Genomic DNA, 144,179 nt, shown 5'->3' with positions numbered 1-144,179 from the left:
TCCCTTGTTTAATTACCATTTCCACATTTCTTCAGCCATTACGACATCAGCGAAGCTTCCAACAGTAATTGTAATCAAGTGCCCAAAGAAGAGGGACTTGAGATTATGCACAAAAAGTTTTGTTGTCTCCTTTTTATCTAGTGGAGGATAAACATGTACAACTACATCCTTCCACCACTGTGTATATTTTCAGAAACTCTCATTGGCCTTTTACCCAATCCTTTATATCATCATTCAATCCGATCTCATTTTATTCATATGTTTGTACTATTTCAAGAATGATTTGATAAGATCTTTCCAGGTCCTAATATGATACCTTTTCAAATGGTTTTACAATCAGATAGATGGACTTGATAGACTATCCTAAAAGTAGTGGATCAGAAAATGGTTATTTGCCACTTGCCTGGTTATTTTTCGGCAAAACATGGTTATGTGTGCTGACATGTACCTATTTACGTTGAATTTTTTGAATTCTGAAACTTTGAGATTCAGTGGAAATACAATATCTTCAAAGCCTGGAACTTTAAACTTCAGTGGCAATATAATATCGGGGACCAAGCTTAGTTCTAAAGCATCGACCCCTTACATGCCTTCATCTCCTCTGACAGTTTTCACTTTGTCTTCCAACTCTCTTATTTTCTCTTTAATCTTCCAAGACTTATATTCTTCATCAAAGTCTAGGATACGGTACTCTTCTAGATTGTTTAACAGATTCTTCATGGATGTTTATGGTTTTATGGTGGAAGAGTCCCTCGGGTACCCTAGGAAACCGCAAGTGTGATTATCAACTTGGGTGGTGGTTGTGGTGACACAACTTCTTCAAATCTCCCTACCCTAGGGATGTTTTCAAAATCTGATTTTGTTAGTCTTCCACAATTTGATCAATCAGGCCAATTTGGTTTCTTACAATGGTGTCCAAAGTGCTCTTTTAGTTTTCTTCCATCTCTTTTTGCAACTTGGAAAAGTTATCTTCAATATCCTTTGTTGAATCATGTTTTATAATATTTTTGATATAAAAAATTAAGGAAAAATGTTTTTGGACTTGATTGAAATTGTTCAAAGTTTTTAAAAGTTTTCAAAAATAATTCAGAGTCCATAAAACTAGAATTTGAGCACAAAACTGATTTTCTGGGTAAGTAGTATCGATATTATTCTTGCAGTATCCATATTGTATGAACAGTACCGAAATTGTTCATGTAGTATCTATACCAAAGGTAAGAGAAGTATCGATACTCTCAAGATAGTATCGATACTACCATCTTGCTCAAATTCTCGATTGTAAAATAGGTATCGATACTCAACAGGGTACCGATATTACTTTACATAGTAGTATCGATACTATCAGGCCCAATGACTAGTAACTGCTATTTTTATTTAAAATTATAAAGGAAGTATCGATACTCATTAAAGGATTATTGATACTCCCTAACTTGGGTAGTTTTATTTTGCAGAGAAAATATCCCTAATGGCTCCAAATCACTCGCAACTGCTAGAAACGACCACAAACACATTCCAACATATAAATACAAGTTCAAGACACTTGAAGTAGGGTTAGAACACATATCCAAGTAATCAAATACAAGAGTAGAGTTTTTCATTTATATTCTACTTTTTCTTGTAAATAGTTTTGTTCTTGTGAGCTTAAATTTAAAAAACACCCTACCTTTAAGATGTTTTCTTGTTTATTTTTTTTCTTTTGTAAATGGGATTGTTCTAGTTTAGCCAAGTGAAAAATTAGGGATTTGTAAAGGTTACTCTTGATCCTTGAAAAAGAAATAATAAATTAGTGAATTTATTGGAAAATCATAAGTGAGCAGCTTAGGTAGTGGATATAAACTTGGTTGATAAGTCGAACCACTATAAATTGATGTGCAAATTTCCTTATCCTTTTACTCCTTACTCCATAAACTTTAAATTGCCAATTCAAGCCCTTTTGACACATTTTCGATTAAAAATTTGAGCTCCGTAAATCCTAACAATTGATATCATAGCTTGACTCATTAGAAGGTTTACCAACCTTGAGACAAACCTTGAAGAAGCACTACCGATTCCAGACGTAACCGAGAAGATGGTTTTGACCTCCGACTCTTACTGCATTAAAGATTCTCAATCGGTTAACAAGCCACATTATTTCAATGTATCAAATTATGCCTATTGGAAGAATAAGATGGTGCTCTTTATTCAAGCCAACGATCTAGGAGCTTGGAACTTAATCATGAAGGGATACTTCATTTCAACCGATGAGATGGATGATTGGAGTGACGGAGATAAGAATAAGTTCCAACTTAATGCAAAGGCTATTCACATACTCTTTTGTGCATTAAGCCTGGAAGAATGTGGAATAGCCTCATCTTGTTCCAATGCCAAGAAGATTTGGGACAAGCTCAAAGTCGCTCATGAAGGAACCAATGAAGTGAGGGAAACAAAAACCAGCCTTCTCAACCATATATGTGATAATTTCAAGATGAAATTGGATGAGGATATCAAAGCTATGAACGGTTTCAAGGGATTTGGAGAAGTGATCCATAATAAGAAGTTTTTTAGGAAGATGATCTACTCTCTTCCAATATATTGCAATCGAAGAAGTCGATGATTATCGAAGCTAAGAACCTAAAGACTCTTACACTTGATGAGCTTATTGGTTCTCTTCTCACTCATGGGTTATTGGTAAAGAAAGAAGAATAAGATGAAGAAAAGAAAAATAAGAACAATCATTGCCTTTAAATCCACTAATAAAGCATTCAAGACTTAAATGTAGAGGTGGATGAAGATGGCGATGAATAAGAAGAGATTACCAATCTCTTCAAAAGATTCAAGAGATTCATGACTTCTAAGGAAGTGAAAAATGAATAAAGAAAAAAAAAGAGCCCCCCGGTGTGCTTTAATTGTCAAAGAATAGGGCATGTCAAGTATGATTGTCTCATCCTAAAGAATAAGGGACCAGGTAAAAAGAAGGCATTTGTGGAAGTTTGGAGTGATGAAGATGACTCCAATGACGAAGATGAAGTAGCCAACCTATTCCTCATGGCCACCGAAGAAGATTCAATGGTAACTTCTAACTCTAGTGAATTAGATTCTTATTCTTTTGATGAGTTACAAGTTACTTATAATAAGTTGAATTTGGAATTTGAGACAATGAATTCCAAATATAAGAAATTGATTTCAAAATTTAAAGTTGAAAATGATTTGATATTGAAAAACAAAATGAAACTTTGAAAAAGGATTTAGAGCTTTCAAAAATCAAAATCAATGATTTAGAAAAAGAAAATTTTGATTTCAAAGTTAAGCTTGAAAGCTTAACAAAAGAAAAAGAATTAATTTCTAAAAACAACTCATTATGCTTAAAAATGCCAAAATGATCACATTGCCATTTTCATGGTCATTTGGAACATACTTGTCCTTTAAAGAAAGGAAAACATTTTAAAATTAAACAAGTATGGGTTCCAAAAGGAACAATGGGCATTGAAACTAACGTTCAATGATCCAAAACAATTTGGAGACCAAAATCCAAATAAATGTCTCTTGTAGGTGTGTCGGACCAATGGTGACAAAGTGAATAAATTGAGATTCTCTAGCCACACTTTAAAAGGAATGAGTAACCTCTAAGCTTAATGATTTTGTTTTGATTAATTGGTTGCTCGTTTATTTTATGCATGCATGAGTTTTGATCTTAAATGATTATGCATTGTTTTTTATCTCATGTATGTGAAAAGTGTATTATGATGAACATTTTAAAGTTTTAATGATTTTTCAAAAAAAAATAGTTCATCATAATGAATTTTAGTCAAAATTGGTTTTAAATGAAAATGATATCACTCTAACAATTTATATCAAGTTTTCAAATGCTTTGTTTTTACAAATTTTAGTTTTGTTCTTAATTTAAATGTTTATGCATATAGTTTATTGTAAATTATATCTCTCTAACAATTGATATTAATTTTATTAAATGCATAACATTTTTTGATAGCTTTATGCATATACACTTAAATTCAAAAATTGGTATTGCATAAAGTTTATTACACTTGGATATATTGAATTTCATGTGTTACTAACATGCTTGTTCATCTTTGTAGAAATTCAATTTTTTGGTGTCAAGCTTTTAAAGTCACATTTTTGTTTGGAATTTATTTATCGAGGGGCATCTTTGATTTTTCAATTGATTTTAATGTTAAAATTATTACTTACACTCCATTGTTGTTTTGAACTTAAATGTTTGAATTATTTTTGATATAACAAAAAAGGGGATAAATATAGGTTTGAAAAATCAAGTTCTCAATGAAAAATGGGGGTTTTAACATTTTCCAAAATATGTCTCTTTTTCATTACATGTTTTATTAAGGGGGAGTTTTACCAAAAATAATTTTTAAAATATTTTGTTATATCAAAAAGGGGAGATTGTTGAACCATGTTTTATAATATTTTGATATAACAAAATTAGGCAAAATGTTTTTAGACTTGATTGAATTTGTTCAAAGTTTTTAAAAATAATTCGAAGTCCATTAAATTAGAATTTAAGCACAAAACTGATTTTCTGGGTAAGTAGTACCGATATTGTTCTTACAGTATCGATATTACATGAACAGTACTGATACTGTATGAACAATATTGATATTGTTCACGTATAATCAATACTAAAGTTAAGAGAAGTATCGATACTCTCAAGGTAGTTTCGATACTACCAGCTTCCTCAAATTCCAGAATGCAAAATAGGTACTGATACCTAACGGGATAACGATACTACTTAAATAGTAGTATCGATACCATGAACAAAGTAACGATACTGTCAGGCCCAATGTCTAGTAACGACTAGTTTTATTTAATAGTATAAAGGAAGTATCGATACTCATTAAAGGAGTACCGATACTCCCTGTCTTAGGCAGTTTTATTTTGCAGAGAAAACATCCCCAATGGCTCCAAATCACTCCCAACGGCTAGAAATGGCCACAAACATATTCCAACATATAAATACAAGTTTAAGACACTTGATGAAGGGTTAAAACTCCTATCTAAGAAATCAAACACAAGAGAAGAGTTTTTCATTCCTATTTTTCTTTCTCTTTTAAATAGTTTTGTTCTTGTGAGCTTAACTACCTTTAAGAGGTTTTCATTTTTATTTTTTTCTTTTGTAAAGGAGATTGGTTCTAGTTTAGCCAAGTGAAAAACAAGGGAGTTGTAAAGGTTACTCTTGATCCTTAAAAAAGAAAGAACAAATTAGTGAATTTATTAGAAAATCATAAGTGAGGAGCATATGTAGTGGATATAGACTTGGTTGATAAGTCAAACCACTATAAATTGTTGTGTAAAGTTTCTTATCCTTTTACTCCTTACTCCCTAAACTTTAAATTTCCAATTCACAACTTTTTGGCACGTTTTCGGTTATTAATTTGAGCTCCGTAAATCTTAACAATTGGTATCAGAGCTTGACTCATTAGAAGGTTTACCAAACTTGAGACGATCCCTGAAGAAGCTCTACCGATTCCATATGCAACTGAGAATATGGTTTCCAACTTCGACTCTTACTACATTGAAGATTCTCAATCGGTCAACAAGCCACCTTATTTCAATGTAGTTAATTATGCCTATTGGAAGAATAGGATGGTGCTCTTCATTCAAGCCAACGATCTAGGAGCTTGGAACTTATCATGAAGGGATACTTCATTCCAACCGATGAAATGGATAATTGGCGTAACGGAGAGAATAATAAGTTCCAACTTAATGCAAAGGTTATGTACATATTTTTTTGTGCATTAGGCCCGGACGAATATGAAAGAGTCTCATCTTGTTCCAATTCCAAGAAGATTTGGGACAAGCTCCAAGTCACTCATAAAGGAATCAATGAAGTGAGGGAAACCAAAATCAGTCATCTCAACCATAGCTATGAGAATTTCAAGATGAAAACGGATGAAGATATCAAAGCTATGGCAGATAGATTTTCTGTGATTGTTAACGGTTTCAAGGGATTTGGATAAGTGATCCGTAATGAGAAGCTTATGAGGAAGATGATCTAATCTCCTCCAAAGTCTTGCAATCAAAGAAGACGATGGTTATCGAAGCTAAAAACCTAAAGACTCTTACTCTTGAAGAGCTTATTGGTTCTCTTCTCACTCATTAGTTGATGGTAAAGGAAAAAGAAGGAGATGAAGAAAAAAAACAAGAATAATGAGGTAGGCATTGCCTTCAAATACACCAATAAGAGAATTCAAGACTCAAATGAAGAGGTGGATGAAGAAGACGATTAAGAAGAAGAGATGGCCAAGCTTCTCAAAAGATTTAAGAGATTCGTGACTTCTAAGGAAGTGAAGCATGAATCAAGAAAAAAAAAGAGCCCTTCGGTGTTCTTTAATTGTCAAAGAACGAGGCATGTCAAGTATGATTGTCCCCTCCTAAAGAATAAGGGATCAGGTAAAAAGAAGGCATTTGTGGAAGCTTAGAGTGATGAAGATGACTCCAATGACGAAGATGAACTGGCCAACCTATTCCTCATGGCCACCGAAGAAGATTCAATGGTAACTTCTAACTCTAGTGAATTAGATTCTTATTATTTTGATGAGTTACAAGTTGCTTATAATGAGTTGAATTTTGAATTTGAGACCATGAATTCCAAATATAAGAAATTGATTTCAAAATTTAAAGTTGAAAATGATTTGATTTTGAAATCAAATGTTTATTTTGAAAAACAAAATGAAACTTTTAAAAAGGATTTAGAGCTTTCAAAAATCAAAATCAATGATTTAGAAAAATAAAATTTTGATTTGAAAGTTAAGCTTGAAAGCTTAACAAAAGAAAAAGAATTAATTTCTAAAAACAACTCATTATGCTTAAAAATGCCAAAATGATCACATTGCTATTTTCATGGTCATTTAGAACATACTTGTCCTTTAAAGAAAGGAAAACATTTTAAAATTAAACAAGTATGGGTTCCAAAAGGAACAATGGGCATTGAAACTAACGTTCAAGGATCCAAAGCAATTTGGAGACCAAAATCCAAATAAATGTCTCTTGTAGGTGTGTCGGACCAATGGTGACAAAGTGAATAAATTGAGATGCTCTAGCCACACTTTAAAAGGAATAGGTAACCTCTAAGCTTAATAATTTTGTTTTGATTAATTGGTTGCTCGTTTAGTTTTATGCATGCATGAGTTTTGATCTTAAATGATTATGCATTGTTTTTCATCTCATGTATGTTGAAAAGTGTATTATGATGAACATTTTAAAGTTTTAATGATTTTTCACAAAAAAATTAGTTTATCATAATGAATTTTGGTCAAAATTGGTTTTAAATGAAAATGATATCTCTCTAACAATTGATATCAAGTTTTCAAATGCTTTGTTTTTACAAATTTTAGTTTTGTTATTAATTTAAATGTTTATGCATATGGTTTATTGTAAATGATATCTCTCTAACAATTGATATCAATTTTATTAAATGCATAACATTTTTGATAGCTTTATGCACATGCACTTAAATTCAAAAATTGGTATTGCATAAATTTTATTACACTTGGATATATTGAATTTCATGTGTTACTGACATGTTTGTTCATCTTTGTAGAAATTCAATTTATTTGGTGTCAAGCTTTTAAAGTCACATTTTTGTTTGGAAAGTATTTATTGAGGGGGGGCTTTGATTTTTCAAATGATTTTAATGTTAAAATTATTACTTACACTCCATTGTTGTTTTGAACTTAAATGTTTGAATTATTTTTGATATAACAAAAAGGGGGATAAATATAGGTTTGAAAAATTCAAGTTCTCAATGAAAAAAGGGGAGTTTTAACATTCTCAAAAATATGTCTCTTTTTCATTACATGTTTTATTAAGGGGGAGTTTTGCCAAAAATGATTTTTAAAATGTTTTGTTATATCAAAAAATGGGAGATTGTTGAACCATGTTTAATAATATTTTTATATAACAAAATTAGGAAAAATGTTTTTAGACTTGATTGAATTTGTTCAAAGTTTTCAAAAATAATTCGAAGTCCATTAAATTAGAATTTGAGCACAAAACTGATTATATGGGTAAGTAGTACCGATATTGTTCGTACAGTATTGATATTGTATGAACAGTATTGATACTGTATGAACAGTACTGATATTGTTCACGTATAATCAATACTAAAGTTAAGAGAAGTATCGATACTCTCAAGGTAATATCGATACTACCAGCTTCCACAAATTCCAGAATGCAAAATAGGTAATGATACCTAACGGGATAACGATACTACTTATATAGTAGTATCGATACCATGAACAGAGTAACGATATTGTCAGCCCAACGGCTAGTAACGACTAGTTTTATTTAATAGTATAAAGGAAGTATCGATACTCATTAAAGGAGTACCGATACTCCCTGTCTTAGGCAGTTTTATTTTGCAGAGAAAACATCCCCAATGGCTCTAAATCACTCCCAACGGCTAGAAATGGCCACAAACATATTCCAACATATAAATACAAGTTCAAGACAGTTGATGAAAGGTTAAAACTCCTATCTAAGCAATCAAACACAAGAGAAGAATTTTTCATTCCTATTTTCCTTTCTCTTGTAAATAGTTTTGTTCTTGTGAGCTTAACTTTGTAAAAACCCTACCTTTAAGAGGTTTTCGTGTTTATTTTTTCCTTTTGTAAAGGAGATTGATTCTAGTTTAGCCAAGTGAGAAACTAGGGAGTTGTAAAGGTTACTCTTGATCCTTGAAAAAGAAATAAAAAATTAGTGAATTTATTGCAAAATCATAAGTGAGGAGCATATGTAGTGGATATAGACTTGGTTGATAAGTCGAACCACTATAAATTATTGTGTAAATTTTCTTATCCTTTTACTCCTTACTCCCTAAACTTTAAATTTCCAATTCACCACTTTTTGGCACATTTTCGGTTGTTAATTTGAGCTCCATAAATCTTAACAATTGGTATCAGAGCTTGACTCATTAGAAGGTTTAACAAACTTGAGACGATCCTTGAAGAAGCTCTACCGATTCCATACGCAACCAAGAATATGGTTTTGACCTTCGGCTCTTACTACATTGAAGATTCTCAATCGGTCAACAAGCCACCTTATTTCAATGTAGCTAATTATGCCTATTGGAAGAATATGATGGTGCTCTTCATTCAAGCCAACGATCTAGGAGCTTGGAACTTATCATGAAGGGATACTTCATTCCAACCGATGAGATGGATAATTGGCGTAACGGAGAGAATAATAAGTTCCAACTTAATGCAAAGGTTATGCACATCATCTTTTGTGCATTAGGCCCGGACAAATATGAAAGAGTCTCATCTTGTTCCAATTCCAAGAAAATTTGGGACAAGCTTCAAGTCACTCATAAAGGAATCAATGAAGTGAGGGAAACCAAAATCAGTCATCTCAACCATAGCTATGAGAATTTCAAGATGAAAACGGATGAAGATATCAAAGCTATGACGGATATATTTTCTGTGATTGTCAACCGTTTCAAGGGATTTGGAGAAGTGATTTCTAATGAGAAGCTTATAAGGAAGATGATCTAATCTCTTCCAAAGTCTTGAAATCAAAGAAGACGATGGTTATCGAAGCTAAAAACTAAAGACTCTTACTCTTGATTAGCTTATTGGTTCTCTTCTCGCCATTAGTTGATGGTAAAGGAAAAAAAATGAGATGAAGAAAAAAAACAAGAAGAAGAAGAAGGTAGGCATTGCCTTCAAATCCACCACCAAAAGAGATGATGAAGATGAGAAGAAGAAGAAGATATGGCCAAGTTGTTCAAAAGATTTAAGAGATTCATGACTTCTAAGGAAGTGAAGCATGAATCAAGAAAAAAAAAGAGCCCATTGGTGTTCTTTAATTTTCAAAGAACAGGGCATGTCAAGTATGATTGTCCCCTCCTAAAGAATAAGGGATAAGGTAAAAAGAAGGCATTTGTGGAAGCTTGGACTGATGAAGATGACTCCAATGTAGAAGATGAAGTAGCCAACCTATTCCTCATGGCCACCGAAGAAGATTCAATGGTAACTTCTAACTCTAGTGAATTAGATTCTTATTCTTTTGATGAGTTACAAGTTGCTTATAATGAGTTGAATTTGGAATTTGAGACCATGAATTCCAAATATAAGAAATTGATTTCAAAATTTAAAGTTGAAAATGATTTGATTTTGAAAGCAAAAGTTTATTTTGAAAAAAAAAATGAAACTTTGAAAAAGGATTTAGAGCTTTCAAAAATCAAAATCAATGATTTAGAAAAAGAAAATTTTGATTTGAAAGTTAAGCTTGAAAGCTTAACAAAAGAAAAAAAATTAATTTCTAAAAGCAACTCTTTATGCTTAAAAATGCTAAAATGATCACATTGCCATTTTCATGGTCATTTGGAACATACTTGTCCTTTAAAGAAAGGAAAACATTTTAAAATTAAACAAGTATGGGTTCCAAAAGGAACAATAGGCATTGAAACTAACGTTCAAGGATCCAAAGCAATTTGGAGACCAAAATCCAAATAAATGTCTCTTGTAGGTGTGTGGGAGCACTGGTGACAAAGTGAATAAATTGAGATGCTCTAGCCACACTTTAAAAGGAATGGGTAACCTCTAAGTTTAATGATTTTGTTTTGATTAATTGGTTGCTTGTTTAGTTTTATGCATGCATGAGTTTTGATCTTAAATGATTATGCATTGTTTTTCATCTCATGTATGTTAAAAAGTGTATTATGATGAACATTTTAAAGTTTTAATCATTTTTCAAAATTTTTAGTTCATCATAATGAATTTTGGTCAAAATTGGTTTTAAATGCAAATGATATCTCTCTAACAATTGATATCAACTTTTCAAATTCTTTTTTTTACAAATTTTAGTTTGTGTCCTTAATTTAAATGTTTATGCATATAGTTTATTGTAAATGATATCTCTCTAACAACTGATATCAATTTTTTTTAATGTATAACATTTTTTGATAGCTTTATGCACATGCACTTAAATTCAAAAATTCAATTTGCATAAATTTTATTACACTTGGATATATTGAATTTCATGTGTTACTAACATGTTTGTTCATCTTTGTAGAAAATCAATTTTTTTGGTGTCAAGCTTTTAAAGTCACATTTTTGTTTGGAATGTATTTATTGAGGGGGAGCTTTGATTTTTCAAATGATTTTGATGTTAAAATTATTACTTACACTCCATTGTTATTTTGAACTTAAATGTTTGAATTATTTTTTATATAACAAAACGCGGGATAAATATAGGTCTGAAAAATTCAATTTCACAATGAAAAAGGGGGAGTTTTAACATTTTCCAAAATATGTCTCTTTTTCATTAAATGTTTTATTAAGGGGAGTTTTGCTAAAAAACAATTTCTTAAATGTTTTGTTATATCAAAAAATGGGAGATTGTTGAATAATGTTTTATAATATTTTGATATTACAAATTAAGGCAAAATGTTTTTGGACTTGATTGAATTTGTTCAAAGTTTTCAAAAATAATTCAAAGTCCATTAAATTAGAATTTAAGCACAAAACTGATTTTCTGAGTAAGTAGTTCCGATATTTTTCTTACAGTATCGATACTCTATGAACAATATTGATATTGTATAAATAGTACTGATATTGTTCACATAGAATCGATACTCAAGGTAAGAGACGTATCGATACTCTTAAGGTAGTATCAATACTATCAGCTTCCTCAAATTCCAAAATGAAAAATAGGTACTGATACCCAACTGGATAACGATACTACTTTATATAGTAGTATCAATACCATGAACAGAGTAACGATATTGTCATGCCCAACGGCTAGTAACAACTAGTTTTATTTAAAAGTATAAAGGAAGTACCGATACTCATTAAAGGAGTATCGATACTCCCTATCTTAGGCAGTTTTATTTTGCAGAGAAAACATCCCCAATGGCTCCAAATCACTCTCAACGGCTAGAAACAGCCACAAACACATTCCAACATATAAATACAAGTTCAAGAAACTTGAAGAAGGGTTAGAACACCTATCCAAGCAATCAAACACAAGAGAAGAGTTTTTCATTCCTATTTTACTTTGTCTTGTAAATAGTTTTGTTCTTCTGAGCTTAACTTTGTAAACACCCTACCTTTAAGAGGTTTTTGTGTTTATTTTTTCCTTTTGTAAAGGAGATTGGTTCTAGTTTAGCCAAGTGAAAAACTAGGAAGTTGTAAAGGTTACTCTTGATCCTTGAAAAAGAAAGAACAAATTAGTGAATTTATTGGAGAATAATAAGTGAGGAGCTTAGGTAGTGGATATAGACTTGGTTGATAAGTCTAACCACTATAAATTGTTGTACAAATTTCCTTATCCTTTTACTCCTTACTCCCTAAACTTTAAATTGTCAATTCATCCCCTTTTGACACATTTTCGGTTGTCAATTTGAGCTTCGTAAATCCTAACAACCTTGATCTTGGATTCCATTTATCTTCATTTTAGTTAGACATTGTTCGAATGTAGTGGGTTCAATGCTTTTTCCTTCATGAATTAAATAATTTTTGTTAATCAATTAAATTTTAATAGAGAATGGACAATAAAGGCTTATTAAAATGTAAAAATGTATGATAAATTCTTGACGCATTTGAGGCATTGATCCAAAAGTATCAGTCGTCATAGAATAACCTTTATCAAGACAAAAGTGTCATTACAATGATACCAAAAACATTTAAAGATAGACTTGAGTCAAGTCCTCTAGACTTCGGACAACCTCTAGCAAGTTGATAACTCTTTAGGCTTCATTAGTCATTGGCTAAATCTCTTGTCTTACTATCTTGACTTCTCTTACTAAACCACATAAGTGATGAATGGTTTTTAAAATTTGCTTCAAGTAGTCTTCGATGACTACATCTTTTTCCTTCACCTTCTGTTGAGCTTCCTCTCATCAACATCGCCACTAGAGCCCTTCATCAAAGCGAACTATCTGGAGCTCACTTGCCTACTTCTTGTAATCATCCATGATGCCTTGTAAATCAGTGATGAGTGTCTCCATGGGTTTGTTATCTCGCTCTCACTTCTTCTAAAGGGATCTCTCCAAGTCAGTCATCTTGGTTTTTATCTTTTTTCTCTGGTATTGACTCTCTGATAATTATCTTTGGGAAGCTTTCAACTGATCTTTCAACATTTCTATGTCACCTTGTTCATTAGCTTTTCTTTTAAGGTTGTACGCTTTGTCTTTCTAGAGTTCTGACGACTTTTTCATATTAGCAATCATCTGAGCCTGATCTTTGAACCCTTTCCTCAAATCCTTAAGCTCATTATGAACTTTCTTCTATTTCTCCGTTTTGTTGGCTCTATCCTTTTGGATCTCTGCATCCATTTTCTATTAGAATCTCACATCTTCTAGCTTTTTCATTTTATCCTCTAATTCTTTCCGCTCTGTCTCAAATTTACCCCTTGTTATCTCTAACTTTATCCTCTAATTCTTTCCGCTCTGTCTCAAATTTACCCCTTGTTATCTCTAACTCAAATGGGACAACCTTGAGATGTTCCTCTATAAGTTGAGTATCTTCGGTCCCCCACTGGAATATTATCATTCTTTCTTAGTCTCGTCCACTTGAAATAATCCATGTAAGCATTTCTTGACCTATGGCATCAGTCTGGAATATTTTTCCCATGAGTCTGATATTGCTTTGACCTTTCTCTTGTAATTGTCTTTATGATAGCGAACTCAAACTTTCAAAGTTCGTGAGTGATCATGATGAATTACCATGCCCCATACTACTGTAGGGATAAAAGTGGAGTGTAATCAGACTTGCAGGAATTGTATGCAACCTATGAAGTTATCTCCTCCTATTCTTCGACAATGGTTCAACGATCGGAAAGTTTCAGCAAGGATTATTGGAGCAGGATTTACCTTCCTTAGAAATTGTTCGAATAATTCCACCACATATGTTTCAATGTGTCCCAACGTCTTTGGAAAATTGACTAGCATGTAGACTCCTAGTCTGAAGTGATCGATTACTTTCCACTTATCGGGGTGCTTATCTATCAATTGCTTGATTTCAGTCTATGTAATCCCTTCTCCTTTACCTTTATGTTGGATTCAATCAGCCATCTACTACTCGCCAACGTTAGCGATTGGTGTCAATCCACTTTTGAATGAAGATCCTTTTATGAACTTCGTGAAGAATCGGTCTATATGGATCCTATCAAAATAAAATAGAGTAGTGTATTCTTCTATGGTGGGCTCTATGCCTTATTTGTTGAAGGTGAAACAATTGTAAGCTAGATTCCAAAACTGGACCAAGGCATGGATCAGAGGCTTGTCTATCTCTACATTGAGAAAATATGCAATGTCACCACAACGTTGATGAAAATTTTGTTTTCTTTCTTCTTTCCAACTATTCCAAATACCTCACAGCTCCTGGATGTCATTGTGTTTAAGGCTAGTCGAGGCGTAGCTTGCCAATCCTGACATATAGCTGCCTTGCAAACGACTTTCTCTCTCCGAGTTCTTTCTGACCATTGTCGTACTTTTACATTTTCTACCTCTTGTATCATGACCCCATTGTCCATTAATAAAAGCTATTCGAAACTAATGAACACTCTGCGGATGAACACCTCTTCTCTTTAATGATGCAAATGCAAAAATAAGATAAAAAATGAAACAAAAAGAAAATGAGTTAGTATGGCAAGTTAATAATAATGAGAGAAACATTATAGATCATTCTTATCCATATGATATATACCTGGCATGCTTTCATTCCTACCTGAACATGATTTATAATCCCACATGCTTTTTAACATAGAATAGCCTAACATCATAAATATCTAGTTTGCATGCTTAGAATGGTATAATAAAAATAGAAATAAACAATATAAATCCTATGGTTTTACGTGTGGTTTCGGGGCGGCCTTTAATTTCCCACAGCGACAGTTTAGATTCTAAAAATGTCCTGAGTTCTCATTGCCGGTACCCCATTGGGCCTGTTAGACCCTCGATCCTAAATCCATTACAAGTTTATTCTGACCAAGTTAAACTCGAGAGGGTATATTCCCCTATGCCCATATGAGGAATAAATTGCCACGAAAATATAGGGCATATGAAACCTAGATGCTAGTTGATAGTCTCATATAGGGAATAAATTCCCATGAATATGTCATTTTTAACCCCACTTAAAAAGGCCTGGAGCTCGAGTATAGAGCTTAAGATGTGACATCCTTTGTTTTTTTTAAATGAAATCATTAGAAAATGGTTAGTCCAACTATTTATTTGAAAAATAAAATAATCAAAGGTAAATAAAAAGAATCGAAAGTAAATTTAAACTTAAACTTATCATTTTCTCTTAAGAAGACAACTGGGTAATCGATTTTTTGGCCTGACTCTCTATTATCCCCAGCGGAGTCGCCAAGTTGTTGCAACAGTGCTTCGGGTGGAACCAAGGGTTCGCTCTTTAACTTGGATTTGTGATGGAGTCACCATCGATCGCTTTTAAAATAGGTGGATTGGACTCCTCGAACTTACCATTTTACTGGATCTAAGTCTTACTAGAAATTTGTTGAATTTGTTAGTCGTGTACGATTAAGGAATTATAAGAACCCTCGAATCACTCTTTCGGTACCATTCGATTACCCAGACATCCTAATCAAAAAAATTAAAAATTAAAAAAAATTAGATTCGATCAAAATTTAATTACCTTTGATAATCGTTCAAGATTTAATTGGATTCCATTAAAACATTAAAGAAAGATGGTAATAAAATAAAGAGTGAAAATTAAATAAAATTCTATAAAAAACAAATTAGGGTTAAATTAAAACAAAATCAAAATTCAGAACCTTAATCACAAATGGTGACCAGATTGATTTATACTTCAAAGGTTTAGGGATTGCGGGAATGATTTAAGAATCTCGTATTTGCACTAAGATCATTTCCATATAAATCCCCCTAAAACTCTAAACCCCTCATTTATAACATCTCACATGAAAACACTCACCTCCCTTATAAAAAAAACCTCTTACGAGCCTATACCCATTCCAGAAACCGACAATCGATCATTCCCTATCTTTTTCGCTCTGGCCACCACCCACGGTGGTCAGAAATCTAAAACCCACCCTAAAATTCTTTTCTAGCCTCCCTTGATCCTCGATTTGTCCTCGCAATTAACATGAACCAAACTCCCTGTTCCAAATCGAGCAAAAAGAGCTACGACTTTTACCTTCTCTGATAGTGACGACTCAGTTTTCAGGCAATTTCTTAGTGGTTTCCTTCCACCACGAAGCTAAATACCTCCCCCTTTCACTCTTTTTTTTTTGTGTTTTCATTGGTTTGAATATTTTGAAAATTGTTGATGATTTCTTCATCATTTCTGCAGGTTTCTATAACCTTCCATGATGGTTGATTTCCTTTAATATCTAAAGGATTGACATCCCTTGATCAACGGGATCTGATCGTTGATAGGAAAATTATTTCTCAACTTGCTTTCTTGCTTCGGTTGATAGTTTGCTCAAAAGGAAATTCCCTTTTGATTTGAGGTTATTTCTATTATGTTCCTTGCATGTGATTTGAGATTGATGCATTGTTGATTCGTTCAAATATGTGATTATTTTGATTTCTTGATTCAATGATGTTGCCATTTTTACCTCTGCGTCTTGCGAAAAGAATGAATCTTTCTATTCTTGTCGGCACGTGGCCTTGACGCACCCCTATTTTGACGATATGTTGTCTAGAATTGATCTCGGTCATTGGATCATTGAGTTCGATCTAATGGCTTATACTTGGCTACTTATGATACATAATTTTTAGGGTTTTAAAACCCTAGATTACTTCGATCTAGATCGTTCGTTTTGTGCCCTGATCCAAGAATCTTCGTTTGCGCGGCTCTAGAGTTAAGTGAGGAAACCCTAGTGAGGAAAACCAGTGAATAACTAGCACGGGTGATCCAATCTACCTGACCCAACTGATTGGGAGAGATTCAAATCAAGCAATCTCTAGTTATTCACTGGTTTTAATTTCTTGGATCCAAACTTAGACCTTAAAATTAAACCTAAAATAAAAATAAAATTAATATTAATAATAATAATAATATATACACTAATAATATATCCATAACTATATATATATATATATTAAAAATTTATACGTATATTTTTCTTGAAAACTATATATATTTCAAAATATAATATATATTTATTTTAAAAATTATATGTTTTCAAAATATATATATATATATATATATATATATATATATATATATATTTATTTATTTTAAAATAAATTACTCATTTTTAACATTATGTATATACAAATGTTTTTAAAACCACACATTTTCAAAATAATATATATATATATATATATATATAATTATACGTATATTTTTCTTGAAAACTATATATATTTCAAAATATAATATATATTTATTTTAAATATTATATATTTCAAAATATAATATATATTTATTTTAAATATTATATGTTTTCAAAAAATATAATATATATTTATTTATTTTAAAATAAGTTACTCATTTTTAACATAATGTATATACATATTGTTTTTTAAAACCACACATTTTCAAAATAATATATATATATATATATATATATATACACACTTGTTTTAAAACTATAATATATGTATATATTGTATACTATATTATATAATCGAGATTCAGGATAACCTCTCGGACGAAAATAAATATATAAAATATATTATTAAATTTTAAAAGATTGTGTTACATATAATATTTTATTCATATAAAACTCATGTCATGATATTTTAAAATGTTAAACCCTACATTTCATATAGACTTTAAAAAGGATTTTAAATACCAAAATTCAGTCCGTCTAGTGGGATGAGACACTAGATCCCTTAAGCAAGGTTAAGGGTTCAAAACATTAGTGTTTGCGAATGGAGTAAATTGGGTTGGGAGGGTCGCACTTGCTTTTACAGTACCCAATATGGATCATTCGAACAATAGATTGAATATTAGTGATTAATTAAAAAAATTATTCATATTAAACCCTAAACCCCAAAAACATGAACCAACAAGATGATTGAGCGTTTCAGTGTTAAATGGATGAAATTAAAAATATTTAAAACAAATATTACTTAGTAATTACCTTAGCTTAATAAAAAAATTCATTTATGACTTAACAACAGAATTTAACTCTAACTTTTAAAAAAATGATAATTTAATTGTAGATTTACTAATCAAGGTTATCAAATTCAACGAATAACTGGAGCTTTAAATAAAAATATGAATCTAAATGTCACGTCTAAAGTACGAGTGCATCTTGTGTCATATTCCATCACTTGTTGCTTCATCTTTTCTGTAGCAAATCTTTTGCTCAAAGAGCTTGGACAACCCCTTTTCATCCCTCTAACTTTTTGGATGAATTATCTTTCTCATTTCGTTTTGGCCTAATTGATTTTTTTCTTTCTTTTCCCCATAGCTTTAACCTTTCTAGTGGTCTAGAAATTAACTTTTTAATTATGGTCCCTTTAAATTATGGTAGATATTTTTTATATAAAATGAAAAATTTAATTATATTGTCCGTAAATTTTCCTAACTCCATAAATTAGAGTGTATTACTAATTTAAATACACTCATATTTATCATCTCCAAATTATTGTAGGGACAATAATATTGGTCAACATAATAAAATCCTTTTATAAAGTCTATACGAGATGTAGGGTTATAAAATAACTAAACTCGAATAAGTAGATCTATATTTATATTAGTTAGCCTATTTTCAAGTTTTTTTATTTTTTTATTGGTTTTTTTGTTTAGAATTTTAAAATTATGTTTCCGCTCATTTGCTTATTTTAAGTTTGTTTAATTTTTATTTATTTATCTTTAAAAATTTAAAATTATTTTTGTATTTATTTTTTTAATATTCATGAACATGTTTATTTAAGGTTCAAAAACATGTTAAACAAGCATGGACGTGAACAATAAACAAACGTGTTCACAAACTATAAATAAATATGTTTGTGAATATGTTCATGAACATAAAAATGAACATGTGTATGAAAAATAAAAATTATGTTTATATTAGAAGTTTGTAAGCGAAAAAAAATAATTAATTCGATATCAAGATAGAATGTTACACGTATAAGAGACAAGATATAACATGGTATGATCTTGTCCACCTTTATAGATGAAAAGAAAAACAATAATTCACTATGAATGTAGATATCTCAAAAAGTATAAACACATGATATTCAGTGTATCTCAAAATTTGATATATCCCAAAATACACTCCGAACACCCCTTCAAAATTCATTCTTATAATATAAATCACAAAAGTTACAAAGACTACAAAACAAATACTTATCTCCAAAATAGTTATCTCTTATAAGTTTAAAGGTAAAAACATGTTCTATATTTATAGGAAAAACAAACTTGATCATCAAGAATATTTATTATATAATAAATCTTAACTAAAATCAACAAGTAAACTATAATTGGTTAAATTACAATAAAATCAAACTTAATTTCTAATTAAAAATTGAGTTAATATCTAAAAGTTTATAAATAATAAACAAAAATTCATAAATAACATATTTTTTATTTTCTATCTATTAATTAAACATGAATATTAATAAATATTTTTTCCATATCATTTGATATTTTTTTGGGAAAAATCATAAATATTTTAAAAGAATTATTTTCAATTAAATAAAAATAATTAATAATTTTTGTATAATATTTTAAGTTATTTTTATTTTTTAAAATATAAAAATGTATTTATATTATAAAAATAAAAAATGAAAATGAAAATCAATTACATAAAAATTGAGATTGGATTTGATGTTTTATTGATCAGTCTTAGTAGACTAATTTACTAATAAATAATATGATAAATTACTAACCAATTAATTTTTTTAATAAATAATTTAAAATAATAAATTATTAATTAATAATTACTATTTTACTACACCCAAAAATCAAACCTAATTATTATTTTAATGTATTTATGAATTGTAATTTTGCTGTTTAGACTTTGAATTTGTTTCATGTACTGAAGTAATTAAATCAAGTGTTGTAATATTTTTTTCAAAGAAGCTTAAAATAGGAACCCTACAGTTGAGGTAGAGGTATTGGATTTTAATTTCTCCAACATTTCAGTGGAGCATAATTCTTTTTTTTTAGAGACCATTTCGGAGGAAGAAGTTTGGGATGCAATATCGTCCTCAGATATTAATAAGGCTCCGGGGCTAGATGGATTGATAATGGGATTTTTTAAAAAGTCCTGATCAAATCTAAAAGTGGAAATCTTGAGGTTTTTCAATGACTTTTATGTGGGATAAAGGGGTAAACCACTCTTTCATTACCCTTATCTCAAAAAAGACGAACTTGGAAAGTATTGAGGACTTTAGACCGATTAGCATAGTCGGAGGGCTTTATAATATTTTTGTCGAAGGTGTTATCTAGGAGATTACGATAATGTATAGATGTAGTTGTTGGCCCTTCCCAATTCTCATTCATTCCAGAGAGGCATATTATTGATTGTTCATTTATTATGAACGAGTGGATTGATAGTTGGAGAATGAAAGGCCTTGAAGGAATAACATTCAGTGTTGACTTCAAGAAAGCGTATGACTCAATTGATTGGAGTATATTATTGAAAATCATGGATTACATGGGGTTTTGGCAGAGGTGGAGATATTGGATGAAAATATGCTTGTCTACCGCTTTAATTTTAGTTTTAGTGAATGGTTCTTCTTCGGATGAGCTTCAGATTGCGATGGGTCTTTGACAGGGTTGCTATATTTCTCCTATTCTTTTTAATTTGCTCGGTAAATTATTGAGCTTGATGTGTCAAAGGTTGTGAGTTTAGGTTTGTTTAGAGGATTTGAGATTAGAAGTCAGGGTAATTCCTTTGAGCTCTCTCACCTCTAATTTGTAGAAGATCTATTAATTTTTTTGTAACGTTTCGATCAGGGAGTTGAAGAATGTGAGTAGGGTGCTTTTGATCTTTGAGATGATGTCTGACTTGCAAATTAATTTATCCAAGAGCAGGTTATACAGAATCAATGTGAATGAAGGGGTCATTAGTGAGTGGGTTGTTATAATAGGGTGCACAATGGGTTTCTTCCCAACAAATTATTTGGGGTTACTTTTTGGGGAGAAGAAAAATTCAGCATCATTATGGGACTCGGTTATTCAAACGTTTTACAAGAAATTGGTTGGGTGGAATGCAGCTTCATTGTCTATTGCTGGTAGAGTTATGTTGATAAAAATTTTTCTTTGCTCCCTGCCAATATATTTCATGTCAATTTTCAGAATGCCGAGTTGTGTATTGAAGAGGCTTAATTCAATTATGGAAAATTTTCTTTGGGGGGATTCAGTTGTTAAAAGCATAATTCATTGGGCTAACTAGTATACCGTTTGTAAGCCTAAGGCTTTCGAGGGCTTGGGTTCCAAATTTAGAGCTTATGAACAAAGCGTTATTGGGAAAATAGATGTAGAAATTTGCTAATGAGAAAAACTCATGGTGGAAAAGGATTATTTTTTGCAATAACAAAATTGATCCAAATTCAATGGGGTTGGGATATTTGACTTTTTACAAAGCATCTTGGATATGGAAGGTTGTTGTTAAAAAATTTTGTTCGGATGATGGCTTTGGAGTATGTTTGTAGAGTAATTTTAAAATGAAGGTGGGCAATGGGATTCAATTTTATTTTGGCATGATGATTGGCTTGATGGGGTTCCATTGAAAGAGCGTTTTCCAAGGTTGTTCACTCTTTCAAATAACAAGGAGGGGAAGATTGTTGATTTCAGGAAATCAAACTCTTTAGGTTGTTTTTGAGACATTACTATGAGAAGAAATATTGCAGATTGTTGTATAATTTTAATCCCTCGCCTTTGATTGATGACAACCTTGTGTGGTCAGGAGAAGGTGATAGTCGCTTTTTCAGTTAAATCTTACCTTAGAATCCTTCGTGACAATTCAGATGATAGTTTTTTTGTGGTTAAGACATGTGTTGTAACACCCACCTCCCGTATACCTTTCCGTACAAGAGATGCGGATGTCACATCACTTTTAAAAGAGTTCCTCATTTGAAAACCCATAAAAATTTTGTTTTTCAATTTCTTATCACATAATATTTTTAAGATAAAGAAAAACATTGATTGTAATCTATTACAAACTTCTACTGAATTAAAATTTAGAGCATTTTTAGTACTTTCATTACATGCCAAATAAGTTTTCCAAAATTAACTGGATTGTCCTACTGTCACTGATGAGTCAACAATAATTGATGACCACTACTGCTACAGTTGCACTCCTTACTCAGTTAGTCTCTGCCTTTACCTACGCGTGAAATCAACACACATTAATTATGTACTTAGTGAGACATAATATTGTAAAGAAACAATAATGCATACTTAAGCATATCATGGTAGATTGATTTCAAACTAATTTGTATCATCCATAAGGATTAGACAAGTCCTTATTATTGAACCCAAACTTCTTTCATACTATTATCATAAACATCCTTAGTATGTCCAACATACATTTTTTTCTTGTACATTTTTTTCTTTAGTAATTATGTGTAAATTTTAGTTATGGCGTCCTTTCAAGTCTTAATTCATCCTTTCATGCATTTTAGTTATGGAATCCTTTCATGCCTTAATGCATCCTTTTATGCATTTTAGTTATGGCATCCTTTCATGCCTTAATGCATCCTTTCATGCATTTTAGTTATGGCATCCTTTCATGCCTTAAAGCATCCTTTTATGAATTTTAGTTATGGCATCATTTCATGCATTTTAGTTATGGCATCCTTTCATGCCTTAATGCATCCGTTCATGCATTTTAGTTATGGCATCCTTTCATGCCTTAATGCATCCTTTCATGCATTTTAGTTTTGGCATCTTTTCATGCCTTAATGCATCATTTCATGCATTTTAGTTATGGCATCCTTCCATGCCTTAATGCTTCCTTTCATGCATTTTAGTTATGGTATCCTTTCATGTCTTAATGCATCCTTTAATGCATTTTAGTTATGGCATCCTTTCATGTCTTAATGCATCCTTTCATGCATTTTAGTTATGGCATCCTTTCATGCCTTATTGCATACTTTCATGCATTTTAGTTATGGCATCTTTTCATGCCTTAATGCATCCTTTCATGCATTTTAGTTATGAATTCGTTTTAGAGCAAATCATACTCAGAAACTCATTCATAATATTATTTCCATACATATAGTGATAACATATTAATTACTATAAAACATACATTAACTTAAAACGTTCTAATTTGAATCATTGCAAATTTTATTCATCTTAAATAATTACAATAAATGTACTCACCTAATAATCCCCACTAATAAAGTGTAGAGATGTATGGCTAATCAAAAACTTTATCCTTCCCCTTTTTCTTGCTAGATTCAGGAGGTTGATTACGATCTACACAAGCATCCATTTACGTACACATAACATACTAATGTTAGTATACTCCTTAACATTATACTTTAATAATATTTAAAAGTATCATTATTTCAATTTCTATAACAATTTCAAACTATCTTGTAGTTCCAAACTCAATAGTATCGGTACTACTACCCTGGTATTGATACTTCTAGACTATGGTACCGATTATATTCTGTGTTTGCATGGTATCGATACCTTTCTCTCAGTATCGATACTACTATACTATGGTATTGATACTCCCTTTCAGTATCAATACCATTTTGACATTCTGGATCCATGGTATCGATACTTCCCTTTGTTAGTATCGAGACCCCATTAGTATCGATACCACTTGCATCGGTACCAATATTGTTCATCATATTTCTACCTATTTACGTCTATAGTATCAGTACTGTTCTATCAGTACTGATACCCTTACCTAGATTTACCATTTTTCAGCCCAATTTTTACTAAATTTTTCCCTGTAATCTCTTACTTTTACCTCCAACAATACTATTAAACTTTTCTTTACTTAACCCCACTAACATTTCTTCATTTAACCTCTTATAACATTTAGAATCTTTGATAGAACACTTCAACTCAAGAATCATGTCCTTTTTCTAAACATGTTTTTAATCATATCTCATGCTTCTAATCTCTTGTTCAATCCTTTAACAAGTCAATTCTACTAATAAACCTCAATAAAAACTCATATATCAACATATCATTCAAAAACCCCATTTTCTTAAATCTCATATAAAACATCCACCACTTAGTTTTAATTTTCTTTAATCCTTCCTTAAGCTTACATATCACTTAATGTTATAAGAGCAACCCAAAGTTTAAAGGAAAAACTAACCAATGGAAGTTTACCTTGTGCTAGAGATGAGAGCACTACCCACGTGAGTGAAGAAGAATAAGAAGAAGAAGAATAGAAAGAGCTTACTTTCCACTTTTTCCCCTTTACAATCCCTAATAAGGGATATATTTTAAATTCATTTTCCCTCTTAAAAGACTAAAGTTCCCCCATAATTTATCTATTGTTACAATTTAGTCTAAACACTATTCCAAATTATTTCCTCATCTTTTACTACTTATTGAAATAAATTTTAAATTTTTAAATCTTTTCAATAAAGTCCCTGACCTGATATTTGGGGTATTACATGTGTGGTCTAGTGTGGCTCCTCCTCGGGTCGAATATTTTGTCTGTAAGATGGTGCAAAAGAAGGTAGCACTCAAAGTAGATTTAATTAAACATGGGATCTTATCCATTTTGTGGGTTGGTTCAGGAAACTATTTTTCATTTTTTTTGTTTCATGTAAAGTGTTCCGGGGTTTATGGGTGAGTTTTTTACGGCTTTGAAAGGTTTCTTTTGCTATTCCTGAGTGTCCTGCAACATTGATTTCTATTTGGTTTGACCTTGTGTCTTGATCAATCACTTGGGGGTTCATCCTAAGAGTCGTTTTATGGTCAATTTGGGATATGAGAATGAGATCATTTTTAACAAAGGGAAATCGAATGTTTCCCTGTTATCTTTTCTCACGAGGTAGAGAGTGGCAACGTGCTTTACTTCAAAATTTCCAAAAGTGTCGATTTCTTTTGATAGCATAGTGGGGGATCCTTCAATAGACGGCACAGCGGAAACAAAACTCGATGGTCTCACCAGTGATCCAAGTACGTAAAACCGAAATCGGGAGGAAGGGATGTGAATACTTACAGCGGATTCCTTGAAAACAACAAAAACAGCAGTGAATACTGGTAGTGTAGTATAGATCGGCTCGAATTGTAAGCCTCCACGAAATCATGTCTCTGCCTCTACTCAGTTCACCCGATTGAGAGCAGTATTTGTTTTCCCCAAAACTGTTTTGAGAGAAAACGGCTGAAGGTTTATGTGTGTGTGTTAAACACGGCTGCTAGACCTAACACACCCTTTTATATCCATTACCCTAACATCTTAGGGTTTTCAAAGTTATTTCGAATTAACCATAAAATATTATTTAATTAATTTAATTAAATATACATTAAAGACTTATAATCTGAATTATAATATTTAATGTTTATTTAAAAACTTATTTAATTATTCCAAATTATATATACCAATTAAAAGAGTTGTAATCTAAATTACATTCTTTTAATGCTTACTTACTATATTCGGGATAATTAAAATCATATTATATCAAATATACATATTATAACTCTAGATATATTTTATTAACATACAACAAATTGCACATTTTTTCTCATTTCAATCCTAGGGTGTGACCCTGTAGGTTCTTGTAACGTTAGTAGTAACTATCAGAACAATTCTAATATTACATACAATGAGTGACATCTAGCAATATATCATTGTCAACTAAGTTACAAGAAATTATGATTCGACATATCATCTTCGTGATTAACTCTTTTATGTATTACATCATTTTGTCCTTTATATCTAGAATAGGCACAAGTCTTAGAATAGTCACACTTGTATAGCCCATCTATTGTTTCTTGATATCTAGAGTACACTATAATTAACGAATATGATATCACATATCAACTTATTCGAGCATGGCCATGCATTTCTAGTCTCACTCAATCAAGTGGCATGGGATATATTTCTTATTATGTATGAAGGACAAATCATATCTTAACAATATACACATGTCCACTCTTGTGGGTAATATAAAATGAGTGTAGATACATGTGCAAGTATACACAATCGAACAAGTAATACAATGATAAGTTGAGTATCGTCTCCACAGGGAATTGGGGAAATCAAATAGGTTTGTCAAGGCACTTTACTTTGTCACCTAAGTAAAGTTAGTGATGGTATGTACAAATGAGAATATTGTGGCAAAATGGAATGACTGATGTGAAAATGGAATGGTGGTAGTGTGGTTGCAATTGAATATATCATGGCAAGTTGAATGAAATGTCGTGGCAAATTCAATTGTGATAAGTGCATACAAATAGAAATGTCAAGGCAAAATAAAGTGCAATTATAGGATTTAATATATATATATATATATAGGACTTTAGTTTTCTCACACGACAAGCTGTTATGGGAATGAATGATAGGAGTAACCGGTAAAATCTAAATCTATTTCACCAAATGATATTTTTTTTCTAAGCCTAACATGCCCGGCAGTGTCTACTAGGGTGTCCTATGCTATCTCTAGTAAGGGACTCGATAGATTAAAGATGTCATGGCAAAACCGATTGGCGTAAACCCCTGTAATGATCCTATTGGTTCAGATAACAGGATATGTCTCAACAATACCTTTTTACGACAGTATTAACATCTAACATATCATTCTTGCATAACTCCTTTTAGTCCAATGAAATCCTATCCTTATCTCTAAGGTGGATTAAGCCTAGTTACTACCTAAACCCCTTGTTTATATAGTTCATCCCTAGTTTCTCTCAAACACTAAGGATAATTTTCCAAGGCATTCTCTCGAACCCTCAAGATCTCCTAAGGAAAGGCTACTCTCGTAGCTCCTACAACCTTAAGGCATTAAGTTTCATAAACAAAACAGAGAGAAGCATAGAAAAACAACCATTCATTGAAATAAAAACTTAAACATCCAAGTGAACTCCCACCAAATAGGATTAGTTCATGGTGGGGTTCGAATTAAACAAGCACAAAGAAAGTTTCATTCGTTCCTTACAACCCAATAACAAAATATGAAAGAAAAGAACTAATGGAAGGAGAGAAAGCCTTCAACGTGCACTGCCCAATGCTTCCCTCGGCCACCTAGAACTTCTCCTAGCAAACTGGCTCCTCTCGGATGCTCAGGACTCCACTCCCTCAGGCTTGTCAAGGCGAAATGCCACGACAAGTAGGATTGACGGAGAAAGATGAGACCTTCTCTCTCTAACTTTTTAAGCTCAAATCTAGGTGGAACCAAAGTCTTCAGCAATGTGTCTTTATCCTCTATTTATAGGGGAAAATAAATCCTAAGACTTTATATTAACTTTCCTAGGAAACCCTAAAAACCATGGTTAAGTGCTTGGGAACCGAGCAGAACAGGCTATGATGCAGCCTGGGTAGCTGACTGATAAACCGGCAAAATCCCATTGCAGGTGCCCAATGACAGACAGGATCTGCAGGGTCAGGCAGTGTCATCGACAGAACCAGTGGTTGTAGTGTCGGTCCCTCCAAGCGGATCTTCGAGGTGGATTTCTCGGGCAGAGGACACGGAGAGTTGGGGACAACTAGCTAGAAAATATCTTCTTTCACCTTGTGCACTCTCGAAATACCAGTCTAACTTGGTAGTTTTATTTAGCTCAGCAATCTACTTAAGTCACAACATTTTCTTTCCACTTTTCCTTGCTCTCAATACCTGCACATCATCAAATAAATACCTTTCCCATAAAGCAGCACCGCTGTAAAAGTAAAATGCCACGGCAAACTGAAATCCACCACATGCAACTAAATGTTTCTAAATGCATCTACATGGTCCTAAATGAGCCTTTAGACATTCAATAACTTAAGTTAAAAGGTCCCAAAATTTGGCCTTTTATGGAGTTAGCACACTCCCAAACTTAAGCTATTGCTTGACCTCAAGAAATGGATAGTAATAAGCAAAACAAAAATACCATGACAAGTTCAGAAGCCAAATAGTTTCATGGAATAAAATTTCAGCCCTCAGCATATATGGCTTCAACATGCTAGACTAGGTCGAGAAATCTAGTACTGTCCCCTAGGGCAAGATTCTTTGTGTGGGCGTGTGCGTGTTTGTATCTAGTCCATGCTTAATAAACTTAAAAAATTTCTAATCTAGCTTTCTTAATTTGTCATGACATTAATAAATTTTTACTCCCACTTTTCTTTACTTTTCTTTTATTAGTTCTGCTACGAGGGGAGTCAGCCCATCACTCTATTATCCCACACTCTAAGTGAAAGGGAGCATACCTTCTACCCCCGAGCTAGTCAGGTAGAGTCATCCTGTGACATCTTTCATTCACTCATATGCCATAGCATAGCGAAGTATCCCTCTACAGATATGCCTAGGCTTTTATTCTCAACTTCATTTAAAACATTTTTTAAAGTAATTTTCATCATTAAAAGTTTTATGCTATGGCATTTAAAAATTCCCTTATAAAAAATTCCAAAGTTTCTCAAGCATGGAAACCATACAATCGTGTTTTCAAAGATTTCAAAGAAACAAGTCCTAGAGTTAGTTCTATCATCCTCAACCAGTCATGTACATTCTATCCTAGCCATCAAAATCATCGTCATCATCAGGCATCCTTAACTAATTCCAAAAACTATTCAAACATTTACTAATGTCTTGGCATATTTATTTTACTACTACTATCATGCAGTGATGCGAGAACCCTACTTCCCCCAAACTTGAGAGAAACATTGTCCCCAATGCTTACTAAACTTAGAAAAATAAAACTACATGCTATGAATGCGATGCAAATGCAAGGTGCCTTGGCTTTAAACGGGTGGTGGTGCAGCAGTCGCGCGGCGAGTGCGCTTTCTCAGCTTGGCAGGGCTAGAATGTTTGGAGTCAGAAGCCGGTGTGACTGGAGGAGTGCTAGGTCCTTCTGGGATGGGTGGGAGAGGGGGCTCCTCACGCTGAGATGCTTTCCTGATGTGGCATCGTCTTCTACGCAAGGGAGCTTGCCATGGCATCTCGGATTGGGACTCCTCAGTTGACTCGGTGGGCTGTGGTGCTTCAGGGTATGCTTCATCCATAGGTGCGGCAGGTTGCGGCATATGAGGATATTCGGTCGCCAGGGGTTTAACGAATTGTGGTGGTTTCGAGACATAATATGGACTGGATCAGGGTCAACTGGATCGTCCATTTCAGCGGACTGGTGACTTTCTTTACTGGATGAGTGTTGAGCAGCAGCTGGAGCAGGGTGGGGTACTTCTACAGATGCCTCGGCATCCTCATTCGTTGGCACTAGTATGTCATGGAAGATGGGAATGGTAAAGTTTGTGTGTAGGAGAAACTCCATCAAGGCGCTGGTGAGAAATTCATCTCGACGCTTGGCATAGGCAAAATATGTCATCAGTTTGTCAGACAGCTGCCCGACATGCTCTTGGGTGCTCTGAACTGCCTGTTCCAGGGCATCTGAATTTGCCCTGGCATGTGGAGATAATGAAACACGAGATTTGGTTGCCTCTTTTTCCTTCCCCTTTGCTTCCTTCAGACCCAACAACATAGGAATTTTTACCTTGGTAATGCCAGCAATACCCGGTAAAATCTCATCGAACTACTCCTTAGGAACTTTCTTTTTACGGCATAAAGCAGTGATGAGATTCGAAAATACCAGGGCACTTGCAAAGCGCTTCAGGAATAAATGAGCTTGTTCTACAATGATTTTCCCTACATCAATGGGACACCCAAATATGATAGAGTACAGTAAAAGCATCCTCTGGCAAGACACGGTGGTGTTGTGGGAAGTGGGCAGCAACTTGTGCCTCATAAAATGGTTCCACAACTTCACTTGTGGGAGCAACTTCTCCCAGTCCACGGTCCTGCGACTCAGTTGCTGGTCGTTCAATTGAGTGTCGGGAAGACAGAGGTCTTCCAGAATACCTTGGTATGTTTGGTTGTCTGTGTCTTATGTGAAGGTGGTGTGGCGGTCTTCTAGAACCTGCAATTTAAAATAGCGATTAATAGCAGTAAGAGTGAATTGAATCGAAATGCCGCGAACCATGACGGCATGTTGGTTTGGTTCGGAGAAGTTTGAGTAAAACTCATTTATTATCGATGCGTTAACATTGGCCGGATGCTTGGTAAATTTGTGCCACTTGTGCTTGTTAACCACATCAAGCACCTCACTTATAAAGGCGGCATCCTCCTACTCAGAGAAGACGAATCTCAACTCGAAAAAGACTCACCGATTTTTAATGGTTTGGAACCGATCTTTGGTGGCATCGTCCATAAAATGTGGTGGTACAGAGTAAGAGGGTCGTGATCGGACCATTGTTCAAAGAGAAAACAAAGAAAAGTTGAAAAGCTTGCAGCTTTTTGGTGGTTATGGTGGTTTCGGAAAAGGAGGGAAGAAGAAAATGAAATAGAAAGAAGAAAAAGTTAAAGCGAAGCAAAATAAGAAGATAAGAACAAAAGAGAGATTTTGTGGGGTATAAAAAATGAAATTGTGGGGTCTAGGTGGGAATAAAACAAAAATAAAGAGTAAAAATTTTAATCCTAAGTAAGAGTGAAAAGTGAAAAAGTTTCCCTCCTTTTACTATTCAAGTTTGCCGCCCAAAATTTTCACAATCTTCCTCCACACACCTCACGTGCTGGCCATGTGGGATATTCCTTGCAACAAAAATAAAAATAAAAATAATTAATTAAAATGATAAATATTAAAATAATGGCAAGACAAGAATAATTGATGTACATAAGTAAAATTAAAATGTCACGGTATCCAAGAGAAGCGCCGACTTGTCACGCGCATGTGGGATTCCTTGATAAGCCTTTAGGCGTTGGCCATTGACTTTAAAAATGGACCCATCGTCCATGTTCTTGATATCAACAACGTCGTACGGGTAAACATGGTGGACTTCAAATGGTCCCGACCACCGAGACTTCAATTTACTTGGGAAGAGTTTGAGCCTAGAGTTAAACAGCAGTATTTTCTGGCCCTCATACAAATGCCGAGGCAAAAGCATTTTTTCATGCCACTTCTTAGTCTTTTCCTTGTAGAGCTTGGCATTTTCATATGCTTGTGCTCGAAACTCCTCCATTTCATTGAAAACGAGCAATCATTTTTCCCCAGCAAGTTTTACGTCGAAGTTTAGCTTCTTGATTGCCCAGTATGCCTTGTGTTCTAGTTCAACTGAGAGGTGGCAAGCTTTTACATATACCATATTGAAAGGAGACATTCCCAGTGGTGTTTTAAATGTCGTCCAATATGCCCAGAGAGCTTCATCGAGTTTTGGGGACCAGTCTTTCCTACGAGGGTTCAACATCTTCTCAAGGATTTGCTTGACTTCTCGGTTGGAAACTTCAGCTTGCCCATTAATCTGTAGGTGATATGCCATGGCAATATTATGTCGCACTCCGTATTTCTGTAAGGCCTTGGCAATTAACCTATTGTCAAAATGGGTCCCTCGTCACTGATAATGGCCCTTGGTACTCCAAATTGAGTGAATATGTTCTTGTGAATGAACTTGAGCACCGTATTCGAGTCATTCCTCGGTGTGGCAATCGCTTCAACCCACTTAGACACATAGTCCACCGCAAGTAAAATGTATAAATCTCCAAAGAAAGATGGGAATGGTCCCATAAAATCAATGCCCCAAACATCGAATAACTCTATCTCCAAAATATTTTGTAGTGGCATTTCATGTCATCTGGAAATGTTTCCAGTGCGCTGGCATCTGTCGCACGCTTTGCAAAATTTATGGGCATCTTTAAATAGCGATGGCCAATAGAAGCCCGATTGGAGGACCTTTACAGAAGTCCTCAAACCTCTAAATGCCCTCCACAGGTTGCGGTGTGGCAATGGTATAAGATCTCGCGTTGCTCTTCTTCGGGGATACACCGTCTAATCATTTGATCAGCACATTGCTTGAACAAGTACGGGTCATCCCAAAAATAGAACTTGTCCACGAATTGTCGTGGCATATAAAATTTTCTCGTCAGGGAATTCTTCTTTAATATCAACAGTGTCATGGCATTCTGAAATGTTTTCTAGCCTAGATAAATGGTCTGCAACCTGATTTTCAGTACCTTTCCTATTAATTACCTCTAAGTCGAATTCTTGCAAGAGTAATATCCATCTAATTAGTCTAGGCTTGGAATATTTCTTGTTCACTAAATATTTTATGGCAGAGTGATCGGTGTGAACTATGACCTTTGTGCCTATCAAGTATGGTCTAAACTTGTCAAATGCAAATACCACGGCAAGTAATTCTTTCTCAGTGGTCATGTAATTCAATTGTGCATCATTTAAAGTGCAGCTAGCATAATAAATCACATGAAAAATTTTACCTCTACGTTACCCAATTACAGCTCCCACGGCAAAATTACTTGCGTCGCACATTAATTCAAATGGTGTCATCCAATCTGGGGGAACTACGATTGGCGCAGAGAAAAGTCTTTACTTCAGCTCTTTGAATGCACCATGGCATTTCTGATCAAACACGAACGATTGATTCTATTGCAGCAGGGTACACAAGGGCTTGGATATTGTGTAGAAATCCTTGATGAATCTTCGATAAAATTCCGCATGACTAAGGAAACTTCGAATGCCCTTGACAGAATTTGGTAGAGAAAGCTTCTCGATTACCTCGATCTTGGCCTTGTCTACTTCAATGCCTTTTTCAGAAATTTTGTGGCCTAGAACAATGCCTTATGTCACCATGAAGTGGCATTTTTCCCAGTTCAGCACAAGATCAGCCTCCTCGCATCGCTACAGTACCTTTGCCAAATTGCCGAGGCATTTTTGAAAGTTGTCCCTAGAAATAGAAAAATCATCCATGAAAATTTCAAGAAAGTCTTCAACCATGTCAGAGAATATGGCTTGCATGCAGCGCTGAAAAGATGTCGGACCATTACAGAGTCTAAAATGCATTCTTCAGAAAGCATAAGTGCTATAGGGACACGTCAACGTGGCCTTCTCTTGGTCCTCTGGTGCGATGACAATTTGGTTATACCCCGAGTAACCGTCCAAGAAATAATAAAATGTCTTGCCAGCAAGTCGATCTAGTATTTGAACGATGAACGGAAAAGGGAAATGATCCTTTTTGGTGGCGTTGTTAAGCTTGTGGTAGTCCATGCAGATTCGCCACCCGGTGACGGTGCGTGTAGGTAATAATTCATTGTCTTCACTTGTCACCAAGGTTGTGTTCCTTCTTTGGCACGTATTGAACGGGACTCACCCACGAACTATCCGAGATGGGGTATATTACTCCAGCGTCAAGCTATTTGAGAATCTCTTTCATCACAACTTGCTTCATGATTGGGTTCAATCTTTGTTGTGGCTCTATGGATTTGTTGTGGCATTCTTCCAGCAGGATTTTGTATGTAAATTGTTGGACTTATTCCCTTGAGATCTGCCATTGTCCAGCCTAACGCTTTCTTATGCTGTGACAAAACACTTAACAAACTCGATTCTTTGTTAGGAGTAAGGGAAAAGGAAATAATCACAAGTAAAGTTTCGTCACTACCCAGATAAGCATATTTAAGATGTTGTGGCAATTTCTTAAGTTCTAGGGTAGGAGCATGATGTAATGAGGGCTTGGGAGGAACAAATTCTTTGAAATTAAGAGGTTCAAAATGCGTACCTGGGCTAGCTTTAAGGAATCTAGCTTGTTGTTCCTCAGATGAAAAATTATTAGGCTCTCTGAGAAGCCTCTCATCAGTATCCAGCTGAATGAAATTATCCTGGCAATATTGATCTACTTCTTTTCCAATTACTGTATCCACTTCTAAAATTCTCTGGCATTTATCAGAATCATCCATGTACTTGAGAGATCAGAAGACATTTACAGTGTCATGTTGATCGGCCACTCGCATGGTTAGCTCGCCCCTCTCACAGTCGATGAGAATATAACCGGTAGGTAGGAAGGGTCTCCCCAAGATGATGGGTGTTGTGGCATCAACTTCATAGTCCAGAATCAAGAAATTGACAAGAAAAACAAATTTGTCAACCCGCACAATGACATCTTCAATTCTCCCTTCAGGACACATACGTGAACGATAAGCTAATTGCAAGATGACTGATGTGGGTCACGCATTTCCTATCCCAAGCTTTAAAAAAATTGACTTAGGCATCAAGTTTACAGTTGAGCCAAGGTCACAAAATGCCTTCCCAACAAATTTGTCTCCTATCGAACATGGGATGATAAAACTGCCTAGATCATGTCTCTTCAGTGGCAGCTTGCTTAAGGAGGAGCAAAATTCTTTTGTCATGGCAATTGTCTCGTACTGCTCCACTTTTCTCTTCTTGGTAACAATTTCCTTGAGAAATTTCGCATATGTAGGCATTTGTTCCATAGCTTCCAGAAAAGGAGCATTGATTTGCAGTTGACTCAGAATGTCAACAAACTTCTTAAACTGGATATCTTCGTTATGCTTCTTCAGTCTTTACGGAAAATGAGGTAGGGGTCTGGCTTCCTCTACTGACGGGGTACGAACAGAAGTTGCCTTGGCATTTTTATTTGCCCCCTAAGTTTCTTTACTTGATGAACCCTCAGTCTTTTCCTTTTCCACTGGTGCTTCTTCTTGCACTTCTTGATCAGCTTGCATGGTTACAGGGGCTGAATCTTCCTTCGATCTTCCCCTAAACTCGTCTTCAACATTAATTTGTGTACCACTTGGGAGAGTAAGCATGCTGCAGTTCTCCTTCCCATGAGGTTTGGTGACTTCAGTGTCACTCGGCAAATGTCCTGGTCTGTGCTCTTGTAATGCCGCGGTAATTTGACCAACCTGACTCTCCAGCGCCCTTAATGACGAACTATGGCTTTGAAGCAGGGCTCCTTGATTTTTGACGGAGTTCGCATGGTCTTACAGCATTGTCTTTGTTGTTGCAATAAACTCTTGCATTGTGTCTTCCAAAGAACTTGTGTTTGATGAAGATGACCCTCCCTTATTAGAATTATGCCATGGCATATTCGATTGAAATTCCTGGGAGTAATTGAAATTCTGCTATCGAGCTGGTTGATGAGCATTGTTGTTTCCTTGATTTCCCCATGAAAAGTTTGGATGTTGACGCCATCCAGGATTATATGTGTTGGAATAAGGGTTGTTATTACCTTGATTGAAGTTGCCTACAAAGTTGATGGATTCTTGATTGGTTGGGTAATCACTCTCATTGTGATTGTTGTGGCATAATAAACATGCTGAATGAGCTTCCTTCACTTCTCTCACCTCACTTGGCCTTTACAAATTCTTCAACATGTTGGTGATAGCAACAAGTTGGGCAGACACGTTATCTTTAGAATCTAGCTCGAAAGCTCCGTGTGACTTGTGTCCAGCTCCAAGCCGTGTGGATGGAAACTGATAGTCATTAGTGGCAATCTTATCTAGAATGTCAAATGCCTCTGCAGGTGATTTGTCAAGCAACGTCCCATTTGTCGAGGCATCTAGCATCATCCTCGTGGTTGCGTTTACTCCATTATAGAACATCACCACTTGTGTCCAATCTTAAAAACCATGATTTGAGAACTTGTGAAACAATGCCTTGTATCTATCCCAGTATTCATACATCGATTCGTCATCAACTTGACGAAAGGAAGCAATGTCGTTCCTCAGTTGGGTGTTCATGTTCGGAGGATTATACCACAGCAAAAAATTTTGCAGGGATCAGTCCAAGACTCTATTAAACTTGTGGGAACACCACTCAACCAAGCCCTTGCTCAGTCACGCAAAGAATATGGAAATAATTTTAGCTTCAGAACATCTTCGTGCACCCCTTGTTGGCAAAAAGAATCACACACCTCCAAGAAGTTATGAATATACTGCCTGGCATCTTCGTTTGGCATGCCCCCAAACTGCCCTATAGAGTTCAGCATATTGAACATGACAGGTTTGAGCTTGAAATGGGCTGCCTGAATCTCTGGTGCCATAATTCTAGGATTTAAATCGTCTAAAATCTGGTTTAAATGATCAAGAATGGCACGAGGCCTGGGAGTATTCCCAGCAAATAGATTTTCCTCGGCATTCTGATCCTCTTCATGACCAATGCTTGGATTTTTAATTTGGTACATATTTGCACGTTGAGCACGTCTTCTTCTCCTAAAGAGCCTCTCGATCTCAGGTTCAACCGGTTCTATTGGCTCGTCAGGGTTACTTCTGGTTGTACACCACGAAATCCTGAAGAAAATAAACAATAAAGGGTAAAACTATATAAAAGAAATATAAACAAGTAAAATAAAAATGCTATGACGAAACAATTTAACTTCCAGTTGCCAGTTCCCAGACAACGGTGCCAAAAACTTGTCCGCTCTTGTGGGTACTATAAAATGAGTACGGATATATGTGCAAGTATACATAATCGAACAAGTAATACAGTGATAAGTTGAGTATCGTCCCCATAGGGAATTGGGGAAATCAAATAGGTTTGTCAAGGCACTTTACTTTGTCACCTAAGTAAAGTTAATGATAGTATGTACAAATGAGAATATTTTGGCAAAATGGAATGACTGATGTGAAAATGAATGGTGGTAGTGTGGTTAGAATTGAATATATCGTGGCAAGTTGAATAAAATGTCGTGGAAAATTCAATTGTGATAAGTGCAAACAAATAGAAATGTCAAGGCAAAATAAAGTGCAATTACTGGATTTAATATATATATATAGGACTTTAGCTTTCTCACACGACAAGCTGCTATGGGAATGAATGATAGGAGTCACCGGGAAAATCTAAGTCTATTTCACCAAATGATATTTCTTCTATGGCTAACCTGCCCGACAGAGTCTACTATGGTGCCCTATGCTATCTCTAGTAAGGGACTCGACAGATTAAAGATGACATGGCAAAACCGATTGGCGTAAACCCCTGCACTGATCCTATTAGTTCAGATAACAGGATATGTCTCGGCAACTATCGTTCTTACACAACTCCTTTTTGTCGAATGAAATCCTATCCTTATCTCTAAGGTGGATTAGGCCTAGTTACTACCTAAAACCCCTTGTTTATGTAGTTCCTCCCTAGTTTCTCTCGAACACTAAGGATAATTTTCCAAGTCATTCTCTCAAACCCTCAAGATCTCCTAAGGAAAGGCTACTCTCGTAGCTCCTACAACCTTAAGGCATTACGTCTCATAAACAAAACAGAGTGAAGCATAAAAAACCAACCATTCATTGAAATAAAAACTTAAACATCCAAGTGAACTCCCACCAAATAGGATTAGTTCATGGTGTGGTTTGACAAGCACAAACCAAGTTTTATATGTTCCTTACAACCCAATAACAAAATATGAAAGCAAAGAACTAATCGGAGGAGAGAAAGCCTTCGACGTGCACTGCCCAATGCTTCCCTCGATCACCAAGAACTGCTCCTAGCAAACTGGCTCCTCTCGGATGCTCAGGACGCCACTCCCTCAGGCTTGTCAAGGAGAAATTCCACGGCAAGTAGGACTGACGGAGAAAGATGAGACATTCTCTCTCTAACTTTTTAAGCTCAAATCTAGGTAGAACCAAAGTCTTCAATAATGTGGCTTTATCCTCTATTTATAGGGGAAAATAAATTCTAAGAATTGATATAAACTTTCCTAAAAAACCCTAAAAACCATGGTTAAGTGCTTGAGAGCCGAGCAGAACAGGTTATGATGCAACCTGGGTAGCTAACTAATGGACCAGCAAAATCCCGTTGCAGGCGCCCAAGGACAGACAGGATCTGCAGGGTCAGGCGGCGTCAACGGTAGAACCAAAGGTTGCATTGTCGGACCCTCCAGGCGGATCATCGAGGTGGATTTTTCGGGCAGAGGACACGGAGAGTTGGGGAAAGCTGGCTAGAAAATATCTTCTTTCACTTTGTGCGCTCTCGAAATGCCAGTCTAACTTGGCTTTTTGATTTAGCTCAGCAATCTACTTATGTCACGGCATTTTCTTTTCACTTTTCCTTGCTCTCAATACCTGCACATCATCAGACAAATTCCTTTCCCATAAAGCAATACCATTGTAAAAGTAAAATGCCACGGCAAATCGAAATCCACCACATGCAACTAAATGCTTCTAAATGCATCTACATTGTCCTAAATGAGCCTTTAGACATTCAATAACTTAAGTTGAAAGGTCCCAAAATGTGGCCTTTTACAGAGTTATCAACACCCCACTACATCTATCGAAATATATTTAATAACAATCTTTACAGTGCAACCAGTTATGGAGCATGTTTAACTGTATCAAAACATACAACAATATATGTTGGGATGACATTGATCTCAAGTCTGAGAATCATACATATAGTCATCACCATGAGCAATGTTATGATCGTTACATAATAATCCAAGACATATGCTCATGATGGGTCAATCCAATACATTGTTCTCTAACAATATAATCATGTATCAATTCTGAAATCTCTATGTCAATGACAACTCCTTGTCATCAATCAATACCATGTTAGTCTTAAGCATATTATTATTGTCCATGCCCATAATAATACTTGACTATGGATCTTTTAATAATGTTATTATATGGACTTTATTATCTTTCAGTTCATGTTAAACACAGACACATAACTGAAAATAATAGTGCAATGCCTTTATTCAATAAAATTAGTAAATAAATATATTATTACAATCATCATATGATTGGTCTTTGGGCATACTCTAACACTGAAAATATCCCTTCAAATTTTGTTAATTGGTATCTGCCTCCAACCTGTTTTGTTAAAGTGAATGTGGATGGTTCTATGGATAGAATGTGGTTGAAAGATGGCATCGATGGGCTGTTCAGAGATGAGAAAGGTGTTGTGTTGGATCGTTCTTAGAGAGAGTTGGTTCTGGTTTTCTAATTCTGGCAGAATTGATGGTAATTATGAGAGGGCTGAGGCTTTTCTTAGAGTCAGGGTATAAACACTATATTTTTTCCGAGTCTGAATTGTTAGTTGTTGTATATGTGTACACGTGGGATATAGCTCTTAGTATAGATATTAATTATAATTAAACTAAATTATATTATTATTTTTTTCTAGGTCTATTACAAATTCAAATCCAAATACAATCAAACCCAGGCCAATGTGATAGCCCAATAACAGTTAGGGTTTCCTCCTAGATCCCTCTGTTTTCCAGTATCGCCAAATCCCAATCGTGGGATGAAGAGGAGATCCAATAGCTCAATGAAGGTTGGATCTAGGGTTTATTTACCCTAAAACTGGAGATTACCACCGTCAATGCATCTGAACCATTGGATCCAATGGCACACCTTCACCCGAATATATCAGACTATCCAAATCCTCGCGTGCATCACACACGTACCTTTCTAGATGCTACACTCGCTCGTGCTCAATCAACACGTCACGCTGCCAGGCCACATCGAGGCAAGATCACAGGATATCTGGGACATTAAATGCCCTGATTGGTCGACTTTACCAGAGCCAAACACGCCTATGAACCCTTTGTTTTGCCCCATCAGACTTGCTAGTAAGAAAATGGAAACAAGATAGCAAACATCATACTATCATCAATAACAAAAGAGGGGAAAAAACAAGTACAAAAGCAAAAGAATTTTTTTTCATTATTATCCATGTAATCGGGTATATAACTTGAACAAAATATGTATAAAGGGTATCTTTTAAAAAATAGAAAAAAATTGAGATTCAAAGAATACGAGGTTTTTTTAAAGGTGTCTTCATCTTCTTCTTCTTCTTTATTGCTTGCAATCATCTTGTCTTCAGAAACAATAAAATAAAATTAGAAGCAAGTTTAGTTTTACCATTGTTAGGAGTTTCTTTCATCGAAGTAAATATAAGCGCTGTCAAAGGTACTACCTTTAGGGTAGTTTAGGCCACCAGAAGCCTAAAGGTTAGGACTTTTCGACTGAAAGGGGAAAGGTCACTGATTTACGGTGGTGTTTAGGGGTGTTTGGATTCGGTCGAAGAGAAATAGTAGGAAAGATCATGTCTTTTGAGGGTTTTGGTCTTCAGTTGTGGTTTACAAATAAAAAGGAGATGCTTAGAGGGTGCACGGAGTGAAGAATGGCCAACGATATATGGTGGCCATCCATATCTAGGCCCTTGGCAGGTAACCTGGTTGAGAGAAACGGGAAAAGAAAAAAGAGAAATGAATAGAGGAAATAAACTAGGGTTTTGGGTTGTTACCTGAAGTGGTAAAAAAAAGATTAAATACCATTGTTTTAGAGTTATTCTCGCTCAGGACCCTACAAGTTTACCGCATTTTTACAAAGTGATCATTGTTTTCCTTTAACTTCACGGAATATTTGAAATGTGTAAATCAAATAGGGAATATTGCTCTAAAGCCCTCTAACTTTTGTCGTGTTTTTACATTCCAGTCCCTGAATCTCTGCGTTTTACTTATTTCATTTTTGGCACTTCAGTTTCATTATTTTTAATTTAGTCACTAACATGTTATATTTTCTGTTTTATTTATTTTTTATTTTTGCACTTTACTTTCTTTTCTTTTCTTTTCTTTTAGCCACTGACTTACTAACATCCTAACATTTATTTTATTGTTTGAACTAACATACTAACCTTTATTTATTTGTTCTTATTAACTTTTAATTTTTATCATTATTACTAACTTACTAATCATTTATTTTATTGCACAAAACAACCCTTAACTTTTAAATATATGCAATTTATTTCTTCTTTTTTTATTTATTTTTCAGTACTTTATTTTTCTTTCCTTTAATTTTCCAGCATTTTATTTCAGCCTATTTTAATTTCCAACATTTAATTTTCTATATTTATTTTTTAGCATCCTAGTTACACTTTATTTTGTTTTAGTCACTGGTTTGCTTGTGGTATATTTATATTTAGTTTCTATATTTTTCAATATTGATGTTTCAACCTTATTTATATACCCTCTTGTTTGGCTGATATATTTTAATCTTGGTGGTTGGTTTGGAAAGCTTGCATGTTGGTTCCTTATTTATGTGCATATATATATATCATTCTTTATACCTTATTTTATATAAATCATCATTTTTCCTATATATGTAAATAAGAGAATTTTATTGTGAGGGAAATCTATGAAGACATCTCCCAACTACAAGGGAAAGTGTCTTTTCGAATATTTTTCGCACAAGAAAAAAAAATGTTTTTGTATTCAATAGTCTTCTTTGTTTTACCTTTTTATTTTATTATTTTATTTCGTTCCATTTTTATTTTTGAGTTATTATTTTATTTTTATCTTTGATATAAGGAAAAGGTAATATCTTTTTGTGAGGTAATATATGGGAAAATCTCCTAACTACAAAGGAAGTGCATTCCCGAGGATTGTTCACACAAAAAGGCATTCTTTTATCCGAACATTTCTAAAATTTAATATAATATTATACTCTTTTAAACTATATCATCTATAAAATTAAAGAAACACCGTTTTGTGAGGGGAATCCATGAAGAAGTCCACTAACTACAAAGGAAGTGCATTTTCAATGATTGTTCGTACAAAATAATGTATTTTCTCTTATAAAAAATAATTATGAATTTTTTGATTAAATAAACAACCATATTCTATAAAATATTTTTTGGCCTCTTTAATTTTTTTGTACCCACAATATTTATCATTTATCATCAAGTTTTTATTTCCTTATTGGAAAAAGCATCATTGTTTTAGTTTTTTTGTACCAATATTTAAACATCGTATAATCTTTTAGGTACCAAAACTTGGGCGTTGTGGGGGTGCTCACCCTTCCCCACAAGTAATCGACTCTCGAACTCTTAAAAATGAATTTTTGGTAAAACGCAGACCATTTTTCATCTTTTAATGATTTTTCTGAACTCAATTAAATGATGTTTAAGGTTTCTAACCTACCTAACTTAAAGGTTGGTGACGACTTCAAAATCAATTTATTTTCAAAATTATATTTTATCGCCTTCCTCGAATTAATTTTTTAAGTCTAACGAATCCACCGAGGGACACGTTATGAAAGCGTGGAGACTCTACTAGTGACATAGAGAGTCAGGCCATAAACGATTATACGTTGTTTTTATATTTGGGAATTAAAAACTTAAATTGTATTTAATTTGTGATCCTTTTATTTATTTTGAGTTTCAACATATCATGCATTGTTTTTAACTAATTGACTTTTGATTTTATTGGTCTTCAGAATTGAATAGGTTTTTGAGCTTGTAAAAAATTTGTCTTTTGTCGTGTTTTCAAAGGTTTGTGAGTTTCTCCTCACACAAAACACGTGTATTTACATACCATCAGCTCACTTACGAGCTTTGTCCCTTTTAAGTTGAGGTGAAAGCTTAGCCTACGTGAAATAATTTGTTTCTCCGTATGGGTTTTAGCAAGTAACCTTTGGGGTTCATATACCTTATGTCTACGTTAGATAAATTGTTTATCCACATGGAAATAAGGGAATATATCCTCTCTAATTGAATTCGATCTACACAAGCCTGTAATGGGCCAGGATTGAGGTTTGGCAGCCTAAGGAGGCACCGACATAGACAATTCGAGTACCTTTTTACTTAGAACCCAATACCACATATAGTGAACCCTAGTAACCCACCCCAATTAAATTCATGTTAAAACTTTGTCCGTTGTTAGGTACCCGAATAAGTGTACACAAAGGAGAAACGACACTAAGACTCTCTTCTTTACTCATATTATTTTATTTTCTGAATAAAGCATGTGAAATAGAAAGCAATGTGGTTAGGTTTTATTTTCGAACAAAGCATGGGGTAGAAAGTATGTTTTGGATAGGATTTAACCTAATAAGGGTAGAAAAGTATATGGGAGGATGTTGCAATTATCTTTCAATAATATTTGCTTGATATTTGAATTCTTTTATACTGACATATTTTCTATGTTTGATTGTTTATTGTTTGGCATTGCATGATCATCATAAATAAAAGAAATGTGTTAATTAACCAAGTAATCATTAGAGTAGAAGAGCAATCATTAAGATGGAAAAAGAGTTTTCATAAAAAGGAAGAACCTAATCCGGTTGTCTAAGTTTTGTGTGAAGAAACACAAAAAATAAAAGGAGACAATTTGCCTGGAGATTATTTATCGCAGATGTCCATAGATGTCAATGTCAATTTCAAGCAGAACGATTTGCAAGAGCTGATGGAGAGCTGGAGAGTAGCTACCAAGGAGATTTTCCACAAGAAATATGGCGACATAGCCCACCTCCTCTATGTAAAGATAAATGAACCGTTGCTTAAAGCGCTAGTCCGGTTCTGGAATCCTGCTTACAGCTGCTTCATATTTAATAGACAATATTTGACGCCAATAATAGAAGAGTATACAACCCTATTTAACTTTGAGAGCCTTCAAGTGGATATAATTTATTCCATACCTCTGAAAGTCCAATCTTTCAATAGCAAACTATTGAAGACTACTAGTAGATGTGAAAATTGGATAGTAGAGTACATCCAACAAAAAGAAGGAAATGAATATTTTATGTGGTCTAGTGATATTCCCAAAGACCTTGTTCCACGTGGAGGCTAATGTTGCAGATTTCTTTGCCATATTGAAGAGAGGTATAAATTCGGCTTATTTGTCTTGGCATACACCTTCTAATCCATAAATAATTGTCATAGATTAGAGGGAGGTCGTTTCATAGGTTGCGCTCAACTACTCATCGTCTGGATTCTTAGTCATTTTTGGAAAGAAAAGAAAGTATATTATCACCTTTTCTCTACCATGTACTTGCCTTTAAAAGAATTTCTTAGCAAGGAGTGGCCAGAGGGGTTGCCAAAGAGAAGATGGATATCAATCTTCAGTAATCTACAGGACCAAGACATAGCTTGGTGTGTTCCTTGGTTAGGTTACACTAGTATTTTATTCATATGTGGAGATCTCAACTACGTCCCCTTGGTGGGATTATGGTGAGGAGGAGTCAGCTATGCCCCATTAATGGTCCTCAGATAGTATAGAGTGCGCCAATTTGTCCCAGTTACGAGCGGTTTTAGTAAATCTGAAATCACATACCATAGAGACCATTACAAGAAGAGAGCATGCGATTTATCTCTTGCTTGAAAAGGATCTTTCGAATAAGAGCTATAGTCGGGGATGTTATATTTACACCAAATTATGAGGCTTGGAGATTTTCAAGAAAGAACAAAAATGACCCTTTTCTAGATCAATGAGAAGTTATCTCTTGGTAGGAGCATATCAGGGTGGTGCCCTCACAAGCAAAGATTCTCACTGCTGAGTTTGAAGCTAAAAATAATAAATGGGACAAGGCAATGGAAGAGGTCAAACAATAGAATTTCATGTTATATCTCGATTTGGGTTTCCGTGCCAAACAATGTGAGTTATTGAGAAAAAATAAAGAGAAAGTTGATCTTGAGCTGGCTGACCTGAGAAAGGACTACCGTAACCTACAAAAGGCAAAGAAAGTGTCTAGATTTGACAAGACATCACAGCATTGGGCTAAAGAGTTGGCAATCAAGAAGCGATGTGTTCAAAGTTGTGTTCAAAGTCTAGAGGCTGAGAATAAATGCCAACTTAAAAGAATTAAATCTGAGAAGAAATTGATGGATATATATAAAGGTGAGAAAACAGAAGTGACTAAACAGCTTAAGATTGAAAGTCGTATAGTCAAAAAATGGAAAGCTGATAAAGAAGCTAGCTTGAAGGAGTTGGAAGCATAAAAGTATCAAGTCCATGGTTTGGAAACTGAAATGAATAGTATGCTGGAAGAACTAAAGGCTAGAGACCAGAGGATTCAGGAACTTGAAGAAGAAATAGAGCAAAAGGAATATGAAGTATGGGCTGAAAGGAAAGGGTGGAACTGAATTCTTGAAAGGAAACAGGCCGAGATTGGGTGTTAAATACAAATATTCCGAACAAAGAACAGACGAGTAGAACAATTAACCAAGGAAATGGAAGATTTGCAGACCAGTTTTGAAGAAGATATAAATCCATCTCAAGGAGTTCTTACTTCAAGTACAAGTACCACCTGGGTCGATGAACTTAAGGCTTTCTCATAAGGAGAATAAATCTCTCTGATAGCGAGTCAGAGAACTGGAGAGTGAGTTTCAGTACTGTCGAATACACATCACCAACCTTGAAAGGGAAATCACTCGAATCAATGTTGGATGGAAGGATACGTATGAACACCACCGGATGTTGGTTGAAGAACGCGAGTGCATGATGGGCGAAACAATAGCACAAATGAATGAGGTGGCTCACTACGCACATGAGGTAGCCAACAGGGATAAGGTCATTCTACTTCACACTAGTCTATCCTCTGAGTATGGAGAGAAAGTTGTTGGGATCATAACATAGATCATGGAGCTAAATAAAAGGGTCAAATTATATTTGTAGATTGATCTCTCTTGAAATGATGAAAACTCTTTTGGAATAATGGAACTTTTTCTAAGAATGGTTACTTTTGGAAATAGATAACTTTTGCATTTGCATTCTGCATTTTTCATTATTGCATTTTTGCATTCGCATATTAATTTCCAAAACATCTCATGTGCATAGAAGATTCATAATAATAAGGATATTAATTTATGAACATTTCTTTTGAAGAAAGATACCCTGGAAACTGATAAAATCCAATCCGAAGTCACACATCTGCATAATACCATAATTAAGACCAAGAACATGGATGCTAAACTCAAGAAAATGCAAAATGAGCTTCAATAGAGGCTATTGAAGATGCAACAAGAATGGGAGGCAAAGATAAAGCAATCACAGAAATTTGCTATTGATTGCATAATGCAAAGCCAATCCAACTTGGTAAATAACATCGTAGCCAAATTATCTGGGTTGAGTGGCATGGTAGGGAAAGAGCAAGATACTACAATAGTTGAGACTTATGAATATGCACCAGTACAATCTGGTCCTAGATTGGTCATCTCACCTAAAACGCTTGTTGGGCATCCAACAGCTTCCTCTGCTACTAAAGCTCAAGTAGCTGTCACAAACCCTCAGAATAATCCGAACGAGTGCAATGCACCAGATTTTGATGAAATCGAGAAAATGAAGAATGAAGTACCTGAACGTTTAAAGGATTTGTGCAAAGACTTCTTTAAGGAAATAGTTTGAGTATGCCCAAAGACCAATCATATGATGATTGTAATAATACTTTAACTTATCGCTTTTATTGAATAAAGGCATTGATGCTATTATTTTCAGTTATATATATGTGTTTAACATAAACTGGAAGATAATATAGTCCATATAATGACATAATTGTTATTATTAAAAGATCCCTAGTCAAGTATTATTATGGGCATGGACAATAATAATACGCTTAAAACTAACATGTTATTGAATGATGGCAACGAGTTGTCATTGACATAGAGATGTCAGAATTGATACATGATTACATTGTTAGAGAATAATGTATTGGATTAACCCAGAATGAGCATATGTCTTGGATTATTATATGTCAGTCATAACATTGCTCATGGTGATAACTATATGTATGATCCTCAGACTTGAGATCAATATTATCCCAACATATATTGTTGTATAATTTTATGCAGTTAAACAAGCTCCGTAACTGGTTGCTCTATAAAGACTGTTATTGAATATATCTCAATATATGTAGTGGGTATGTATGATTAAGATAGGATTTGTCCTTCCTACATAATAGGAAATATATCATAGGCCACTTGATTGAGTGAAACTAGAAACGCATGGCCATGCTCGAATAAGTTGATATGAGATATCACAAACTATTCGTTAATTAAAGTCTACTCTAGATATCAAGAAACAATAGATGGGATATACAAGTGTAACTATTCCAAGACTTGTGCCTATTCTAGATATAAAGGACAAAATGATGTAATACATAAAAGAGTTAATCACCAAGATGATATGTCGAATCATATTTTCTTGTAACTTAGGTGAAAATGATATATTGCTAGATGTCACTCATTGTATGTAATATTAGAATTGTTCTAATAATTACTACTAACGTTACAAGAACCTACAGGGTCACACCCTAGGATTGAAATGAGCAAGGATGTACAATTGTTGTACGTTGCTGAAATACATCTAGAGTTAATATATGTATGTTTGATATACATATGTTTTAATAATCTTGAATATTTAATTCCAATTAATTAAATAAAGATTTAATTAATTTTAAATAATAAAAAAATCCCTAATATGATTAGGGTAACTAGGATATAAAAGGATGTGTTAGGTCTAGCAGCCGTTTTTAGTACACACATAATCTTCAGCCGTTTTTCTCAAAAATAGTTTTGGGGAAAACAAATATTACTGTCAATCGGGTGAACAAAGTAGAGGCTGAGACGTGATTTCGTGAAGGCTTACGATTTGAACCGATCGACACCACCATCAGTCGCTGTTGTCCTTGTTGTTTTTTCAACAAATCCACTGTAAGTATGCGCATCCCTTCCTCCCGATTTCAGTTTTATGTACTTGGATCGTTTGGTTAAATTCTTGGTTGATGTGATATGTATGAGATGCATGTTCTAGTTTTATCGTTTACAGTAAATATGCATTATAAAACTAGAACATGCATCTCATACATATCACATCAACCAAGAATTTAACCAAACGATCCAAGTACGTAAAACTGAAATCGGGAGGTTCTAGTTTTATCGTTTTCTGTAAATACGCATGATAGCATTGTTCGATTTGATAACCGCATCGATAAATATATATTAACTTGTTAATATGTTTTTATAACCTATGTGTTGCTGCAAGCATTTTACGAAATTCATATGTCAATTGTTGACATGATGATCCGTTGGTGTGCGATAATAGATCGAGTTTGGTAGTGGAATAATGGTTGTTCCGATGTAAAAAACCTTCGGGATTGAAAATCCCAAAAACATGATTCTATTGATAAGTGTTATCAAATCGTGAGGTTTTTCTATAGAAACGGAAGTACTATTTTTCAAAAAAATCCCACGGGCCGTACCGCAACGACCGATGTGCGATAAATATGGGCCTAATATTAAAATGAACAATGATGAGATAATTACGTAAATTCCTCTTTATAATCTAAGTTAACTTAACCGTCCAATATTTACCCTCGTTTAGGCTTCGATCGATATTGTGTGGGCTTTACCAAGCATTGGCACATAAATCTATCTTGGTTAAACGCAAAGAATAAACAAGTGATATTCACCAGTTGAGATATTGGTAATAACTTAGCTAGGTTATTCTAATAGGATTAGAAACCTAAAGGTTAAATATTTGGATAAGTCATGAGATGACTTGAACAAGAGTTGTTCACCAAAAGGGGGAGTTACATGAGATGTAACTAGTAAAGTGTTACTTACCTAAATAATCACTATCCTAAATGAAAAGCCAAAGTTGATTTAGGAAATTGATGTATTATGGATCCTCTCCTACTAGAAAAATTTTTGTTGAATTTTTATGAAATTAAAACAGAGAGGGTTTTTAATTTTGAATAAAATAGTAGGAGTAATTTTTAAATAAAGACCTATTTATAAATTTTAATTCGGTAAATTTACTTACTTTAATATTTTCATTGTTGTAGATTTAATGGAAAAAAACACTTTATCACTACGATCACTCCTTGAGAAGGATAAACTTAATGGCATAAACTTCCTTGACTGGTTTCGTAATTTGAGAATTGTTCTCAAATAGGAAAGGAATGAATATGTCATTGAAGAACATGTTCCTAATGAACCGGCATCTAATGATTCAAGAGCTGACAAAGACAAATTCAAGAAATATATGGATGATATGTTAGATGTTGGAGGTCTAATACTTTTCACCATGACTCCTGAGCTTCAGAAGCAACATGAGGACATGGTTACATATAAGATGATTAAAAATATCAAAGAAATATATGAAGGGCAAGCATGTCAAGAGAGATATGAGACCTTTAAAGCTCTATTTTAATGCAAAATGGCAGAGGAAGCTCTTGTAGGAGTTCATGTCATCAAGATAATGGGTTACATTCAAACATTGGAAAAGTTGGAAGAAGGAATATGTCATTGAAGAACATGTTCCTGATGAACCGACATCTAATGATTCAAGAGCTGCTGACTAAGACAAATTCAAGAAACATATGGATGATATGTTAGATGTTGGAGGTCTAATACTTGCCACCATGACTCCTGAGCTTCAGAAACAACATGAGGACATGGTTGCATATGAGAGATGATTAAAAATATCAAAGAAATATATGAAGGGAAAGCACGTCAAGAGAGATATGAGACCTCTAAAGCTCAATTTCAATTCAAAATGGCAGAGGGAACTCCTGTAGGAGCTCATGTCATCAAGATAATGGGTTACATCCAAACATTGGAAAAGTTGGAATTTCCTCTCAAAGATGAATTGGCTACAGATGTTATTCTACAATCGTTTCCAGATAGATTTAGCCAATTTGTCCTTAATTTCAACATGAATTAAATTAACAAGACTTTGCCACATTTACTTGGCATGTTACGAACTGCTAAAAGTAGCATGAAAAAGGTTAGACCTAAGCCCATTCTGATGGTCCACAAGGACAAAGGAAAAGGAAAGAAAAAGGCAGTGGAAAAGTCTAAGGGCATTGGTAAGGCCAAATGAAAAGGGAAAAATGCATTGAAATCCAAAGGGGGAGTTAGTAAGGAAGGAAAATGTTTCCACTGCGATAAGACCGGACACTAGAAGAGAAACTGCCTTGTTTAGCTTAAGAGGTCAAGAAGGCAAAAGCAAACGGAACGTTTGTTTCAGGTATTTATGTTATTGATATTAATTTTCAGCATCTACTTCTTGGGTATTAGATATCGGTTGTGGTTCTCATATTTGTACTTCCACACATGGACTATAAAAGAGAAGTAATATGGCTAAAGGAGACGTAGACCTACTAGTGGGAAATGGAGCAAGAGTTGATGCATTAGCTATAGAGACATATGTTTTATCTTTGCCTAGTGGACTTGATTTAAATTTAGAGGATTGTTATTTTGTGCCTAGTTTGACTAAGAACATTATTTCTATTTCTTGTTTGGACAAGATTGGTTTTAAGATTATTATTAAGAATAATTGTTGTTCTTTTTATCTCGATAGTGTTTTTTTATGGTTCGGCACAATTGGTTAATGGTTTCTATATTTTGGATCAAGAAAACACCATTTATAACATAAATACTAAGAGATTAAAAATAAATGACTCGAATCAAACTTATTTTTGGCATTGTCATTTCGGCCATATAAGTGAGAAACGCATATCAAAACTCCATAAAGATGGATTCTTAGATTCATTTGTTTTCGAGCAATATGATGTATGTGAATCTTGATTATTGGGAAAAATGACTAAAGCTCCTTTTAATAGTAAAGGTAAGCGAGCACGTGATTTATTGGGGTTAATACATAGTGATGTATGTGGACTGATGAATACATAAGCCAGAGGTAGATTTCATTACTTCATTACTTTCACCGATGACTTCAGTAGGTATGGGTATATTTACCTTATGCGCCATAAATCTTAAGCCCTTGAAAAGTTTAAGGAATTTAAAAATGAAGTACAAAATCAACTAGGCAAGAGTATTAAGGCACTTCGATCAGATCGAGGTGGAGAATACTTAAGCATAGAGTTTGATGAACTCCTGAAAGAATATGGGATTGTCTCATAACTTACACCACCTGGTACACCATAGTAGAATGGAGCTTCTAAAAGAATGAATCGAACACTATTAGAATGGTTCGATCGATGATAAGTCATAGTGAAGTTTTGACTTCTTTTTGGGGACATGCACTTGAAACAGCTGATTTCACACTAAATCGTGTTCCATCTAAATCGATTCAAAAGATATTATACGAGATATGGACTAGGAAGCGTCCTAGTATGCCTTTTATGAAGATTTGGGGTTGTGAATCTTATGTAAAACATCAGGTGTCTACAAAGCTCGAACCTAAATCTCATAAGTGTATATTTGTTGGATATCCTAAAGAAACTAAAGGATATTATTTCTTCAACCCTAATGAGAACAAAGTGTTTTTTGCTCGAACAAGGGTTTTTCTCGAAAGAGAATTTCTCTCAAAGAAAGGGAAGGGTAGAAATATTGAACTTGGAGAAGTTCAAGAACAACAGATCAATGAACCTGAAGTTGAGCATGTTTCACAAGTTGTTGAGGAACAATTAACATATTTAGAAACACAACCATTGTGCAGATCTATAAGAGAACGTCGTGCACCTGAGAGATTTGGATTTCTCGTTACTATATATGGAGATGTTCTTCTTATGGATCAAGATGAGCCTATGACTTATCAAGAGGCAGTGTCTAGCCCAGACTATGAGAAATGGCTTGAAGCCATGAGATTTGAGATTGATTCCATGTCAGTAAACCAAGTGTGGACTTTGGTTAAACCACCTAAAGGGGTCAAAACTATAGGGTGTAAATGGGTTTTCAAGAAGAAAACTGACATGGATGGTAATGTACAAACATACAAGGGGTGATTAGTCGCTAACGGTTTTCGACAAGTTCATTGTGTAGACTATGACGAAATATTCTCCCATGTAGCTATGTTTAAGTCCATCCGGATCTTACTCGTAATAGATGCATTCCATGATTATGAAATCTGGCAAATGGACGTCAAAACCTCTTTCCTTAATGGAAAACTTGAAGAGGATGTATATATGACACAACCAGAAGGTTTTGTTGCTTCAGGAAACGCGAGAAAGGTTTGTAAGCTACAGAGGTCTATTTATGGACTAAAGCAAACTTCTTCGAAGCTGGAATCTTCGTTTCAATGATGCAATCAAAGAATTTGGTTTTATCAAAAATGAAGATGAGTCTTTTGTTTATAAGAAGGCTAGTGGGAGCATTGTTTCTTTTCTAATCTTGTATGTAGGCGACATACTCATTATAGGAAATGATATACCTACTTTATAGTCTGTTAAGACTTGGTTAAGTAGTTGTTTCTCTATGAAAGATTTGGGTGAGGCAGCGTATATCTTAGGAGTTAAGATATATAAAGATAGATCAAGACGACTTCTAGGTCTGAGTCAAAGTACATATATAGACAAAGTGTTGAAAAGGTTCAGTATGAAAGAATCCAAGAAAGGATTTTTGCCTATGAGACATGGCATTTCTCTTTCGAATGAAATGTTTCCTTAAACTCCACAAGAAAAAGAACGAATAAATAAGATTCCATATGCTTCGGCTATTGGTTCTATAATGTATGCCATTATATGTACTCAACCAGATATATCGTATGCTCTAAGCATGACGAGTCGGTATCAAGCAAACCCTGGTGAAAATCACTGGGTTACGGTTAAAAATATCCTTAAGTACTTAAGAAGAACTAAGGATAAATTTCTTGTCTATTGAGGGGAGGAAGAACTTAGTATAAAAGGTTTACTGATGACAGATTCCAAACTGACAAGGATGACTCACGATCGCAATCGGGTTTTGTGTTTTGTCTTAATGGAGGTGCTGTGAGCTAGAAAAGTTCGAAGCAAGACACAGTAGCTGATTCTAAAATAGAGGTTGAATACATTGCAACTAGTGAAGCAGCAAAAGAGGTTGTTTGGATCAAGAAGTTCATATTGGAATTAGGGTTATTCGCAGTATATCAGATATTGTAGAACTTCATTGTGACAATAATAGATCCATTGCACAAGCAAAGGAACCCAGATCTCATCAACGATCCAAACATATTCTTAAGCGCTTTCATCTCATTCGAGAGATCATAGATCAAGGAGATGTGGAAATATGCAGAGTACACATAGATGGCAACATTGTTGATCCCTTGACGAAGCCTCTTACATAGTATAGGCATGATCGTCACACTGAGTCACTCGGTATTAGATATGTGAGTAATTGGTCTTAGAGCTAGTGGGAGATTGTTAGAGTATGCCCAAAGACCAATCATATAATGATTTTAATAATACTTGAAATTACTGATTTAATTGAATAAAGGCATTGCCACTATTATTTTCAGTTATATATATGTGTTTAACATAAACTGGAAGATAATAAAGTCCATATAATGACATAATTGTTATTATTAAAAGATCCCTAGGCAAGTATTATTATGGGCATGGACAATAATAATATACTTAAGACTAACATGTTATTGATTGATGACAAGGAGTTGTCATTGACATAGAGATGTCAGAATTGATACATGATTACATTGTTAGAGAATAATGTATTAGATTAACCCACAATGAGCATATGTCTTGGATTATTATGTGATAGTCATAATATGTCTCATGGTGATAACTATATGTATGATCCTCAGACTTGAGATCAATATTATCCCAACATATATTATTGTATGTTTTGATGTAGTTAAACAAGCTCCGTAACTAGTTGCTCTATAAAGACTGTTATTAAATATATCTCAATATATGTAGTGGGTGTGTATGATTAAGATAGGATTTGTCCTTCCTACATAATAGGAAATATATCACAGGCCACTTGATTGAGTGAAACTAGAAACGCATGGCCATGCTCAAATAAGTTGATATGAGATATCACAAACTATTCGTTAATTAAAGTCTACTCTAGATATCAAGAAGCAATAGATGGGCTATACAAGTGGGACTATTCCAAGACTTGTGCCTACATAAAAGAGTTAATCACCAAGATGATATGTCGAATCATATTTTCTTGTAACTTAGGTGATAATGATATATTACTAGATGTCACTCATTGTATGTAATATTAGAATTGTTCTAATAATTACTATTAACATTACAAGAACCTATAGGGTCACACCCTAAGATTGAAACGAGCAAGGATATATAATTGTTGTACGTTACTGAAATATATCTAGAGTTAATATATGTATGTTTGATATATATATGTTTTAATAATCTCGAATATTTAATTCCAATTAATTAAATAAATATTTAATTAATTTTAAATAAAAAATCCCTAATATGATTAGGGTAACTTGGATATGAAAGGATGTGTTAGGTCTAGCAGTCGTTTTAGTACACACATAATCTTCAGCCGTTTTTCTCAAAAATAGTTTTGGGGAAAACAAATATTACTCTTAATCGAGTGAAGTGAGTAGAGGCTGAGACGTGATTTCGTGAAGGCTTACGATTCGAACCGATTGACACCACCATCAGTCATTGTTATCCTTTCTGTTTTTTCAACGAACCCACTGTAAGTATTTCTCATCCCTTCCTCCCGATTTCAGTTTTACGTACTTGGATTGTTTGGTTAAATTCTTGATTGATGCAATATGTATGAGATGCATGTTCTAGTTTTATCGTTTTCGGTAAATATGCATGATATCATTGTTCGATTCGATAACCGCATCGATAAATATATATTAACTTGTTAATCTATTTTTACAACCTATGTGTTGCTGCAAGGATTTTACGAAATTCATATGTCAATTGTTGACATGATGATCCGTGGGTGTGCGATAACAGATCGAGTTTGGTAGTGGAGCAATGGTTGTGTCCTTTAATGACTCAGAAACACCATGCATTGCTGCGAACCCGCTCCCAAATCATCAAAATCAGGGAGTTAATGCTATCGACGAAGGTCGTAAGGTCAAAGCAAAAATTGAAGAAGTAAAAACACCGCTAAGATGGGTGTATGAACAAATGATTGTGAGAGGATTGTTGAGTCGAAGAAAAGGATCAATAGGTTAAAAATCGAAAAAATACTGTGAATACCACTGTGATGGTGGCCATCAGATCCAATATTGCCATGAATTGAAGAATATAATCAAGAAACTGATCGATAAGAAGGAAATGCAATTCTTTGAAGAAGAACCAGCAAATAATGAAGGAAATGTTTGTGCCTATGAGGACAATTCAGAAAAGATTGATGCAAAGATGAAAAAGCCTATTCTGGTTATATCTAAGCCAAGATACGAGGTGAACAAGGGGAACGTGGTACCGAAAGTAGTGATAAATGCACCATTACCATTTTCCTACAAAGATAACATAAATGTCCCATGGAGTTACACATATCAAATCACCACTCCTAAGCGCAAGGAATGTGAAGTTGATGAGGTTGGAGGTTTCACTAGAAGTGGTAGGTGTTATGCTCCTGGCTGAACAGAAAAGGCCAGAGCTATTGTAATCAATGAGAATGAAGATAAGATGAATGAACCTGTCAAGATCGAAGAGACTCAAGAGTTTTTAAAATTCTTGAAGCACGGTGAGTATAACATTTTGGAATAGCTCCATAGAATCCCTGCACGTATTTCAATACTATCTCTTCTTTTGCATTCAGAGGTACACCAAAATACGTTGATGAATGTATTGAATGAAACCTTCGTAGCCAAGGACATACCAATGGAACGCTTAGATAGATTGGAGACAAATATCAATGTAGATAATTTTATCTATTTTTATGATGATGAGATACCCGAAGATGGCAAAAGTAGGTACAAGGCACTACATATAATCATTCACTATAAGGGGGTTATTATGTCTGGGTTCTTAATAGAGCCTTGAATGTCATGCCCTGGGAAATCTTGAATTGACTTCATGTAGATACTTCACACATGAAAGTTTATGGTAATATTATCTGAGCATTTGATGGCACGGAGACGAGCATAATGGAAAAAGATCACAATCCCTCTTCGAGTAGGTCCTGTAATATTTGAGGTATAATTCGTGGTCACAAACATTCACCCAAGTTATAATTTTCTACTTGGAAAACCATGGATACATATGGCTGGGGTAGTTCCCTCTTCACTGTCATATGTAAAGGTGAATGAAGATTCCCTTGAGTCATCTTTCCAGTCCCTGGAGTTTGTCAATGCGATTTTCGTCTTTGAAGGAAAGAAATTGCCATCTCCCTAACTCTCAAAGAACACTAAGATGCAGCTGAAGGAGACTTTAGCCCAATGAGCCATAGTTGTAAAAGGATCGGGGAAGAAACTACAAGTAATCACTGAAGGATTGTGCCCCATACCCTAGAGAAATTGCTTCAGGATATGATATAAACCTACATAGCAAGACAGGCTTAAAGATGCCCAAAAGCTCAAGAATAGAAGGAATGCTAGGGCACATGGTCAGGATGTTGTCTAGGAACCTCTCGTCATACCACCCATCACTCAGACATTCACATCTGAGTGTTTTGTGATGAACACATTGGAGTTTCCATGGATTGATGAAGAAGCTACTGAAATTGAGACCTTGATAGAAGATCTCGACATCAATACTGTGACGGATGATACAAGTGGGGAATGCTCTCTGGCATCAATTCTTCCATGCCCTCCTGGATATGTTTTGGAAAATTATACTATTGTGGAGCTTCCTGTATTTTTCAAACAAATCTCAGAGTAATGCATGATAACAACCTTGTTACTTTGGCCCAAAAATAAAAGGGATCTTTTGTAAGGGCGTAAAGTTATTAATCCTTATTTTAATGAAATGATGTATTTTCCTTCATTCTTTCCATGGAAAACATTTATTTCATTCTTTATTGTAGCCATTGTCCTTCAATAAAAATATATATCCTTCTCTCTAGCCCAAACCTATTCATCTCCCTTTGCAGGTCTCCAGATATCAATTGCACTAATAACGACGTTTCTGAGCCAAAGGTTGATTTCGAAAATGACATGTGTCTAAAGGAATCTAAGGGTTATAAAGATGATGTTGAATGCAAGTTAAATCCTGAACTTGTCAAATTGATTGAGCAAGAAAATAAGTAGATTTTACCCCATTAGGAGAAGAATGAGACAGTAAATTTGGGGATGGATGATGATAAGAAAGAGGTCAAGATTGGCACCTCGCTCTCAGCAGAAACAGGACAGTATCTTATACATCTCCTACATGAATTTAAAGATGTGTTTTCTTGGTCGAATAAAGACATGTCAGGTTCGGATAATGATATTGTAGTACACAGGCTGCTAATAAAGCCAGAATGTAAGCTAATTCAACAGAAACTTCAGAGGATGAGACCAGATATGTTGCTGAAAATAAAAGATGTAGTGAAGAAACAGTTTGACGTTGAATTCCTACATGTATCCAAATACCCTGAATGGGTAGCAAATATTGTGCCAATTCCAAAAAATGATGGGAAAGTCCAAATGTGCATTGACTACCGAGATCTCAACCGTGCAAGTCCTAAAGACAACTCCCTGCTCCCTCATATTGATACATTGGTCGATAATATTACAGGGCACGTTCTCATCTCTTTCATGGATAGTTTCTAAGGATACAACCAAATTAAAATGAATCCTGACAAATATGAAAACGACAAAATTTGTGACCATGTGGGGCACATTTTGCTATAAATTGATGTCTTTTGGGCTAAAGAATGCGGGGGTAACGTATCAACCAGCTATGGTTACTTTATTCCAGTATATGATGCATAAAGAGATAGAAGTGTATGTGGATTATATGATTTCCAAATCACAAACTTAAGAAGAACATGTTCAAGTCCTAAAGAAGTTATTCTTGAGATTAAGGAAATATCAGTTGAAACTTAATCCAGCCAAGTGCAGTTTTGGGGCCACTTCAAGGAAGTTGCTCGGATTCGTAATCAGTGAGAAAGGGATAGATATAGATCCCGAGAAAGTCAAGGCAATATTGGATTTACCACCCCCTAAAACACAAAAGGAAGTATGGGGATTCTTGGGGAGGTTAAATTATATTGCCAGGTTCATCTCTCAGTTAACAGAGAAATGTGATTCAATCTTCCGTTTATTGAAAAAGAAAAATCCAGGACCTAGGATAATAACTGCCAAGAAGGTTTTGACAAAATCAAACATTATCTATCTAATGCTTCGGTCCTAGTGTCGCCAATTCCCGACAGACCATTAATTATGTACTTAACCATTTTTGGAAATTCAATGGGATGTGTTCTAGCACATCATGATGAACATGGAAAGAAAGAACGAGTCATTTAATATTTAAGTAAAGAGTTCACTGAATGTGAGACCAGATATTCTCACATCGAAAAGTTGTGTTGTACCCTAGTTTGGACTACAAAAAAACTGAGGTAATATTTATTATACCACACCACGTGGTTAATATCAATATTGGACCCTTTGAAGTACATGATGGAATCAATAATCTTGAATGGGAGAATGGCAAGATGGAAAATGCTTTTATTAGAATTTGACCTGGTATATGTGAGCCAGAAAATTGTGAAGGGTAGTACCATTGCAAATTTTTTGGCAAATAGAGCATCGGAAGATTATGAACCAGTAAAATTTGAATTCTCAAATGAGGATTTGGTGGCCATATATATGGTAGAAGAAGAGGAAGCCCCAAAATAAGAAATATGGAAGATGAATTTCAATGGTGCATTAAATGTTGTAGGGTATAGAATTTGGGTGGTATTGGTTTCACCTGAAGGAGATCATTATCCTTTCACCAGCCGCCTCACTTTTAAATGTACAAATAACATGGACGAGTATGAAGCATGTATCATGGGGATTCGAGCTACAATTGAGTGCAAAATCAAAATCCTAGAAGTGTTTAAAGATTCCGCCTTAGTTATCTACTAACTTCGTGGAGAATGGAATACTAGAGATTCCTAATTGTTAGAGTACAAGAATCTATTCAAGGATCTAATAAAAGGATTTGAGGAGATTACTTTTAGTTACCTCCCGAGAGAAGAAAACCGAATGGCGGATGCCTTAGCCACATTGGCTTTAATATTCAAGGTTAATGACTAAGCTCAAATGATGCCCATTCGAATGAGTATAAGAGAAATGTCAGCCCACTGTTGTAATATAGACGAAGAGGAGGAGGAAGATGGCTTCCCTTGGTATTATAATATTCTTCAATATGTGAAATATCGAACTTACCCTACTGAAGCTACTGAAAATAACAAACAAACCCTAAGAATATTGGCTATGGGGTATATTCTTGATGGGGATGTTTTGTACAATGGAAAATATCAGATACTGATGGGATGTGTGAACAAGGTTGAAGCCAATAAAATACTAGAAGAAATCCATGAAGGAATTTGTGGGATGCATGCAAATGGTTTCACAATGGCCAAGCAAATCATGAGGTTTGGTTATTACTAGTCAACAATAGAGGGGGATTGCATCATCTTTGCACGCAAATGCCATAAATGTCAAATCCATAGTGATAAAATACATGTTCCTCCCTCACCACTTCATGTGATGACCGCACCTTGGCCATTTTCAATGTGGGGCATAGATGTCATTGGGGAAATCTCACCAAAGTCTTCAAACGGGCATCGTTTCATCCTGGTATCTATTGACTATTTCACCAAATGGGTTTAGGCTTCCTCTTAAGCCAATATCACAAAAAGAGTAGTGTGCAGATTTCTAAGGAGGGAAATTATATGTAGATATGGAACCCCAGAAAGAATCATCACAGATAACACTCTGAATTTGAACAATGATCTGATAAAGGAAGTCTGTGTGAAATTTAAGATCAAGCATCACAATCCAGCCCCTTATCACCCAAAAATGAATGGTGCAGTAGAAACAGCAAACAAAATGATAAAAAAGATCATCGCCAGAAAGACTGAAATATATAGGGACTTGTATGAAAACTACCTTTCTCTCTGCTAGCTTATCGTACAGCAGTCCGAACATCGACTGGGGCAACACCATTTTCACTTGTCTATGGGATGGAAACAGTTTTACCAGTTGAAGTGGAAATCCCTTCTCTAAAAGTAATGATGGAGCTAAAATTAGAAGAGGCTGAGTGGGTTCATAACAGATTTGATCAGTTAAATTTAATTGATGAGAGAATATTGAGAGCTATATGTCATGTCTAGATGTATCAGAAAAGGATGATACGAGCTTGCAACAAAAAGGTTAGACCCTGAGAATTTTATGAAGGGGACCTTGTGCTGAAAAAGATCTTACCCATGCAAAGAGACTTCCGAGGGAAGTGGATGCCAAATTGGGAAGGCCCTTATGTCATAAAAAAGCCTTTTCTGGAGGAGCCTTAATTTTAACTAAAATGGATGGAGATGAGTTGCCTAATCCTTTAAATTCTGATTCAATCAAGAGATACAACACCTGAAGAGAAGAAAATGAAAAGAAAATGAAACAAAATGAAGAAAAACGAAAAAAGAAAAAGAAAAGAAAAAGAAAGATAAAAAAATAAAAGAAAAATGGTCAAGATGAAAACACCCAAAATGGTTGTCTTGAAACCAAAGGATGATTCAAGTTGAAAATCCATAAAAGACGGCTCGAATATTTGGAATTAGGATCGTGACTTTGATAGTTAAGGGAGAGGTTCTCATACTCAGACATCCTTAGTACAATCTGAATCCTCTAACACATGTCAACTTTAAAGAGAGACTTGGGACAAAACGATAGAAGGACTCATGCACTTGATATCGGGAGTACTTAGTCTTTTTTCTCTTTGTAATGTTTGTCTTTCCTTCATTAAAAGAGATATTCGTCAAAACAATTGTACCATTTCACCACTCATTAATGAAATCAATTGGATGATTTTTTTTGTTACATTCTTTGCATGAGCATCATACATATAAAATTTTGATTAATAATGGAATCATATACAAAAAGGATTATTATGCCTTACATGGAGAAGAGTTCATGGGTATATGAATTTCAAAACAGGAGTCCACCAGGAAACACATATGAGCGGAATAACTCTAATCAATCGGAGCATCAGAAAAGAAGTTTATGCAAGTAAAAAGAGATCGGTAAAAAAAATTATCTTATTCGGGCGTTACCACCCAAGAAAGATCAAAAGAGATCCTATATTAGAGGTTGTACTAGATATAATCTCACCCAGTCAATTTCAAAGAAAATTTGACTTTTCGTCAATCAAGGGGGTTGGTAATGCAGTCATATCTGGAATCCCAAACAATGACAGTAGAAAACCTTGACAGATAATCAAGTGTAGACCACTAGAAGTCGATTAAATTCCACGCTTCAAAACCTGATGCACCAAATTACATTGAACATTCATACATTACATTAAATTCACATTAGATCATCTTTAGGACATGTTGTATATGACATGCATGGCATTTGATTTTTTTAACAGGATCAGTTATAGTCAGTTTTGACTCGATCTCCTCAACACGAAGGAGGAGTGTCATCCTCAGACAATCAGACTTCCTAAAGTGAAGGAACCGTGTTGTCTCCACATTATCTCCAGATTGACCCGATTTCCTCAACAATAAGGAACAACGTCATCTCCAACAAACAATTTACCTGAAAACGACTAGATCTCTTCAACACGGATGAGCAATGTCATATTCAACATCAAATTATCTCCATATTAACCTGATTTCCTCAACGTGAAGGATCGGTGTCATCCTCAGACAATCAAACTTCCTCAAAGCAAAGAAACTATGTTGTCTCCAGATTAACTCGATTTCCTCAATGAGAAGGAACAATGTCATCTCCAACAAATAATTTACCTGAAAATGACTATATCTCTTCAACACAGATGATCAGTGTTATCTTTAACATCAAATTATCTATAGATTAACCCAATCTCCTCAACACAAATTATCAGTGTCATCCTCAGACAATCAGACTCCCTCAACGCGAAGGAACTGTGTTGTCTCCAAATTATCTCTAGATTGACTCGATTTCCTCAACGAGAAGGAATAACATCATTTCCAGCGAACAATTTACCTGAAAACAACCAAATCTCTTCAACACGGATGAGCAATGTCATCTTCAACATCAAATTATCTCCATATTGACCTGATCTCCTCAACACGAAGGAGCAGAGTCATCCTCAGACAATCAGACTTCCTCAAAGCGAAGGAACCGTGTTATCTCTGAATTATCTCCAGATTGACCCGATTTGCTCAACGAGAATGAACAGCGTCATCTCCAGTAAACAATTTACCTGAAAACAACCAGATCTCTTCAACACGGATGAGCAGTGTTGTCTTCAACATCAAATTATCTCCAGATTGACCTGATCTCCTCAACGCGAATGAGCATTGTCATCCTCAGACAATCAGACTTCCTCAATGCGAATGAACCGTATTGTGTCTAAATTATCTCCAGATTATTTGGATCTCTTCAACATGGATTAGCAGTGTCGTCTTCAACACCAAATTATTTCCAGATTAACACGATTTCCTCAATGAGAAGGAGCAGTATCATCTTCAACAAACGATTTATCTCATAATACACCCAAACTCCTCAACATGAAGGAAGAATATCACTTTTTCGCAAAGAGCTTGATCCTCAAAATCAAAACAATCAGAGAGACCAAACAAAATTAGTGTCTTTGATCTTTTTCCTATTCCCGTTACACGATAATGGGTAAATCGGGGCAGTTGTAGACATTATATTTTGTCCGAGTCTGAATTTTTTGTTGTTTCATATGTGCACACGTGTGATATAATTGTTAATATAGATATTAATTATAATTAAACTAAATTATAAATTTGTTTTGTTTTTTTCTAAGTCTATTACAAATGCAAGTCCAAATACAATCAAACCCAGGCCCACGTGACATCCCAACAACAGCTAGGGTTTCCTCCTGGCTCCCTCTTCTTTCCAGTGCCGCCAAATCCCAACCGTGGGATGAAGAGGAGATCCAACAAGGAAGGTTGGATCTAGGGTTTGTTTACCCTAAAAGTGGAGACTATCATCGTCAATGCATCTGAATCGTTGGATCATATTAGCGATCCAACGACCCACCTTCACCTGAATATATTAGATTGGTCAGATCTACGTGTGTGATCCAGATGCTTCACGCGCCCATGCTCAGTCCACACATCATGCCGCCCGACCACATCGAGACAAGATCATAGGAAATATGGGATATTAAATACCCCGACCGACCGGCTTTACCAGCGCTGAACACGGCGATGAACCCCTTTATTTTGCCCTATCAAACTCGTGAGCGAGAAAATGGAAACAAGACAGCAAACATCAGATATCATCAGTAACCAAAAGAGGTAAAAAGCAAGCACAAAAGCAAAAGAAATTTTTTTCATTATTATCCATGTAATCGGGTATATAACCCGAACAAAATATGTTTAAAGGGGATCTTTTGAAATATAGAAAAAAAATTGAGATTCAAAGCATACGATTTTTTTAACGGTATCTTCATCTTCTTCTTCTTTTTTTCGTTGCATGCAAACATCTTCTCTTCTGAAACAATAAAATAAAATTAGAAGCAAGTTTAGTATTTTACCTTTGTTAGGAGCATCTTTCGCCAGAGTAAATAAAATTGTTGTCAAATGTGCTACCTTTAGGGTAGTTTAGGCCGCCGGAAGCCTAAAGGTTAGGACTTTCTAGCCGAGAGGGTAAAGGCCACCGATTTACGAAGGTGCTTAAGGGTGTTTGGGTTCGGTCGAAGAGAAATAGTAGGAAAGTTCGTGTCTTTTGAGGGTTTTGATCTTCGATTTTGGTTTAGAAAAAAATGGAGATGCTTAGAGGGTGGTCGGAGTGAGGAATGGCCATCGGTCTACGGTGGCCGGCCATTTCTAGACCCTTGGGAGGTCACCTGGTCGAGAGAAAAATGAGAAGCAAAAAGAGAAAAGAAGAGAGGAAATGAACTAGGGTTTCAGGTTGTTACCTGAAGTGGTAAAAAGAAGATTAAATACCATAGTTTTAGGGTTATTCTCGCTCAGGCCCCTATAAGTTTACCGTATTTTTACAAAGTGATCCTTGTTTTCCTTTAACTTCACGGAATGTGTGAAATGTGTATACCCTGGCTGCGTAATTTTCCATATTTTGGTTAGTGTAAAGAAAATAGGGAATATTGCTCTAAAGCCCTCTAACTTTTGTTGTGTTTTTACATTCCAGTCCCTGAATCTCTGTGTTTTACTTATTTCATCATTTTTGGCACTTCAGTTTTATTATTTTTAATTTAGTTACTAACATGTTATATTTCATGTTTTATTTATTTTTTATTTTGGCACTTTACTTTCTTTTCTTTTCTTTTCTTTTAGCCACTGACTTACTAACATCCGAACATTTATTTTATTTTTCGAACTAACATATTAAACTTTATTTATTTGTTCTTATTAACTTTTTATTTTTATCGTTATTACTAACTTACTAATCATCATTTATTTTATTGCACAAAACAACCCCTAACTTTTAAATATATGCAATTTATTTCTTTTTTGTTTTATTTATTTTTCAGTACTTTATTTTTCTGCCCTTTAGTTTTCTAGCATTTTATTTCAATCTTTTTTAATTTCCAACATTTAATTTTCTGTATTTATCTTTTAGCATCTTAATTTACACTTTATTTTGTTTTAGTCATTGATCTTGCTTGTGGTATATTTATATTTAGTGCCTATATTTTTCAATATTTATGTTTCAACCTTATTTATTTACCCTCTTGTTTGGCTCATATATTTTAATATTGGTGGTTGGTTTGGAAAGCTTGCATGTTGGTTCCTTATTTATGCGCATATATATATCATTCTTTATACCTTATTTTATATAAATCATCATTTTTACTATATATGTAAATAAGAAAATTTTATTGTGAGATAAATCTATGAAGACATCTCCCAACTATAAGGGAAAGTGTCTTTTCGAAGATTTTTCGCACAAGAAAAAAATGTTTTTGTATTCAGTTGTCTTCTTTGTTTTACCTTTTTATTTTATTATTTTATTTCGTTCTATTTTTATTTTGTTTTATTATTTTATTTTTATCTTAGATATAAGGAAAAGGTAATGTCTTTTTGTGAGGGGAATCTATGGGAAACTCTCCTAACTACAAATGAAGTGTATTCCTGAGGATTGTTCGTACAAAAAGGCATTCTTTTATCCGAACATTTCTAAAATTTAATATAATACTATACTATTTTTAACTATATCATCCATAAAATTAGAGAAACATCGTTTTGTGAGGGAAATCCATGAAAAAGTTTCCTAACTATAAAGGAAGTGAATTTTCAATGATTGTTCGTACAAAATGATGTATTTTCTCTTATCAAAATAATTATAATTTTTTTTGATTAAATAAATAGCCATAATCTATAAAATATCTTTTGGGCTCTTTAATTTTTTTTGTACCAACAACATTTATCATTTGTCATCAAGTTTTTATTTTCTTATTGGCAAAAGCATCATTGTTTTATTTATTTATTTATTTATTGAAAATTGGCATCTTTTAAATAAAGTCGAATGAATAGAATGATCGTATTTTAAATATATTTTCGAGTTTGTAATTCCCAATATTTAAACATCGTACAATCGTTTAGGTACCAAAACTTGGGCATTATGGGGATGCTCACCCTTCCCCACAGGTAATCGACTCTCGAACTCTTAAAAATAAATTTTTGGTAAAATGCATACAATTTTCTCGTCTTTTAATGATTTTTTTGAACTCATTAAAATGATCTTTAAGGTTTCCAACCTACCTAACTTAAAGGTTGGTGGTGACTCCAAAATCAAATTGTTTTCAAAATTATATTTCATCGCCTTACCCGAATTAATTTTTTAATTCTAACGAATCCACCAAGGGAGATGTTATGACACGGGGTTGTCGGTGAATCGAAGGCCTATTTTAGAATCCGATAGTGTTGTGGCTGTGGAATGGATCAAGAATCCTACTGCAACCACCCCGTTGTTCTTTTCCATAGTTAAAGATAATGCCTCGATTGTAGTTGATAAAGGTGTTATTGTTAGGAATGTGTTCACAGCAGCTAACTGGGAAGCGGATGAATTTGCTAAGTTAGGGATAGGCTAATTGTTTGGGATATATTTGTTGCATTGAGTTTGTTGTATTTGGGGAAGTTTTGGTTATATTTGTCAATTGTGTGTTTGGTTGATTGTTTTTAGGATATAGTTTTCTTCAGTTGGGTTTGGTCATTGATGTGTTTCTGTAGTTTGGTCATTGATGTGTTTCTGTAGTTTAACGTTGATCATTGTTGAGGTGGTAGTTAGGTTGTGTTTGGTGGTATTTTACTCTTCTTGTACCTGGTATCTATGCAATAAAATTTTGAGGCACTCTTTTCCTCATTCCAATATCCGTTGAGCCACTCTTGTTGCTTGACGGTTTTGAAAGGGGGTTTTAACGATGCCTCCCTTTTTATCAAAAAAAATTGTTTCATATACTCTTTTGATAATTTTAACAAGTCGAGTAAAATTTTAATGAGCCTAACGAGCAACGAGTTGAGTCAATCAACAAATTTTTTTAATGAGAACGATTCGAGCACTTTCCAACTCGTGATCGACTCGCTTGATAAGCACCCCTGTAAAAAATAGAGATGCTATAAGAGTGGGCTGAAAACATATGGGCTGAAATTGAGCTGCAAATATCCCGTGGGCCCTCTGTTGCAGCCATATGATCTTTTTGGGATCAAGCTTTGAAAGTAGTATAACCTATTAATGTATCATCCATTAAATTTATGTTAAATAATGAAAAGTGAAAAAGAAATAATGGATGATAATATAACCTATTAAATTGTGTAACTGAATGACTCTCCGTTAGATTTTAGGGCAATGGTTCGGGCCCGAAAATCTTACTTGGATCCATGGATTAATTTAAAAGTAGAATAAGGAAGCCCGTCTAATTGGCAGAACGTTTACTTGCTATTTAGACCGCCTAAAATCTTAAAAGAATGTGAAATATGTTTTAAAAAGAACATGGAACCCTATGAATTTCGTGGAGTTCCAAGACCAAGTAAAGAAAAAACCTTTTTGAACAACAACAAATAACTTCTTAAAGGTAAAGAAAAGAGGTCCATTGTGCATGAAAAGATGTATTGAATTCACTAAAAACTCAGAGAAATTTAAAGGAAAAAGGTTTAGAAGAATTGTTTTAAAAACTATCTCAAAATGAATAATAATATTAGATACAAACACGTGTAGAACAATTTTAAAGAGTCAAATCAAAATTAAAATAATAGAGGATAGGGAAGCAAATGATGAAAATATCTATAAAGAATATGCATATCATAAGTTAAACTTAATTGTCTACAAACAGTAACATCCTTAATTAAACTCATGTAAGAATAGAAGGCAGTTAGATTGTTCTCGTTAAGTACAGTATAAATTGATTTTATTTGGAAATATTATAATGATTAACAACAATATCACATCAACCCATAATAAAACTAGAGATGCCCTAATGCACTTCGCCTGTACTCGGTTCTGTTTATTACTGCTATAATAAATCCATCACAACAATAACTATTTAATTTGAAATTTCTTTAATTTATTTTTGAATTGTAATAAATATAAGTGCACTTTTTATATAAAACAAGATTATAATGTCGTTTTGAAAAATGGATTAAAGTTTTAAATATAAAATTTTTATGGATTAAAGTAAAAGTAAGTAATTAAACTATATGTATATTTTTTACTTTAAGGATTTAAATTATTTTTTCAAATTAATTCTTTAAATTATTATATTTAATCATTTTAAGTTCTATCATTTTTCAGTTAGAAACATATTTTTTGACCAATAAAATGTTGCACGTTATATAAAATTAGGTATTTGATTTGATCAAAAAATAATTGGGATTTAAAGTTAAAAAAACCATAATTTAGGGACTTATTTTGACCAAAAAATATTATAGGTACTTAAAATAGTTATATATAATAGTTTAAGGATTTAGTTTGACAAAAAAATAATTTAGGTACTTAAAGAAAAAAAATGATTATTATTTTTTATTAAACTTAATGTTTATGTTAAATAGTGATATAATTATAGGATATTATTTTATTGAATACTTTAACTATTAAAAATTACAAAATAATTCTTTAACTATAGAAAGTTGGTAGAGCACAAGGTTCTTAACTTTGAGGTCGTGGGATTGAGTCTCATGGAGGGCATTTCATAATTTGGAGGTCTCCTACGGAAACTGCTCTCAACCTAGTGTTGGGAGCAGCCTACTATCTGACATCCCCCTTACCCCATTACATATAGGAACAAGGGACAACCATTTTTTTTTTGTTAAGTCATTCAACTTTTAAAAATTACAAAATAATTACATGACTATTCATATGTTCCAAACTCGTATTTTTGTTGTTAAAAATTAGCAATCATCTAAGCTAGACGTTAACATGCTGACTGAGATATGATAAAGTCGTTTGAGTTTATGAGATCAAATTTTATCATATCTCAATCAGCATACTAACGTCTAGTTCAGACAATTATTAAATTTTTAATAGTAAAAGACGAGTTTAGAATATAATGAATAATCGAATAACTATTTTGTAACTTTTAATAATCGAGAAACTCAACAAAACAACTCTTATAATTAAAAAATTATTTTATAATTTTTAATAATTGAAGAGTGAATAAAATATATTATTGTTCTTTACCATTAATTATTAGTGAAAACTAAAACGAAGACGAAGGTGGTGTTTGTTTTTACTGTGCAAGCTCTTCAAAGTACTTATATCTGCGTCGCGCAAACCACACGCAGACATTAGGCTTCGCAGACTGTTTGTTTTTTAGAAGACAGAAGTTCTTCAAACGTCTGCCCGAGGTCTTCTTGGTGCAGACTTGGTTTTATGTCTTCAAAGGTCTTTAAACCTCTTCAAGAATAATTATAAAATATATTTATTTATTAAAATAATTTTAAATAATTTAATAAGGTTATTTATTTTAAAATAATTTGTTTTAAAATAATTTATTTTAAAATAATTTATTATAAAATAATTTATTATAAAATAATTTATTTTAAAATAAATTATTATAAAATATGGATTGATTTATTTTAAATAATTTATTAGTATAGATTGATTTATTTTAAAATATGGATTGATTTATTTTAAATAATTTATTAGTATGGATTGATTTATTTTAAAATATAGATTGATTTATTTTAAATAATTTATTTGTATGGATTTATTTATTTTAAAATATAGATTGATTTATTATTGTAGTTGTATGGATTGATTTATTTTAAATAATTTATTTGTATGGATTGATTTATTTATTTATTTTAAAATATGGATTGATTTATTATTGTAGTTTTATAGATTGATTTATTTTAAATAATTTATTAGTATGGATTGATTTATTTTAAAATATGGATTGATTTATTTTAAATAATTTATTAGTATGGATTGATTTATTTTAAAATATGGATTGATTTATTTTAAATAATTTATTAGTATAGATTGATTTACTTTAAATAATTTATTTGTATGGATTGATTTATTTTCAAATATGTATTGATTTATTATCGTAGTTGTATGGATTGATTTATTTTAAATAATTTATTAGTATAGATTGATTTATTTTAAAATATGGATTGATTTATTTTAAATAATTTATTAGTATGAATTGATTTATTTTAAATAATTTATTTGTATGGATTGATTTATTTTAAAATATGGATTGATTTATTATTGTAGTTGTATGAATTGATTTATTTTAAATAATTTATTAGTATGGATTGATTTATTTTAAAATATGGATTGATTTATTTTAAATAATTTATTAGTATGGATTGATTTATTTTAAATAATTTATTTGTATGAATTGATTTATTTTAAAATATGGATTGATTTATTATTGTAGTTGTATGGATTGATTTATTTTAAATAATTTATTAGTATGGATTGATTTATTTTAAATAATTTATTAGTATGGATTGATTTATTTTAAAATATGGATTGATTTATTTTAAATAATTTATTAGTATGGATTGATTTATTTTAAATAATTTATTTGTATGGATTGATTTATTTTAAAATATAGATTGATTTATTATTGTAGTTGTATGGATTGATTTATTTTAAATAATTTATTTGTATGGATTGATTGATTTATTTTAAAATATGGATTGATTTATTATTGTAGTTGTATGAATTGATTTATTTTAAATAATTTATTAAGTTTGATTGATTTATTTTAAAATATATATTGATTTATTTTAAATAATTTATTATTGTAGTTATATGAATTATTTAAATTTCAGTATTGTAAAATAAAATTATTTAAAACTTAGTATTGTAAAACTCTTTTAAATTTAAAAAATCAGTTTATTTATATTTCAGTTCATTTTAGCAGTTTGTAGACGTTAAAAATAAACAGTCTTCTTCTTGTAGACTGCAGACTTTTAGTCCACCTCTTCTGCTGCAGATATCTATAGATATAATACGCAGACTGCAGACCTTTTACCTCTGCAAAAACAAACACCACCGAAGCTCTCCCCCTCCGCGCTCAAACCAAAATTCCAGCTCTGCCCTTAAACTTCACTCAAACCTTAAAGATCCAATTATGTGATTTTCCTTTAATTTACTAATCCAATGGCTTCGATCCGCCGAGCTCTCTCGCCAGCACATCGCGACCGTTCATACCAGAACGGCGCCGGGTTCTCCTCTCCGGCTAACAAGTTTTTAACCAACGGAAGTGGTAAACACTTCCCCTTTTCTTCCTCGTCTTCGCATTTACGGCCTTTGTTCACCGCCGTAAATTTAGTGTACCGCAAAGGATGGCGGCGGTCTTTTTGTAGGTGTCTCTTATTTTTCGTAATAGGATTTGTTTTCGGAGTTGCTCCGTTTGGATACACGGATACCGATGTCCGTACCAAGGATTTCGCTTTCCCCGACCTCAAGCCGCCACCTGTCAACCTCCAATTGGACTATCAGGATGTTTCTTCTGTTTCATTGGGCGTCAATACGAGATTGGCGGAACAAAAGGAAGTTGCCGATTTAATCGAGCCGTTGAAGCAGTTAATCGTCATTACGCCGACTTGTAATCGGGGATTCCAGTCGTATTTCTTGAACAGGTTAGGGCACGTTTTAAGGTTAGTGAAGCCGCCGTTGGTTTGGATGGTGGTGGATGAGAAAGCTGCGTCGCTTGAGACGGAAGAGATTTTGAGGAAAACCGGGGTTATGTATCGGCACTTGGTGTCTACGCTCAACTCTAGCAGCGTGAAGGAGAGAACTGTTCATCAGAGAAATGCCGCTTTGGAACATATTGAACGGCATAAGCTCGACGGGATCGTTTTTTTTTTTGCCGATGAAGACAATTTCTACACGCTCGAGCTGTTTGAAAGCTTGAGAACTATAAGATAACTTAATTTTAAGTTTACGATTTTAATAGAGTTAATGGGGATTACAAATTTAGGTTAAAAATGGGGTTTTGGAGATGTATTTATTGGGATGCTAATAATTATTGAATTGTTTCTATTAACAGCTAGGCTATTAATTAGAAGATGGAGGCAGTGGGAAACTGAAGTGATTTTGTATTGTAGTTGGTGTCGTAACCGGTTTTGGTCCGGGCATGAATTTTTTTATTTGACGGGAAAAGTGATATGAATAAATAAAATAATTTGGGAGTCGCCATCGGCCTTTTAGGTCAGGTAGGTCGAATACCTAAAAATTATCTTTTAAACGAGTTTTAAGAAAACATCAGTTAAAAGATGAACTGATCTGCGTTTATAACCAAAAATTCGTTCTTTTTAAATAAATGATTTGTGGTCGGTTACGTTTAGGGAAGGATTAGCACCCCTACAACGCCCAAAATTGGTACTTTATTAATTATAACTTGTCTCTATTATTAGAAATTTAAGAATTCAAAGATATTTAATTTATAATCCTATTATTTCAAAATTATAATTATGAAAAAATATTTATATACATTTATAAGTAAAATATTTATTTATTTAGAAATATCAGAAAAGGACTTCTAGGTGCCTTAAGACAGCTCTTTTCTTTGATATTAATAAATATTAACAATATAATAATTTAAATTATAATTTTTATAATATTTAATTTTAAAATACCAGAATAGGACATCCAGTTGTATTAAGACTGCCCTTTTCTTCGATATTGAAAAATAAATAAATATTAAAATATGATAAAAATAATTTATGTAAAATATAAATTATTATTTATTGTATATATATTTATATGACTAAAAAAATAATATTTAAAAATGTAAACAAGTAAAATTAAAACATAAATAAAAATACAATTAGAACTATATATTTAAAAGCAATAAAACTTTATAATAAATGAAAATATTTAAAAATAGTGACTAAATTATAATCTAATGAAATTAAATACCTAATTCATAATTAATTATTTAAAATTATAGGGATTAAACATACCATTTTCCTTATTTATTAATTTGGTGACTAAAATAAAATTATATAAAATTCGAATATCAGATTAAAATAAATTAAAAATATATACTCAGGATTAAAATATTATTTATTAAAACTAAAGGACTAAATATGTATTTTATCTAAAATATTTATAATTACGGTTAAAGGCTAAAATATAAATAAATAAAATTTAGAGACCAAATTAAAAGGATTATAAATTTGATTTAGTGACTAAAATGTAAGAATTACAAGTTAAGGGACTACGGACGGGATTTAACCCTTAGTTAATTACACAAATAGCCCTCCCCGAAACGACGTCGTTCGGGAAGGGCTATTTAAAGCCCGAAATCGACTGGCCCGAAGGGCCAGCTCTCATTTCTTTTCTTCCCTCTCTCTCTCTTCTCTGAGAGGGTTTAAAACTCTCTCACTTCTCTCTAAAACAGAGAGAAGCACACCAGCCGACAGCCGTTCACCGGCATTGACCCCGCCGCCGGCCACCGCCTTCGGTGGTCGAAAATTTTTTTTTACACTAAAACGTAGATCGGACCGTCCTAATGACGGTTCCGGTGTTCTTTTCTCTTAAATAGCTCCCGATCGGAGCAAATCTAAGAAAGTACCTTCGATTTTCGAAGGTTTTTGGTGACGTTTGGAGAGGTCCGGCGGTCGTGGCTTCCTTGGTAAGCTTCTCTCCTTTCTTTTCTTTTGTTTTTGGTTGCTGTGTTGTGGGTTTGCTCTGCTTTGGGTTTGCTATTGGTTGCTCCTTCTCTGTTGGTGTTTTTTTTTCTTCTCTCTGTCTCCTTTTTTTGTTGCAGGTATGGTCGATGGTTTTTATAGCCATCGACGGTGTGGCTCTCGGACCGGTCTCAAATGGTGATCCTAGGTGAGTCACCGGACTATGGTGGTGACTCACCATAGAGTTTCAACGTGGGGCAGAAACGAGGTGCTTCTGGAGTCTTCTATTGGTGTCGTCGTGGTACTGGTGTGTCGACAATGGCGGTGGAGGCGTTGACAGTGGGGCATTGGACCACTTGGCAGTGAAGCGACGGTTGGAAGCTTGGAGATAGCTGAGGCGGCGCCGCGTGGTTTCCCTAGGGTATCATACCCTAGGGTTTTCGTCTGGAAGCATCAGGACCGTTGGATTTTGGCTAGATCCAACGGCTGTGAGCAATGGCGGCTGGGGCATGAGATGAGAAACCCTAGTTGGGTTTTAGGGTTTATGTTGGGCTTCTGTATCTGGGCCACATTGTTTAGGCTTGCAAACTGGGCCTGAGTTCTTGTAATTGGGCTTTGTAATATTTAATAATATTAATAACAAATTTAATAATAAATAATGATAATAATAATAATAAATATATAAATAAAATGGGTAAAAAAAATTAGTATCTTCAGCTGCCCCTCTTTGCTCATTCTTGTGTTAACAAGAATAGGGCAAAGATGAAAAGATAATAAAATTTTTTATCCATTTGACTTCACTTGATTATGATGGTAATGTTGAATAATTTCTTCTTTGGGATTAGTTCTTCTAATTATGAACTTTTCCACTGGGGATGACAATTTATCTCCTTATGTGATGTAATCTGGAAATGTTGATGCTGATCTATCTCCTTCTGTGATAGAATCATGCAAAAGATTGAACAAGTTCTTCTCATTATGAACTTCTTATTCCTTCCTCAGATGAGTTCTTCTTATTATGAACTCGCCCTGGCAATGCTGGTCCATCGAATGATAAATTCAAGCGAAAAGTTGAACAAGTTCTTCTCATTATGAACTTCTTATTCTTTCTTCAGATGAGTTCTTCTCATTATAAACTTCTTCTTGGTAATGTTGATCCATCGAATGATGAATTCAAGCGAAAAGTTGAACAAGTTCTTCTCATTATGAACTTCTTCTTCTTTCTTCAGATGAGTTCTCATTATAAACTTCTTCTTGGTAATGTTGATCCATAGAATGATGAATTCAAGCGAAAAGTTGAACAAGTTCTTCTCATTATGAACTTCTTCTTCCTTCTTTAGATGAGTTCTTCTCATTATGAACTCTAACTGGTACTGCTGTTCCACTGAGTGATTAATTTAAGCAAAAAGTTGAACAAGTTCTTCTCATTATGAACTTTTTCTGGAAAAGTTGATCCATCAAATGATGGATTTGAGCAAAAGGTTGAACAAATTCTTCTCATTATGAATTTCTTCTTCCTTCTTCAGATGAGTTCTTCTCATTATGAACTTTCTCTGGAAAAGCTGATCCATCAAATGATGGATTTGAGCAAAAGGTTGAACAAATTCTTCTCATTATGAATTTCTTCTTCCTTCTTCAGATGAGTTCTTCTCATTATGAACTTTTTCTAGAAAAGCTGATCCATCAAATGATGGATTTGAGCAAAAGGTTGAACAAATTCTTCTCATTATGAATTTCTTCTTCCTTCTTCAGATGAGTTCTTCTCATTATGAACTTTCTCTGGAAAAGCTGATCCATCAAATGATGGATTTGAGCAAAAGGTTGAACAAATTCTTCTCATTATGAATTTCTTCTTCCTTCTTCAGATCTCATTATGAACTTTCTCTGGAAAAGCTGATCCATCAAATGATGGATTTGAGCAAAAGGTTGAACAAATTCTTCTCATTATGAATTTCTTCTTCCTTCTTCAGATGAGTTCTACTCATTATGAACTTTCTCTGGAAAAGCTGATCCATCAAATTATGGATTTGAGCAAAAGGTTGAACAAATTCTTCTCATTATGAATTTCTTCTTCCTTCTTCAGATGAGTTCTTCTCATTATGAACTTTTTCCTGGAAAAGTTGATCCATCAGATGATGGATTTGAGCAAAAGGTTGAACAAATTCTTCTCATTATGAAGTTCTTCTTCCTTCTTCTGATGAGTTCTTCTCATTATGAACTTTCTCTGGCAATGTTGATTCATCGAATGATGGATTTAAATCTTTGCTAAAATTTTTGAAATTCCTGTCAAAATTCAACATAGATAAAATGAATGAAGATGCATCTATTTTTGCAAATTTCTTAATATGATGCATGAATGTTAAGTTATTTGATTTCAGATTGGTGAACTGAGTATTTCCTCCACTTCATCATTTATTGCCAGCGTCACCTCTGGATATCAGTGTAGCAACTTATGCTATCAAGCTTGCATTTCTGAAGAACCATCTGATCAACTTGTATCTTTATGTCTTCTTCATGAAAGCCTCAGAAGAATTGTTTCATTTGTGGAACTCTTGTCGTAGTCAGAACTATGACCTTGATGCCCCATTTTGTCTGATAACACCAACTTTTTTTTTGCTTGGAGTTGTGCTGAAATCCGATAAAGCTTTCATCTTTGAAAAGAGAATCTGTCATTTTTTAAAAGGGAATCTATCATCTTTGAAGAGTGTAGATGTAGATATGCCTGACTCAGCAGGGATTAATTAGGGGAGTAGAGTCTGTTCTAATTTGACTCTTGAAACACATCATAAGGAAGATTTATTTCAATTCCTTTCATGTCCCCATATTTAATGCAATCTCGAATACAGCAACTTGGACCATATCATGTCGAGATGCTTAACCACAACCTGTCGTTCAACTAGTTTCTTGTGGTTAAAATTTTAGCTCTCCTTCTGTGGAAAGAAATCTTCATCATATCTCATCTTATAATCTTGAAGTTGAAGAAGATAAACTTCATCTTGGATCAAAAATGGAAACCATATGATCACAACATTGGTTCAACATCAGAATAACTGGTTCGTAAAACATTTGACAACACATTATTCATCTCATGTGGTTTTAGTTCAGACATTCGTAAAGCGTTTGACAACACATTCATCCTTTTCTGTGGCTTCTGCCAAGATTTCTCAATTATTGAAGCTCTTTGCCTAGTGTTCAAAGATTTTGAATGATGTCACAAGACCATTTGAGAACAAAACTCAATGGGGATTCAAGTGTGATGTTGGTATGACCAAAAAGTTGGTCAAATTCACAAAATATACTGGTGTCGAATTGAATAGGAGATACCAACAAATCTTGATATCATCTCGGGCAAAGGCAAATGTAATACTGATCACGTTTTCTTCTGTAATGAGCGTTGTAGGAATTAGAAACACACCCACTATAAGAGTCATGTATGGAAAGATATCCGTAGAATTATTGATGTTGGGGATTGAAGACACTAAATTTCATCAGTTTTAAATACTGTTATTTCGTATAATAATTTCTAACCACATTACATAATATACAACTTACATATTTTTTATGTTTGTGTACAGGCCCTTTACAAATAAAATAATAATAAATGGCCCAAGTACAGGTGGCCCAGATCCAACAGAACCCCAAACATACAGTGGGCTAGGGTTTTCAGAACCCTAGCATTCCAAGCGGCGTCGCTTACCCGAGGACCCCTCAGCTTGCACGTTTCTCCCACACCACCGACCCCGTTTTCTCCGGCGCAAGGGTCTCGCAAGACACCACCAACAAATAACGGAGTTAGATTTTTTATAGGACTCAAACACTCCAAATATTAGACTATAAATATTCAATGTAATCACGCAGTAGAGGGGGGATTCATAGGAGAAATACCAGAGAGCTTTAGGCACAAAATACTCAAAAATTCGCGAGGCAAATCAGAGCTATTGTAATCGAAAGGAAATAAAAAGGTAGCAGTGTTTTTACCTTTTTTCATCCGTTTTCTGCCTTTGCATGTTGATTTCTATGCCTTGTACTGCGTTTTGATTCGAAAGACAACCCAAAAAAAAACACTTTTCCAGCCGATGAACAAGGGGCGTTTTCGAGATCTACTTCCGTAGATCTAGCCCCCGAGGCTTGATTTTGTGAAAAACTATCTGGATTTTTGAAACGAGGAGGGAAAGAGCTTTAGAAAATCAATTTTTTTTTAGTTTTGTCGCCGATGAACGGCGGCCGGTGCCGTTCAACGGCGGCGGTGAGGTGGCACAACGGCCGGATTCTGGAAAACCGGCTCTTGTTCTTCATCCAGGAAGAACATAACAGAGAAAATGTTGACAGAGAGAGGGCTCTCTCGTACGAAGAAGAGAGAAATGAAGACTTTCAAAAAAATTTTGGCTTTTATACATCGATCAACCCGATCCGCGTGTTTTAGAAATAATTAGGGCAAACTACTCTTTGGGTCCTTCGTTGATTCTGAAGAGTTATTTCACCCCCCAAATCGAAATTAACCCTTAATATTGCTTTGAATTTTGACCTCTAGCTTGTAGTTCTTTCAATTTAATCCTTTTTCTGGATTTTAATTTTAATTATCTTTTTATATTACATTATAATATTTATATATATTTTATATTATTATTAGTTTTTTATTTCACTCTCGTATATATGTATTATTAGTATATTATTATTTTACTTATATGCTATATATATATATATATATATATATATATATATATATTTTGTATTTTATCTTATTATTCCTTTACTTTTTATTATTATATTTATTTTCATTATTTAGTTTTTCTAGTATTATTATATATATTTTTTTCCTCTCTCTCATATTTAGTTATTATATATATATGGTATTAATATTATTATATGTTTTTATTAATTTTATTTATTTTACTTTATACGCTATTATTTTACATTTTTTTATATATACATATGTACATTTTATTTCATTCTTATTATTTTACATTTGTATATATTATTTTATTTCACTTTTATTATGCTTTCCTTATTTATTTATTCTTTTCTTTTTTCGTTTTATTGTGTCTTATTTTCTTATTTCTTTATTCTTTCATTTTTTTTACCTTATCATATGTTGGCATACTTGTCTTCATTCTTATTTCCTTCATGTTCTATATCTCCATGTCGATTATGTTACTTTTGGTGTATCATTTATTGTTATTTTGTTCTTCATTTCGTTTTCTTTATTTTTCAATTTTAATTTATTTTCATCACCTTTTCTAATACACATTTTGACTCTTAAAAGGTTTGCTTTCAAATCAATCAATTTTAAGTAGTCGAGATCGCTATTTTACCTCTTAATTTAAATTTACATTTTTCTTAACTAAAGACAACTGGAAATTACGTAGTACCGAAAGGATAGTTCAAGGGTGCTAACCCTTCCTTGACTATAACCGACTCCCGAATCCGACACATCTTTGGTAAGACGTAGATCAGGTAAATTATAAGGTATCCGGTCAACCCATTTATTTTTAAATAAATGATCGGTGGCGACTCTAACCCAATTTATTCAAGTCGAAGCCCAATTCCGGGGCCCAACCGAAAGACTGTTGCGACAGCTTGGCGACTATGCTGGGGACACAGGTAAGTGAGTCAGGCTAAGGTAATTTCCAGTTGTCTTTTTAACGAAAAGGGTAAGTTTGAATTTTAAGGTAATTTTTTTATCCTTATTACTTACTTTTGATTATATTTTCGAGTAAATAGTTGGACTAATCGTTTTCTCATGATTTCAGCCTTCAAAGATTTTTCATCTAAGGCTCTAAACCCGAGCTCCAAACCCGTTTTAAGTGGGGGTGAAAGCGACGCCTTCGTGTGAATTTATTCACCGTATGGGCCTAGCAAGTAGCCTTCGGGATTCATATACCTTATGCTTTCGTGTGAATTTATTCTCCGTATGGGCATAAGGGAATGTGTCCTCTCGAGTTTAACTTAGTCCACACAAGCCTGTGATGGGTTTAGGACTAAGGGTCTGGTCGGCCCAAGAGGGTGCCAGCAAGGAGAACTCGGGTACCATTTTTTAGAACCTAAACCGGGAGACTTTGAATAAATAGAGCCTACCCCAAAACCATATTCCAAAACCTAGGACATTTCTTTCCTAACCTTTTTTTTTCTTCCTTATGTTTTTTCCTTTACCATTTATTTTTTTTATTTTTATTTATTTCCATTTTACTAACTTTTTTTTTTGCCTTTGTGTTTGTTTTTAGCATTTGCATCATAACAAGAGGCCATTGATCCCTAAAAAGGTATTTATTAAAACTCAAATAATCTGAATCCATGGACAAAGGTGTTGTAATTCAAGAGATTGAAAACGCTGAGGCACGACTATGGTCCGAGAAGGCTCAAAGTGAAAAGGGAGACAATCTTCAAGGAAGCTATGTGTCAGAGTTGGTTCGCTACACCCCTATCAGCCTAAAACAGAACAATGTACAAGAACTTCAAGATATCTGGGACAGTTGGAAGAATGATCGAAGACAGAAGTTCAGCCAATGGTACGGTGACATTGCACTCTTGCTTCATGTTAAGACTGATGAGCCCTTAATCAGAGCCATGGTTCAATTCTGGAACCCGGGATATAGTTGCTTCACTTTTAACCAAGAGGACATGGTTCCCACCATCGAAGAATACACTACACTGCTGCATTGTGAAAGCATCAAGCTTGAGCGAGCCTACATTAAACACATCAAAAGCCAGTCCTTCAAGAATGCACTGGCCAAAGTTGCAGGAGTAGATGAGAAATGGGTAATCGATCGGACTCAGCGTAGAGGCAGTGGAGAAGGAATTGAATGGATCCACATAAAGCAACTAATGAAAAACCACCCTGATGAGTGGAAGACTATAGACCTTTTTGCACTGGGTCTGTACAGTTTGATCAGCTTTCCGAAAGCTTTGGGGTGCATTGGCGCTGCCGTGGTGGAACTATTTGAGCAACTTTCTAAACGAGTTAACCCAGCACCAGCCATCTTGGCCGAGACCTTTCGATCTCTCAACCATTGCCGAAGAACTGGCGGAGGAAGATTCACCGGGTGCATTCAGCTCCTTCAGGTCTGGATTCACAGCCACTTCTGGAAGACTAACGGGGTTACCTACCGCCGTTTCAGCACCACCTATTCACCTCTAGGTGAATTTATCACCTTAAAATGGCATGAAGGCGCCTCGAAGGAAAAATGGATAAAGGTCTTTACGCATCTTCAGGATCGGGATATTGTCTGGAGAGCCCCCTGGCTATTTCTCAGTGACGTTCTTTTCCTATGTGGTGACTCTGACACTGTGACCTTACTTGGACTTTGGGGAGCAGTCGGGTATGCTCCGCTATTAGCACTTAGACAGTATGGAGCACGTCAGTTTGTCCCAGCAACATGCGGGTTGGCTAGGTCAGAGTTTGAGTATCACGGCGACAGCTATGAGAAGATGATCAAAGAAGCAGCCGATTCGTGGAGGAAAGTATTCCGGATGGATGTTGTAGCTGCCAGAAGCATGCTCACTCTGGATTATGTGGAGTGGCGAAGATTGAGAAAGAATGACAACATCCCTGTGCCAGACTGTGATGACACCCGAACCATGGAAGAACATCTCAGGCATGTCCCTTCTGAACTCGAGATAGCCAAGACCGAGTTTGAAGCCGTGAATAGTGAGATGAAGCAAAGGATAAAGGAACTTAAAGCCGAGCGCTATCAGTGGAAGCTAGATGCTGACTCTCAGAAAGATCGGGCAGATAAACTGGAAAGAGAACAGAAAAGAGTCTGTTTTGAGTTCGAAGACTTGAGAAAGGGGTATCAAGATAAGGTCAAGGATAACGCCAAATTGAAGGTAACCTCTGAATACTGGAAAGATGAGGCTCATAGCTCGAAAAGGAAGTTCGAGGGGCCTGATGAGAGAGCTTGGAAGGAACAGATGAAGACTGCCCAAAGACGCTTGGCAGATAGTCAATATCAGAACCAGCGCTTGAGAGTTCGGGTAGCTGACTTAGAAAAACAGCACGAGAAAGATGGCAAGACAATAGCTGAGTTAGAAGCTATTGTAGATGGGTTCAAGAGGCAAGCAAACGAGCTTCAGATGGTGCCCTTCGACGGAGGATTACAATGGCGTTTCCGTTGGGAACAAGCACAGCGAAGGGTGAGGGCCCGAGATGCAACCATCCGAGATTTCCTGGATCAAGTACAAAAAGCAACCCGTCATCTTCACGGTCTAGCAAGGGAAGCTGGAGTGGTTCGACAGGGCATTCAACCAATGACAGATGAAGGCATAAGACTTGTCAACCTACTGGAAGCTGTTCGGGGTCTAGAGGATTTAGTCTGAATGTACCTTTAATTTGTTTGTATGTCTCTTAAAAGATAAAACATTTTTGTCTGAATAAGGGTTATTTATAATAATGAACACTTTTCTGGATCAATGCCTCCAATTGCATACATCATGCATTGCATTTCTTGTGTTTTATATTTCATGTTTGTTTATTTTATATTTTCCATGTTTTTACATTCGTATTAACTAACAGAACATGTCTCAGACACCAAGCTTACCACCGCAAGCAATAGATACGCATCACCCTCACAACACTCGTGCAAAGAAAAAAACAAATGGATGTCAGAATGGAAAAACTCGAGGAGAACATGGCAAGACTTCAAAAGGAATTGGAGGACAAGATGGCTCAGAACAGTCAACGTACCATGGAGTCCATAAAGAAAAGCACGGAGTCCCTAGTCGACCAGATCGTGGCTAAGTTATCTGGTTTACAACAACATACAAGTGCATCCGGAGAAGCTCTATCTGAGGGGATAACCATACCACCGACCCCACAAGTGGTTGCCTCATCCGAGACCTTACCCGTACTGCAAGGTGACTCATTTGCCGCTAGAGGGAAAGCTGTATCAGCGGCAAATTTATAGACTTCTGGTGCAAAGCCTGACAGTCATCTGGACGACTGCCCTATCCCGGATTTTGACGAGGAGGATAAGGCGAAGAAGATGGAAGAAAAGATCAGGATGTTTGAAGACCAAATGAAGATGGTCAAGGGAGACCATGATTATTATGGTGTTGATGCGATAGAACTAAGCTTGGTTCCCGATTTGGTGCTTCCACCAAAATTTAAGGTTCCTGAGTTTGAGAAGTTCGACGGGAACAGCTGCCCTTTGGCCCATATCACTATGTTCTGTCGGAAGATGACAGGGTACGGGGGAATGACCAACTCCTGATCCATTGCTTTCAGGAGAGCCTATCCAGTTCAGCTACTCGGTGGTACAACCAGCTTAGCCGGACTCATATCAAGACGTGGAAAGACTTAGCCAAGTCTTTCTTGGAGCAGTATAAGCATATCAACGATATGAGACCAGACCGGGTCATGTTACAAAGCCTAGAGAAGAAACACAATGAGAGTTTCCGACAGTACGCACAGAGATGGAGGGATTTATCTGTGCAAGTTCATCTACCCTTGGATGAAAAGGAAACAAGAAAGCTGTTTGTACAGACCTTGAAGGCACCTTACTTCGGGCACTTGGTAGCAATCACATCGGGAAGTTTCTCAGATTTAGTCATGGCCTGTGAAATGATCGAGTTGGCCATTAAACAAGGAAAGATTGAGGGAGGAGACTCCAGTAAAAAACCTCCCATGAAAAACAAAGAGCGAGAGATCAACAATGTAAACACCTACAGCGTCAGCAAGGGGGTTACGATCTCAAGCTCAAATTCCGCAGTAACTGTACCATCCGGTACTTCTAGACAGAACCAGAGAGAACCAAGAAGAGAAAGGAAAATGGAGCAGTTTGACCCCATTCCCATGACGTATAAAGAATTATACCAACAGCTCTTCGACACTCATGCAGTGTCACCTTATCCTATGAATCCAATAAATCCCCTTACTCGAAATGGTATGACGAGAACGCTCACTGCGAATACCATGGCGGTGTGCAGGGGCATTCGATTGAAAGTTGTCTCGTATTCAAAACACTTGTGCAACGAATGCGGAACAAGAATTGGATCACTTTCAACTCCGGAGCACCAAACGTCGCCCAGAATCCCTTACCCAATCATCAGGAGACAGGAATCAATGCCGTTACTACCGAAGGGGGCAAGAAAATTAAATCGAGTGTTTCAGAGATCAAATCTCCTTTGGCTTGGGTATGGAGCCAAATGGTAAGGGCGGGGCTTCTTACACCATACCAGATACGACAGAAAAGGGAGATGGTAACCATTGTTGTTACCACAACCTAAAAGGGCATAAAGTGCAAGATTGCCCAGAGTTTAGATCATTTGTCCAGCTCATGATGAACCGGAAAGAGCTGGAGTTTTATGAAGAAATTCAAGATTCTTTGGAAGCAGATGTTTGTGCCACCGGAGAATCATCAGACAGGAGACTTGGTAGGGGTAGTCCTTTGATAATTACCCCTAAGGCAAATATGACGGTGACAACACCAGCAAAGGTGGTAATCACAGCACCTCGGCCTTTTCAATATAAGGACAATCGGTAAGTGCCATGGAAGTACGAATGCCAGGTGAGTACTTCCAAAGGATGCGATAGCAAAGTGGGGCAAAGACCACTTGAGCCATTCAAAGAAGATGTGCTAGTTGTCAATGAACCTATAAAGGAGGAAGAAGCTAAAGAGTTCCTCAAGATCTTAAAGCACAGTGAGTACGGCATTGTAGAACAGCTCCATAACTTACCTACACGTACTTCAATGCTAACACTATTTTTAAGCTCGGAAGCACACCGAGAAGCGATGTTGAATGTCCTTAATCAAACGTTCGTGCCACAAGACATACTAGTCAGCAAGATGGATCGACTGGTGAACAATATTCAAGCTGATAATCTCATCTCGTTTTCAGATGATGAGATTCCATCCAGAGGAAGAGGCCGAACAAAGGCGTTACACATTACTACCTACTGTAAGGGGCACGCTTTACCAAGTGTCTTAATCGATAATGGTTCAGCCCTGAACGTGATGCCTTCGATTACATTGAAGAGGCTACCAATAGATACCTCTCATATGAGAGCTTGTCAGAATGTGGTCTGAGCATTTGATGGGACCAAAAGAGAGGTAATTGGAAAGATCGAGGTACCATTGACCATCGGACCAGCCACCTATGATGTAGAGTTCCTTGTGATAGATATCATGTCATCCTATAGCTGTCTTTTGGGAAGGTCGTGGATTCATCAAGCAGGTGCAGTACCCTCCACGTTGCACCAAAAAGTTAAATTTGTTATTGACGGGGCCTTAGTAATTATCAACGCTGAGGAAGATATCGTGGCAAGCGTGACCACGGAGGCTCCATACATCGAAGTAGACGAGGAAGAGGTAGAATGTTCATTCCGCTCCTTGGAGTTTGTGAATGCCACATTTGTGGCGGAAGGAAAGAGAATCCCAAGACCTCGACTCTCCAAATACACAAGGATGGAGATCAAGCAAACCCTGGGCTGAGGCGCCAGAACCGGGAGAGGTTTTGGGAAATATTTGCAAGGAATGATCAATCCTATCCTTCCTATCTCAAAATTAGACCAATTTGGGCTCGGTTTTCAGCCCAGTTATCATGAAAAGAGAAAGGAGATCCAAAAGAACCGGGAGAGAAGATTGGCCAGATTGACTAGAAACGAACTCCAATGGAAGCCTATGACATTCCCGCCGCTTTTCAGAACATTCAAGGCAGGTGGTTATGTGTTTGAGACCACCATATCCGAGTTAGAAATGGCTCTGGAAGATCTGAACATCAATGCCGTGACCACAGAAGATGTCGACAACGGAGATAGATCCAGGATATGCCCTCTGCCACATGGGTTCGTGCCTAGCAGTTGGTCGGTGGAAGAACTACCTGTGGTTTACAAGAATCTTTCAGAGTAATATTCAAACTATCCCTATTTGCCTATACCCGGGGCAATAGGGGATATTTTGTAAGGGTGAATAAACATTTTGTTTAAGTTTAATAAAAGATGCATTTTTCTTTTCAATGGCAAACAAAATTTTCTTTTATTTTTGAATTCATTATCTATCTCCTTCATTCCAGTATTGCATTTCCAGTTACTCTCAAAGTTAGTTCTTGACCGCTCCGTGTGGGATATTATCCTCTCACACATGCACATTTTCCTCCTTTCAGGTTCCCAGATAACGATAATGTGGACACTGATGATCCTGATCCGGAGGTGGATTTTGAATCAACCATTTGTCTTGGGGAATTTGATAAAGGCGATAATGAAGAGGAGTACAACTTGCCTACCGAATTGTTGAGAATGATAGAAAGAGAAGAAAAGCAAATACTACCACATGAGGAGGCGATCGAAATCTTAAATTTGGGCACTGAAGAAGATCGAAAGGAGGTTAAAATCGGCACAACTCTTTCGACTGAAGCAAGACAAAACCTGGTAGTTTTACTTCAGGAGTACAGAGATGTGTTCGCTTGGTCGTATCAAGACATACCGGGACTAGGCACAGATATGGTAGTTCACAAACTGCCAATCAAACCAGAATTCAAACCTGTGCAGCAAAAACTGAGAAGAATGCGACCAGAAATGCTCCTTAAGATCAAGGAAGAAGTCAAGAAGCAATTTGATGCCGGTTTTCTTCAAGTAGCCAAATACCCGGAGTGGGTGGCCAATATAGTGCATGTGCCGAAGAAGGATGGGAAAGTACGCATGTGTGTCGATTACCGAGACCTTAACAAGGCAAGTCCCAAGGACAACTTTCCTCTGCCACACATAGACACTCTGGTGGACAATACAGCCGGGAACGCCTACTTTTCATTCATGGATGGATTTTCGGGGTACAATCAGATCAAGATGCATCCCAAAGACATGGAGAAAACCACTTTCGTCACAATGTGGGGAACTTTCTGTTACAAAGTGATGCCTTTCGGATTAAAGAATGCTGGGGCAATATATCAGAGAGCTATGGTGACCCTATTCCACGACATGATGCACAAAGAAATCGAGGTTTATGTCGACGACATGATTGTCAAGGCACAGACTGAGAATGAACATATCAAGAATTTGAGAAAACTCTTCCAGAGATTGAGGAAGTTCCAGTTACGGCTGAACCCTAACAAGTGTACCTTCGAGGTGACATCCGGGAAGCTATTAGGCTTTGTAGTCAGCAGAAAAGGCATTGAGGTTGATTCTGATAAAGTCAAGGCTATCCAGAGTCTACCTCTACCACGAACACAAAAGGAGGTCCGAGGTTTTTTAGGAAGATTGAATTACATAGCTCGGTTTATATCTCAGTTAACCGACAAGTGTGATCCAATTTTTCGCTTTCTTCGAAAAAACAGCCCTGGAGCATGGGATGAAAACTGCCAGATTGCATTCGAGAAGGTAAAAGAGTACTTATCTCACACTCCTATCCTGATGTCCCCTATCCCAGGCAAACCTCTGTTCTTGTATCTCTCCATATTCGAGAACTCCATGGGGTGTGTCCTGGGTCAACATGACGAGTCCGGGAAGAAGGAAAGAGCCATCTATTATCTAAGCAAGAAATTCACCGATGGCGAGATCTGATATCCTCCTATTGAGAAGGTTTGTTGTGCTCTGGTCTGGGCTACAAAAAGACTCCGGCAATACATGCTGTATCACACTACTTGGCTGATTTCCAAGTTAGATCCATTAAAATACATGATAGGTGTACCTGCTCTATCCGGAAGGTTAGCCCGATGGCAGATGCTTTTGTCTGAATTCGACATCGAATATGTGAGCCAAAAAGCAGTAAAAGGCAGTGCCATATCCGATTTTTTGGCAAGTAGAACTGATGAGAGCTATGAGCCGCTGGACTTTGATTTCCCAGACGAAGACTTAATGACCATATCTTTAGAAGAAGCAAGCATTTCAGCGGACAGTTCCTGGAGAATGCACTTCGATGGGGCATCAAATGCACTAGGACATAGCATCGGGGCAATCCTAATCTCCCCAGAAGGGAATCACTACCCATTTACCAGCAGACTGAACTTCGATTGCACCAATAACATGGCAGAATATGAAGCCTGTGTCTTGGGAATCCGGGCTGCACTGGGGAAAAATATAAAGACTTTGCGGGTGTATGGAGACTCAGCCTTAGTAATCTATCAGCTCCGAGGAGAGTGGGAAACCAAGGATATAAAGCTGTTAGAGTACCGAAAACTAGTGTTGGATCTGCTCGAAGAATTCGACGAAGTCACCTTCCACTACGTGCCTAGAGAAGAAAATCAAATGGCTGACGCTCTAGCTACCTTGGCAGCCACATTCAAGGCTGGTGGGGAGTCTGAAATGATGCCAATTAACATGCAGTCGTATGAGTACCCGGCTCATTATTACCAAATTAAAGCAGTGAAAGACACTAAGCCTTGGTACTACGACATTCTGCAGTATATCAAGCATCGGAGTTATCCAGAAAAAACCACTGAAATCGAGAAGAGAACCCTTAGAAGGTTGGCCGCTTACCCGAGGACCCCTCAGCTTGCACGTTTCTCCCACACCACCAACCCCGTTTTCTCCGGCGCAAGGGTCTCGCAAGACACCACCAACAAATAACGGAGTTAGATTTTTTATAGGACTCAAACACTCCAAATATTAGACTATAAATATTCAATGTAATCACACAGTATAGGGGGGATTCATAGGAGAAATACCAGAGAGCTTTAGGCACAAAATACTCAAAAATTCGCGAGGCAAATCAGAGCTATTGTAATCGAAAGGAAATAAAAAGGTAGCAGTGTTTTTACCTTTGTTCATCCGTTTTCTGCCTTTGCATGTTGATTTCTATGCCTTGTACTGCGTTTTGATTCGAAAGACAACCCAAAAAAAAAACTTTTCCAACCGATGAACAAGGGGCGTTTTCGGGATCTACTTCCGTAGATCTAGCCCCCGAGGCTTGATTTTGTGAAAAAACTATCTGGATTTTTGAAACGAGGAGGGAAAGAGCTTTTAGAAAATCAATTTTTTTTCGAGTTTTGTCATCGATGAACGGCGGCCGGCGACGTTCAACGGCGGCGGTGAGGCGGCACAACGGCCGGATTCTGGAAAACCGGCTCTTGTTCTTCATCCAGGAAGAACATAACAGAGAAAATGTTGAGAGAGAGAGGGCTCTCTCGTGTGAAGAAGAGAGAAATGAAGACTTTCAAAAAAAATTTGGCTTTTATACATCGATCGACCCGATCCGCGTGTTTTCGAAATAATTAGGGCAAACTACTCTTTGGGTCCTTCGTTGATTCTGAAGAGTTATTTCACCCCCCAAATCGAAATTAACCCTTAATATTGCTTTGAATTTTGACCTCTAGCTTGTAGTTCTTTCAATTTAATCCTTTTTCTGGATTTTAATTTTAATTATCTTTTTATATTACATTATAATATTTATATATATTTTATATTATTATTAGTTTTTTATTTCACTCTCGTATATATGTATTATTAGTATATTATTATTTTACTTATATGCTATATATATATATATATATATATATGTATATATTTTGTATTTTATCTTATTATTCCTTTACTTTTTATTATTATATTTATTTTCATTATTTAGTTTTTCTAGTATTATTATATATATTTTTTCCTCTCTCTCATATTTAGTTATTATATATATATGGTATTAATATTATTATATGTTTTTATTTATTTTATTTATTTTACTTTATACGCTATTGTTTTACATTTTTTTATATATACATTTTATTTCATTCTTATTATTTTACATTTGTATATATTATTTTATTTCACTTTTATTATGCTTTCTTTATTTATTTATTCTTTTCTTTTTTTGTTTTATTGTGTCTTATTTCTTATTTCTTTATTCTTTCATTTTTTTTACCTTATCATATGTTGGCATACTTGTCTTCATTCTTATTTCCTTCATGTTCTATATCTCCATGTCGATTATGTTACTTTTGGTGTATCATTTATTGTTATTTTGTTCTTCATTTCGTTTTCTTTATTTTTCAATTTTAATTTATTTTCATCACCTTTTCTAATACACATTTTGACTCTTAAAAGGTTCGCTTTCAAATCAATCAATTTTAAGTAGTCGAGATCGCTATTTTACCTCTTAATTTAAATTTACATTTTTCTTAACTAAAGACAACTGGAAATTACGTAGTACCGAAAGGATAGTTCAAGGGTGCTAACCCTTCCTTGACTATAACCGACTCCCGAATCCGACACATCTTTGGTAAGACGCAGATCAGGTAAATTACAAGGTATCCGGTCAACCCATTTATTTTTAAATAAATGATCGGTGGCGACTCTAACCCAATTTATTCAAGTCGAAGCCCGATTCCGGGGCCCAACCGAAAGACTGTTGCGACAGTGATGAAACGCACATGATAAACCAAATAGATGAAAACTCGGTTTAGTCTAGTTGTCAATGATAACCCCAGTAATATCGGGAAAGAGCAATATACATGAGCTTCTCTCTTCAATGTCATCAAGTAAACAAAACTGATATGAAAAACAGCTTTGTAACCTCAACAGTATGGTTGAAACTAACTGACAGGAATCTCAAAGAAATATTTTCAATTATCACCGACACATAAAAGGCCAAATTCATATTTCGAGGTCTCGAGGAACTGATCTTTGGATCGAATGGTCTACAAAGGGAACATCTTTATTCATGCAACCATGATGTAGCTTAACAAAGAACACACTGTCATGTGACACATTGTTTAAGAAGATTGGGTATTTGAAACCATGCTTGCTGAATAAATATTTGTTCAACAACAGGACCCTGATATAACTGCCTAATGAATGAAGCAATTATGTATAATCAGCTCGACTGTCACTGTTTCACCATTTTCATTCTTCATATCTTTATGTCTCATTAGAAATATTTGTTCAAGTCAATGATCTCGACACAGGATGATATGGGTCTTCAGCATGCCCCAACATTGGCTAATACAAGTGTTCAAAATGCATCAACAGTCCTGATTCTGATTGAAATGGGCTTTCAGCATGCCCTGATATTTGCTTCTTGTTAATCCGAGCCTTCAAAATGCCCCACATGGATCTGTCTGAAGGAACCTTTAAAATGCCCCAACATTTGCTGATACAGATGTTAAAAGTGTGCTCAACATTACTTCTTGTTAAGATGAGCCTCTAAGAATGCCCAAATATTCATATTGTTGTGAGCCTTCAAAATGCCCCAATATTCTATTGCTGTTTGAAATGGGCTTTCAAGATGCCTCAATATTCTGCTTCTGATTCACTCTCAATGTCTGTTTAACTGAAATGTCATGATCCCCACGAGGTCCAATTTTGACAATGAACTATTGTAGGTACTTGTGGCTTTATTCATGCCCCAAATCTGTTTATGTTGAATACTCTCATTCTGGTGTCACTAAACAGTAATATTATCAAGTAACTGGAGAAATTCTCTTCATATTGTCACAAACTTAAGAAGTACTCAATCATTCTGACAGAAACGTCTGAGATATGTGTCTTCTGAATGAGGTGACCATTTTCTGTATCTGGAGGGATTTAGTCGGACAGAGCAGTAAAAATAGCTTGGTAATCCGTTCCAGGCTAACACAGTGGCTTATCATCTTTCAGTGAAAGCCATCTCTGAAATATACTTTTCTGTGGGAGAGAAACCAATTTATGCAAATAGTAATCTGATGCAATAGCAAGACTACATATACAGTGATACAGGCTCCTGAAAAATCCACACCCATGCAACATGTTGATTCTGATAACAACTCATCTGATTATAAAGCGATCTTTCAGGATGATTTCACAGATATTTATAGTTCTTCTAATATCGAGGAAATCATGAATTCTGATTCTGATGAGGAGAGTAAATTGTTATACTTGACAAAAATAGGATTCTCAAAGGCTGAGACTTCAATAACCATGGAGAGATGTGGTCCAGATTCATCAATTGTAGAATTGACAGATTTTATATGTGCTACTCAAATGGCTAAGGTTGCTGACACACTTCTTCTGATAGAAGATAGGAATCCATTATGCAATGATCCTAATTACAAGAAAAGGCAAAACTCGAGCTATGATTTTTGGAAAAGGAATAAGCAGAAGAAGCTTGAAAAGAAGCTTCTTAATGAAGACGATCATTCAGTTCATCTTTTAATTCCAATGATTGGTTCTGGGGTTCCTACCGAACCAGATCAGATAACTCAAAGAACACTTCCAGAAGATGCTATTGGGTCTTCTTATTTCTACTATGAGCAAATTCATCTTTCAAATCCAATGATTGATTTTGTGGTTCCTACCGAAGCAGATCAGATAACTCAAAGAACACTTCCAGAAGATGCTATTGGGTCTTCTTATTTCTACTATGAGAACGTGGCACTTGCTCCAGTTAATGTTTGGACTGGAATATCATAGTACTTATTTGATGTAGAGCCAGAATTTGTAGATTCGAAGCATTTTCATGCTACTACACTGAAAAGGGCTATATTCATAATTCTGCCAATTGAGAACAGATTTCTTTTTATCTTGTTTTCTCCATGTGCTGATGTTTTTCCATTAACAAAGAAATGATGGCCTTCATGGGATCCAAGAACAAAGTTGAACTATTTATAAACATGTGCAGGAAGCGCCAAATTGACAGAAAGGATCTGTAAGGCTCTTGAAGCTTATGACAATGAGCCACCTTCGAGTGTCCAGAAGTATGTTCTTGATGAATGCTGAAAATAGAATCTGGTATGGGTTGGAAGGAATAAAATTGTTCCACTTGAACCTGATGAGGTGGAAATGCTTCTAGGTTTCCCTAAAAACCATACACGAGGATCTGTATAGATACATGTTCCATGGTGGTATCAATGTCCTGTCTCTTTTCTCTGTGATCAATGATGCAAAGGTCGCCTTCTACTGTCTTGGCATATCTTTGAAAACAGATGTGCAAGAATTGAATGATGATCGGTTGGAGCAATTGATGAGTAGATTTGTTGAATTCGACCTTGTTGTCAGTGGCATCCAGCGTAACAACCTTACTGGAAGAAATAAACATCATCAGGATGAACTAGAAGATTTTTGTTGGTGCATTTTCTTGCAATGACTGTTACGACAGCTGTCTCTTCTGCTACTCCAATATATCCCACTCTTTTCGAATCATGGAACGGTTTAGTTGACAGTAAAACTGGTCATCTTCAACTTTTGGAATCCTGTAACCAATGTTACCCTATATAAAAGGACTATAAGGGTAGATTCTATTCCAATGTCTTATTATGTGCCATAAGTCCTCAAATTCAAATTCAGTAATCTTCTGAAGGACATAATGGATATCATCTTGACAAAGAAAATGATCGGCATAGAAGAAGTAGCAATGATGTATCAAGACTTGAGCCAGCATCACGGTATAACCAGAGTGCAGGTAGTGACTTGTTCATGGCTATATGATGTAATCTTCTAGAGAACATAAATTGATGGTTGGGGAAAATAATATGTCTGGTATGCTTATCTCCCTCAGCATGAGATAAACGATAATCTTTCTTGATGAGCTACTAATAATGTCATAGGAGAGTGTCACAATTTCAATTCTCCAGACTTTCTGGCTTCTTGGACCATTTGCCTTCAAAAATGTGAAGTGCTTCATTATTCTGGCCTCGTTCATTCTTTTTCTACAACAGAGGTAGAATAAGCTACAATTACTTCAAGGACCTTCCTCATTTGAGACTGTCCTGTTTAAAAATGTTTTTTCTCCTTTCTTTATTGAAGAATGAAAGAATTTTGTAAAGTATTACCCCTTTCAGGTTCACAATATAATCAAATCATAAACAATAAGTTTAATGAATATCCAATAAATCAACTACACTTTTAAATCATTCAAAAATCATAGTCCTATGGCAAGTGTCAAAATTATTGACTGATTTAAGGTGTAGGTGGATTCTGGTAGAGTAGGTTCTTTTAAGTTGGTTCAGTATGTCGCTTCGGGCTTCCACTAACTTGAAGAAATAGTTATTATGTTCATCTTGTAGAGATGCTTCTCGTTTCCATAATCTCAGGAACGTATTTGGGATGTGTAGTGCTTCATTTAAGAGCTTAAAATCATCTCTTATGTCATTGTTGCACCATTCAATATTCGAGCCGCCTTTTCAGGTTTTCAACTCGAATCCTCATTTGGTTTCAAAATGTTATTTAAAAATTACATCTTGAACCCCCTTTTATCATTTTTTATATCATGCATTAAAGATTTTAAAAACCAACTTTTGCAAATAAAAATCAATCTTGAGAGGCGGAATGAAATCTGAAGATATTCTCTTTAGATGCCTTCAATCTTGCTTTGCTTGACTTGGATCTGCTTTGCTGAGAATTTTTGATTAATTTCCATTTTTCATATTTTCATCATTTCTTGCTCTTCTTGTTGAATATGAATATCTGAATTAATTGTACTTGATCCATCTTGTAACTTGAGGCTCCCTGGAGTCACCCATCTTGATTCAATTTCTCCCCTTTTTTCTTCTTTCCTTTTTTTCTTCTTTTTCTCATTTTTCCTTTTTCATCTTTTTTCTTTTTTTCTTTCTTTGCTGGATTTTTTTTTTTGCTGGATGAGTATAAGACTTCAACTATTTTGAATACCTCTTTTTCCTTTTTGTCATTTTTCCTTCTTCAAGTATAATATTTCTTGATAGAATCTAAGTTTATTTGGTTTCTCAGAACTTTCCCATCCATTTCTGCCAAGATCAACGCTTCTCCGGAAAAGGTCTTTTTTACAACGTATGGCCCTTCCCAATTAGGCATCAATTTCCCCCAAAAATCTTTATGTATAGGCAAAATCTTTTTCAGCACTAGATCATCCTCTTGGAATTCTCTTAGATGTATTTTCTTGTCCATTTCTAATGCATTTGCTCAAGGTAAATAGCTTTCAATTGATTCTCATCAATAAGGTTTAATTGATTAAATCAAGCTTAGATACATTCATTCTTTTCCAATTTGTCCTCCTTTAGGATAATAATGTGATCTCAACTTCAATTGGTAATACTGCTTCCACCTCATAGACTAAACAATAAGGTGTTGCCCCAATAAATGTTCGCACAGTAATTCAATATGCATATAAGGCAAAAGGTAGCTTCTTGAGCCATTACTTGTAAGCTTCAGTGGTCTTTGTAATGATCCTCTTAATGTTCTTATTTGCTCCTGCAAATGCCCCATTCATCTTTGGGTGATATGACACTGAATTGGCGTGCTTGATCTATGCACGAAGTTAGTCATCTCATACATAGAAATCTTTGTAAAAAGAGGTATCTCTAGGGGAATGAATATTCAATATTAACTTTACTTACATGAAAAAATGTAATTAATGCATGATATATTTATTTCAATTAATCACTTTTTCCTTCTTCTTGAGTATGCCCTAATCACTCGAAATCATCTTCAATGAGTTGGTCCATGATGCCTCATCTCGTCTCTTCTTGTAGTAAGATTTACGGATAATTGAAAGTTTGGTTCTTTTGAGGTCTTTTGGTTTATGATGGTTTTGTGTTCGGAAAGACAAATGTGTGACTTTTGAAGTCATGTATATAGTGGAATGTAGTATCATCATTCAACTCTACCCGAAAAGGTAAACATCTGGAGTAGGTGTCTCAAAAACAGGTGGAGACACTTCTTCAGAATCTTTGTAGTGTCAGGATTTGGTTTGAGTAATTGGCATTGGATGGGATATTAAAGATATAATTTTACCACTTGCCAATAGATCTATAACTCTTGAAAATTAAAAGAATATTTAATCTACTTGATACTCAATAATCTCAAGATTAAAATTTGACTCCTTGCTCATAACCATAAAGAAAACACATATTTATTTATTGCACAAAAGGCGGAGAAAGGAACAAAAAACATATTCAAACAAGATGCTGAAAATAGAAAGTACTACAGTGGTAGATAACACTTCCACTTGTTTATGCATCATTACTCCTCTATTATTGGGTGTGTACTTGGCCCATGATTTTTATCCTTATTTGCCCCCCATTCCTTGATCGTTTCTAGTGTCAAGACTCCTTGTCGACGAGCATCTCTATTTCTTTTAACAGTGACCAACAATTCCCTGTTGAATGTCCAAATACTCCCAAGTGAAAATTACAGAAGCTATTTTGATCATAGCAATGGGCATAAGGCTTTGGTGACACCTTCACCAATCTTGGTGTAATGTATTGACCTTTAACCAAATGAGGGTACAAGTCTGAGATAGATTCTTGAAACACTTTCAGAGTTTTTCTCGCTCGCGAGGCTATCACTTTCTTTGATCGTTCTGAACGAATGAATGCTCTCATGTTATCGAGGGGTTTCTGAATGCTCATTTCATCTATAACTGGGGTAATATTAACCAGATTTCTTAAGTTGTCCTTTGCCTTACTGGTTTTCGGAAAATCTGATACATGTATCTGAGGTGTCTTATGGGTTATATCTGCCTCATTCTTTCTTAGACCTATAGGCCAATCTCAAATTACATCCATGGGAGCCTTTTGATTTCTTTTCCCATTTTCTTGTGCCCGACATTCTTCGTAGGATTTGGTTACATTAGTTTCTGTTGCAACAACGGTTTATGAACATTGAACCTTAACCCCTTCTTTTATCTTGCATTTTTGAATTGCTTGCTCTAAAGGGTCTTGGAAATTTCCCTTAAGGTTACCAGGAACCTTAGCTGAACAATTTGGAATTCCAGTCTGATTTATCCAAGGAACTTCCTTATAGGTCCAATTCTCATTTGGAGGCCACTGTGATTGATCAAGTTGTGGAGTAATTGATCTGGCTGAGAGCATTTTTGGATGCAATTTTTCACTCGAACAGTGGAAGGGAGGAAATTGAAATCCCTGCACATTCTTTTTCTTCTTGATCACTCTATAAGGTTTGGCACCATGTTTAACTGAATAAGACCTCATTGTATTAACCCCAGCTTCTTTCTTGACTTTTGTATTGTCAGAGCCTCTTATCTTGCCATTCTTGATAGCCATTCATGATTTCTCCACTTATGATGATGTCAGAGAAATTATTAGGGACAACCCCTATCATGTGATTAACATAAGGAAATTTTAATGTGCTGATGAACAAAGTAGTGAACTCTTTTTCAGTCAATGGTGGATGTACTTGAGAAGCAACGTCTTTCCATCGTTATGAATATTGTCGAAAGCTTTCATTGCACTTCATATTCATGCTTTGCAACATTGTTCGATCAGGGGCCATATCAGTCATGTGCTTGTATTGACCCAAAAAAGCTTGAGCTAAATCCCTCCAAGAACGTATTTGAGTACGTTTTAGCTGATTATACCATCTGGATGCAGATCCAGATAAACTGTCTTGGAAACAGTGGATCAACAACTTTTCATTCTCTACATAGCCAGTCATACGACGACAATACATAGTGATATGATATGAAGGGCATGTGGTCCCATTATACTTCTCAAAATCTGGAACCTTGAACTTTGGTGGAATAACCAGGCCAGGGACCAAACTTAGTTCTTTGGCATCAAACCCATAAAATGACTCAACTGTCTCTACATATTTTATCACCTCTTCTATATTTTCCAATCGTTGAGTGAATTTTTCCTTCTCAACTGATTTGTTTAGGTCAAGGACCTTATTACAAAATTCATCAGGCTTCAACTCAGAAGTAGTAGGACAATCAGTGGGGAACGATGCTCCAGCTTGATATGGTGAGTTCTTAACAGCGAAGTAAATCGATGATTGAATTTCCTGGGGTACATAGGTGAACTCAGGAATATGAACAGGTGTAACACCCAAAGAATTTATGGGGTTTTCAACAAGACTCTTTTCAGCTGTCTGGTACTTCTCAATCATTTCTTTCATATTGTTCAGTAGATCGATATGAGAATTTGTGATATTAGCTTCAATTTGTGCCAACTTGCTCCTTAATTCCTCTTATATTTCTTTCTGCTCTATCTCAAATTTGGCTAGCCTATCCTCAGTTTCTTTAGACATTTTTCTTGTGTCATGCTGAGCGTTCTTGCTTCAAAGAAAAACCAAGATCACTTCGTTTGAAATCCTTATTTTAATGAATGAATGTTTTAATGTATTATGACATAAAAATTCAAAGATGCCAAAGGAAAATGTAAATACGTGAATGTAATAATAAGAATACAAATTGTGCAATACAAAAGTAAACATAAAAATACAAATGCAAAGATGCCAAATGTAAATATGCAATTGTAAAAATGTAAATGTAAATTATTTAAAATACCAGAATAGGACATCCAGTTATATTAAGACTGCCCCTTTCTTTGATATTGAAAATAAATAAACATTATTATTTAATTAAATACGTTTTAATGCATGATGTAAATTTAAAAATGTAAATGTAAATACAAACGTAAAAATGTACAAATGCAAAATACAAATGCATGTATGAAAAGGTGTTACTCAGGAGTGATCATCTTAGAACAGATTTCATTGAACGCAAAAGTTTCGGTACATCAAACAAAACTTTACATATAGGGATATATTTTACTCCTAACTTTTCGAAAGCCTAATTAGTTTCCATTCATGCTAAAAAAGTTGAGTCTTCAGTCTGCTTTATCTCCTTGTAAAATCAGCTAAATCTATCATTTAAGAACCATATTGCTTGTTTGGACTACAACTTCTTCTATGACATTCTCTTTCATCTTCTGTGTCACTTCTCGAAGTTGCTCATTTTCCCTTGTAAGAGATCCTTTCTGTCTAAGAAGTTCTTGAACAAGATCTTCATATATGTTGCAGTTATTTTTCAGCTTGGTGACCCCTGTGATCCATTCTTCTGGGGTACTTCCTAGGCCAGTATTTTGAAAGGCTTGACTGATTTTCTGAAAATCTTCATGCATAGTTTTCATTTCTGTGCTCAATTTCTTGTTTTGGTCGTTCAAGTCCTTCAAATAATATGCTTGAGCTTCATAAAAACCTCCTCCACTCTGAATGTCCTGACTGATGCTCTTACCATAGACTGCTTTTGGTATCAATCTGGGAATCTTTGTGGAGTACTTTTGGTATTAATATAACAGGATCTCTGTGCGCATTGCTCGCTTCCATCCTCGGAGTTTCCTCAGGATGTCTTTCCTTGGCCGCATCATATTTTGTTTGATCATAAAACTTTTTGTCCATTACGATTTCTTTCCAATTTGATGAACAGTCTTTCAAGTCAACACCTTTTGGTTATACCATGATCATGCAATGCAAACAAAAGAAATCAAATATAAACAAGTTTAGAGCAAACAATATGTATGAAAAAAATGAGAAGTGAAAAAAGAAATTGGTTAGTACCAATTAATGGAAAGAAAAGATCTTATTTATCAAAGTATAAATCCTAACCTCATGCTTTCTAGTTCCATGCTTTGTTTGGAAAAATTAACCTAACTGCATGATTTCTAGTTCGCAGGCATTTATTCAGAAAAAAAAAATAATGAATAAATTAAAAGCTAGAACTTATTTCTCCTTTGTGTACACCTACGGACAGAGGTTCAATACTGTCTTAGATCAGGTGAAGGGCTAGGGTTTATTATATGCAGGGTTTCAGTTCTGGGAGTAAAGGTACCCGAATTTTCCTTGTTAGTGCCCCCTTGGGCTGCTAACCCTCTATCCTAGTCCATTACAGACTTAAACGGATCGAGTTCAATTCGAGGGGATACATTTCTCTATGCCTGACACGGAGAATAAATTCTCACGAAGACATAGAGCATATGAACCCCGAAAGTTACTTACTAGGTCTGACACGGAGAATAAATTCTCACGAAGACGTCGCTTTCACTCCCACTTAAAAGGGACAAACTCAATTATAGAGCTTTATGTTATGCAATGCAAGTGTTGTGTGTGAGGAGAAATGTTCAAACCTCTGACAGAAAAAATAAATAATGAAATAAAATACTTGCAAATAAAATGAAATATTAATAAGAAAATATATAAATGTTATGAAAATAATAAGTATATAAAAAATTTGAAAAGAAAGAATTATAAATCAAATATATGAATTTTTAATTTATAATTAATAGAGACAATTTATAATTGATTTTAAAAGTTTGAACATCGTCCCCAGCGGAGTCGCCAAGCTGGCGTAACCGATTTTGGTCCGGGCACGAATTTTTTTACTTGGCGGGAAAAGTGATATGAATAAATAAAATAATTTGGGAGTCGCCATCGGCCTTTTAGGTCAGGTAGGTCGAATACCTAAAAATTATCTTTTAAAAGAGTTTTAAGAAAACATCAGTTAAAAGATGAACTGATCTGCGTTTATAACCAAAAATTCGTTCTTTTTAAAAAAAGGATTCGTGGTCGGTTACGTTTAGGGAAGGATTAGCACCCATAAAACGCCCAAAATTGGTACTTTATTAATTATAACTTGTCTCTATTATTAGAAATTTAAGAATTCAAAGATATTTAATTTATAATCCTATTATTTCAAAATTATAATTATGAAAAAATATTTATATACATTTATAAGTAAAATATTTATTTATTTAGAAATATCAGAAAAGGACTTCTAGGTGCCTTAAGACAGCTCTTTTCTTTGATATTAATAAATATTAACAATATAATAATTTAAATTATAATTTTTATAATATTTAATTTTAAAATACCAGAATAGGACATCCAGTTGTATTAAGACTGCCCTTTTCTTCGATATTGAAAAATAAATAAATATTAAAATATGATAAAAATAATTTATGTAAAATATAAATTATTATTTATTGTATATATATTTATATGACTAAAAAAATAATATTTAAGAATGTAAACAAGTAAAATTAAAACATAAATAAAAATACAATTAGAACTATATATTTAAAAGTAATAAAACTTTATAATAAATGAAAATATTTAAAAATAGTGACTAAATTATAATCTAATGAAATTAAATACCTAATTCATAATTAATTATTTAAAATTATAGGGATTAAACATACCATTTTCCTTATTTATTAATTTGGTGACTAAAATAAAATTATATAAAATTCGAATATCAGATTAAAATAAATTAAAAATATATACTCAGGATTAAAATATTATTTATTAAAACTAAAGGACTAAATACATATTTTATCTAAAATATTTATAATTACGATTAAGGGCTAAAATATAAATAAATAAAATTTAGAGACCAAATTAAAAGGATTATAAATTTGATTAAGTGACTAAAATGTAAGAATTACAAGTTAAGGGACTGCGGACGGGATTTAACCCTTAGTTAATTACACAAATAGCCCTCCCCGAAACGACGTCGTTCGGGAAGGGCTATTTAAAGCCCGAAACCGGCTGGCCCGAAGGGCCAGCTCTCATTTCTTTTCTTCCCTCTCTCTCTCTTCTCTGAGAGAGTTTAAAACTCTCTCGCTTCTCTCTAAAACAGAGAGAAGCACACCGGCCGGCAGCCGTTTGTCGGCGTTGACCCCGCCGCCGGCCACCGCCTTCGGTGGCCGGAAATTTTTTTTTTACACTAAAACGTAGATCGGACCGTCCTAATGACGGTTCCGGTGTTCTTTTCTCTTAAATAGCTCCCGATCGGAGCAAATCTAAGAAAGTACCTTCGATTTTCGAAGGTTTTTGGTGACGTTTGGAGAGGTCCGGCGGTCGTGGCTTCCTCGGTAAGCTTCTCTCCTTTCTTTTCTTTTGTTTTTGGTTGCTGTGTTGTGGGTTTGCTCTGCTTTGGGTTTGCTGTTGGTTGCTCCTTCTCTGTTGGTTTTTTTTTGTTCTCCTCTCTGTCTCCTTTTTTTGTTGCAGGTATGGTCGATGGTTTTTATAGCCATCGACGGTGTGGCTCTCGGACCGGTCTCAAATGGTGACCCTAGGTGAGTCACCGGACTATGGTGGTGACTCACCATAGGATTTCAACGTGGGGCAGAAACGAGGTGCTTCTGGAGTCTTCTGTTGGTGTCGTCGTGGTACTGGTGTGTCGACAATGGCGGTGGAGGCGTTGACAGTGGGGCATTGGACTACCTGGCAGTGAAGCAACGGTTGGAAGCTTGGAGATAGCTGAGGCGGCGCCGCGTGGTTGCCCTAGGGTATCATACCCTAGGGTTTTCGTCTGGAAGCATCAGGACCGTTGGATTTTGGCCAGATCCAACGGCTGTGAGCAATGGCGGCTGGGGCATGAGATGAGAAACCCTAGTTGGGTTTTAGGGTTTATGTTGAGCTTCTGTATCTGGGCCACATTGTTTAGGCTTGCAAACTGGGCCTGAGTTCTTGTAATTGGGCTTTGTAATATTAAATAATATTAATAACAATAATAATTATAAATAATGATAATAATAATAATAAATATATAAATAAAATGGGTAAAAAAAATTAGTATCTTCAGTTGGTATTGGTTCACTATCTGTAAATGATTTCTATCACCGAATTCATTGTCGCCTTTTGTTTGTGAATCAAATCAGCTTGTTATTGCTTTAGTATTCAAGCCACTCGATCTAGTTTGGTTTCCATATGACATCCGGGCAAATGGTTCAGGTCGTGCTGTTGTCGGTTGTCCAATGTTTGAAGCATTTCCTCCATCTTTTGTATATTGTAGTATTGGTTGCTTTTTGAATAATCATTTGATGGGTTTGTCATCGGATGTTGAATGAGAAATTAACTACTTTGCGACTGATTAGAACTTTTCCCCTTTCAAATGTGAAATGGAGTTGGTGATAAATATTTTCATGGTTTTTCTTAGCTTAGAATGATATAACTTGTCGGAGTTTATCATTTTCTTCGTATGTGACTGCAGAGAGCTCTTCAATGGTGTAATTGTACCGTAATTTTTGTCTTGTAATTTTGCTAACATACAGTCATACACCAATCCATAATATGGATCTTTTGTAGCCGTTTCGGAACTTGGCCTGTTGCCATGCTTGCACAAAGCAAAAACAAGGCAATTCTGGAAGGTCCAGCGTGCAATGCTAGTCAAGTAATTGGATGGCACAGAAACGAGAAAATTAAAAGATTTCGTAGGTTTCATGCTGATATGCCGGGATTTGCTTTCAACAGCACTATCTTGTGGGATCCAAAGAGATGGGGACGCCCCTTCTCAAACCCAGTTCGACAGTTAGACAAGGAGAGGTTCCAAGTATGAATTATACCATTGTGTTTTATCTTCCAATGTTGCAGCATGATTCTTTGGTTTTGTCATTGTTTCTTCTATGCAGGAAACTACATTTATAGAACAAGTTGTGGAAGATGAAAGTCAAATGGAAGGTATACCACACAGTTGTTCGAGGATTATGAACTGGCATCTCCATTTAGATATGGACAATCTTGTTTATCCCAAAGGATGGCTACTTGAGAAGAATCTCGAGGATACCTTGCCAGTTAAATGATGGAAGCTCCTCTCTACAATTCTTTTATGTTGAGGGCTTAATCGGGTAAGGGATTTATCTCTTCTCTTTCTGTAAGCTTGACTTCAGTTATCTGACAGATAGCAATTATAGAACTAACGAAAACAAGTGTTGGATCCGACATGAGTTATCTCTTGAGCTGTTTGCTACTTTTGATGTTATGTAAATCTCTTTTTTTTTTTTTGCCTCGGGTTTTAGTATAGATATGTAAATAATGGATGTGTGGACTGTATCTTACTGAAGGTGTTTTCTTGTCACAGTTGTGCCTATAATATCTGCTGATGGCACATTATTCCGACTTTTTCCGACCAGATTTGGCACAATCATATAATACCTAATGCAGATAATCATCTGAGATTGGCAAAGAGACGGAAAGTTTGTGGTGTTTCTTTGTAGAATTTTGCAGTACGAATATTCTTGTGAACAAAGTGTTGTAGAGTTGCAGTGTTTTGGTTTAATTCGTTATTTTCAGGAGAAACTTATACATTCCTCGACTCCACAAAATAGGTGGTGTTTGATGGGGGTGTATCCATTGTTATATAACCCTTATACTTAAATCAAAGGACGGCATTTTGTTTAACAACTTGCCAGTATTGTTCATAAATGGAATGCTTGAACATGACATTTAGCAGCTATTGTCGAATCCATTTGGAACATTTCTTTTAAAGAAAAAAAAATGAAACATGGTTTTGTTTTACTGTATATGGTAATACCTCTATTAGTCAGCCGTTAGTCAATGGTTGAGCAGCACGTGGCAGTGTTTGTGTCTTAGGTAAATGAAATTTCTTGATAATGTTTTTGGCCAATTTGATGAAAAAAGTAAAGGGAAAACAGGTGGTTTACACTACACTTCAATAAATGTTGAGAAATTAAATATAAACTGTTTATTGTATTGTTTAAAATTTGGTATTGATATAGATATACCTTCACCCCATCTTTGAAATGTTACGCATACGTTCTCTTTCTGGGTTTGCATCAAGGTCGAATAACATCTAAAAGGTTAAGCACACTGTTTTTCTTGATGGGATTAATATAGAAAGCTAATTATAAGTTCATATACTAATCAAACCCTTAACTGCATATTGTTTAAATATGTCCAGAACTTTACATATTTGGAAAACAAATTATTTTGTTTTATTTTTCAATATGTCAGAATCTTATCAGTTATAAAAGATTTAATTTAAAATGTTACCATAATTTTTATTGGTAGTGAAAGAAAATTAATTTAGCTGTATTGATGAAGCATATTATATCATCCTAACAATTTGAATATTTTTTCAACTTCAGTTTCGTAAAGTGAAACTTGAGTGGCAATGATTAATTTGTTTGAGTTTTTTTTAAAGTTAAATAGTTATTTTTTTATTTTTAAAAGGATACTTTTTCTCATTTTTAAAATTAATAGAGTTTTATATCAATTTTTATTTGATTTATTGAGTTCGACAGAATTGAAAAAAATCAACTAACTTAAACTCAAAAAATTTGATTCGGAAGTTTGAATCAGACGGATAACTCATATTAATTAACTCAAAATCTGAAGAAAATATTGACCCCTCTTTCAATAATTGCTATTTGCAAAGTTGCTAAACCTTATTAAACTTCCTACTAAAAGTATCATGATTTTATTTTAGACGATAAATTTTTAAAATTTTAGACAATAAAAATAAATTATCAATAAAAAATATAAAAAAAAATCTAAAATATATGATATTTTAAAATTTTCAAGGGCGATTGTTTCCGCCAACCCTTTCCCTCCCTGCCTGAATCTCATGTGTACCATAGGCTCTTTTCTCTTAGGTCAAAGCTCTCAATTTTGTGCCCAAAGTACACCATTCATAGTTTTGACCAAACACACACAAGCCTTAACCATAGTTTTACATTATTTATTCCGAGCAAACTCGGCAACGATGCAGTCTCTCACATGCTTTGCTGGGGCTATTCCCCGACACCAATATCTACAGGGATGACACTATCTCTATAGTTTATATGACAAGCCTTTAAGTTCAAACCAAACAAAACCTCTTCTTAAACGGAGGGTACATTCACGAATTATGCCGGGCTTGTCCGACCGGTAACCTGGTTCATGCAAAGGTAAGGCGGCATATCCAAAAAATATGCAACTAAAATGCATGCAAAAGAATGGTTAAAAGCAGAACAAGACATCAGACAAGTACCATTACCAGCACAAAAGAGTTGATACATTCTTGTAAGGTTTTACAGAAAATAATGTGGAGGTCTTTCACCATAGAGAACACACATGTGACATGACTTGGTCCGGACTCTAAATTCGATTGAATCATAAAATTACTCACAAACGTTTTAAGTGTTGTAGGGTTTTTTTTATATATAACTTTCATACACTAAAAACAGGCTTACTTGTTTCAAATCCCCTCGCCAAACGAAGATAAATGTTGCAACATAAAGATAACATGATCTCCTATTCACTCCATCATCCTCTCATCCGATGGAAAGAATCACGAAAGTGCTTCTACATCTTCTCCGAAAAGGCTTCTGAATTGGATAGAAAAACATCTAAGGACGCTAGCTAGCTCTGATTCCTGCATTTTTCCATGGAATTGCATTCATACATCGTTAGTGTTTCTTAAATCTTCAAAATCTGAAACTGCACTGTAATTTACATGTCAAAGAACACTGTCAAAACTAAATAAAAAAAAAAAGCTTTTGTCAACATAAGAATAATCGTAGGAGAATTCTTCAGACTACCAACATGTATATCTAGGCATTTCTCAGAACAATATGCAAATTATAAAAGTTGGTTTCAATACTAGCTACTGATGTGACACTCAGTTGATGTATAAACATATCAAAATCGTTACCGAGACCGATGGCATCAGAGCTTTTCATGATCCTCAGCCTTTTGCAGGTATCAATAAACATCCTGAAATCAGAGCCAAAGTGGAATTAGGCAGCAGTTAACTGATATCATTCTGGTCGGAAAATGAGAAATAAATACTAATAAACTGAATTTCCTAACGCAGCAACATGTTCCAACTCGGATTAACACAGACAAACAGGAACATACTGAACTATGAAGTTAATTGAATGGAGCATAAAAGTTTGAGTAAAAAAAGAATGATGTGGAAAAATCGGAATCAATTTCAAAAATTTGTGCAGGTCAAGTAACATTTCTATCGTAAGATAAGCTATAAGCATACATGCCTGGCCGAAAATCCAATAGTTTTAACACCCCTTTTCTGAGGGTAAAAACAAACAAATTAGTTATCGAACCAATGATAGATGTATGCATGCATTGTCATAAGATAGTTTTTCCTCTAGAGCTAATAAACAGGGGATTTTATCCATTTTAAAGGGCTCCCACAAAAATCTGATAGATAATATCTGAAGCAGAGTTTACACTGTACTCATCCTACCTACTTCTTAGCATTTCATTAATAGCTTATGACAGACCCAAAAGCTTGACAATAGAGTGCTAAACAATATGGCAGGAACAATTTCTGTTTTCGACTCTTATGAGTGCATTTTGTATAACCATACCATCAGTTAGCATGATTTTACTTCTCCAGCAGTATCGATATTGTCATAAAGGAATCACAAAACTAGAAGTAAAAATATGAAAAGGGGGACATAGAGCTCACTCCCATGGGACATCACCCACAAGCATTCAGTCACCATCTTTATCCTCATAAGTAAGAACAAATTCTGATCCATGCAGCAGATCCTCCAGCTTGCTTTCGCTCATCAGTTCCCTCCCCAGGGTTCCGTGAGATCCACATTGACCTGAAATCATAATAAAATAGCAGTAACTGGGCCGATACAAACCGATACTACTGTATTCTTGGAAATAACAGCTGCAAAGAACAAGAATTGAATATATATAAGGTCCACATTCTAAATATTTTATGTCGAAATAACTCACCTAGGGTAAAACATCTGAACATCTTCTCGAGAGCAGAGGATAACTCCTGATATTTAGAGTAGTTTCTCAAATCCACTTTTCGCAAATAAGGAGCACCATCCATGCTGACCTTAACAAACAGCGCACCAGGCCCTACCTTTCCATCTACTTCATCAGTGTTCTTGGAATTAGAGGCCAATGAGTTCTTCCTGAATGATCTAATAGGTGGCCAACCTACAACCTGTGCCATGCAAAAGAAGGATGATTTAGAGACTCTTATCATGGTTAAACCCAAATTTATAACAGAAACCCAAGCACACGTACTTGCTAGCTGGTGATCCACTGTTATTGTTTGCAGTCTCATTAGGATCGGGTATGGTATTATTAGCATGAAGAGGTCTATCCTGTACCACATTCCGGTTCGTGACCTCTTTGGCTTTTGTTGATTGAGAGCCAAGGTTTTCAAGCACGTAACCTGATTTCAGTCCCAAGTTCGAAGAAGGCCTGGATGATGGCATCACAGTTACTTTTGAATTAGAAAGAAATTTTCCCTGCGATATAGATTATGTAGTTTGGAGGTTAGATTATTTAACATTAATCTCGGTCTTCATAAATCGCAATGGTTTCTACCTCGGAGAACTCATCCATTGCATCGGAGAACCCTCTTTTGTTGCCTGAAACAACATTCTTCTGCGATGCAGTGCAGTTACCATCACTTGAAGGATGCAAAGGGAAAAGGAGTTTCTCATCGCGTTGAGTTGTGCTTAGCAAGAAAAGCTCCGGATTTCTTTCAGGAAACCGGGATACAGGAAGCCCAAGACTAAGATCTGTTGCCTTCAGATTCAAACTAGACTTGCTTTCCTCGGATGCAAGGGAGACAGTAGAGCTATCCATGGGAGAACAATCAGACAAGCCCATGTAGTTGCGTTCCTTCAATTCGGCATTGTTCTGGCACACACAATCCATTGAGCCTGAAGTACCCAGTAAAGTTATCTTACCTGAACTGCTTTCCTCCTCCTCGCCAAGCAGCAGTGGAGACATCGGAATTAATACAGTCAATACTTGACAGCCTCCTAAATTCAAAGATAACCAAATTTACTATTTGATGATTTAGAGAAGCAAAAGCTGCATATTTAAAGCAACAGCTGGAAACATGAAACCATGAGTGATCATACCCCATCCCCAAACAAATTAAACAATAGAGAGTTGTAAATAGATCCTTATGAAACTAGAGAAATTAAGGGATAAAGATCAAATAAGATAGAGTGGATCTCAAGTATGAGAAGCATCACCTTTTCAGATGTTAGAAACTCTTATGAAATTATAGAGCAAAGACAACAAATATCAAGCAAATTGTTTCAATGGAAACTTAGCTGCATCTAAAGTACTTTCTGCTGGGTAAATGTAAATGCATGCAAAAGAAAATTAAAACAATATAAACCAGCACGCGCCAAAAGAAGGGAGTAAAAGGAAAGATTTTTCTAATTATTTTTTTGAACAGAAAAATTATAATATATATATATATGACGCAAATCGTTGTAGAATGTTTGGTTACTGAGAAAATGACTGGAAAATTTTCTCTTAGAAACATGAGAGGCAAGAAGAAAGATTACCCGATGGGATTGGCGGATCGGAAAGAAAGAAGAAGATCAAAATCAAAACCCTTTCTTTAGTTTGGTTAGATTTCCACTTAGAACTTAGAAGACAGCAAAAGAAGAGGAAAAAGTGCCGAGTTTTTTTTAAGAAAGAGAAAGCCAAGGACCCTCCGTTGCGCGCGCGCGCACACACAGAATAACAAATGCTTATTTTCCCTGAGATGTATCCTATGCATAAAATTAAACAGACTTCAAAATTTATAGGCTAAACTAGTCAGTTTTGATCTGTTTTAGTAGTTAAACATTCAAATTTTTTAAAATTATACTTAATGTTTAGTTTTTGTTTCATTTTAGTATCCTTCATTAAAAACTTAACGCTTTTAGCACTTAAACTATCAGTTTTAGTCCATTTTAGTACTTAAACTTTTAATTTTTTTAAAAATTTAACGTTAAATTTTGATTGTGCACTAAAATGAAATAAAAACTAAACTTTATGTATGATTTTGAAATAATTAAAAGTTTACGTACTAAAATGGATCAAAACTGATGGTTTAGATACTAAACGTGTAATTTACCCAAATTTATAATATATGTATATCCTTTTAAAAATGGATTTTTTCCTTATAAAGTACCTTTTAATCCGTGAACTTGTCAATTGTTTTTAATTTAATCCCTTAACTTTTTTTCCATTTTAAGCCCTAAACTTGAATTTCTTTTATCATTTTGGTGATGTGTATTCCATAGTTAGACATCATATAGAATTATTAAAAAAGAGAAAAATTATCAAGTTTTGGGATTAATGTAGGCAAAAGAAAGATAAAAGACTAGATTAGGAAAAAAATGTAAGATTAGGAACTAAAGGTTGTTTTATCCTTTTTACTTAAATCGTGAGTAAAGTACACATGTGAATTGGGGTCTCGGATAAATTAAACTAAGTTATTATTTAATAACAATGTTTATATTTGAATTAATTGTAACTATATAAACATGAATATAAAATTATTTTTCTTCAAATATAAAAGTAGGTTTTTCATATTATGTACACTTGTGATAGTTTAATTAAACGAACACGTGAACAAGTTTTTAGTATTATTAGTATGCTTTTTTAAAGAAAAAAAAAATAAAAAAAAAATATTAATGTAAATTAAGTATGTTGTATAATGACAAAAAATTTAGGGTAAATACGAGTTTAGTATCTAAATTATCAGTTTTGGTATGTTTTAGTATTTAGACCTTTATTTTTTAAAATTATACCTAAAGTTTAGTTTTTGTTTCATTTTAGTACCCCCATTCAAAATTTAACGTTAAATTTTAAAGAAAAAAATAAAAGGTTAGGTACTTAAATGGATCAAAACTAATAGTTTAGGTACTAAATGTGTAAAGTTATTAACAGATGACTACTAAAATGAAATAAAAACTAAACTTTAGGTATAATTTTGAAAAAATTAAAAATTTAGGTACTAAAGTACTAAATGCATAGTTTACCCAAAATATTTATTGGAATTAGGTTCTTGTGGACAGTTAATCTTATACTATTTGCTCCTAAATGATTTATTTCTATTTTTTTAAAAGATAAATGAACGAAAAATAATAATATTTAAAATTTTAATTATTATTTATTCTATCGACATTAATTGAGTGATTCAATCAGCTCAATAGACCTCAAATTAGATCAGATAAAATTTAACTTAATTTTTTTTATAATTATATTATGATCCAATTCATGAAAATACTTGTTCATAATTGTATCCTAATACTTATTTTATTTTTATTGTAATATTGGTGTATTTAAATTTAGAATTTTAGAAGTCGATGATAGGTTTAAGTGGGAAAGGAATATTATTATTTTGTAGATGATTTGGGTTTGAGTATTTTATTTGTAGGTAATGACGGGATTTAAAATTTAAAAATTGAGTTTAAAATTTTAATATATTTCTTAAAAAATGAATATGATTTTTTTATTTTTTTCTTTTAACACATTAAATTAAATTTTATTATTTTCTAAAATAATAGGAATGTACTTACTCTCCTAGAGACTTAATGCATTCATTCTTATTTATAGATATGTATGAATTTATTTATATTTTAAAATCTAACATAGACACTACATTTTTATCATATTAAAATCTTTGAAAATATTAAAAATCTAAATTTTTAAGAAAACAAAAAAAAAAGGATAGAAGGTAAATAAAAATTGAAATTTTACGTCAAAATAAAAAAAAATGAGAATGAGAAGCAAAATAAAATAACATAAGGGGAATTGTTTAGCTAAATATAACAAATTCAACCACTCACTGCTTAGCTTATTATATAGTCCTTCTATTTTAACAAGAGAGAGATTCCTCCTCCATTCTACATTAATGCATAAAATAAAATTCCTATTTTAATTTTGATCTCATAAACTATGGGTAGGCTAAGGCTACTCTCATTAGGTCCCCTCATGATTCCAAATTCCAAAGAAATAATGAATAATTATATTCTTTATTATTATTATTCAAATTTAAAATATTAATCAAACTTATCAAATTGTTTTAATAGTAAAATAGAATGATATTTTCTAAATATCTTGTACTGTATGTTGTTAATTAGTTAAGAAAATTCTAAACATATACTATATTATAATTACTCTAAATTAATTTAAAAAATACTAATCAAGTAATCTTAGTAGCTAAAATAAATGTTTTTTCACTTGAGGTATTGAGTTTGAATAATTGTGTATGTATGATATACATCATTAAGAAATATTTTAAATATATATTACCACGAATATTAAAAAATGTTAATCGAAACATTTATCCATTAAATAACCAAGTTTAGTAAATGAAAAGAAATTTAACCTAAAATTTATAAGGTAAAATCGTTATTATAATTCAAATGCAAATCAATTATATACTAATCAAATTTGAATATTTAACTTTGTTATTTACAATAATAAAATAGGAGGACAGAAAAACAGAAATGAAGCCAAGCATGGTGGGTTGGGGGACAAGAAAGCGGCTTTTGAGTAGGGTTTTGCCGGTTACAGACCGCGACATTTAACTAACTTACGCCCGTCCTTTCCTTTCATAAACACGTACCCATTCATGAACAAGATGCATGGGGAATATGTCAGTCACACGCACCTTCTTATCCCTTCCAACGATGTTGTATCATACTGTCCGTAGAGGACGGCACGCGCGTTCCAAAATACTATTAATATATATAAGTAAATAAAACTCCATCCCATTAAAAAAAAAGTTTTACTTTTTTTTATTTGATTTAAAATAAATTTAAATTTGGTCTAATTTATAGATTGATTTTCAAGTTTGAAGTGAGTTTCTCAATTTTACATAATATATACAAAATATGAAGAGGAATATATGTATATAGTATAAGATTATAAAAAATTATTTAAATTGAAATTAAATAGTACCATAATATTATAAATATTTACAATTTAATCTAGATATAAACTCGAACAACTGGACTAGACTAGAAAGTAATTCAAATGAAGTTTGAGTTATAAAATAACACTCTTCAACTTGAATAACTCAAAAAAAATTTACTCGACTCGATCAAATACTCACCCTTATTAATAATTTTGATATATAATGTCGAAATGATGAGTGATTTTTTTAATAATTTGAATAAAATAATTGTTGGAAAAATAATAGTTTAATTGAATAAAATTGATGATATTTATAATAAATTATGTCACTTGGTGAATAAACTTAATATAATAAGTCATGTCACTTAGTGAATAAACTTATTTTTTTAGTTTAAAGTTGCATTCATTTAATCATATCTATTCAATAATTCTCTTTTTGAAAAGATTAATTCCTTTCACAAAAAGATTAAACCCTTTCATCAAAAGGACACAACACAACATAAGTTACAAGACACAATTCACAGTGTTGAATTAGAAAACACTCAGAAAATTTATTCCAAATTCGTTCTTTTCGGTGATAGAGAAAGACAAGATTGTGTTCGACTGATCACTACAATTGTACTTAATGTTGTGATCGTTTGTTGTTGTATCCTGAGAGATTGTCGTCCAACGTTACTCAAAACACATAGGAGATGACGAATCTGTCTTAAGGAAACTATTCATACAGGCTTCAACAAAAATCCTTCTTCGATTTATCTTACTCTACTAATCCTATTCAGTGTCTACATACGAGTAAACAAATCACGTTCCTTTATTTTAATTCTTTATTTATTTTGCTTCGTTTGATTATATAATAATATTTATTATTATTATTATTTTTTATCTTAGATTAATATTTTTTCTAACAATATTAAGACAGATTCATATTTTTTTTATTCTAATCCTAGATGTCATACAAATGATTGTATTATTGAAATTATAGCCAAGGTGAATTACCAACGAATAAACAGATGTGAGGCTTGTGCTTTGTCTTTTGTGGATGTCTTGTGCTTTAAACCATAAATTGTCCAAGTCGTGCATGTTGTAAAGCATCAAAAGTTCTTGAGTGATTGTGCACCAAGTTTTGTTTTTGTTGTTGCGCACATAGCTTTGTCCTTTGTTGATGCTTCAAGTTGGCAACAATTAGAGGTGGGTATACGGGCTACCCGCCCGTTTAGCCCGCGGGTTTTGACGGTGCGGGCTTAAACGGAGCGGGCTAAAAAACTCACATTCATAAACGGTTTTGAATTTTAAGGCCCACGGTCCGCCCATTTAACCCGTGGGCTAAACGGGCTTACCCGCGGCCCGTTTAATAAAAATAATTTTAAATGTTTTAAATGCAAAAAAAATAATATTTTAACTTACTACACCTTTAAAAATGATCGAGCAACTTGAAAAGGAAGGTAGCACCGTCAAAATAATAAATAATATTTAATTTTTATTTTAAATAGCCGAAAATGATTATAAAATAATATTTTTTTTTAAATTTTTTAATCATTAATAAATATATATATATATAATGATATAATTACTTAAACTCAAATTAAAAAAACAATATTCACTTATATCACCAAATTGAAATACAAATAAAGCAATAACCACATTACACTTTTATAAATTGAAAGCATAAATTCAAACATAAAATTCAACAAAGTCAAACATTATACAAATCTAACAAGAAAGTTTCAAGTGTCCTAATAATTGTATTTTATGGATACTTTAGAGAAAGACTAAAACATAATATGAAAATATAAAATACTTACAGTATAAGAGTAAATTTGAAAGATACAGTTATACTAAAATTGATAAAATATAAGTCATTAATTTGTTAAAATATATTTATTTGTAAAAGTCTTTAAAGTTGAAAAGTATATTTTCAATTTTTTCTTTTACTTATTTTACTTATTTTAATCCAAATATTACGTGTCATGTGATATATTATTAGAATATCACGTGACTTTTATAATTAAAGAACAAAATAGATAACATACTTCATGGAAAAAATAAAGGTCAAAATTAAATAAAAAAATCTTTAAATACCAAAATGATAATGATGTATATTTAAATGAAAAAAATATCAAGCAGCGGTAAAATTATGACTAACGCCCTAATAAATTTAAGAACTACAATAGTTATAAGTAACATCATATTTATAGGTAATTTATTTTCTTTTTCTATAAAATTCTTTAAGTTTATTTTATCTAAAATTTTATGAATTTTAAATTAAGCGGACTTTAGCGGGTTTCGCGGGTAACCCGCGGTTATACCCATTAAACCCGCGGATTTAACTGTCCGGGCTAAAAAGCTCGCAATTTAAACGATCTTTAATTTTTGAGGCCCGAAGCCCGCACGGATCGCGGGTTAAACGGGTAGCCCGCGGGCCTTAGCCCGTATATCCAGCTCTAGCAACAATGAAACTAAGGATGAAATAGTTTTTTCAAGCGTGATAAAGAAGATTGTTAGAGTTTTGGAATCAATTCTAAATTGACGAAAGACAAGACAAATATATTGTTGTCCACGACTACATTCGCAATGTGAAGAAAGAATGGACAAACTAGTGATTTGAAGTATTCTACTTTGAATTAAAGTTGAATCTTGATGGACATGAAAAGATTTCTATTTCCAAGGAAATGTAACATCTTTTCCTAACCATTTCCAAGAAAGGTAACACCTTTTCATTTGAATCCACACATATATATATATATTTATATATATTTATGTTTTGAGTTGACATACTAAAGAAGCAGATTTCAATCTTTATTGATTTTATTTCTCAATTTAACTAGTCATTTTTAATTGCTAAATTACTTTGGTTGGTTGGAAAGGACAATTCACATAGGAAATGACATTTCACATATGAAAGGATCAACAAATAGTTATCTTCGTCCTCAATTCTTAAGGAAGTTGAAGGCATTATGGATGCTTAGGATAAGGCCCCATTAACTTTATGTTATGACTTCACAACCTTTTGCAGGTTCAAAGAAAAAAATCTTTATTTTTATCCCGTCCACAAGCCTTGATGTAACGTGATAAGACTTGTAATTTTTTTTGTGACGAATGGTGAATTTCGATCAAGAAATCGAAAAGGTATGTGTATTTATACATTGAGATTATACTACTATTTCGGTTTTATTAAATTATCACCGTTCAACAGAAAGTTAGTTTTGTTTCGAGATTTAATTTATTAAATTCTAGTCGTTCAACAGAAATTGGTTCTGTTTTGGGTTTTAATCCCGTTGTCCAACAGAAGTTGGTTTTGTTTTGAATTTTAGTTTTAAATCCCGACTTTTAACGGATTCAATAAAATAGTGTTGATTGTACATTTCTGTTTTGGGTTTTAGTTTTACTAAATTCATGTCGTTTAACAGAAATTACTCAGTTGTTGGATTTTAGTTTTGACTAAAATTCGTTGTGATAAATAAGGTATTGAACGAAATTATGATATGTCTGTGAACAAAAATAGGCCTATAATTCGGTTTCAAGATTTTAATCTTATTGTTCAACAAATTTATTGATTTAGTACATTTCTGTTTGGGTTTAGTTTTACTAAATTCATGTCGTTTAACAGAATTACTCAGTTGTGGATTTAGTTTTGACTAAAATTCGTTGTGATAAATAAGGTATTGAACGAAATTATGATATGTCTGTGAACAAAAATAGGCCTATAATTCGGTTTCAAGATTTTAATCTTATTGTTCAACAAAATTTATTTGATTTACTATTGATAACATAAATCGTTTGGAGGTAACAACATTGTTACAAAAAAAATTTAGAATTTTAATTTCTAATTAAATTTTATTGTTTAATAGAAACAAATGATAAAATAAATTGAATTAACTTTCAATTTATTGTTGGAATATTTACAAATTCTGGTTACGTGTTTGAAACGAAATAATGGTAACCCCTCTGATTCACCTAATTCGTGATTTGAAATATTGATTCCTATTCAGACTTTGAATAAAATTCAACGATGTCAGTGGTTGTGAGCCACAACGAGAAGCATGTGAAATTCATGGATAGAATTTCAAGACATAGTGACATAAGATGTTATATTTAATCATGCTGAATATGATCAAATATAGGATGATCCTCCTATTCATAGAGAGGATGAGATAGACATTATTGTCATTAAAGTTTGAAAGCATTATAAGTTTTTATGTCGGAATTATATCTTGAATAGATTGTCATTACACCATATGAAGTGTATAATATCCATAAGATTGCTAAAGAATTATGAATGACGTTTGGTCATGTTTTGAGTTGTCACATAACATGTGGTGGAAGCTATTTTATTAGCAAATTACCTTTAAATAAGGTAACTTACAAGAAAATAGGATAGACACCATATGAGTTATGGAAATGTAGAAAACTTTCCTACAACTACATCAAAGTGTGGGGGTGCCTTATATAAGTATAATGGTAAGTTTGAGACACATAATTTGTCGACATAATATCATTAAACAATTGATCTCAACTAGAGTTATCTATATTGATTTTGTACGATCAAAAGATAACATTGTGGATCCGCTAAACAATGAGTTGAATCGAGATCAAGTTGATAAACATCGAAAGGAATGTGATTAAAACCCATTAATATTTAAGGCGCTATGTGAAGGAGAACTCAACCTAGTTGACTGGAGATCCCAAGATCTAGGTTCAATGGGACAACCTACTTGCATAGACCTTGTGAGGTCACTGTAGGGGTCCTTATCCCAAGTTCATTCCTATTATGAAAATAATGACTAAAATGTGGATGAGGTTAAGCAATGCTTTTAATAACCAATATGTGTTTCGTTTAACCGAACAACATAAGTCACCTATGTAAGAGTGAAGTGGATCCGCTTCAAAGAGACTATTGGGGCATAGTTCTCTAAACTCTTGCAGAATCAGGAGATGTCCACAGCTATATGTACATAACCATGAGAACCAAATTCTTGTCAGTGAGATATTTTTGTGAGGTATGACATCGCTTACACCAACAACATAATAGTTCAATGGCATTACGTCTGCTAGACAACCAGTAAGGTAAACATATTTTCGCAAGGGAAGGTTCGAAGGAGGATGCCTACCTATCCTATGCAAATATCAAACGTAAAATCTATCACCATATTGAGTCAATGTTTGAAATCATCAATTTCATTCATGTAGGGGATTATTGGAAAAATAATAGTTTAATTGAATAAAATTGATGCTATTTATAATAATTCATTTCACTTGGTGAATAGACTTATTATAATAAGTCATGTCACTTGGTGAATGGACTTATTTTTTAGTTTAAAGTTGCATCCATTCAATCATACCTATTCAACAATTCTCTTCATGAAAGTGTTGAAGAATCGGGCAAAGATAACGAAAGAACACAAGAATTTTAACGAGGTTCAATAATGTGCTTACGTCCTCGGTGCCTAGGCGGCGCTAGAAGTTTTATTCAATGTTTCAAAGGTTTAGGTTACATCTCTATTTATAATAAAAAAAACCTGGTACATAATTACATAATTAACTTTGTACCGTCCTCTTTACCAGTATATTTATGAGCCATACCTTACAAATCTCCACCTTGGAGAATATCCTACCCCTTAGGAAACATTCAATGTGGGTTGGGTTACCTTACTTCTTTAAAAACTCGAAACATTCAACAAGTCCAAGCAATGCTTGAACTTGTCTGTCGTAACTAGCTTGGTGAACATATCAGCGGCATTCTCATCAGTATGTACCTTCTAAAACAAAACCTCTCCAGATGCAACCAAATCTCTGATCTTGTGAAAACGTACATCAATATGTTTAGTTCTAGCACGATATACCTGATTCTTAGCCAAGTGAATAGCACTTTGATTGTCGCAAAACAACTGAACTCGACCTTGCTGAATACCCAACTTTTTCACTAATCCAGTAAGCCATAAAGCTTCTTTTGTAGCTTCAGCCACTGGCATGTATTCAGCTTCAGTTGTAGATAGTGCCACAACAGATTAAACAGTAGACTTCCAACAAAAAGGCCATCCGCCAAGAGTAAACACATACCCTGTCGTAGATCTTCTATTATCCAAGTCACCAACATAGTCTGAATCCATATATCCTACAACCAAAGGATTATCTCGCTGACTACCAAAAACAATTCCATGTCCCATAGTACCCTTTAAGTACCGAAAAATCCACTTGACTGCTTCCCAATGTTGCTTACTAGGTTTAGACATGTACTTACAAACTTGACTAACAACATGAGCTAAATTAGGACGAGTACATACCATTGCATACATCAAGCAGCCAACAACATTAAAATACAGAACCTTTTCCATATCTTCAGCTTCCTTATCTGTCTTCGGGAACTGTTCTAATGAGAGCTTAAAGTGATTCGCCAATGGAGTGCTAACTGGTTTTGCGCTGCTCATCGCAAACCTTTCTAGCATTTTCTCAACATAACCCTATTGAGATATCCACAGTTTCCTTGAGTCTCTGTCCCTGCAAATTTCCATTCCAAGAATTTTCTTTACAGCACCTAAATCTTTCATATCAAATTCCTGACTCGATAAGGTTTTCAAACCAATAACATCATCCATGTTCTTCACATCAATCAATATATCATCAACATCCAATAACAGAAAAATAAAAGAACCATCATCAAGGCTCTTAACATAGACACAACAATCATACTCACATTGGTTGTAGCCAATCTTTATCATATAGGAGTCAAACCGTTTATACCACTGTCTCGGAGAATGTTTCAACCCGTACAAAGATTTCTTCAATCTGCAAATTAAATGCTCATTTCCAAGTTGAGTGAAACCTTCAGGCTGCCGCTTGTAGATCTGTTCCTCTAAATCACCATGTAAAAAAGCAGTTTTAACATCCATCTGCTCTAAATGCAAATCCCAACTAGCCACCAATGCAAGTACTGCTTGGATTGAAGTGTGCCTGACCATAGGAGAAAAGATTTCATCATAATCAACTCATTTCTTCTGTGAAAAACCCTTTGCTACCAAGCGAGCCTTGAACTTCTCCCCCTTTTTTTTTGTTACTGTTGGTTTCTTCTTATACACCCATTTGCAACCAATCGGCTTCTTACCCTCAAGAAGGGGAACTAACTCCCATGTACGATTGTGATTCAAAGACTCCCTCTCCTCAACCATGGCAACCATCCACTTGTCGTTTTCCTGACTAGTAATGGCATCATGAAAAGTAACCGGATCATCACTGCTAACAGTAAGTGCGAAAGAGACCAAGTCTTCAAAACCCAATATGCTCGGGGGCTTTATATTCGTCTGTCTCACCCTGTCTCTGGAGAGACTATAATCCTACAAATCATCCGTAACGGAACCACCAGAAGTCGGTTGAGAAGTTTCTGGTTTCTCAACTAGAAACTGCTCGAAATACACCACTGTCGTATCTTTCTTCTGCTGCAACATGGATTTGTCATCAAAAACAACATCTTTACTGGTCAGAATTTTCTTCGTAACTGGATCACAGAACTTGAATCCTTTGACACCTTTCTTGTAACCCAAAAAAATGCACTCCTTCGATTTTGCATCAAGTTTGGATCTCTCATCAGTAGGTACATGCACATAAGCATGACAACCAAAAATTCGTAAGTTATCAAAACTAACATCATGATCAGTCCATACCTCTTCTGCAACTTTCCCAGCCAATGATTCCCTTGCCGATCTATTGATAAGATAACACGCCATGTTAACAGCCTCGGCTCAGAAGTGTTTGGGAAGCCCCGCATTCAACCGCAAACATCTGGCTCTTTCATTCAACGACCTGTTCATCTGTTCCGTAATACCATTCTGTTGTGGTGTCTTGCGCACTGTAAAATGTCTCTTAATCCCGTGCTCCTTACAGAAGTGTAAGAACTATGAATCTGTGTACTCCGTACCATTTTCAAACCGCAAACACTTGATGTTTCATCCTGTTTGGTTTTCTACCTTAGCTCTCCACAGCTTGAACTTCTAAAAAACGTCTGACTTCTATTTCAAAAAACACCCAAACTTTCCGTGAAAAATTGTCAATAAGAATAATATAATACCTAAATCCACCCAGAGACGATGTCGTGGAAGGCCCCCATACATCAGAGTGCACATAATCAAGAATCCCTTGAGTTGTGTGCTTCGCAATATTGAAACAGACTTTAGTCTGTTTACCAATAACACAATACATGCAAAAATCGAGCTTACAACTTTTGACACCATGCAACAAATTTCTTTTGTGTAATTCTTTCATACCATGTTCACTAAGATGAGCAAGACGCATATGCCACAGTTTTGTAGTATCATCACAGAACTCAACAGAATGAACTCCACCTACAACGGTACTCCCTAACAATCTGTAAATATTCCCTGCCGTCGTCTTTCCTTTCATCACAGTCAAAGCTCCTTTAACAATCCAAATGGTCTCCCTATCCTCATCAGCCTTAGGGATAAAACCATTCTTGTGCAAAGTGCCCAAAGAAATCAAATTCTTCTTCAAATCTGGGACATGTCGAACACCACTCAACGTCCGAACAGAGCCATCATACATCTTAATTATAACATCACCAATACCAACAATATTGAACATCGATCATCACCCAAATAAACAGAACCAGAATTAACCAACCTGTATGTCGAAAACCATTCCCTATTTGGCGTGATGTGATAAGAACATCCAGAATCAAGAATCCACGCATCCGTCAATTGAGTCTTTGAAATAGAAAGCTGTTGGGATTTTCGGAAGCTCGAATCGACAACCGGAATGGTTTGCAAAGAGGGGTCGAAACGGTTTTGTGTTTAGGGAGTAAGGAGATTGAAAGATAGAGAATTGCACAACGATTTATAGTGGTTCGACTTTCTCAACTAAAGTCTACGTCCACTACCTTAGCTCCTCACCAAGGATTTTCCAACAAATTCATTAATTTGTTCTTTCTTTTGAGGACAAAGAGTAACCTTACAAACTCCCTAGTTTTTTTTGTTAAACTAGAACTTTTCCCCTTTACAAAAGGATAAAAGAAGTAAACAAATAAACCTCTCAAAGGTAGGTGTTTACAAGATTGAGCTCACAAGAACAAAACATTTACAAGAGAAAGATGAAATAAAAATGAAAAACTATTCTCTTGTGTTTGATTGCTTGGATAGTTGTTCTCTTGCTTCTTCAAGTGTCCTTAGCTTGTATTTATAGCTTAGAATGTGTTTGATGTTGTATATAGCCATTGAGGATGTTTTAGAGCCGTTTGGGGATGATTTTTCTACTCAAAAAGGTTGCCCATAATATGGTGCATCGGTGCACTATCATGGTGCATCGATACCCCTTTATTAAATTCAAATAAACTAGTTGTTACTAGCCGTTGTAGCCTTCGTGCATGGATGCACAGCAGGATGCATCGATGCACAGCAGGATGCATCGATGCACAACCTTGATGCATCGATGCACAGAAGGATGCATCGATGCACAGAAGGATGCATCGATGCACAGAAGGATGCATCAATGCACTAATTGCATTCGGTGTTTGAGTGCATGGATGCACTGTATGGTGCATCGATGCACTAGTGCAAGTGCATGGATGCACTGTAGGGATGTATGGATGCACTGCAAGGGTGTATGGATGCACTTTGACACCCTTTAGCATTTTTGCTCAAATCCGAATTTAATGGACTTTGAATTATTTTTGAAACCTTTTAAAGCTTTGAATAAATTCAATTAAGTCCAAAAACATTTTCTAAATTCAATTCAAGTCCAAAAACCATTTTGCCTTAAATTGTTATATCAAAACATAGTTCAACAATCTCCCCCTTTTTGATATAACAAAACATTTGAAAAATTGTTTTTGGCAAAACTCCCCCTTAATAAATTGTTTAATGAAAAAGATATCAATTGTTAACAATTGTTGGAAAATATATGAAAATGTTAAGCTCCCCCTTTTTTATTTAGAAATTGAATTTTTCAAACCAAACTTCTCCCCCTTTTCTTAAAATCAAAAATAATTCGATCTTTGAAGTTCAAAATAACTTTAGAGAGTAAGTGGTAAATTTGGCATTTAAAAATCATTTGAAAAATCAAAGCTCCCCCTCAATAAATGCATTCCAATCAAAATTTAGCTTTAAGAATTTGACACTTAAAAAGAAATTGAATTTCTACAAAGAATAAAAAATGTGTTAGTAGCACATGAAATTTAATATATCCAATACTAAAATACTTTATGCAATACCAATTGTTGAAATTTGATATCAATACCATTTGTTAAAATTAAGTGTATATGCATAAAGTTTTCCAAAAATGTTATGCATTTTGAAAATTTTGATATCAATTGTTAGAGAAATATCATTTTCATTTAAACCACATGCATAAACATTCATATTTAGGTCAAAAATTTAAAATTTGTAAAATCAAAGTATTTGAAAATTTGATATTAATTGTTAGAGAGATATCATTTGCATTAAAACCAATTTTGACCAAAATTTTATTATGATGAACTAAAAAATCTTAAAAATTAATATAACTTTAAAATGTTCATCATAATCATCTTTTCAACATACATGAGATTAAAACGATGATGCATAATCATTTAAAACCAAAACTCATGCATGCTTAAAATCAAATGAGCAACCAAATAACCAAAATTAAATCATTAAGCTTAGAGGTTACCCATTCCTTTTTCATGTGTGGCTAGAGCATCTTGAATATTATCACTTTCATCACCATTGCTCTCACACACCTACAAGAGACATTTATTTTGATTTTCGTATCCAAATTGCTTTGGATCCTTTAACGTTAGTTTCAATGCCTCTTGTTCCTTTCGGAATCCATACTTGTCTAATTTTAAAACGTTTTCCTTTCTTCAAAGGACAAGTATGTTCCTTGTGACCATGATAATGACAATATGAGCATATTGTCATTATTGAACTAAATGAATTATTTAAAATGATTTCTTTTTCTTTTGTTAAGTATTCAAGCTTAACTTTTAAATCAAAATTTTCTTTTTCAAAACTTTCAATTTTTATTTTTGAAAGCTCTAAATCCTTTTTCAAAATTTCATTTTGGCTTTCAAAATCTATTTTTGTTTTCAAAAGAAAATCATTTTCGATTTTAAATTTTGAAATCATTTTCTTATATTTGGAGTTCATGGGTCTCAAACTCCGAATATAACCTATTAAAAGCATCTTGTAACTCATCAAACGTATAAATTAATTCAATGCTCGAGCTTATTCCAAGCTCCTTGCACTTGAACATGAAGAAACTCCTTCATAGATTTTAGGACCAAATGCACACAACACTATGTGCATGGCCTTGGTATTAAGTTGAGCTTTCTTCCGTTCTTTGTCACTCCGCTTTTTCTCATTCTTCTTTGGAGAAGATTATCCGTTCTCGATTATCTCCCATGCATCAAGATCATTGGATTGGATGAATACCTTCATTAATTTCTTCCAATGACGATAGTTGACTCCATTGAAGTATGGAGGCTTGTCCGTTGGTAGGGAGTCTTCCAAGTGGAACGAGCCGGAGGTGGAAACCATCTTCTCGGTTGTGTCAGGAATTAGTAGATATTCTTCGAGGATCGTCTCAAGGTGGTTAAACCTTCTTAACGAGTTAGGCTTTGATACCAATTGTTTAGATTTTCGGAAGCTCGAATCGACAATCGGAATGGTTTGCAAAGAGGGGTCGGAACGGTTTTGTGTTTAGGGAGTAAGGAGATTGAAAGATAGAGAATTGCACAACGATTTATAGTGGTTCGACTTTCTCAACCAAAGACTACGTCCACTACCTTAGCTCCTCACCAAGGATTTTCCAACAAATTCAATAATTTGTTCTTTCTTTTGAGGACAAAGAGTAACCTTACAAACTCCCTAGTTTTTTTAGGGTTAAACTATAACCTTTCCCTAGCTTTTACACGGATTAGCTAGAACCTTTCCCCTTTACAAAAGGATAAAAGAAGTAAACAAATAAACCTCTCAAAGGTAGGTGTTTACAAGATTGAGCTCACAAGAACAAAATATTTACAAGAGAAAGATGAAATAAGAATGAAAAACTCTTCTCTTGTGTTTGATTGCTTAGATAGTTGTTCTCTTGCTTCTTCAAGTGTCCTTAGCTTGTATTTATAGCTTGGAATGTGTTTGATGTTGTATATAGCCGTTGAGGATGTTTTGGAGCCGTTTGGGGATGATTTTTCTACTCAAAAAGGCTTCCCATAACATGGTGCATCGGTGCACTATCATGGTGCATCGATACCCCTTCATTAAATTCAAATAAACTAGCCGTTACTAGCCGTTGTAGCCTTCGTGCATGGATGCACACCAGGATGCATCGATGTACAGCAGGATGCATCGATGCACAGTAGGATGCATCGATTCACTAATTGCATTCGGTGTTTGAGTGCATGGATGCACTGCATGGTGCGTCGATGCACTAGTGCAGGTGCATGGATGCACTGCAGGGATGCATGGATGCAGTGCAGGGGTGCATGGATGCACTTTGACACCCTTTAGCAATTTGGCTCAAATCTGAATTTAATGGAGTTTGAATTATTTTTTAAACCTTTTAAAACTTTAAATAAATTCAATTAAGTCCAAAAACATTTTGTAAAGTCAATTTAAGTCTAAAAACCATTTTGCCTTAAATTGTTATATCAAAACATAGTCAACAAAAGCTTATCACCCTCACTGCAATCAGAATTGTCATCCTCAACCACGTTCATAGACTTGGATGAAACATCACAGTTCTCATCAGTCTGCTTTTTCAACTTCGGACAGTCTCGTTTCATATGTCACGCCTCCTTGCACTTGTAACAGTGAATTGTCTTCTTATCCCTAGATTTGGATATGGAGTTCCGCTTGCCTGTCTTCTCTGGCTTCCGTCCACGGTCTCGATTACCCTTGACATATAAGCTATCGGCTTGAGAGTTTTCCCCTGTATTCTGCTTCCGCTGGTTGTGAGCCAACAAGGCTGCAGTAATCTCCTCAACATTGATAGTCTCTTTCCCATATGTAAGAGTAGTCACCATGTGTTCGTAAGAGGGAGGCAACGAACACAACATAATCATCGCTCTGTCTTCATCCTCAATTTTCACATCAAGCCGAGCCAAATCAGAAACGATTTGAATGAAGACATTCACGTATTGCGCCAAATAATGATCATCCTACATCTTCAGCCCATACAACCGCTGCTTTAGATACAATTTTGTCGTTAAGGATTTGGACATAAACTGACTTTCCAACTTCCTCCAAATTTTGTCTGGAGACGACAAATGCATGACATGATACATAACCTCGTCCGCTAAGCATAATCGTATGGTTCCTGCCGCTCGCTGTTGCAATTCTTCTCAATCGTCCTCCTCCATCGACGTTGGCTTTGTAGGTCGTAGAGCCTTCAGGATCCCCTGCCGCTCACTGTTGCAATTCTTCCCAATCGTCCTCCTCCATCGACGCCGGCTTTGTAGGTCGTAAAGCCTTTAGGATCCCCTACTGCGCCAACAGATCCTTCACCCTCGTTTGCCATAATCCGAAGTTACCCTAACCATCGAATTTCACAACTTTGAATTTTGCTCCTGACATCTGATACCAATTGTTGAAGAATCGGGCAAAGATAACAAAAGAACACAAGAATTTTAACGAGGTTCGGCAATGTGCTTACGTCTTCGGTGCCTAGGCGGCGCTAGAAGTTTTATTCAATGTCTCATAGGTTTAGGTTACATCTCTATTTATAATAAAAAACCTGGTACATAATTACATATCCTTTCACGAAAAATTTAAGCCCTTTCATCTAAAGGATAAGTCTTTTCATCGAAAGGACTTAACCCTTCAATCCATTTCCTCTCCTTATATATAGGTTACTTGAGGCACAATTCTAAGACACAACACAACATAAGTTACAAGACACATTCACTGTGTTGAAGTAGAAAACACTTAGAAATTTCCTTCTAAATTCGTTCTTTCCGGTGATAGAGAAAGACAAGAATGTGTTCGACTGATCACTACGGTTGTGCTTACTATTGTGATCTTTTTTTGTTGTATCATGGGAGAATGACATCCAACGTTACTCAAAGAACCTAGGAGATGACGAATCTATCTTGAGGAAACTATTCATACATGCTTCAACAAAAATCCTTCTTCGATTTATCTTACTCTACTCATCATATTCAGTGTCTACATACGAGTAAACAAATCACATTTCTCTATTTTAATTCTTTATTTTTTTTGCTTCGATTATATAATAATATTTATTTATTATTATTATTTTTTATCTCGGATTATCAAGCATGCAGACCAGGTTCGATACTTTTAAGCAGAAGTTTGTTTCAGCTTCTATAGTGTTAGCACCGAATTGAGATCATTTTTTTAAAATCATGTGCGATGCAAGTGATCACAATATAAGATTCGTTCTTGAGTAAAGAATTGAAAAGGAACCTTCGTCATTTACTGTCTATCGTTTTTGCTATAGAAAAGTTTAAATCGTGTTTATTTGGAACTGAAGTTATTATTTTCTTTGACCATGCGGTTCTTAAATACTTGATTGAGAAGAAAGATGAGAAATTAAGGTTAAATTAGATTAATTTTGTTCTTGCAAGAATTTAATCTCAAAATTAAAAAGAAGGGACGTGGGAGCAGACCACTTAAGTTGAATGCCACTCTCAAACGTTGATACTGCCTTGAAGGATGATTTCTCAAACGACAATCTACTTTTGACATAAACTATCTACTCATGGTACGCATATATGGTGAATTATCTTGATTCAGTTATTATATCTTTTGAATTATCGCATTTTAGAAAAGAAAAATCAAATGAGATTCATAATATTATATTTGGGATGATCCTTGCCTACAAAAACATTATTCTAACCAAATAATCTAATAATGATTGTAGAGAATGAGATACAATCTATTCATTCATTTTGTCATTCTTACGCTTGTAGAGGGCATTTCATCCCTAAACGTACCACACATAAAGTGTTAGTGTTGATTTTTTTGGCCATATTTTTCGTGATATTTATCTATTTTGTAAAACATATGATAGATGTTAACAAGTGGGTAATTTAACCCGAAAGTAACTGATGCACTCCCATCAAACATGTGATAGATGTCGATATACGCATAATTTGTTCACGGCAATACATCTCTAAGATCTCTAAGGTTCAGTACTTGAAACAATATCGTTTTAAACATCAATAATCATAATTAAAAGCTCAATTGTATAAATGATACATGACCTAAAATTCAGTGATATCAGCTATAATTTACTGTTATTTTAAGGGTGGTAGTTGCAGCTAATTGTTGCACGCTTTGCCTATAATCAATGCATACATGTTATCATGATTCATGATTTCATCAGCAGCGTCATCATCATATTATATCATCAATATCAACATGTTTAAAAATAACACATTACAATGTTTTTTCCTTTATTATTGTTTGATCACATGCACATATTTTATGATACATTAATTGACAATCAAAAATCAATTTCGAGCTTCAAAAAATGAAATTTGATTACTTCAAGTCTCCATCTTTGAATAAGTTCAACTCAACTCCAGATGATGCAATGCGCATGTTTTGGCATTTCAATAAAATAAGATAGTTTCCCTCTAAAATTTTACGTGCAACAAATATAGGAACAGCAACCAGTTTGCGTACTTCTTTAGAACTGGCAAACCTTGCCTTAGTCCTTGTATTTCATTGTTTCCTTCTCAAAACCGATAGTCGGAAACTGTTTCGCATACTCCTCGACTTCTTTTCGGAGCTTAGCGATTTCAGATTGAAAGTTCGTATCTGATTCCAAGGTTGCTACAAAATCCTTCAACTTTGTTCCTGGATTAATAGTAGAAATATGTGGGCATACATTCCATTTTTACAACATATAAAAATATTGCCCTTTAGGTGATTGATGAAACAGAAAAGTATACCTTTCGTCTCGGCCTTGATTTTCAAGGCTAATTTGACAGCTGCATCGAAGAAGTCAGCTACCTTCTCGAAATCTTCCTCGACAAAACCCCTAGATGTGAGAGCTGGGGTTCCTGAAGCACACGAAACAACAATTTAAAATCCAAGGGACCTAGATAACCACCATAAGAAATATATGGCTTCATGATCAAAGGTGCCATACCCATGCGGATGCCACCGGGAACCATAGCAGACACATCCCCGGGAACAGTGTTTTTATTGGCTGCAATATGAACTGATTCCAATACCTTCTCAACTCTTGAGCCATCAATACCCTGTTGAACACCGTTTGAAAAATAATATAGACTCCAATTACCAACAATTACCAATTAAATAGTTTAAAAGTACTTGAAATTGGAAAACATGATAACAATCCATTTATGGATTCTGGTCAGTTAAAGGGTTGAAAAGTTCTAGACCTATAAACTAATTACTATCAGGTTATTCTATAGGAATTCTCATGACAACATAAAAGATATGATAATTTTTGGTAAATTGGTTAGAAAGGAACAAGAATTCAATAATTACATACCCTGTTTCGCAAATTGACCAAGACTAAATGGTTCTCAGTCCCACCAGATACTAGATCATAGCCGTTCTTTAGCAACCTCTTCAAAAACAGAACACATAGAATTGCAACCATCACAGTTAAATCACTCGAGAGTGTACATCATAAGGCCAAGGTTCACATAAACCAAGTACTAGTTGTGAACTTGCATCAATAGGAGCTGGGCCATTCAGTTTACCTGAGCAAATTTCGTGCAATTACTGAGAACTTGCTCTTGGTAAGCCTTGTACTCCGGTGTTCTGACCTATAAGCACATATGTCAAACTAAATAAATCTAATACTCCGGGCTAACTTGTATCAAAATACTGTATGGCCTCAACTTGGCATTGCATATTTCACTTGCATAAACACTTTTTTTTATCAAAGAATACCTGCTTCAATGCAACTGCTAAACCAGATATAGTGTGATTATGCGGACCACCTTGAAGTCCAGGAAAGACGGCTTGATTAATTTTGTCTTCCAAATCATACACGACCTGTATTGGATGGAACACGAGAAATTGAACAAATCATGTTTTCCTTCTCTTTTTACTCATTCAACTTAGAGTGAAAAAAAGAGAGATAATAAGCATACCAAAACTTAGATCATACTTACCTCTTTCCCTTGTTTGTTAATCTCTTTGACTCCCTTCCTGAAGAAAATCATAGCACCACGTGGACCACGAAGTGACTTGTGGGTTGTGGTTGTCACAACATCAGCGTATTCGAAAGGAGATGGAATAACACCTGCAGCAACCAACCCACTTATATGTGCCATGTCAGCCAACATAATTGCTTTCTGCTTGTCACAGACCTGTCCATAAAGCAGTAAGAGTTAGTTTCTCAACGAAGTCAAAATTTTCGTTGATATATGATAAAATCTACTGATATCAAGACAAGTAAAAGGTGTTACCTTGCGGATACGTGCATAGTCATAAAGGCGAGCATATGCACTGGCTCCAGCAACTAAAAGTTTTGGTCTAAAAAGCACAGCACTTTTCTCTAACTGCAAACATTTTTATTCATCTAAATCAGCTCCTTTAAAGATATCTTCAAGTTCCACCTAAATTTTCCAAGAAAATGCTTGCAAAGAGCTCGTGAGATTGATAAGATCTTTAGCTTATTCGTCACAGGTGAATTTGATTTAAGATGCATGCAAGTTCCATACATCTGAAAATTCAACCGCTCAATTGAAAATCTAACTATAAAGATATAAATTTCTCTTTTGCATGTCCCATTATGCTTAAAAGATACAACACGTAGCAAGTATTCCACACAAGTTCCAGCTGTGAATCTCGAAAGGATTGTGGAAAGTAAACGAAACATTGATCAAAACATGCATCCCTGGTTTTGTACATTATACAGTTACTCAAGTGTAGATACATAGAATAGAATGAAAGAGAAGATCTACCTGATCATAGTCAATGTAACCTGTACTATCATCCAATCTATATGGCATTGTCTCAAAGAATATGGACACAGCAGATATCTTCTTAGTGTCAGTCTGTATAACGCAAAGAAGAATTGAAAATTTGAATTTGAAACACGGTAGCACCATTTGAATAGCCTTAAAGTAATGTTACCTCCTGATACAATTAGAATTAACAAGAGAAGACAAAATGTAACCAAATTCAACAGAAAAACTCTTAGTTAATGGAAATGATAAGCCCTGATAACCATGTGAAGATGTCCACCATGGGGTAATCTAGTGCCATAATTCGTTCATACGGTTTCAACAATGCAGTATAAACTTGAAAGTTAGCAGGAGATCCAGAAAGTGACTGAACATTGACTGCAATAATGAAACAGATACAGGATAAGCTATATGCTGCCTAGAAAGTAAATATTCCGTTCATAGAATACTTCATATGCTCAAAATAAAGTGTATACAAACATTCACTAAATATGGAAGGCATATTGGAATTTTGATAACAACTCAACATGCAGGTCTCAAAATATTCATCTTAGCTTTTAATGGAGGCAAAAAAGAAGACATATGCATAATTCATTCACCTCCCCACTTTGCAGGATCCAACCCAAAAGCCTCTAGGGCACGCTTTTGACACAAGGACTCAGCCATGTCAATGTACCTGACCAAATAAGAATTAACAGCATTAGACACTGACCTTGGCCTACTAAGCTATGCTACTTGGACTTCATTGCGAGATTCCGGCATGGTTACTTAAACAAAAAGGAGGATGAATCTGAGCAACATAGCCATCAAGAATTTATACTAAAATATAAAATTGCAATATAACATATATAAAATACATCTTATTTTCTGATTCGACTCCCTGAAAATTACAATCAGTCTGAAATCAATTTATAAAGGAACCCATATATTTCTTTTTTACTAATTGATTTAAAATTTAAAATATAGAAAAGAAAAAATAGATTTGTCTTAACTCGTTTCCTCCATAGTATCTACCACCAGGATATCCTTCACTGTACTTATTGGTCATGACAGAGCCTACTGCTTGCATCACTGAGACGGATGTAAAATTCTCGGATGGTATAAGCTCTAGTCCCTATCACAAAAATAAAATGAAAACCAAATTGGATCTCTGAATCAATCAATCAATCAACACTTGAATAAAGTTGAAGAAAAGAAAAAATATTAAAAAATTAAAAACCAGAAATGAGAGGAAAAAAGGCTAAGAGATTTGAATTTTATCAAAATACCTTCCATTGCCTAGCTTTCTCGAGTTCGATTATGTTAGCAATTTCAGGATCGATTTCCTCAAGTGGAGCATTCAACTGATGTACCCACTACAAAGGCAATCGCAATCACAGCAAAAAGATGAAAGATCTAAACTCCAAAATCCAAACCATGTTTGAAAAACAATAATTTTTAAAAATGAGGCTTACGTTAGCACGAGCTTTCTCTTTCTCTGCGGCAGCTGTTGACTGAAGCAAATGAAAAAAAAAAGAGAAGGAAATTAAATAAAACATTAAAGAATCAATGAAAGAAGAGAAGAAAAAAAGTTTGAAATATCGGAACCATGCAACGGAGGGAGGTGCGAGTGAAGAGAGGTCTGATCGGAGACTTGAAGGAGGAAGAGAGCCTTCGAAAGCTCATAGCTGCCGCCATTGCTCGGCGTTTTCAGGCGTTCAACAAAAAGAAATGAGTGGATGGGAGTGGGTTGGTGGAGGACCGGAATTGTTTGTTTTTGTGAATTTTGGGTGATTAATTTACTCTATTAATAATATAAGTGCGGGCTGTCAGTGTCAGATTCATCCCAGTTTGTTCGGGCGGGGCGGGGCGGAACGGGTGCGGTGTAACGTCACTCGTTGAAACGCTAGTGTAAAATCATTTTTAAAGTGAAGGTGGTAGGTGTATTCCGTCCAAACGATGCCGTTTCAACTTGAATAAACCCACCCAGACCAAGGTTATCCATTAGAGAGAAGCCCAGCTCCCTGGGCCTATTTCAATAGTTGGTCCACCAAGTTATATACTAGAACAGAATTCTTGTACAAATTTGATACAACTTCACTTTTCTTTTCTTTTCTTTTTCTTTTTAAAATAAAGCAATTTTAATTTTTGAGGAACTTAAAATTCATTATTACATAAACGCTCTTCATTCAACTCATATTTGAAAATTTCAAACTCTCCAAAATTATGAAAAACCTATTTTTTTATTTAAATATACTCAAATTCCATCAGACATGTTATTTCTCGCTTAGTATGTTACCATTTGGAAAATGAGAATTGGTTTCAACAAATAGGAAACGAATGAAATATGGCCTATAAAATTTCCAAAGGCATACTGTTAACAATTTAAGCTCTTACATCCCGGAATAGGTCTTTCTTAAAAGAGGTAATCTCAGCATGCAAATGTACTAGACTCAATGAATAGGAGGCGAAAACCTCGTGTATATTGATAAAAAAAAGCAACTATGATATCTGTACATATAAGGAAGTCATTAATAATTTACCAATGAAGACCTAGTCAACACAATGGCCGTATTGGCACAGAATCAGTGCTCACCAATTAGAGCTGGGCATCAACCATTTGAGAAAGGAACTACATTGCTCTGTGTAGGGAGAGCAATTCTAGAATCTGAATTATTTACTTCACTTTCTCCCTATTTTACAAAAAAAAAAAAAAGGTAAACCCGTGTTTATGTCATCAAAGAATAATTGATAAATTAGAACAGCAAACCAAGAAGCTTGAAAACAAGTTTATTGTTGAGAAACACACCTGTTGAACTGGGATAAGGGAATCCTGCGCTTTCTTAGGAATGTCCGGCAAAGTTCCGTGTGGTGCAATTGTTTAAAACTCAAAATCTGTAGCTTGCAGAATGTTCAGCAGTGAGGGACTGCTTAAAAAATGACAGTGCACAAAAACTTAAAAAGGCAAGACTATATTGGAAAATTGTAAACAATGGGGGAGGGTTTAGTGGGAGGGAATGCATTTGTCCCTACCAGGCTACCACATTAGCAGACCTTTCCAAAACCCCATCCATGAATACTTTTTACCAGTCCCTCAACAATGAGAGAAGTTCTCATCCCTCTCCTGAGTGCGCAATACTTTTCTTGATGGAGAACTTGTCGTGTGCATGGAAATTTAACTTTTTAGTTAAAGCACTAGTAGCAATCATCCCAAAAGAGAATCATCAAGGAGCAGTTAAAAGTGATTTGCTCATCTAAATTTACCAAATACATGAAAAGAACCTTGATGGAAAACGTAGCAAAAGAATCAAGGGAAGCAATTTTTCTTAATTGTAAATAAAGAACATGGGTAAAATGAAGATACGCTAAGTGTCAATTACAGCAGACACACCAACCTTATTTGCCCAAAAAAGTCCACATGCATTGCATAGAGACCTTGGACCAGATGGACCACGTCGCATCATTGGGGTGGACTTTGAGCTAATGCCACAGTGCGTACATCTGGAAAAGTGTGAAAATGACATTATATTGACAGAAAATGTTAAAAATGATGCTACTAACCAATAAAGAAGATATATGAGAAATTTAGTGCAGTACATACAAAGTTTAAAAAATAAAACATATTATCAGATCTTCATAAAAATATGCAAAGAAAAATACTCTGGAAGATTGTACGAAACTCACATAGCATCTGCTGGGTTGTCATCATCCTGAGAAGAAGAGCTTTCACCTCCTTCAGACTTCTTGGAAGATTTGGCAGATGTAAATTGACCCTTATTACGATTCATCCTGGTGCACTCAGATAAATCAGAAACATGAACTTACCATACACAAGATATTTAAAAAAAAACTTTCAATAAGGATAAACCATCTCTAATGAGTTTCTAGACCTTTGACTCAGTTACAAAACATTTACATGCTAAATTTTAAGAATTCAATGTCATCAATGTCATATATGTTCTTTTTTCCAAATATGCAGTCAAATTGTTAATCATTATGTGAAATCCCCTAAAAGGGTAAAAGGTGTATCATCTCCCCTTTATCCACAAGACTACAAAGGTTCTATTGATGCGCCGAGACCAGCCAATTAAAACAGAAGCAAAATAGATTTCTATGCTATTGTTTGAATTCTTTAATATTTTTTTCCCTTCAGCAGATTCCTCACTGCACTTCATACATTTCTTGTACATTAGAAGTATGTCTAACTAATAAACAGTTTAAAAAGACAGAAGAAGTTAAACTTGACTGACTATAACAGTTTAAACATTATGTTTCCACTTTTAAGACATAGGTCCCCTAAATCACCAATATTTTTGGATATAATGAGCTATCAGTGAATTGAAATTGCATTACGATACACCATCCTCACTATAGGTGATTGAATTATAATATTGTTCATATAGATTCCCCAAATGAAAATATTCCAAAATTAATGGCTCCTGCTGATTAAATAAGGACCAGATGAACTTATAGTCGGTTTTAAAAGTGGCAAGAATAGAAAGGTCAGACCACTGCTTATTCGGTTATTCACTGTAGATAATTATACTCTACCAAAATTTGCTGTTTGCATTTGATAGTTTAATAGTAAGATAAAAAAAACGACCATACTGGAAGATTAAAATCAGTAATACCATATGGTGGAAAAAAATTATCCTTACACAATCTAGTATTCCAGGATATATTTTGTTTTGACACTGATTTGAGGACCTCTAACCACTACGTTACTCCCTAGATCTTTGAGAGTTTTCTAACAATTTTATAGTACATCAGACTGTAAACTAGAGGACTCCACAATATATCATTAAGGCAATTAGCAAATTATTGAAAGCTTGTCTACCGGGGCTATACCAGCATGCAGCTATACCTATTTATCACCCTTTAGAATTGGACAATAGTTTATTTTTATTGTTTTTTAGTGCTGAAAACTGTTATAAAGATCCTCAGTGTATAATAAAGAACATATGGCATTCAGAAAATATAGTGAAATAATCTAATGTTAATGATGTATTTATAATAACAAAAGAAGAGTGGCTAAAATGAAATAAAAAAATTATGATAATAATCATCCTTCGCTAATCCAGTATAGCCAATCTATTTCTCATAGTATAATAATCCATACCCTACATAAAGTCCTAATTCATAGTAATTCCTCAAACCTGAAAAGCCCAACAATTTAGTTCACAGTCTAAGTTTGTAAGCATCAATCACAAGAACAACAAACCGACTTTCATAGTTCAAAAATTCACAAGCATATCTAGCTAAAATAACTGCATGTAGGAAGGAAAATGCACACCTAAGAGCAACTTCTTGACGAACACCATATCTGACTTTTTTATCAAAGCATCGCTCTTTTCTCTTCTTACGAAACCTATCTAAAGAGGCTGCCCTATGAGGTTGATTAGATCCTCTCGGGAAGTCCAGAACACCCTAAACAGGAAAAAAAATTAATGGGTAAACTAAGAATTATAAAGAGAACTCAAATTTCTAAATTCAACATATTTAAGAGAATCACTCTTTGGTTCTGAGCAGGCATATCAACACCATGGGGACCTGAAGTCAGTTCACACCCACCAAGTTGTAACAGTACCGCATGGAACTGCAAAAATTCGACCACATAAAACTCTTTACGGTGTGAATTTCATTGGAGTTGCTATAGAAAAGCGAAAGAACAAAAGTATGATTTTGAAGTTGCGCTTTTGGTTCGATAACTTAAAATAAGAGGAAAGGAAATCACGTATCTCTACAATTTACGCCATCAACTTTTGGTTCTTCTAAAAAAACCCTAATTGGCCCAATTGACAAAAGCTGAATAAGAAAAGATACACTGTGATTAACCTTCGCAGGAGTAATAGCATCAAATACGTAGACCTGGCCACGAAACGAGAGAGTGAGTTGACTGGCACCGTCGACTTGTTGAACGGAGGCCAAGTCAGAGGCGGAAGTGCAGCAGATGTGATCGGCTGAGACGTCCTCGACTCCAACGCCTTCGTCGAGGGGATGCGCATCGTAAGAAACGATTTGGTGGTGGTCGGCGAGGTCGGAACCATCGTTGGCGGGGATCTGGCCAAGGATGTTCAGGGGATGAGATTGTCCGTACATTGAGGGAATCGAGGATGTTGAAGCATTACAGTGAAGCCCTAATTAAATAATGAGAAGTTAAAAAAAAGGGAGTGAAAATTGTGTGTGCGTTTTAGGTTTATGGAAGAATTTAAAGAGGAATATATGTCCCGAGAAAGAGAGAAGTGTGAGTTTGAGCCAAGGACTGTACTCTCTTTTCTTTTCACTTTCTTTTATCGGTCCGAATGAAAGAGAAAAGGCCTCTGCCCATACCACTTCCCATTTCCAATTTGAGTTTGGGCCTCTAGTGTATTTCGAGTAAATACAACTTTCAATTATGGGGAATAAACTTTGATTTGATTTAAAAAATTGGTATTTTTTATTTATTTTAAGGTCCATTTATTTTATTGAAATATTTTTTAAAATATTTTTTATATAAAATAAATTATATTTTTTAAAATGTTTTACGATGTCTGAAAGAGGTTGTGCAATAATTTTTCATTAGTTGTGAAGTGTGCGTTTTAGGTTTATGGAAGAATTTAAAGAGGAAATATGTCCCGAGAAAGAGAGAGTGTGAGTTTGAGCCAAGGACTGTACTCTCTTTTCTTTTCACTTTCTTTTATCGGTCCGAATGAAAGAGAAAAGGCCTCTGCCCATACCACTTCCCATTTCCAATTTGAGTTTGGGCCTCTAGTGTTTCGAGTAAATACAACTTTCAATTATGGGGATAAACTTTGATTTGATTTAAAAATTGGTTTTATTTATTTTAAGGTCCATTATTTATTTGAAATATTTTTAAAATATTTTTTATATAAAATAAATTATATTTTTTAAAATGTTTTACGATGTCTGAAAGAGGTTGTGCAATAATTTTTCATTAGTTGTGAATTTTTTAAGAATTATATTTATAAATATTAAATATAATAATTAATATTATTTATTATAAAAATTAATATCATTATTTTTAAAATATTAGAATAATTTATTCATTAATATTATTATCACAATATTATTTTTTATAATTTTATAAATAAAATTAAGATAATATATCTGAATAAATAAAAATATAAATTTTATTTTATTTAAAGTAAAAAATATATTATATTTTAAAAATTATTATTAAATATATTTTAAGTATTTTTATTAAAATATTACTAGATTATTATATTAATGTTAGATACATAAATATATTATTCATTATTAATAATTTAATAATAATATTTTTATGAAATTAATGAATAAAGATACTTTTATTAATAATTTATAATATATTTTTAAAATATAATATAATATATATTATATTATAAATAATATATAAATATAAAAATATAATATTATATTTTTGAAAATATTAATAAATATTTAAATATTTTAATAATTATTATTTTTATTAAAATGATAATAAAATATTATATTAATATTAAATACATAAAATAAAATTATTTTGAGTATTTATTCTTTGAAAGTAAAAGTTTAGAAAATAACTTACGGAAAATTAAACCGTTAGTCATTTTCCAAAAAAATACAAAAGAAATTCTATTGATCAGGAAAATGTTTTACATTGACCAACCAGTTTTCCTCTAACTAAACACTGGGAAATGAGGAAAATATTTTACGTGAAACAAATAAACCCTTAATTTAAAAACACTTACTTTAAATTGACTAAATTCGATTTGGGAAAAAATGAATTCAAGGCAAGTTATAAAGTGGAACTTAATAACTTGAAACTTTTAATAATTAGTATACTAATAATGATTCAATCGAATTGAGAGAATAACCAAGAAGGACGAATTGGCAATTTAAAAATGATATAAGCTTTTTGCATGAAAAAAAGAAAAATCGACACAATTAATTTTAGAGTGATTCAACTTCCTCAATAAAGTCTACATCCACTACCTTAACTTTCATACTAAGGATTTCAAAAAATTCACTAATTTGTTCAAACCTTTTAGGACAAGGTGTAACCTTAAAACACACTTAGACTTATACCCCAAAATATCAAGTGTATAACCCTTCCCAATAAGAAATTAAAAATAAAAAACTTTAAAAAAATCCCTTACAAGGAGTGTGTTTGCACAATTCAGAACAAATAGAACACCTAAGAGAATACTAAAGAAGTATGTATTCTTAAAAGCAAAAATAATTTTTGAGAATGTTAACTTGAATTTGAATCTATGTGATTGCTTTGGTTTTTTGTGTGATCTCTTGTCTTCACATATGACTTGGAATCTTGTTTTTATACTCCTTCATTCAATTTTAACTATTTGGGTAGTTGTGGAGTTAACAGATTCGTTAGGAGAAGTTTTCTCACAATAAATACTGCCCAGATGCTTGGAGTATCGGTACTCGATCTTGGAGTATCGGTACTACATACATTAATTAAAAAAATATAGTTGTTGGAGAAAATGAGTATTTGTACTACTCAAAGGAAGTATCGATACTACTGTTATAAGTAGTACGATACATGATAAGTATCAGTACAAAAAATACATATTAAAATTTAACATTCTAAAAATCATAAGGTTAGTATCGATACTATAATTAGGAGTATCGATACTACTGTTATAGGTAAAATCAGTACTAACATGATATTAATATCGATATGGTATGGGTATCAACATTTCTTATGCCCTAGAATGTGTATTATGACTTTTGATATTTTGGTTTTCTCTAACTAGAATCTCATGAAATTTTACATTCATAGGTGTTTTTGTTGTTTAACCTTTGTATGAATAAATGAATACTAATATTTTGTTCATGATTTTTTGTTTCATGTGGTCATATGTGTGGTATATGCTTAATTTGTGTTAAAATAACATATTTAGACTTAGTTACTGCATTTTTGAACAATTTCATGCATATGGTACTAGTATTGTTTATACAATACTAATTGTTTTTATATCATTGATATTGTTGTATCGATACCATCATATTTAACGCTGAAATATCAATACTCTAGCTAGAAGTATTGATAATGTCAGTCGAGTTTTAAGTTAAAATGTCCAAAAATTCCTAAATTTCTTATTACTCTCAAACCCTAATGCCAAACAATCAAAACCTTCTCAACCCTTTGTAATACCCCAAATATCAGGTCGGTGACCATAATGAAAGAATTTAAAATTTGAAGGATTTAATTGAATAAATGGTAAAGTACAAGAAATTAAGTAGGAAATTTGGTTAAGACTAATTATTAAGAATGGAAGAATGGAGGGGAAATTTAGTCATTTGGATGGAATGAATTTAATATTCATTTAATGGGGGGCATTTAATATAAGTGAATATAAGAATAAATGATAACTTATGTTGGTTTTATCAGCTTCTTATTCCTCACGTCTTAAGCCCTCATAGCAAAGGTAAGACTTCATTTAGTTAGTTTTCCCTTTCGTTTTTAGTTTGGCTTTGAAATCCTTAAGTGATGTGGAAGCTTAAGGAAGGTTTAAAGAGGATTAAAACTAAGAAATGAATGTTTTATTTGAGATTGAAGAAATGAGTTTTTGAGTGATTTGTTAAAATATGAGTTTTTATTGATGTTTAAAAGTATATTTGACTTGTCAAATAAGTAAATAAGAGATTAGAAGCCTTGGATATGATTAAAAACTTGTTAGAAAAAATAGTATGATTCTTGGTTTGGAGTGCTCTTTACAGAATTTGGGTGTTATAAGAAGCTAAATGGAGGAAAGTTAGTTGGGTTAAGTAATGGTGAGTTTAATGTTATTGTTGGAGGTAAAAGTAAGGGATTTAAATGAAATCAAGGTAAAAATTGAGCTGAAAAATGAAAAATATGGGTAAAGGTATCGGTACTGGAAGAACAATACCAATACTATAGATTTAAATTTGAAGAAATACGATGAACAATATCGATACCGATGCAATTAGTATCGATATTGATGTGGGTATCGATTCTAAGAGAAAGGTATCGATACCATGGATTCCATAATATAGAAATTGTATCGATACTGAAAGGGAGTATCGGTACCATAGTATAGAAGTATCGATACCATAGGAGGGGTACCAATATCAGTCAGTCTAAAATGTTAAGATATGATAAATTTAATAGAATTCGAAAATAATAGTACTTTTGAGTATTATTAGAAGTATAAATGTTAGAAAGTATACTAACATTTGTATTGTATGTGTAATTATGGATGCTTGTGTAGGTCAAAATCAAGCTCCTGAGTCTAGCAAGAAAAAGGGCAGAGATAAAGTTACCGATTAGTCGGACATTAGTAAGGCATCCTATTGAGGCATACAAGATGAGTGCATTTATTATGTACTTATATGTTATGATAGTCATAAATGCATTTTGCTTAATGTATGTATTGTATTTACCGTATTGGCACTATGTGTGCAACTTAAGAAATTCATAATGAGTTTATGAATTTCCGTATTGGCACTATGTGTGCAACTTAAGAAATTCATAATGAGTTTATGAATTTCTGTATTGGCATTGTGTGTGCAACTTAAGAAATTCATAATGAGTTTATGAATTTATGTATTGGCACTATGTGTGTAACTTAAGAAATTCATAATGAGTTTATAAATTTCTGTATTGGCATTGTGTGTGCAACTTAAGAAATTCATAATTAGTTTATGAATTTCTGTATTGGCACTATGTGTGCACCCCACGTAATTCATAATGAGTTTGTGAATTACCGTATCGACACTACGTGTGTGAAAACCACTGAATTTATAATGAGTTGAAATATCAATTTATATTTTGATAGTTATGGTATATGTATGTTTTAAAAGAACATTTACCTCATTGTTATTACGCCTCACTAAGTAAATACTTAGTGTGTGTTGATTTCACGTATAGGTATTAGCACGAGTGGAGTAAGGAGTGCATCCGACATCGCCAATCAAGGGTCGTCTCATCAGTAACTATATGACAACCATGTCTACTTTTGATGTATTTAGTTGACATGTAATAGACCTAGGAATATGCTCTGTAAAGTAATTGACTTATAGTGATGAAAAAATATAATATGGTCGAATTTTTTAGATTTGTTTACATGTTAAAAGTTAATGAATGTTTTATTATTATTAAATTAAATAGTTTTATAATTTGAAACAAAATTTTATGGGTTTTACAAATAAGTATATGCTTTTAAAAGTCATGTGACACCTGTGACTTGTGTATGGAAACGTATACAGGAAATGGGTGTTATATTTATTGGTATCAGAACTACAGGTTTAGCCGATTCTCGGCCGAAACCAAGTTTATTATTATTGTAAAAAGGGTTTAAATGCCACTAAGATATCAATGTTACTGATATGGTGTAGTTAGAATATGATTGATGTCACTCCTTACTAACTTGAGTGTTATCATTATGTATGTTCTATTGGATGTCGGATTTTATGAATTTGTGGAGAGAAACTGGTCAAAAAATTAGAGAATGATCAGGAAAAGAGAGCTATGAAGCTAATAGTGAGCACCCGATTTCGTCTGAAAACGCTAGTGCACCGACACATTAGGGTATGCCAGTGCTAGAGTTTGGAGCTTTCATGCAGGCTCTTGATGCAATCTTGACTCGTTTTCAACCTCCTCCGCCTCCCCCTATTTCGTCAGCCCCACAGATGTTAATCTCAAAAGAGTTGAGAAGTTTGTGAGCTCCTGAGTTCCAGGGGAGAAGAGGACGAAGGTCTGATGGATTCTGATTTATGGTTAAACGATGTTATGGTGATGCTGGAAAGTCTACAGTGCTCAGATTCTAAAAAGCTGGGAGGAGTTGTATCTTTACTTCGAGGATCAACTCAGGTGTGGTGGACAAACACTACAATGTATGCACCACCTGAGCAGGTGACATGACAATTCTTTCAAGACGAGTTTAAGAACAAGTATATTGGGGAGCAGTTTATGACGGCGATGCTGTTGAAGTTTTTTAATCTAAAACAAGGCGATCGAGCAGTATATGAGTACAAGGCTGAGTACAACAAGCTTAGTCGTTTTGCTACTGAGGTAGTTCCTAATGACAAGCTCGACGTGATTGGTTCATCGATGGCTTGACGCCTAAATTGAAAGAAATGATGTTGGCTTTAAATTTGTGTAGCTTACAAGAAGTTATTAACCAAACTAAGGCCATTGAAAGAGCTCAAGAGGAGACTCTAGTAGCGGAGCAAGGTTTGTAAACGAGAAAAAGAGTTGGAATGTCTTCAACTTCCCATCAGGGAAAGAGAGGCAAGGGTTCGAGTTCCCGATATAATGAAAAAGTTGGTTTTGTTGCGGCTTCACAGAAAACTGAACAATCACAGTCTTTTGCTGCTAGCTCTGGTATAGCATTTGGAGAGAGAAATCTATGTCAGACACGTGGAAAATTGCACCGGGGAGTATGTAGATTGCTCTATGGCGTTTGTTTTCTCTGTGGTGAATTTGGTCACTATGCTCAGAATTACCCAAAGAGATTCAGAGATAGATCAGTGCAGATTGAGAGATCAGTAGTAGTATCTAATAGAAGTAGAGTAAGAGGAAGATCCGGCGGACAATCTTAGTCAAACCAACGAAAAGAGACTCGAGGAGTGGCATGAATTTATAATATTAAAACTATTGAGGATCGAGATGACCCATAGATATTAACAAGTATTTTCTATCTTTTTGATAAACCTTTGTTTGTTTTGATTGACCCTGGTTCCACCCAATCTTATATTTAGTAAAAAGTTGGTTAGAGCTAGAGAAATTCCTTTAGAACCAATTTTTAGTGAGATGATAGTGGTAAACCCTATGGGTCACAGTGCGAGAGTAACACATGTATGAAGAAAATGCCCGATAAAGATTCAAGGGGTTGTGTTCCCGAAAAACTTGGTGTAGTTGCCCTTTGACGAGTTTGAAATCATTTTGGGCATAGATTGGTTGTCTCCACATCATGGATGGGTTGATTGTCGCAAGAAGCGATTACTTTTTAAGGATGCGGAAGGCTCCGAAATGGTAAGACCATCCAATGTGACATCAACCATGACTGCAAAGAAAATGATGTCAAAAGGGTGTATAGATTTTCTAGCTAATATGATAGACACTCGATTATCAAAAGCGAGATTAGATGATATTCCAATGGTTAGGGAGTTTTGAATGTTTTTCTGAAAGAGTTACCAGGATTACCTCCAGATCGCGAAGTGAAATTCTAGATTGAGGTTTACCCAGGTTCCGAACCTATTTCTATGGCTCCATATCGAACTGCTCCAATGGATTTAAGAGAATTAAAGGACCAATTGTAGGAGTTACTTGATAAGGGATTTGTCAAACCCAATGTTTCTCCTTGGGGAACACCTGTGCTTTTTTTGAAAAAGAAGAACGGGTCTATGCGATTATGTATTGACTACCTTCAGTTAAACCAAGTAATGATAAAGAATAAGTATCCTCTTCCGAGGATTGATGATCTATTAGATCAATTGAAAGGCGCAATAGTGTTCTCTAAAGATAGACTTGAGGTCGACCACCAATTAAAGATAAAAGAGGATGATATTTCAAAGACATCTTTTCGGACTCGGTATGGACACTACAAATTTTTGGAAAATCCATTTGGATTTACTAATACTCCTGTAATATTTATGGACTTGATGAATCGAGTATTCCAACCTTACTTGGATCAATTCGTGGTGGTATTTATAGATGATATTTTGGTGTATTCCAAGTCAAGAGAGGAACATGATGCTCATCTTCGAGAAAAGAAGTTGTATGCCAAATTGTCCAAGTGTGAATTTTGGTTAGCTGAGATTGTTTTCCTTAGTCATATAGTCTCTGCAGAAGGCATAAGAGTAGACCCTAAAAAGATTCAAGTTATAGTGGATTGGCAACCCCCAAAGAATGTTTATAAAGTTTAGAGTTTCTTGGGACTTGCTGGTAATTATAGACGGTTCGTGAAGAACTTCTCAATGTTAGCTTCACCGCTAACTAAGTTGTTACGGAAAGATGTGCCTTTTGTTTGGTCGGAGAAATGCTAAGAAAGTTTTGAAATGTTAATCGTAATAGAGGCCTCGGTGCTCATATAACCTGAGTCGGGAAAAGACTATATAGTCTTTAATGATACATCTCACAATGGGTTGGGATGTGTGTTTATGCAAGATGGAAAAGTTGTGGCTTACGCCTCAAGACAGTTGAAAAATCAAGAGAGAAATTAACCAACACATGACTTGGAATTGGTAGCGGTCGTGTTTGCTTTAAAAATTTAGTGTCATTATCTAAACGGTGAGCGGTGCCATATTTATACGGATCACAAGAGTCTAAAGTACTTACTGACTCAGAAAGAACTGAATTTGATATAGAGAAGACATGATTTAAAGAGTCATTATTGGTGGCCTGACATGAAAATGTTGTACCAAAGTTTGTTTCTAGATGCCTGACATGTAAACAAGTGAAAGATGAACATCAAGTACCTTCCGGATTACTACAACTGATATCCATTCCTGAGTGGAAGTGGGAACGAGTTACAATGGATTTTGTTTCAGGGCTACTGTCGACCCCTAGTAAAAATGACGCGATATGGGTAATTATGGACAAATTGACCAAGACGACTCATTTTATTCCAGTTCGAGTAGATTACTCGATGGATAAGTATGTGGAGCTGTATATAAAAGAGATAGTTAGACTGCATGGAGTACCTATATCGATAGTGTCCGATTAAGACCCAAGGTTTACTTCAAGATTCTAAAAGTCATTGCACGAGGTATTGGGTACTCGATTGAATTTCAGTACAACTTTTCAGCCACAAATAGATGGGCAGTCAAAACAAACTATTCAAGTATTGGAGGATATGCTAAGGGCATGTGTGATTGAGTTCAAAGGATCGTGGGAAAGGTACTTTCCTTTAGCGGATTTTTCTTATAACAACAGTTACTAATCAAGTATTAAGATTGCTCCGTATGAATCTTTATATGGGAGGAAGTGCAGAACATCATTAAATTGGTGTGAACTAAAAGATCGAGACTTAGTTGGCCAAGATTTGATGAAAGAAATGAAGGAGAAAGTGAAAGTTATCCAGGATAATCTAAAGATAGCCTCCGATCGACAAAAGTCTTATGCTAATTTGAAAAGAAAAGAGATTGAATTTCAAGTGAGAGCCAAGGTATTTCTGAAAGTGTTGCATTGGAAGAAAGTATTACGATTTGGGCGCAAAGGAAAGTTGAGTTCGAGATTCATTGGACCTTATAAGATTTTGAAAAGGGTCAGACCAATAGCTTATCAACTAGCTTTGCCTCCTAATATGGACAAGATCCACAATGTTTTTCATGTGTCGATGCTCAGAAGGTATCTATCATATCCATCTCATATTATCACACCAGAGGAAATAGAGATCATACCATATCTGACTTACGAGGAAGAACCAGTGCGGATATTGGCTCGAGAAAGCAAAGAAATGCATAACAAGAAGATTCCTCTAGTTAAAGTTCTTTGACAAAAACCATAAGGTAGAAGAAGCTATTTGGGAAAGAGAGGAGGACATGAGGAAGCAATTTCCACACCTCTTCGTATCAGGTACTTCTTAATATTTTAGGATGAATTTTTCTTGAAGGGGAGAATTGTAATACCCTAAATATCAGGTCGGTGACCATAATGAAAGGATTTAAAATTTGGAGGATTTAAAATTTGAAGGATTTAAAAATTTGGAGGATTTAATTGAATAAATGGTAAAACACAAGAAATGAATTAGGAAATTTGGTTAAGACTAATTATTAAGAAAGAGAGAATGAAGGGCAATTTAGTCATTTGGATGGAATGAATTTAATATTCATTTAATGGGGGTATTTAATATAAGTGAATAGGATAATAAAGGATAAGTTCTTTCGATTTTCTCTTCTTCTTCTACCTCACATCCCGAGCCCCATA

The 144,179-nt window shown here is 34.4% G+C and overlaps 2 protein-coding genes, 1 long non-coding RNA gene and 2 pseudogenes across 3 annotated transcripts; 2 read left to right on the top strand and 3 right to left on the bottom strand.

The window, feature by feature from the left end:
- The first annotated feature begins 69,877 nt into the window (after positions 1 to 69,877).
- On the top strand, positions 69,878 to 101,889 carry LOC120215614 (probable beta-1,4-xylosyltransferase IRX9H). The gene is made up of 4 exons (XM_039213253.1): positions 69,878 to 70,682; positions 101,083 to 101,326; positions 101,406 to 101,621; positions 101,855 to 101,889. Exons 1-3 carry the CDS (start codon positions 69,916 to 69,918, stop codon positions 101,574 to 101,576), a joined length of 1,182 nt encoding a protein of 393 aa, XP_039069184.1. The 5' UTR covers positions 69,878 to 69,915; the 3' UTR covers positions 101,577 to 101,621; positions 101,855 to 101,889.
- A 1,916-nt stretch (positions 101,890 to 103,805) lies between these two features.
- On the bottom strand, positions 103,806 to 107,256 carry LOC120215615 (annotated as a pseudogene).
- A 5,927-nt stretch (positions 107,257 to 113,183) lies between these two features.
- On the top strand, positions 113,184 to 126,080 carry LOC120215613. Its single transcript, XR_005524974.1, has 3 exons — positions 113,184 to 113,195; positions 118,589 to 118,594; positions 125,944 to 126,080. It is a non-coding gene; the product is annotated as an uncharacterized LOC120215613 (long non-coding RNA).
- On the bottom strand, positions 125,963 to 130,073 carry LOC120215612 (annotated as a pseudogene).
- Positions 130,074 to 130,756: 683 nt separating this feature from the next.
- Positions 130,757 to 134,548, bottom strand: LOC120215611 (GATA transcription factor 25-like). The gene is made up of 7 exons (XM_039213251.1): positions 134,141 to 134,548; positions 133,818 to 133,901; positions 133,599 to 133,732; positions 131,990 to 132,094; positions 131,701 to 131,806; positions 131,115 to 131,200; positions 130,757 to 130,998 (listed from the first exon to the last, which is right to left on the bottom strand). The coding sequence occupies exons 1-7, from the start codon at positions 134,402 to 134,404 to the stop codon at positions 130,983 to 130,985; spliced, it is 795 nt and encodes a 264-aa protein (XP_039069182.1). The 5' UTR covers positions 134,405 to 134,548; the 3' UTR covers positions 130,757 to 130,982.
- Between the last annotated feature and the right edge of the window lie 9,631 nt (positions 134,549 to 144,179).

Source organism: Hibiscus syriacus, unplaced genomic scaffold, assembly GCF_006381635.1.
Source record: "Hibiscus syriacus cultivar Baekdansim isolate YM2019G1 unplaced genomic scaffold, ASM638163v2 tig00110126_pilon, whole genome shotgun sequence".
Classification (NCBI taxonomy): domain Eukaryota; kingdom Viridiplantae; phylum Streptophyta; class Magnoliopsida; order Malvales; family Malvaceae; genus Hibiscus; species Hibiscus syriacus.
Note: the sequence above shows the minus strand (reverse complement) of the source record. Positions and strands in the feature narration are given on the sequence as shown.

What these genes read in the sequence shown, in the direction of transcription:
- LOC120215614 (XM_039213253.1), top strand. Translation starts at nt 69,916, where the DNA reads ATGGCTTCGATCCGCCGAGCTCTCTCGCCAGCACATCGCGACCGTTCA. An exon ending in GAAAGCTTGAGAACTATAAG is followed by an intron (nt 70,683 to 101,082) that starts ATAACTTAATTT and finishes GATCTTTTGTAG; the next exon opens with CCGTTTCGGAACTTGGCCTG. An exon ending in TAGACAAGGAGAGGTTCCAA is followed by an intron (nt 101,327 to 101,405) that starts GTATGAATTATA and finishes TCTTCTATGCAG; the next exon opens with GAAACTACATTTATAGAACA.
- LOC120215611 (XM_039213251.1), bottom strand. Translation starts at nt 134,404, where the DNA reads ATGTACGGACAATCTCATCCCCTGAACATCCTTGGCCAGATCCCCGCC. An exon ending in CGTCAAGAAGTTGCTCTTAG is followed by an intron (nt 132,095 to 133,598) that starts GTGTGCATTTTC and finishes TGAGTGCACCAG; the next exon opens with GATGAATCGTAATAAGGGTC. An exon ending in GACTTTTTTGGGCAAATAAG is followed by an intron (nt 131,201 to 131,700) that starts GTTGGTGTGTCT and finishes TGCAAGCTACAG; the next exon opens with ATTTTGAGTTTTAAACAATT.